Below are 119172 nucleotides of genomic sequence, written 5' to 3'. Positions count from 1 at the left end.
TTCTTGGTTTAATACTGCTTAATAGTTAAATTAAACACAGCGTTATGCAATGTTATTGGGTCCTACAAGAGATAGAAAGCTAGGAATAATAATGACAAGAAAAGGACTTAATGGACACAAAAACAGCTATTAAAAAAATGGCGGGGGGATGGGGTTAGAGAGAAAGACATTTTGTGGCCATGATTGCATCCAAAATAAAATGCAGATAGAGCTTCATTTTTTATGGTTTTACTTTACCACAAAAGGGCCTAGCCTACTCCTTTTTCTTTTAACCTTTATCCCTAAATCTTTTTTTTTTTTTTTTTATCATTTATTCATTTTATTTTTCTCTTTTCTTTAGTTTGTCTTTTTATATTTTCCTCAACTTGTGGTAGATTGTTTTTGCACTGTTTTAATTTTTGCACTGTTTTTGTTGTACACAGCTAAGGCAATACAAATGTACAATTATTGTCATATCAGTAGGCTATCAATGCACTTTTTTCAACTTGAAAAGCACAATTTATGATACCATTCTTTTCATATCTTTTTTTCTGATTTCATATGTTACTGATACATAAATTTCGACTGACTACATATTTAGTTCCCTTTTTTCCCAGTCATACAGACAGGAACTGTAGCATGACTAGAAATAGCTGTGGCATTATGAATATATAGGGACTCATGGGAAATTCCTGAAAGAACCCAACCCATGGTACAGACCCTCCCCTAGGAATTTAGATTAAAAAAATAAATGCAGCAGGATCCTAACAAAACGATGCTTCACAAGAAGGTCCCCTGAGCCAGGTCTTTTTGTGTGGAGTTTGTATGTTTTTCCTGTGTAGGCTTCCTTCATGTGCTCCATTTATCCCCTAATAAAAAGACATGCAGCACTGGTGAATTGGAGACAGTGTTTGTGTCTGTGTGTGAGTCCTGCGCCTGGCCATCTGCCCAGGGTTTTCCCAGTCTGTGACCCAAGATGCTGGGATAGGCTCCAGCATCCCATTGACCCTACAGAGGGATAAGTGAGGATGGAAGGTTGGATCTTGACAGAAGAGATTATATTTGAGTGGAATGCCTCAGTATGCTGAATAAACATCTTTTGTTTGTAAAAAAAAAAAAAAAAAAAAAAAAAAAAAAAAAAAAAAAAAAAATGATATATATATATATATATATAATAAACTGACTGCTGGTTCCCTAAATCTTGTTTTTCTTTCTTTCAAAATGTAACATAACATAAACATAAAAGACGTATACAAACAGACCTTATTTCACAACCATCTTAAAAGCAGTTAGTTTTAATAGCTTTATAACAAGGTTAATGGCTTGTTATTACTGTTCATGATATCTCACTCGAAGTTCTAGAGCGAACTGGGCAGGGAGATAGCGTGACAACAAATCATTAGAGACTGGGCAAAGAATTAGCATAAGCAATAGCAGAAAGCACTCTGGAGAAGTGCAGAGCGAGCACAGATAAAAGGGCCAGTAAAGAGAGGCGTGAGAACATGTGAGAAAACAACAAGCAGCTGCACTGATTACCAAAAACAATCAGCTGCGGGCAGCTGTCACATGGAGAAAGGAAAACATAAATAAAGCCAGAAAGAGAGAAAGCTCAAAAAAAGATTCCTAAATACAATTTCTTAACATTACATTAATGACATTGTGGGGAAAATTGTGTTTCTAAATTAACTTCCATGGCAGTTAAGCTTGCTTGTAAAAAACTGACAATTTCATTAAATTTATAATCACATATTATCAAAAATGAAAGACCACCAAGCCTATCAAAGACAAATTTGAATATAAAATTCCACATTGTACAATCTTACATAAATCTATATATTAACTGGTTAATTTTGAAGATTTTATTTTTAAGTCTAAAAAATCAAGTCCGCCATTTTTATAGCTTGTAATTAATAACTATACGGATTTATGAGTATAATGCAGTTTGAACACTCTAATATGAGATCTGCCTATGGCTCAAAAATGCTGATTCTCTTCCACATTTTGGGACTACTATCTAAACTGCTCTGATATGTGTGCTATTGCTATAGAGACAGAAACTACTTAAGCTTATTAAATTATTAATAACTTTATTTTTGAAAAGTGAATTAAAAAGTGTATGCATAACTTACTGTACTTTGCTAAATTTGTGCTTTAATAAAGTGGTTTTATTACTAAAAAAAAAAGCAATAAGTAGTTTTTGAACTTAAAATACTAAGAGAAAATAATACTTCTGCCTACACTCTAAATTACGTTTACTAATACATTCATTCTAATGTAAAAATGGTAGGTAAATTGTCAGTTCTCAAATAACCTGAATAATTAGTAGAAAATTAACAAAAGCAAAACTACGACAATGTAATGAGTTGTACTTTGAATAACCAATTGTTAAGAATAATAATGAATCTCTGAATAATTCAGCTCAAATACTGTTACAGTGAAAACTTATGTTGCTGTGATGTTGGATATAGATTTATATGTTACAGTACAGATCATTATTTCATGTAATCAGGTATATTTTTTACAAATCAAAAAATAAAACACTAAAAATGTAATAATACTGGACTGATTTTATTCTTTTGTGGCACATGCTTGGAATATGTTCATCTGTTTCTAAAGAAGACATAAAACAATGTCTTGTTTCTAAAGCATAAAATACACTTCTGTTATCTCTTTAGTTTATATTATATTTTATATTTTTAATATAAAATCTTTAAAACAATCAAACCGTATCAGTGCAGTTAAAATATTTTTTTTTTTTTACCCAACATTGTTTTGATGGCTAGGCAGGCATTATTTCACAGTATCTCAACTTAAGCAATTATCTCAAAATAAATGATAAATGAAACAACATTCATTATAATAATTGATAAAAAGTTTGATGTATGGTCCTTGAGTTCTCTGAGCTTATATACAGTAAGACATTTACAGATACTGTGTAAAACTAGGAAAGTAAGAACTAAAGCCTTAAGAGGAACTTGTGATTTGATTTAATTTTCTTAATTTCTGGAACTGAAATGCAATCCATCATTACACACAAACCAAATGTAATTACTAAGTCATGACAATTTACTTGAAGGCTAAACTGAAATTGTCCTTAGCTGCCACTTTAGAGCACTAAAATGCAATCATTTTATGTTGTGCACTATATGTCCAGTATTTTATTATTTTATTAGTATTCAACAGTGACACATTTAGTCTTCAGATACTCATTCAGAGCTTCTTGTCCTGTTGGGAAGAAATACACCTAGTTAAAACAATATACAAAAAGTATTTTTGTAAACAATAACAACTCAAAAAACCTGTTGGGTATGTGTTCATTTGAATTAAATTATCATGCTTTGAAATAATTAAGTTGTTCACACAATCATAATTACGTCTTACCCAAATCTTTGCCGAAGCCAGACTGTTTGAAGCCACCAAAAGGAGCAGCAACATCGGTCTTGTTGTAAGTATTGATGAACACAGTGCCGGCCTGAAGTTTTTCACTCACATACAGAGCCTTACTGATGTCACGTGTAAAAACACCTGATGCTAAACCATATTCTGTAGCATTAGCTCTCTGCAGCACTTTGTCAACATCTCTGAATGAGGGAAATTGAGGAAAAGGCAGTTTACAATGTTGCTTTTGGTCATATTGTTACAACTTTGTAAAATGTATACGGTTGAAAGAAGAGTTAAAAGTTGCTTATTTCTACCAACCCATTACTGAATTTGGAGATGATCATGACGGGCCCAAAGGACTCCTCAATAGCAATATACATGTGATCCTGCACGTCAGTGAAAACAGTTGGTTCAAAGAAGAAACCTATAGAGATAGAAGGTGTAAAGAACATTGTACTTTTTCCCTCACTGAGACTTACGCATATTCTCACACACTCCTCTAACCTGGACGGTTCACTTGTTTCCCTCCACACACTAATTTTGCTCCTTCTTTGACCCCTTTTTCACAGTATTCCACCAGCTTGTCCAGATGGGCTTTGTGGTTCTGGGGGCCATGGTCTGTTGAACGGTCTAGCGGATCACCAATCTTCATCTTCTTTATTTCACTCACCTACATAGATGCAGTTATGAGCTTTGAATTAAGATATTAGAGATATTGAATTATTAACTCATCTAGGTTATCACATTATCCCTGTTACACTTCAGTTAAAATCAAATGGTCTTATTTTAAGAGGTTTAAGAAGTTAGTATGACTACATTTTTAGTAGCTGCAAATTGCTTACCAAAGCTTGAGCTGATATACGGTCATAACTCACAAGAGTGTGGGATTCAGCCACAGGTAATAAAAATAAATATATGTAAAGATAGAGGTTAAGCTATTCAATCATATTGTTCTTTACCACTCTCTCCACAAAAGTGTCATGGATAGATTCCTCAATGAAAAGTCTCCCTGCTGCAATGCAGTTCTCTCCCTTATTGAAGAACACAGAGCTCATACCCTGTAGACAAGAAATGTGTGTGGAGGGTATAAAACATGTCTGAGATTACAACCATACTTTGCAAATTCAATTGTGTGATGGTACTGAGGAAAACAAACCATTCTGACAGCCTTGTCCAGATCACAGTCACTAAAGATGATGAGAGGAGACTTTCCTCCTAACTCAAGAGAAACCTTCTTCACATTGCTGACTGCACAGCTAAAACATACACAAGCATTTTGATGATCTCCAACTTGTATTTAAATTGCATTTGTAATTTACTACAAAAATTGGGATCTGAAAACTTCAAATTAAAGAAATACTCAAACCCCAGCATTGTTTAGATTTTTTAATAGATGCTCATTTACCTTTTCATTATCTGTTTGCCAATCTCAGTGGAGCCAGTGAAGCCAAGTTTTCGAACATCAGGGTGGTCAGACAACCGCTGACCGATCAGAGACCCTGAAATTTACATATTCAATGAATCTACAAGCAGGCAGTTTTAAAAATTAATCACATGTACTAAAAACTAAATTGTGCAAAGAAATTAGAATATTGATACTGAATTGTGTTCAGAAAAATAGTTACAGTATATCAGTTTTCATTGATTTCATTTGATTGGCTAAACTAAAATCTATTGTGTATGTTATGTGTTATACATACCAGCTCCTGGTAGTATGTTCACCACGCCTTTTGGAAACTTTGCCAATGCAGTTAATTCAGCAAACTTGAGAGCAGTCAAAGGTGTGACCTAGAACAGAATGCAGAAACAGTTCTTAAATTCTGTGTGTATATTGTTCAAGTTAAATATGCCATGCCCATGTGCATTTTTGTTTTAATATTAGCTGCAATTCTTTACCTGTGCAGGTTTGAGCACCACAGTGTTTCCAGCTGCAAGGCAGGCTGCGGTCTTCCACGCCAGCATCATCAGTGGATAATTCCAAGGAATGACAATGGCACACACACTGAACATAAACAAACAACAGCTAAATATTCTCAACACTCTGTCCAGATGAACTAAATACATAGTAATTGAGGTGACTTTTTTCATGGCGAGGCTGGACGTAAACTGGAGGATTTTTTTGTCTGGGGAAAGTTGATTTTACCCAATTGGTTCTTTCTTGGTGAAGGTAAGGTTTCGATTAGGTCGAGCCTGGTTGATAGGAATAGTGCAGCCCTGTGAGGAATAATTTAATATATTTCAGACACAAACACGGATAGGTTCATCTTTTTAATATTACTAAAACTGTAGTTTCCAATACAATGCAGTCATATTAGCTTGAAAGGAGCCTTCTGGGTTCAATACAAATTAAGCTCAATCAACATCGTTCAGTGCATATTAATTATCACAAAATTAAAAAAGAACCTTATTTCAAAAATATTTAAATAAGGTGAATAAAGCTTGAAAAAACACAGAATGTATAATTTAATAGCAGAATATCCTAAATATGACATTCATCACAAATGATGGCTGATAAATAAATATTCTGATAAATGACAAACACACACAAACAAACCTGAATCTTGTCACACCAGCCAGCAAAGTATCTGAATGTCTGAACAGACATGCCAATGTGTGTTTTGAGGGCAAGAGTATAGACTGCTCCTGAGTCTATGCTCTCAATAGTGGCCAACTCTTCCTGATGCTGCTCCATCAGATCAGCCAGTCTGGAGAATACAAACATATACACAAACTTTACTAATATGTGTATGACTGCAGAGACTGTGCTATCACTATAGTTTTATATTTCCTTTCTCTAGTCATCTTTGTCGAATTTATTGATACTTCATAAGAGAACTCTTTGGTCAATCAAAAAGCTCATATTTTCATAACTTTTTTTGCCAGCATGGTCTGAGCAAAGATAATCAGAGCCAAATTTGGTAAGTATGTTATTCAAACAATTACCAGTTCAATGCAGAAACTTAAGAAAGAAAGAAACCTATGTGTAACTGCAGTGTTTAAATATAAAATGCATGTACTTATAGAGTAGTTTGCCTCGGTCTCTGGGGTTCATCTTGCCCCACTCTCCCTCCTCAAATGCTTCTTTAGCTGCAGCCACTGCCTTTTCCACATCTGGGATCTGAGCTAAGGACACATCACAGATTGCCTACACACAAACAAAAGCTGAAATTAAGTATGTGAAAAAGAATAAGACAGATAATGCAGATAGATTGAGAGTGGAAAAGAATTTGTGTCCCGTGTACCTGTCCATCAGTGGGGTTAATGGTCTTATAGGTCTTTCCCCCTTCAGCATCTACAAACTCCCCATTTATGAAAAGCTGGTGTGGGATTCGGATTGTCATATTGTTCAGTGTCTTTTCTACCTACAACAAAAATGCGGATACATATTTAGAAATACAAAATTAGAAATAAATGAAAAAACAGTATAAAAGACAATTTTACCTAATCAACTTCTAAACGTTCTAAAATTTGACATGTTTACCACTGTGTTTGAAGTCCGGATCTACAGTACCTCAAATTAAAAATCAGAAAATATGAATTTTTATAGCAATAATGGGACGATTTCCACTTTCAGATATACAAAATTTTGTTTCCTCAGTTCCAAAATTTTTTTTGAGTGTTAAAAAGAATGATGTATAAGCGGTACATCATTCTTCAGCTCCAATTTTTTTAGAATGTCTTGCAGGCATCAAACTTACTATGAGTGTATATTTGGACTTCTAGAGTTCCTGATGTCATTTGTAATCATCTGTAAAATGCTGATTCAGCATTGTATTTTTGTATATGAATGATATATGTACAGTGTATATATATATATATATATATATATATATATATATATATATATATATATATATATATATATATATATATCAAGCAGAGCAAAAATAAATAAAAGCTACTACCTATTTAACAGAGGCAATACTAACATAGTCTACAGTGAACTCTTCTTCATCATCCTCTCCTCTCAGCTTCCTCACACACATTTGAATGAACTCTTCAAAGCTTGTTGCCATGTAAACATCTTCATTCTGCAACTGCAACTGTGCCGCCCTCAACTTTACCTCTTCCACCAGCCTATAGTACAAAAAAAAATATATATATATATATTATGTAAAGGGAAAATTATCTAAATAAAGTGTGTAGAGATAAAAAAAAAAACTCTACACAAGAAAACTATACATTCACACCTTACCTGACCACATCCATCGAAGCAGCACCCGATTTAAAGAAATCAGTAGTGTCTTCAATCGTCTCTACATTAGTCAAAATACTCTTCCACACCACCTGGACAAAAATGCAATTAATACTCTAATAATCTATAACCTTCTGCCTTCAACACACATTATCTTTCAGAATGTAAAAAAGCAGTATTTAATACTAATAGGTTTTTAACATCCAGACAACACAAAGAATATCATGGTGACTTGTAATGAAATGAGTGATATATTTTCACCCTCATCTGCTCAGCAAATTGTTTTTCGTCCTCAGAGAGCTCGACGGTGGAACTGAGAGCAGCTTTAAAATACTGGGATGCAGCAATCATCTTCCCATCCTCAAACTGCAGGTTCTTCACAAGCAACTACATACAAGTATAAACACACTTTATGTGCAAATACACAGACACACACTCATCTACTTCTTACATTGCACATTTTATTGGGTAAATGTGTAAATGAATACTCAAAAATGAAAATTAAATTTAAACTCAACCTCATGTCATTCTAAACCTGTAAGATTTTTTTGTGTATGTGTGACATTTTTTTTAAGTTTCTAGACAAAGAATGTCAAATGTTTGGAACAACATGCTGAGTGAGGGGTGAATAATAATGACCTATCCAGTAAGGCCCAAGTACAAGTACGTTTTTGTCCATTACCATATGGGCTAGAATTCTGCTGAATCCTTGAATTGAGACAAAAGAAAATGTATAGCTTAGATTTCATTCCCATCCATACGTTTTTACACTTTTCACACAGAAAAAAAAGTGTTCACACAGAATTTGCTACTGATCATCTAGAGACCCTCGTGACAAAAACTTTTCAGTACATAATTTCTAAGATGTGATCTAACTGATTTTTCAGATGTGGCTCATAGTGACACACTGAAACAGTAAGACGTCTGTTTAGCATGTTTGCACTGAATATGCTTCTGTTGCTAGGGGCAATAACTTAAGAAAAACCTAATTGTGCTATCTGTGACTAAAGAAGTTGACATTTGACTCCAAAGCAATTGTATCCACAGCATCAACAGGATCTATTCTTTTGAATTTGTCTATTTTGGTCATGGTCCCTTCACATGTGCTTGGACCGTGATGATTGCAGCTTGAACTTAAAAGGACAGTTCACCCAAAAATGAAAACTCTCATCATTTACTCACCCTCGTATCATTCCAAAAGGGTATGACTTTCTTTGTTCTGTAATTTTTTTCTCTTTTTTTTTTTTGTCCATACAATGGAAGTCAATGGTCACCAAAGTTTTTCAGTTACCAACATTCTTTTTTTTTTGTAATCAGTAGAAGAAATAAATGCATACAGGTTTAAGACAACATAAGTGTGAGTAAATTATGACAGAATTTTCATTTCCATGTAAGGTCACAAATCCCCCCTACTACTAGGCCAGCACAAAAACATCCTGCTGAAACTATGTGGTGCTATATTAAGTATGTTTAAGTTTTTGCCTATAACAAGTTTAGCAATTTTAATAGCATAATTTAAAAACATTTCTGCATGTCCTTACCATCTTGCCATCATTCCCAAAAAGAACAAGGCCATTTTTGGTAACCAGACCGGGTCGACTTGCTCCAGGGATTTCCAGAGGTTGACCATTACTTGAAGAATGGTCGTTTTCCAACAGTGTTGATCCATAAAATGAAACATTCTAACAAAAGAATGAAAATAATACTGTTGCAACAAAAAACAAAAAGTTTTCGTGCACATAATTTAATGCATTTGACTAAGAGTCTCTGCATGTTTCATGTGCTGTTTTGTGCGTTAGTTAAAACACTCACTTTGCCATCAATCTCTGCCCAGGCTCCAGGTACTCTGTCATTTCCTCTGATCCAGTTATGAATGGCTTCTGCTGGCTGGTTCCAGTCAATCTATTCAACCATCCATAAATAGTTATTGTTTTAATGTTGTGTACAACATTGAGGTTGAAGCTATACATCTATATATATCGGCTGCTGTGCAGTGCTAGAGAACTCCACCTTTGAATTTTCTTTCTTCTGAATACACTCATATGTGGCTCCTTCCTCTGGTTGCTTGATTCTCGGAGCTTTGCCCGCTGCAATTAACCTGACTGCCTCCACCTAAAACAAAAGCACACACACAAGAATCCAAGGGTGCTCTCATATACAACTACATCAGACTACTTTCTGGACTTCAAATCCTACTGATCCTACATTAAAACTGCACTGCTGTTTAAAATTTAATATATAGTACACTATAGTTTGTAATATGAAGTAGCTGTAGAAGTTTCTGCATTGATCCGCACCATGCCTTTAACTCCCTCTGGGAACAGGAAGCGTTTGTAGATGCTGTTTACATTGTCATTTGGCTCAACATCGCATTCTCTTTGTAAAAGAATTGGTCCTGTGTCCAGTCCATCATCTGCCCAGAATATAGTAAACCCACCCTTCTTATCACCATGAATCAGAGTCCTAAGAGAAACATACACAACATAATTTTACATAATTTACACACTCAAGAATTGTGTCATCATTTAAAAGGACAAGCCGACTTAAATTATATGCATTTGGTTGAAACACTAAATATAAAGCATTTTCATGTTTATGACAACTCTGTTCAACCTCACACACTCTACCTTACAACTTCTTTTTTTGTTTTATGAAAGAAAATAATAAATGAAGTAATATGAAATAAATAAATACCAATTTTAACTATTCCTAAAGCTAATCAGGTATGCCGCTAATCCTTCTCTTACTATCATTTTTCTAATTACCACACATATACACACACACTCACTAATAAAACACACAAAAAAAGAACAAACATGCACACAGACATACCAGTTAATGGCAGAGGCACCTCTGTGTCTGGGCAGCAAAGAGGGATGATAAATGATGGACCCGTGTGCTGGGTGATCTATCACTTCCATAGGGATGAATTGAGAGCAGAAAGGAAGAACATTCAGTTCAGCACCAACGGCCTTATACTGATCCACCACCTCTGTGATGGCCTTTCCCTTCAGCCTCCAGCGGGGAAACTTGAACACTGGCACGCCATCCTTCTCTGCCTCAGTCGCTGTGGAACGTTTAAAGATTTATTTCAATTTGTGTAACCATTAACTTCCCTCTAACATTAGATTCATATGCACAAAAGAGCAGTGCCAAAGCACAACTGCCATCAAAGAACTTTCTGCAAATAACATGCAGTTTTATTATTTTAACCACAGACGTTAGCCAAAGTTCCATAGTGCAGCAAATTCATTACATATTTTAGGAGTCCCAAAACAAGACAATCAACAGCCTGAACTAACCTTGTCTTGTCATTTAACAACTTGAACTAATCTTGCCTTTACATATTTTATATTTTAAGATACTTATTGACCTTAACACATAGTCTTGAGTTTTCTTCTGCATATTTTTAAATGTTTGTTGCATCACATGACATATTTAAAGGATAGTTGTTTTTCAAATATTCAATATAATTTTAATTATTTACATTTTATATAAATATTTGAATTTTAATGAATTTAATAAAGCTTTTTAAATTATGAACAGTTCAGCAATTAACAGAACAGTTGTATCACCCTGATATTTTAATATAGAATATAAAAACCTATTCACCGTAGAAGAGATGTTTTCAAATCATTTTTTGTATGAATTCCATTTTTTATGTATTTTTGAAAAAAAGGACAGATTCACATCAAGATGAATGTTTGCTGCAAGAGCAGAACTGCTGCTGTTACTGTCAGAGAGTGAATTTGGATTTCATTCAGCCCACCTGCCGTATTTTGGCACTGGTCTGAACAAATCACAAGAGAAAATTGGACCAAATCCTTTCTTCAGATGAACACAAACAAATACTTTTTTAAAAAGAATCCATCTCTAAGTCCATATAATGTTAGTGTATCAGTCCCTCAAACATGATGCTTTAAAAACCACATAAAGTGAACATGATGGTGATTCATACAACAGTCAAAGACTGAAACAAAATGATAGGCATGTGACAAAATATTATATTTTACTCATGAAGTGAGTGAGAACTGATGCATAACTTTCACAAATCACTTTCATCACGCTTCATGTGTTGACATTCACAGCGTTCACAGTAATGGTTTATAAATAATATTAAAATATTAGCATTTTTCTTACACAACTATTTTTTCACTTCAGAAGACTCAATCAGGGTCATATGGAATACCATTGTATCTGTTTGTGTGTTCATTTCAACTTCCAAAGAAAGTCATATAAACCTGGGATAGTGTGGGTAAATTATGAGAGAATTATCCCTTTAGGAGTAACATCAATGATTCTTACAGAAACAAAGCTATGAGAGATTTACCAAGTAAGTCCACTTTTCCATCTTTATCAGGGATGGTGAATACACCAACAATCGTGTGGCCATCCTTCTTCAGTTCTTTGTACACTTCCTGTCCAAAGAGACTCTGGCCAATCACGGCAATCTTCATCTGAAATGACAGGAACACATACAGGTTAAAACCTATTACTGACAACACATACACCTACTATTACTATATGGTAGCATATCAGTTATGAAATCAAGTATGAAACGATGAACTCTTAATTGACCAGTTAATTTAACCGTTAACTTCCTATAACAATAATAAAAAAAAACTCTGAGGTTTTCTCTCTTTCTGCATTTCACTTCTCCAGCTTGTTTACTTCTCTGTCTTAAAATTAAAACTTGGAATTTTGTACTGCAGATATTGTAGGTTATGATAAATTGCTTGTCAAGTGGCTTTGGAATGAATTCACAAGCCTATGCTTGTTATGCAAGACTATGTTCAAGGGAAATACAGGTAGTCTGGCCTCCCACTCACTCTAACAGCTAAAAGAAGAACCCTCCAAAACTGTTGCTTAGTGAATCAGTGTTTGAGCTGGTAAGCATGAGTAAAGTGTGAATAGGGAATTCACTTAGCAACCTCTATTATGATTGTGCCCTTCAGCAGGACACTTAACCAGGGCTTTTACCAGGGCTCAATAAGATGGACTGGAGAAAGAGACAGGATAGATGTTTAGGGAGTTACTAGCGTTCACAAAACTGCATTAGCTCTAAAAGTTTTAATACAGGTATTAGAGGGAATTAAGTCTGTAACTCTAACCCAATATTATATCCTATTTTCATTAAATCTGTGTATGGAGTGAAACTGAGGAGGCATTTAAAATTGTGCAAAAAAAAAGAGTCTGTGTGGCTCTTAAAGGGGTGGTCACACTGCACTTTTCGTTCCATTGACTTCCATTCATACGCATGCGAATGCGTCAGACCGGAAACGCAAGCCCATGCGAAAAATTTCGCATTTCGCTGCGTTCCAAAGTTTGGTGAACTCTGACCTGCGAATTCGCATCACGTGAAGACGGGGGATCAGTAGAATATCAATACGTCACTGCGTGACCTCTCTGTACAGAAATTCAAAAATTAAGGAAGCGCTAATTTTAGCCGTAGCGCAGCATCCTATTTTATACAATACATCTTTAAAAGATTATTAAAAAAAAAAAAAGTTGCATGGTTCGCAGTGTCAATGGAAACAGGAACAGATGGTACACTTGAATGAGGACACATTTTATATTTTTTTATTGCTTAGTGTGTATGTATTTATATAGAGAGAGAGACAGACAGAGAGTAAAACATAATAAAACGCTTTCGACGCCGTCGCAAAAGGCACAGTACAAGCACGTTGTGATAACTGAGGGGAGACCGTTAACCTGCTCCCGCCCATATTCGCAGCGGTGTCCGAAAAAATTTTGCACGTTCAAAGTCTAGTGTGACCGCCCCTTAACAGTGTTTGGCATCAGTGTCTCTGTCTCTCTAACAGAAAAGCTGTAATTTTAACTACTTCAGAAGCAGCCATGGTACCCCCTCACTACAGAAAAATGACATGTAACCTTTAGGTAGCTGATCTATTTTACTATTAATGTTGTAGGGCAGTGCTGACAACATGCTTCTGTGAGTGTAAATGTCTGTATCATTGAGAGTGTGTTTTGCACAGATAAACAAAGATAATTTTGTGTGTGTATGGTGGGGGGTGGGGGGGTGGAAACTGTCATTTTTATCCTATTTGTCGTACTATTTGCTTGGACTTTGTGGTAAATAGAGTGACTTTTTAAAATAACTGAAATAATTTGACAAAATGATACGGACTTGTATAATGCACTCAAGACCTGCCTAGAACTGCTGTAGCTGGGCAGTTTTTATACTTTCATTTTGAGTAATAAGTTAATTCTTAATTGCTTAATTCACTATATTAATTGCTTCATTTACTATCTTGTATGCAATTTTGGAGCCCTTGTAACATATCATGCATTAGGTGTCCATACAAATCAAAGTGAACCAGATGTGTCAAGCTCCAAGAAAGATAAAATAACTATTACTGTATTCTATATGTCTCGCACTCTGTATTGAAAATCTCCTGAAGCCATCAAATAGCTTATGTATTTATATATGATACTGATATATCATATATGTATTTATATACCGTTCCAAATATGATATGCCTACAAACCATACATGGAAGAAAAGGGGAAGATGGATCTATGTTGAAACTACATTTACCCTGCATGAGATTTTTCATGAGAATTTTTCAGGCACTGCTCTGAACTTCACAGAACTTGATACACATTGAAGGAAATATTTTTTCCATTTGCATTGCCAGGGGGCGCTATAATTGAAGAATTATCTCAATGCTATGCAACTGCAGTGAATAAAGTTGAAAGATGCCACCAAATCAATTTACATTTATTTATTTAGCTGACACTTTTATACAAAGTGACTTGTACAAAATGAGTAAAATCACAAGCAAATTGTCATAGGAGCCATCGATATTTATAATACAGTTATATCATTTATAGTTTTGGATCTGTTCTCCACACTGGGTGGTTAGTGCTCGCAGCTATATTTTAAACCAGGACAAGGTCGCGACAAGACTTTTCCCCATTTGAATTTTCAAAGTCCTCCTGTTTGTGTTCAGCAGATCGATACCAAATTTTAAATAAATAAACTTTATGTCAAAATGTTATTAAAAGCTTTTCAGAAAAAGAAAAAAAAAAACATACAAAGACTTTAGACCTTAAACTAAAAAAGTGTGTGGGATTGATATGTTTTAATCATGAACATTGGTACCACCTGAATAAATTAACACAAACATAATTTGTTCGCATAATGTTAAAACGTTAAAAATATGCATCATTGTTCCTGTTATGTAATAACAAAAAACACCAAAAAAATCAATAAAACCCACAGAAATTGTTGCAGTCTGTAAAACTAGCCAGTATGTGCGTATTAACACAATACAATTTAACCCAAATTGTTTCTTTTTAACTTTGTTTAGCTTCTTTTTTACTTTTAGCCAAACTGAACAAAACAGAATTAAACTGGATACCATTAAACAAATTAGCTCTGCTTTGTTGCCATTGTTTGTGGTGCTTAAACCATATTTCTTCTAAAAAGATTTGTAGACATGCAATTTTTTTTTTACATCAGCAATACTTATCAGTTTGTTATGCAATTAGAATTTGTTTCCAAAGTCTCACACACCAAAGACAACACAGCCAGGAAAAGATCGTATTGATTCTATGCTGCTTTTTCCTGCCTTCAAATACTGATTATAGGGTAAACAAATAGCATTTGTTTGTGAATGACAACCTGCTGACTGAAACAGTAACTGGATGAAGGGGTCATTCAGTTCAGTTTATGAATCAATTTTTTTGCATCAAGAAGTGAAAGAGGGGCAGAAATATTAATGTGTAAAAACACTAATGGCCATACACTATTTAAATTATATAAGAATATTGATGAAACCCATAATCAATTTCTTTTACCATTACTATTATTACTGTTTTCTTTTTCTATAAAGACCAGTTGTCATCTGTTATAATTCTCATGATTTTGCATGTGACTTGTGACATGAACAACTGTTTTCAAATGAATATGTTGAGTTAATGATTCATTTAATGATTTGATGCTCCAAAAGACACTTACTGGTCACCACTTACTTGTGTAACGAAGTAACCTTGAAAAGGGGTCAATGAACATAAGGGTAAGAAGCAACGTTTATTATACAATCCATGTTGTTCATTATTTTATTGCTGAATTGAAATATGTTTTTAAAATTTGATTTTGGCAAGTCATTTTTGTGAATCAATTTGAGATTCAGTTGATCACTTGACTAAAGAAAATGGTTAAATTGATATTCAGGTTCATAATAGCCTATCATAAACTGACTTGTACACATAGTTTATTGTATTGTTATTATTTTCATTTAAGTAGGTTTTTACTAACAGTTCAAGGCTTACAAGGGCAATTGCATCCCCCTGCACAAATGGGTCCAGATGATTCCATTGACTGAGAGGGCTTTTAATGTGATTGGAAAATCTACACATTTGACATGATATCACCTTAACTATGACTTTAACTGCCTTTTTGATTTATGTTACTTATAATGGTAAATAAAGTGGTTATAATGGTTCATTACTTTCTCAGCGTGCTAGATTAGCCTACGCTAGCCTGCTAGCTGTATAGTTCATTAAATCTATTATGTTTGATCATCTTTGATCATTTGTTAAGAACATGCAAATAATACAACTGGAAACAAGAAACATGAATTTAATATGTTGTATTACATTCGATTTAAAATACAATATATTTAATAAGATCACCTGTTTTATGATACTGCAGGCAGCAAAAGAACACTGTAAAAGAACTAATACAAGCTACAAACGGGGTCCCATTTGTGCGGGGGTCCACATACATTTCACGCATCACTGCATGTTTGCAAATCCGAATTGCAAAAAAAAAAAAAAAAATTTGTTTGCAGAGGTAGACATGGCCTATAGTTCTAGGACAATAGCTACTCCCGGACTTCGGCTGATTTTGAATCGGACTTGTCCGACACGTTCTCTGATTGAGAGTTGTTAACAGTGTTTAAAACATACGCGAACTGTTCCAAACGATTCAGTTCGATTTGGTGAACCAGTTCAACTGGTTTACTTTAAAGTACCGGTTCAAAAGAACGATTCGAATCGTTCATGAACCAAAGTAGGCAGTAACGTTACAAGACGGACAACAAAAAAACTCTTAAAATGAGTCTGCAAAAGTAAATGGATATCAAGAAGTAGTGAAACTCACCAAAGAAAATGCTCATTATTGAAGGATAGTTGCTCAATCAAAGTGCCCTGCAGGTTTACACAAAATTCGATCAACGAGTTACGCCCACAACAATCTAAATATTTAACCTGACATTTACTGCAAATAACGTGAAACGATTTCATATAACGTTAGCCTATCCATACAACAACATCTAGCATGCCACAAAGTTTAGGCAACTATAATGAAAAGAATCCAGTTTAGTCAACACTTTAGTCAAATATTATGACATGAACTTTACATGAACTTTCTTTTTATGCTAACACAAGACTAATTTACGAGATTACGACACGAAACAAGCATGTGTCCTTTGTCAGAAGGAATCTGTCATTGCACACACCAATATGTGACCATTGCTATTACGCTTGCAATTTTGAACCAAAATACATGTAGGTTACTATCTAGATTTTACACTTATCATACCTTTGCACGTCCAGATTAGAGCTGTTCCACTGCAGGAAAGAAGGATTCAGCAGACACTGTTGCTATTTATTTCAGCACAACTGTATTGCAGGCCAGCGATCAGACTACCAATAGCGTTATAACAAGCGCAAGGGGGTGGAACCGAAAGTTTCCGTTTCCACAGTTATAGAAGCATATGTTGAAATCATAGTGTAAAAACATGACGAATGTGCAGGACTGTAGGCTTGTTGCGACCACTGAGTTTTTATAACAGTAAGTTATAATATTATAGTAGTAAGATTATAATTACAACAATATAATACTATGAATTGAAGGCCCGAAATAAAATAAAATTTGACTGTATTGTATAAAGTTTATTGACCTTTATTTATTTATTTTTTATTTTATTTGTGCCAAATGACTTACATGAAATTGTATCAACAAGTACAAAACAACAACAAAAAAAAGACATAAATAGACAACACCAAAAGCCCAAACATTTGCATTTGTGTATAAAAAATGGCCAAATAAATAAAAAGTACAGATGATGAGAATTTAAGCTATAATAAAAAAATATTTTGAAAGTGTTTATACTTATGTTTTGTTTTTCTGAGAGATAAGTAGGCCTTGCATATCTTGTTCCAAAGTTAAAAAACACAGACACTTTCACAAACACTTTTTTGTTTGTTCAATATCACAGAAAGTGCTTTTTCTCACTTTCTGAATCTCAATTCACTAATTTTAACTTTACGCAGAATTCCACAGATTACTGTTTTAGCTATATTTTTTAAAGTGTGTTAATAGACCTGAACTTTTTTTTAATAGTCTCTAAATCTTTAGGAACTTCTGATTGGTTTTTTTTTTTTTTATTTTTTTTTTTTATTCTTTGTCTTGAATACCAAAACCAAATCACGATAATCAGTAAAATCAAGAACTAACCTTACATCATTGGATATGAGGCAACCATTCATAAACCCTGAATGGCTCTCATGAATCAACCCATCAAGGCCAGATTAAGAAATTAGGCAGGACAATGATCCATGGTAAATCAAAATCAACACAAAAATGGTTCACTGACCACAGAGTCAAGGTTTTGCCTTGGCTATCCCAGTCCCCCAGTCTTTGAAAGAAAAACAGTCTCCTGACCTAAACTCCATAGAAAACCAGTGGGGTGAGCTGAAGAGGACCATAAGCTTGGACCACAGAATATGAAGCATCTGGAAAGTTCTGCATATGGAAATGGTCTCAGATCAATAAGAGCGCAATCAATTCTCAGGGCTTTGTCGGAAGAAAAGACTTAAGGCAAGAATGGCTAAATGTGAGATAAAACAAGCCACAGGTGGGACTAATCAATCAACCAATGTGTAACTGTGGAAAAGAAACCAGTGCTGTGTCCATACTTCATAATCACCCCTCATACACTCATTCACTAGTCCACTATAGCTACAGTAGTAATGAAAAGATTTTTCTTGAGCTCTGTTATGGAAACTATAGCAGGTATATACCTCCATTAAACTATTTAAAAATAAATCATACCTGTATGATATTATGTTGTGCTCACATTGGACCAAAAGTTTGGAAAATTGATGGATGGATGGGTATATAATTCAGCTGCATTATGGGATTGAATGATGCACCCGAGAAGGTCCACTATGGTTTCGGACACTACTACAAATGACTAGTGCCCTATTTGAGAGTATAGGGGGCAATTTCGGACACAGCCCAGGACTAAACACAGAGAATAAAACTGAACTTATAGAACCAAAACTATACAGACAAGACATGACAATACTGCACATATGCAATCCCGTTTAAATCAGTGAACAGATTGATGCAGTGACATAATGTGTCCAATTTAGATTATTTGAGTGCTCTTGCATAAGAAGTTATATAAGTTTATAAATGCATTATTATGGTAAGTATGTTTCTTTTTAATAGGCTACCATTCTAAACGTAATATATCTGCTGTTTTAGAGGAGTGTCTGCAAAAGCTGTGCAGTTATTTTAAGTATGATCTAGGATTTATTTCAATACAGGGTCAATAAAGCCATCATGATTACCATTTTAAAAATACAAACTTGCCCAGAATATACATACAATTTAATATTGCTGGCCACAGCTTAGCCATGATGTAAGCATGTAAATGACATTTGAAATGCAGTGTATTAATACAGTAATATGAAATATGTATATTAAATACAGTAATATGATTTAAGCACTGAATCCACTATAAAGTTTAGCACTATCAATAGATTTTGAAATGCTTATGAAAGATCCAGCAATCTTGATCTCACAGAGCCTATACTTTTACTTTACTCATTCCAGCATATTGCTTCACGTTCATATTTGCAGATACTTCACATTTTTGATCACACTTATTGTAAGACTCTATAGTGGTACCATGGTGCACTTTTAGTAACAGATGGTAATACCATAGTAATTAATATCAATATATTAAATAATTACTGTATTTGCATGCCATATATCCATATTGCTATCCATATTGCATATTTTCCACAATAAAATTTTGAATGTTTTAAGATTATACTGTGAAGACTGAATAAAGTGTTTTTTTTTTTTTTTTGGTGATCATGTTTTAATCCAGTTTTCACTGGACCTCAGTCAGCCTAGAATCATTATTATACTAGAGTTAATGATTGACATCTGATATGTCTATTGACCCTTATTCTGGAGAAGTGAATGATTCAGCAAAAACTCAAGTAAAATTCTCACGTTGCAGTTTCAATTTATTACCAAGTGAAGCAAAAATGAGATTAAAATTTCTGCTTCATTAATGGTTCTACATATGGATCACATAATAATTTAGCCTTAAGTGATATTTGGAATGGTTTTGATCTTATCCATCTGACAGAAGATTTTTTGGTCCACCTTGGGGATTTTGTGTCCTCCTCACCATCTCTCTTGGGTGGGGTACCTCAAGGTTTCATTCTTGGACCTAATCTGTTCTCCTTACATATGCTTCCCTTATTTGCAGGAAGTATGTCATCTCGATTCACTGTTATGCAGATGATACACAACTTTCTCTGCCTTTGAAACAGAAAGGTGCAAACTCCATAGCCCATATATGTTGGACTGTCTTGAGGATATTAAAACCCGGATGGTTTTAATCTAGATGTCCTTATCTATAGATCTAGGTGCTATAAAACCATAAGTGAAGCCCATTGTAAGAAAACCTGGGTGTTATTATGGACAGTGACTTTAAACTGGATAAACAGGTTAAATCAGTTATTAAACTAGTTTTTCCAGTTGAAGCAATTATCCAAAGTCTTTTCTGTCTTTTAATGATTTTGAACGGGTTATAAATATTTTTATCTTGACCTGCCTGGACTACTTAATGGCATTTACACAGAATGCCGCTGCTTGTATGTTAACAGGAACGCATAAGCAAGAATTATATTACACCAATATTTGCCTCCCTTCACTGGTTTACTGTTCACTTTTGAATGGATTTAAAATTAAATTTTTAGCATTCAAATCGTTGAATAGACTGGAACCAAGATATCCTCAAGAGCACTTAGGTCCTCTGAGCAATAACATTTGGTCGTCCCTCTAGTAAGGCTGAAGAGCATGGGTGACTGTGCTTTTGCAGTTGTGTAACAGATTTGGTCTTTCTTCTTTTCTCTGCGTTTTGATTTGGCCTTTTTTTCTTCACTTGACTTCATGCCCAAGATCCAAAGAACACATATGGCAGCATCACTCTACCCAAATAATGCAAGAACACAAATGCTGTTTGCCATCTGTTTACTGAAGAGTGAAATAAAACATAGAGGGGTTTGGCTGCAGACATTAGCAATCCACAGCGTGCACGGCTCACTGCAACTGCTATTACATCACAGCAGAGTACTACAAACATATGAACCAATAACTTCTCCTCTTTAAATAGGAGAGAACAGGGATGCTTGTAAAAATTTAAAAGATAAAAACAAACCACAACAACCACTTGTTTTTGGAAGAAATTAAAAAGCTTAAAATTAAATAGGATTGGGTTGAGGGAAAGAATTGTGAAATAGGAGAATAATTTACAAAAATAAATTCACACAAAATGAGTGTGTAATTGTGTCAAATCTTTTACATTCTTTTTCTGTTCATGGAGAAACAAGACGAAACGATACCACAACAAATAAAACCTAAAGATTTCAAGAAAGGATGTTTTTAATAAATGGTGGCACATCCCAATTCTGAATGACCGGTATGGTATATGTCTAAAATTTTATTTAGAGAAGAATATTAAAATTTGAGATGAATATATGAAATAAGAGATCTAAGAAATAAACATAATCAAGAGAAGACCAGTACGGTTTGTAATAATTTCCTGAATCAAAGCACCTGTATTGCAAAGAACGATCAATCTTGTGCAATACTGCCACCTACTTTTCGTGGAAAGAATTTTCAAATATAATGTTGTCAGGGCAACCAAAAACGCAACAAGGGGAAAGTATCTTCAAACCTGATCATCTGAGCTGCTTTACTCTCTCTGATCCATCTGCAGGTTTAGGGCTATAGATCATTAAATTCTAAAAATCAATACTTTACAAACGATCTTGGCAAGATAGCTATAGTACATAAACTGACAGAGGCTTTAAACTTTACAGGACAAACGTATTGCTACAGAAGCTTGTGATTTCAAGTAAGGCGACGCAGATTTTCGTTGATCTAAATACTTATTTGCCGTAGGAGCAACATGTCCTCACCTGAATCATCAGCACACAGTAAGACAGATTTAATTCATGGGTAATTCATTTGAGCAACGTTATATCAAATACTTGTCTTGAATCTGAAGAAATTAGCCTAAATTATATTAGCAATGATTAGGCTAACAATGATGCGTTGTAGCTGTTTCAGAAAATGTACACTTGAAAACACAGAAAATATAATTAGCTCTTTATAAAAACTGTCAATAAAATGTCCTTGTGGTGATAGAAGTATACGTGTGTGTGTGTGTGTGTGTGCGTGTGTGTGTGTGTGTGTGTGTTTGTGTGTTTGTCTGATTTAGGAAGCAGTGATGGCGTGAACCCTTTCAAAGCATCTGAACACAACGATCTTTTCCAGATGATAAACAAAGAAAAATCTCAGAGGAAACTGGTTTGTATCATTTAATATATTGATACAATACATACACTTTAAAGATGTGCGATCTGCCATCTGTAATGAGGGACGTATTAAACATTTAGAATAATGAACCCAAATGGGTAATTAAATTATAGCAAGTCACCACAATCTTAAATATTGGGTTACGTAATTGCATCTAATACACTTTAAGTTTGGAGAAGTTAAAAGCACAAACTAGAGTACAGTTGCTCCACACTGAAAACACAACTTGTCCAACAGGAATGAAATAATAATACTAATAATAAATCCAAACATGAAATTCTGCACTCTGTTATGGCAGGAGCACCAAAGTAAGTTGGCTTTACCTGTCCATGAGAAGATAACATTTGCATGCAGAACAAGGGCAGGACAAACCAGACTAAGGAAGGAACTGAAAGAGGAGGGTAGCATACCAGTCACACATACTCACAGGCAGCTCCAAATTACGCCCGCATGGAGGGTATCTATGAAAGGTGAGCCAAACCTAACCACATCTTATCTGCATCAAACATGGGTCATTCTGTGTCAAATCAACCAAATTTCAGAAACTTTCCTGGCTCAAATTCTTGGTTTTGTTAATATTTATTTTTTTCTGAAGAAAGACAAACATTGCGATGAGTACTGATAGAAATGGCAATTTTATTTATATAACACCATTAATTACAACCCAGGTTGTCCAATGTGCTTTACAACAAAAAAATTAAATATATAATGAAACACAAAACACACTTAGTAGACAGTAACAGACAATAAAAAAGCAATAAAATGTAAGGCAGAAAAGCTTTAACATGGATTGTAAACTATATCAAGCAAGCTAGACTTAAAAACAGATACAGAGGGAGCAAGTCTAATAGCCATGGGCAAGTCATGTCAGAGTCTGGGGGCAACTACAGAGAAAGCATGATCTTTTTCATTTTTAGGGCCCTGTGTGGTTCATTTCTAGAGATATTGAGATCTTAGTGAGATACCAAGAGTAAACTGTCAAATTTGTAAGCTTTTTCACTGGTCAAAAACCAAATACATGTCACTTTGCATACAGCTCATACTTTTTAAATTTAAAGAGGAATGTCAGAAGAACAAATGCTGAAACTAGATTTGTATGTAAACAATTACATTGAACATAACCTGCCTGAGTTGCAAAAATGGTCAAGTTGAGGTACAAATATGCAGTATTGTAATGTTTGCAAATAAGTGTTTAAGTGTGGTTGCTCTCCCCACACATTGTATTCCCATCAAGATTTTCTTCACCTGGGTTGTATAAGCATTAGATTTTCCTCTTGTTATAACATGTGAAGCATAATCATAGATCAGGTAGTATCCACTGCTATGGGGCAGAATCACTAATAATACCACAAACTTTGAAACATGTAAGGTCTCTCACACTTGAAAAAGTATATTTATGGCACTTAGTTATGTTCTATGAAATTGTTTTGATACAGGGAAATAAGATACAGTTTAAGTTTCAACATTTGTTGTATCAGAAAAAGCAGAATGAGCTGTATGCAAACATTTGGTTTTTGACAACAGATTACTCATGGAGCCACATTAAAATCCCTGTATCTGTGGAAATGAACCATATAGGGCTTTAAAAATTAAGATACTTAAAGAAAAGTTTGTTAACTAAAATCTAAAAGGATTGTTACATGCCTCCCCTGTCTAGGGTCAGGATATTGATATATGTTTAATACTTCCTGAGTTACAGGCATGTAAACTAAGGGGGGAAAAAACACAAGAAGTGCTTTTTCCCATTCTTGAACTGTCACCATTGACATATAATGCAATAAAGATTGCTAAAGTCAACAGATTTTACTAACAGACCTAACAATGTCTGTGTAAAACCTGTGGTTGAGTTGACACGGAATGACCCACATGTAAACTCACAGCAACTAACATAACAATTTAGCCTAAAAGTACTGTTGTTATTTTGATTTTCTTAGACCCTAATATTGACAAAGGAGGCATGAATGAATATATCACTAAGAAACGTGAGCTCTTCTTACTGGAGGTAAGATGCCATTTTGTTTTTCTAGCCGGGTAGACATTTGCTCAGTGTCTTCCTTGTATTCTTTTTCTTTACTCACTGTGTCCTCTATTCTTCTGTGTCTGATTGTTTTTGTACTCTCTCTCTCTCTCTCTCTCTCTCTCTCTCTCTTTAGTATTCTCTGGCAGTAAAGAAAGGAGAGATTCAGCTACTGGAGCAAATGGCTTCAGAAGAAGAGGCGAAATTGACAAGAGCTGAGAAGTTTTTGGAAAATGACGCCACCTTGTTTGAAGAATTCCTAAAAGAAAATGACAAGAATTCGGTGGAGGCTATCAAAATGTACTGGTCATATTATAAAACATTCACTTATAAAACATTAAAAAGAAACAGAAGTACTGTCATTACAACTGTGTTAATGTTTGAACACAGAACACTTGAATTAATGTTTAAAAAGATTTTTAAAATTGACATAAATAGCAAATGATTGTTTTTTTGTCATGGACACGCGTTAACACAGCAGAATGCGTGGCCTATGTTTATCTTATGTGTAATAAACCCATCAAATGCTTTCAGTGCTGAGCAGGAGACAAAGGTGAAGCTGGAGAAAGTTGCTGAGATCAAGAAGATAACTTCAAAAATGGTGGCAATCAAGAGGTATAAACTCACTGTATGATTAGAAGCTTTCCGTAATCCTTTCAACAGGTTTATTTACCTTTTTTCTCCCTTTAACTTTTCATTTTAGTGACATCTCTAAGTATGAGGACATCCTGAAGGAGTATAAAAAGTATAAAGAGTGTTTATGGTTTTGTTTTTGTGACATGTATGGGTGTGGGGACATAGTTCCAAGAGTAGGCACTCTACTGTCTCCCCAAATACTGAAAAAACAGGCAGAAAAAATCAAAAAGAACAAAGAAAGAAAGACAGCAGAAGGCAGCAAGTGTATGTTGGCAACTTTACAAGCTTTTCAAAAGTTTGTTTAAGAGCAAAGTATAACATTCATAGAAGACACTGGTAGACATGTTAGATTTTGTCATGTATTTGCTATGTTTTTTATTTTTATTTTTTACCAGATTGTCTTGTTATCTTTCATTTAAATGTATTTAAACACTTATAGGTGGAGAAAGACGAGGGGTTCGTGGTTTTCTATCCTCTCAGGAGGCCAGGGCTACATCTCGACAAAGTGTGAAGTCCAGCAATCAAAGCAGAAAAATGTATACAAACCATAACATTGAGTGCATCATTTTAAATATTTTCAATAATTTATTAATAATACTTTTCACTTTAGAGCTGCACCTGGGACTGACAGCTCGGATTATGAGGTTAATATCCACTAATATTCTGTTGAATTTATTAGCCAATTTATTATTCATTTACATTTTTACAATGATTACATTTATACAGCTTTCTCCATTAATATATGTGTTGCTATTTGCTAATATTTAATTGTAGTATAATATATGTTTTTTAAGCACTTATAAATGTGTGAAATGAACTTTCACTATAGGTCAGTGTAATTACACTTAGGTTTTTATTTATAAAATAAATGCAATTTACATTTATAATTAATTGAATACATCCCTTTTATAAAGAGAATGTTTTTGAATAGAAAAAAGTTTCTTGGAAACATATGCTCTCTAATAACACTCTAATACACCACTGACAGTTGACGAACTGCCACTGAGATGAACAGGAATGCTAACAGAGAGGTTTCCTTTTAGGCAGTATAGACCTCCTTGTTTGAAATGACCACTGTGATGTCTCTTTCAGGAGGACCCAGTGATGTTCTTCAAAGAACCTCAGGATCTTTTGAACCTAATGACTGAGCTGGAAGAGCAGAACCTTTCCCTCATCCAAAACACTAGAGAGACAGAAGAGGCTTTGGAGGAGTTCAGACAGAATGCTGAACTGACTCGCAAAAACATGTGTGTACTGGTGTGCAACAACATAGATTTTCTTTGTAAATGTATTCCAGTAAAAAATGCTGTTTGTTTGTTTGTATATATACAGGGAGTCTGAGTCAAAGCAGCTAAAAGCGCAGATTGATATCATTACTGACACCATTCAGAAGGAGAAAGAGAGAGCAGCAGAGCTGGAAATGAAAGCCAAACTGTTCAGCTTTGAACAGTACAAACCAGAGGACCAGGTAAGAAAAAAATTACTTTTGTTATCCTACTGTCATTTTCTTTGTAACTTGACTTTGACAAACAAAATGCCTGTTGATTAAAACAATTCATCATGTTTTCTGTGCTGACATGATTTAGAATTTTGAATTCTGAAAATGTCATATATACTGAATATTTTCCCTTTCCAGTTTCTGAATAATAAATAGAATATATTGTTGCCACTAGTCTGCAGCGGTCTGCTGTTGACTTTTTAATTAGCAGTGTGACATTTTATCCTGGTAGAACTTTTATTTATACATATATATATATAAAAATATGTATATACATATGTATATATATATGCCTTAAAGAAAACTTTATGAGAACCATTTAAATCCAGTTTTAATCTTATTCAATATTTAATCATTCTCACATTAACGTGGTAACTTTGGCAGCCTGTTAGATCTGATCTGATGAATAATGAGTTGTGGAAAGTTTCTAGATTGTATAATCTTTCAGAAACTCATATTAGGTGCTTTAGGAACTGACAACAACAGCAAACTACAGTGTTGGAAACAGCTTAGTCTAATAAGAGACTGTAACGTTTACTGAAGACAAAAGAGTTGAGGAGTAGATCTATGCAGGCAGTTTATTAAACTTCATCAAACAACTGAAAAACAAAACACAGAGATCCACTAAATTGTAGTGCTTCTCTACAAATGTCCAAGAGGACAGTCAGTGGAGAATAGTGATTTGAACTGTTCATTTAATCCATTTCAATTAAAGATCATCGCGACACTGTCAGGATAATGATCTTGATGAACCAGATCCAAAAATGTACAAGTTTACAAGTATGGTCCTCAAGGGAACGATCACCCTGAGGGAGGAGAATAATACAAACCACCGCAAATAACTTGTTACATAGACAAGTACAATCCGGGATTCAAGGTTGAGTCAGGCAGCAGCCAGCAAGACTGTTTATTTCAGATTATTTAAAGGGGTTAAAAACAGACAAACACTAGCTGTTATAAAAATTTGCTAACCAATTCAAGGTGTCATCGTAACAGTGTAAAGCACTGTGATTAAAATTTAAGAAAGTTCTACAAACCTCTAAAACAGTGGTCTCCAACCCTGCTCCTGGAGAGCTACCGTCCTACAGATTTCAGCTCCAACCCCAAACACACCTGAAGCAGCTAATCAGGGTGTTCAGGGCTACTTGATAATTACAGACAGGTGTGTTGGAGCAGGGTTGGAGATCCCTGCTCTAAAATATGCTGTACATCCATACAGCAATAGCTATAAAATAAAAAATTTCAGTTGTGCTATTTGTCCTTGCGCCCACAGCTGAGACTTGAATCAAAGACAAAGATTTGTCAAAAATGTGTTTTTCCTTCTATATTCTATTAAAACTTAAGTGCTATTTATTGCTTCTAGAAACAAGCTGCGTAGTTACAATCTTTGCATCGCTAAATCATTGGACAGTAACTAGTGACCTAAGTTTACAAGTACTAATACCTTTTCCTGAGGACAAGACGCTTGACTCACTGAGCCGTAAGGTGGAGGAGGTGTACCACTGCTGTGTGGGGGAAACTGAGGCGAACCTGACAACTTTGCAGATGCTAACAGCCATTGAGGAAAAATTAGGGGAGCTTCTGGAAAATGCAGATATGATTCCAAAAGACCAAATGAGTATAGCTGAACGTGCCAAAGAGAAAGAGAGGAGAATGAGGTGACTACATCCAGATCTACATCTACATTAAATCAGCAACAGAATCATATGCATCTAGTATGTTCCTAAACTTCTTTTTACTGTTTAGGCTGCGTGATGAGAAGATATTTCTGCAGATGAAACAACAGGAGGAAAGACAGAAAAAAGCCCTGGAAAGATCTCAGGCTGAGATTAAGAAAACGGTAAAAAAAAGTTTTATTATTCTAATTTACCTTTGGCACAAAATCATATTACAATTGTTTGTCACTATTAAAGGGGTCATATTTATTTTTTCACACACACACACACAAAAAAGTTTATAAGTTATGTCCAAATTTGTTACTCCCACATACTTGAGTACCTCTTTAGCTGTTTCCATCAGTTTTTGTTTAATTTTGGGATATTGCATACAAAATGCAGGATGGAAACACCAAGAGATACATTTTTTATCCAGTAACAAAACATGCACATAAAATATGATGGAAACACATTTACTGAATAAATGCCTCAATATGCAACAAGTTAGTCCCATGAATTTGTGAAATAGGATGGCATAACCTGACTAACTATTGGACCGATCTCGTTGAGCAGCTTCTGAAATGTTGTTTTGGTTATTCTGAAATTGTGACTAACTGTGACCATTAACCAGCTTCAGAGAACCATTAACATGCAAATGTGTTTCCTAATTAGTAACTTACTATCTTAAAATCTCAGAAGGTACTTCAAGCAAATAAATTGACAAAACGCTGAAACGTTGAGAAAAGTTCTTGTAAATCCAGTGGTCAAATGCTGTGTGGCCTCTCAATTTTCTGTGTAATATAGGAGTATATTAAAATATGTAAAATAATCTAATTACAAGTACATACATTTTTGAATCTGATTTCGTAATCCAGATTACATGTAATCAGTTACTACCCAGCAATGTGTGACTTTTGGTATTACATCAGAGAAAGTCAGAAAACACTCGGATTTCTTCACTGGGGATAAAGGTTAAACAAAGAATGTTTTCATTAATACATCAAGCTCTTTTATATCAAATGATCTCTTATAACATCTTTAAATGACTGATAATGCTTTTCAAACAAGCAGGAGTGAGAACCGGTCTTCTGCTTTCTTTTTCAGTCCGTCAAGAAGCTGATGCCACGCTCTCAGCCTCCTGTCCGCAAACGTGAGGCGAACAAAAACACTGAAGCTACAGACCGGGAGAATGAAGAGTTCCTGTATTTCTTAAGTTAACATGAGCATGTTGATACTTGCTTGACTATAAATACACATTTAATTCTATAGATAGGTAACAGAGTATATTTTCATTCCTTGTTTTAGCAAGATTTAAATTTTTAATGGATATGAATTCAAATGAATGTATGAATCATGAACATGCAAATTCTTGTGAAACTCAAAAGAAATAAGTCAAAAGCTTGATTTAAATGTAAAATTTTATTAACCTGTCCTGAAGTAAACCAAACCTAATAAATAAATTTCAACTGCGTAATTTTATAAAAAGTAGAACAAACTTTTTTTTTTTCACAAACATTTAACATAACTATATCTAGACTTTACAAAGCCATACAAAAATAGGCATCAAAACAACTTTGCTTCATAGTGGTGAATCAGGCAAGTAAGTTGAGGTCAAATCAGACTAGATATAAACAGCTCATGACAAACAGTTACTTTTTCAAAGACCAATAGTATTTATTTTGGTTAAGAGACAGATCAATGATGATGTCCACTGCCATTTATCTTTTGTGCGCTCACAAATCATTATATTGAAATGTGTACTTTTGAAAAATCAAGCAAGTCACATGATGAAAATGAAACAGAAAACTAAATGTGCTTTGATTTTGGGCAGATTAGCTTTCTGTATGGAACACAGTACTATTCTGACTTCATGTATTAAACAAGAATGCAGTGATTGGCTTAAACTAGATAATGATAAAACCAGTGGACGCACTGAGAAAAGGTACAAGATCATCTGAGAAAAAGATAATGAGAGAGACAGTCTGACAGATGGTCTTTTGGAAGCACTTTCTGTTTCCACCATCACTCCAAGTCTTGTAAGTTGATGGTGCTCCCAGTGAATTGGGAGTTATCAGATCCATTTTCATCTTCAGCCATGACTGTAGGTTCCTACAAGTATAGAACAGTAACAATTACCAAATTTTCAAAACAAAACAGGACAACTGTACGGCACACAATAAGGTACACATGTTAGTTTACAGCATGTTTGAAAGTATATTATTTTGATTATTGGGGCTTCCATAGGCTCTCTCTGTCTCACGCACGGGCGGTTTAAAACACCAAATAGTTATGTAATAGCCTATGACAAGTACAGAGAGTCTCTCTCTTGCCCCACCCAACCACGCACGATAATATCGTGTATTGGTGATCTCACAGGCTGGCGATATGAGGATATGAAAAAATGATCAAATCACCCAACACAAGTAGTTAAAATGCCAACCAGCATTGAATGCAGACCTCTACCTCGAGTGACCCGTATCTGAATACCATCTCATGGTCCTTTTTGATTCCGCCCCCCTCTCTGTCCCATTTCACATTCAATCAAACCACTTTCATATCTAAATGTTAAAGGGAAATTATGGCAAAAATACATCTAAAAAAAAAAAAACACTACACTCTACTACAAATAAAACAGAGGATAAAAAGACAGGCAATGATTATGAGGCTTAGTTTGTTGTATGAACCTGTAGGATGTTGACGGGCAGATCCACAGTGAGCTGAGAATGTGAGCACGACGTCTGTGAACTCAACTGGAAAGCCAAGTCTCCATCAGCAGCAGGGTCATCCTACAACAAAAACACTCAAAATCAATGTACTGAACTGAAGTCAGAACGCTTTCAAATTCTTCCCCATCATCTCACCTGCAGCAGCTGAATCTGTACAAACTGTGCACCTGCCACCGGATCCCGGATGGGTAGCTCACTATTTCCTGTAGCAGCTCCATCTCCAAAATGAGCACCTGAATTAGTCGGCGGAGCAGAGCTGGTGCCCTTTGATCCTTTAGTCTTTCTTTGGCCAGTCTCTGAGGGACATGTGGAAGAGCCTGGACCTTTCTGTTTTCTCCTCTTGGCAAGCTGAATGGCCCTGTAGTCTGTGCGTGCTGATCCACTGCTCTCCTAATGGAATAACAACAGAACACATTTAAACTTTTTGGTTACCTTGTTTTAAAATTACTGAAGAATGAACATTTAACCAATCTTAAAATGGATTTTTCAGCTATCAGTCAAAAAAGATAAACTCTTTACTACTAACCATAATGGGGCACGTGACCGCGGGCAACTCTGTTATTTTCTGTCCACTGTAGGATCCACTGTGGCTGGGGAACACAAACTGACACATCCCTTTATTGCCATCTGACTGAGCCTCCACCCTGTTTAACAAGGGCCCGACGGCTGTCTCACTGCCTGGCAGGTCAGCCTTTTCCTGCGGAGAGAGTAATTCCGGTACAGGGGTTGCTGCCAGAGCCATGGAGGAAAGCGGGGTGGAGAGAGAAGGAACAAGAGAGGAACCGAGTGCTGGCTGAAGAGCTGACGTCAGTGAGGAAAGAGACTGAGAGAGTGATGAAGAAAGAGATGGTGTGAGAGTAGATGGTGATTCTACAGTCAAGGGATTGCAGGAATTCAAAGTGTGGAGTTCTGAAGATGCAGTACTTTGAATAGCCAGAGCAGTTAGAGGTCCCAGATCTTCTGGGTTGCCTGTTTGCACATCATCCAAATGCAGTGTGGCATGGGGCAAAACCCCTCCACCTCCTCCAGCGCCCAATCCCGTGTCTAATACATGTACACCGATATCTTGCCCAGCCGCTAAAATGAGAGGATCCACAGTTTTTGCCCCATTAAGGGCTGAGCCGACTGATGCTTGATCTATTGTGAGGATTCCGGTGTTAACCAAAGGCATGTCCATGGAGAAGGATCCAGCCCCGGCACTGCCTTCACTGCCTACAGAGACAGCGGTGGTTCCAGGACATGCAGGGATGCTGGAGAACAGAGAAGACAAGTCCAGACTGCTGAGTTCTGCTCCTGCAGGTAATGATGGGGCACTGACAGCCTGTGCAGTGCTTGTCAGCTCACTGCTGGGGGTGAGAGTAGCTGTGTCGTCCAACTGACTTAACACATCTGCAGAAAGAGGAACAGAACATAATCAGCATGACAGGACCTATATCAAGTGTGCTGATAAATACATATATACGAAATTAAAGCCCAGCACTAGATTTATAGTTGGAGTTGTCAAGAGAAATGACCAGAATGACTTTTTCCAGTAAGCTAACTACTAATTATTCCTCCTCAAAACTGAAGACATACTAACCTGATTTTGTTCTACAAAACACAAAAAAGAGGTTCTGCAATACCCATTCTTCTTATTACTATACAATAAATGTATGCAGTAATTTTTACTTTATTCTATGTAAATAAGCAGCATGGATATTCTACCAAACTTTTATGTTCCAAAGAAAAAATGTGTTTAAGGACAAGAGGGTAAAGTAGTCATGATATTTTTCTGGATGTACTAAAGCTCAATGTCTTGCTACATAATAAACAGCTCGGAATTTGTGTGTGTGTGTGTACCTGGGGTGAGGTTGTGGTGTTTAAGCATGTGTGTCTTGAGACTGCTGCGTGATGAGAAGTGTTTGGTGCAACCGGCAACAGGACAGCGACTCCGCAGACTGACTCCATCCTGCTTGTGCTTCTTAGAATGGATGTAGAGACTACTCCGAGCTGAAAATTTTGCATTGCAACCTGCATATTTACATACAAAACAATTATAAAATTCAATCTGAAATAGAAAAATACATTGATGGTAGTCACCATGAAAATATTACATATAGAAAGTGATAGAAAATCATAAAAAATAGAGCATAAATGACTCAAACAGACTGTACAATACAAAATAAATCTTTTTAGCTGATTAACTAATGCTGGACTGTCAGAGGTCTAAAGCTCTTAAGGCCAGAATATTCTGCACAAACCAAATTAAAAAAGACTATAGGTTAATTTTTTTCCTTCAGCTGGCAATGAAAACATGTGACCCTAAGCCCAAATCTTAATGGCTGCCATGTACAGAGCTGCTCCAGTAACACAAATCAGACATTCATTCATAAGCACCAACTCTTTAAATGTGGTCTGTTCTTGTATTTAAATGCTGACCTTCTACAGGGCATTCAAATGGCTTGGTACCCAGGTGTGTGATACTGTGGCCCTTCAGGTGCTCAGCCCGTGTAAAGGATTTCCCGCAGCCTTCCTCTAGACATGCAAACCGTCGGTCATCATCGTGCTTCCTGTAGATGAAGATCAACATCTAATGAACCACTTTCAGCAGCATGTTGATGACTTTGAAACAAAATGTAATCTGAAATTAAAACTGTAAGTTATATTTTTGGTCTTTTTTGCCTTTATTTAGAGAGAACAATAGAAAGAGACAGGAAGCAATAGGGGTTAGGAGAAAGTGACAAGGAAAGGACCACAAGATGCAACTTGAAATCGGGTCGCCCCAAGCACTGCTGGCTATATGTCAGAGTGCTGTTCATGTGGCTATGCCTTATGACTTGAAATGACAAAATATGAAATATTCAGTGCACAATGTTACTGTACTTATATTATGGTGGGCACCGTGCATTGAAGGGTCTATAAGTTTTAGCATTTTAAAGTGTGATTATTTTTAAACCTATTTACTATTTATTGATAGATAATGATTAAACTTATAAAAGCGTTTTCATTAAACAATATTATTTATTCATAACTACAAAAAACTTGTAGGAATGGAGTAATAGGATATACAGTGAACGTACATGCATGTGTGGGTATAAGAGGGTCAAACCTCTGCTTCTTACCGTTTGTGCCGGAGTAATTTGGACATGCTTGTGAAGGTCCAACCGCAGGAATCAGAATCACAAACAAACGGTCTTTCACCTGGAAGGAAAAAACGAGAGGGCAATGTTAGAAAACGTAAGTAATATTGCTTGATTCTAAGTATCTGCTCATTTGTTCACCTGTGTGACTACGGAGGTGTATTTTGAGCCGACAGGCCTTGTCATATCGCTTGTCACAGCCAGGATAGGTGCAGGTGAACTGAGCCATTTCTCTAAAGTGGGTTCTGTTGTGGGAGAACAGGGCGCTGAAAGTGATGAAGGTCTTCTCACATCCTGAGGATGCACAGAAACACCACTATCAGGTTGGTACTACTATCTGCAGTATTGCTTATTGTTAACTTTGGCTTGGAAATTGGTTAAGATATCCATTGAACTCACCTGGGAACTCACACTTATGTGGTCTCTCTGGTTCAAAGTGTGTTCTTTGATGATTAGTGAGTCTCGTGGCGGTGCGAAACCTCTCACTGCATACTTCACAGATAAATGCATTTTCCTGGTCATGTGCTTTAACATGAGCTTTTAGATTGTAGACTGTGGTGAAATGGCGACCACAGTTTTCCCACTCACATTTATAAGGCCGCACTTTGTCATGAGACTGCAGGTGGCGTTTCAGTTTGTATGACGTAGTGAAGGACCAATCACAGCCCTCCACTGTGCACTTGAAGGGACGCTGGTCCTCTGTGTGTAGAACCAAGTGGATTTTGAGATTTTGCCGGGTATCAAAGGTGCTGGAACAGCCTGGTTGGGGACATCTATACTTTACTACTGAACCTTTCTTCGTCAAACCCGACGCAGTTAATAAGTTTATTGGCTGTTGTTCTTCGCAAGTAATTGTTTTGCTTTTCGAATTTTGGCAAATACTACTATCATCTTCTACAGCACAAACGGTTCCTTCTTCTTGCTTAATTGATGAGCAAGAATCCAGAGTAACACCCATTTCTGACAGCGAACAGTCATCAGCTAGAGTCAACTCTGAATCACTGCCAGCAAATCTGGCTTTTGGCTCATCTTGTAGACTCGAGGAAACATTGCTAATTTTCCCAATGGATTTACTTCCCCCATCATAATTGAGCAGTACAAAATCTTCATTGTCTTTCATTCCCAAATGTTCTTTTAAGCTTATCATACCATCCTCCTTGTAAGCATAGCCCTCTGGTGGGGTGGCTAGGGTCAAAATTCCATTTTCAATAGTCACAATGATACTCTGATTGTTAATCATGATGGTCCCAGAGAACGTTTCGTGTAAAGGTATTGGAGTCCCATCAGGACCACAGTCCCCATTACTGCTGGACTCTTGATTTGCATAATCCATGATATTCATTTCAGCCATTTCAGTTGCAACCCTGTTCTCTGGAACAAATGCAGGACTATTAATTTTCGTGACACATTGCATCAATTCATCTGTTGAATGTTCAACTAAATTATTGCTGAGCATTTCTACAGTAGAGACCTTTGGCATTTGACTGCTCCCAGAATAGTCGCCTGATAATATTGGATCTCTATTCTCTGCCACAAGACAGATCTCATGTCTAACATTTTGGCCTGATGTCTCAGATCTGGAATTTAAATTACTGTGGCTTGACAGATGTCCCGATTTGGATGTTCTGTTGAAGTTTTCGTCTGAATCTACAGGGGAACCGAGAGTCTTTGACTTGGGTGATGACGAGCCAGTCTCTTCAGCTCTGTATTGAAAGCTCGTTTGTCGTTCCTTCATGTCATCTTCTTTATGTACTATGTTAAAAACCACGTATAGTTCCTCTGGGCTCTTGTTCGAAGAGGTGGAGGTGTTGCTGAGAATCCTCTCTGTCGTGTGTCCTTGTTCACAGCGCTCGGTGTCCAGAAGGGGAAGCGCCATTTGCAGATCGTTGTCATCATGTTCATCTGCCCTCCCAAACTCGGAAGGCAACAAATCTAACTCATTAAACACCTTTTGTTTGGACGTATTCACGTCACCGAGTTCTGCATCTGCGGACTGAACGTCATATTTCTTACCATGGTTGTTTTGAAGAGGCAGAGCGCAGCCGCTGCCATTTTCCGCAACTCGAAGCGGTGAGGATCTGGCCCGGTTGTTGTGGGCGTCGCTTTCTAAGCCCAGCGATCCCGAAAGACCCGAGATCGCATTTTCAGTCACACGTGTTCTCGCATGAATCCCAGAAGCTGTTGTCTGTTGAGAGAATGTCGTGAAGAGCGGGACGCCATGTTGGTACTGGGTGTTTTTGGTGTCAGTAAGCCCCTGGATTTCCATCTTGGTGTCCCTGTAGCAGCAGCTCATGAAAGCTCCACCCTTCACATATGAGTGCCCGATCCTGATAGGCCGGTATAAAGATTACGTCATACCAAACAGAAAAATAAGAAAAAAAGGAAAACCAAATATAGATTTAACTCACTCTCCTTGAAGATTAACAGATTTCGGTTCCATTTATTTAAATAAAAGGAGCTAACAATTCTGTTATTTCGCTGAGTGCGATTAAAATAGGCTTTACTAAAATGATCTAATTTGCATTAACTGAAAAGAGTTTGTGTTTTGAGCAAGATGAAAAAATGGGACATGTTAGTGTTTGAGGGTCTATTGAGTTTTATAATTTAGAAGAATTTATGTTGTGGATTTAAATGGAGCGTGGCTTGGACTGGGGTAGGTGAAGAACCCTGCTGGGAAAAACTGGTTTGCTGACCAGGCTGGAAAACCAACTGAGACAAGCAAACCAGCTTAGACTCGTTTAAGTAGTTTTTAAAACCAGTGGTTGCAAATGACAGTGAAGTGATCATTGCACCATATGTTACATACTGTAGAGTAAGTAAAGTAAGCATACTTAACATGCTAATGTGCATAACTGCTAGCCAGTTTACTGCAAGACATTCATTTAAGATACTTTGAGATACAATCTTTCTGTTAGGTTACACTAACTCAAGTTAGGTGCATTAGGTTTTCTGCTACACAAATCTTTGTCATTCTTGCCACAGAAATCCTGCATGAATGCAGAACAGTGGAAAGGTAGACAAAGAGCTTATTCTCAGCAAAGAGAAAAAGCAAGGCTTGAATGTAATCATGGGTTTAAAACTGATTATGATATCAATTGAAACTGAATGTTTTACATGCGTTATGCACATTACATATTTCTCACAGCTACATTTGATTGAGACAGTGCAATCTTATAATGAAATATTTTTTAAAAAGAAAACACATCAAATATGCAGAACAATGCATAATTATTTAGTAAACAGGTGCTAAAACAACCCAGATAATTTGTGCAACATTGGGTCCTATTCATTCTTGGATTTAAATTCTTAAAAAAACTGACACCCACTAGATGTGGCATTTATGATGCTTCAAAAGTCATTTACCAAATTAAATAACATTCAAATGCATCCTTGTCCTGGCCAACCACACTTAGTTTGATAAAGGTACATTTCACTTGAACAATTAATCAAGTGCATTTGGATTTGTATAAGTGTTTCCCAGTTACAGCCTTTTGTCATTTGATGTTTTTCAAAGGATGGGAATAAATTGTCTTGATCTGAAAAAGCTTTCACATTACTATTAATAAAGTGTCTTTATGGTTTTATTGCTTAGACTTATTATTACTTAATTCACTTACCACTGACTATCTGTTTAAATCACACCACTGTGCACATTCCTACTAAAACCAATTATGCTAAGATAGAAATATATTATGTAAAACATCACTTTGCATTTAAATCAATAAAGACAAATATGGCAGATCCAATGCAGAGTGAACAAATGATTTGCAGTTGCACTTAGTGAAAGTCAAGTGAAAGTGACATACAGCCAAGTATGGGGACCCATACTCTGAATTCGTGCTCTGCTTTTAACCCATCCAAAGTGCACACACACAGCAGTGAACACACACACACCGTGAACACACACCCTGGAGCAGTGGGCAGCCATTTATGCTGCGGCGCCCGGGGAGCAGCATGACTTTTCACAAAGAAATAAATCGCACCTCAAACTGAATGTTAACATTTGAACATTTTATTTTCTTGGAATAAGGATCTAAAAAAAAAAGGATAAGACAAACTCTGGCATGTTAACTTCAGAAAAAAGGAGGAACACAAAGGCATTTGCTAATTTGTCTGTCAGGCTTCTCACTGACTAGCGTCCTTCATATTCTCTTTTTGTGATCCTGTTGCTGTATGAGGCTCCATTACATCTTCAGAAGTGGTGCCAAAAACTACTGCCGTTCTTTTGAGAACAAAAACGCCAGCATGCAGTCCCCCCACATTCACCCAAACAGTGTGCGATTTCCGCCACAGCCCCTCCATCTGCAATAATGCCTGCAAAAGATGGTTAAAGTATTAAGTAGGGCATTATGAGGAGAAATGGACTTTCTGCATTACACACAAAAAGGACTTACATGAGATTTAAAGTACAAAAAAAAATAAGATCCGGTCCCATGAAAACTACTTAATAATTGTATTTTCATTCCAAAATGCTTTTAATAAACCACATCATGAACAATGACGAAGGACTCATAGTAGCTATACCTTCAAGAAACATTTTTTATCTTGGGTCAGCAGTACAGCTTTTCCTGTACCAGGTTTACAAACTCGAGCCATTTCTCGAAGACATAAAGGGTATAATTCCCAGTTCTTCTTCTTGGATCCCATTCTTTAACACACACACAACAAAGAATTTAAAATACAATGAATAATTAATATAATGATAATTTAATAGGATTATTAATTGCAATAATAAACTGGGATAGTTCTAAAATTTTATTTCTCCAGATGTCTGTCAGTACCTTTTTCCAAAAGGCATGTCAGTAATGATGATATCCACTGAACTGCTTCTCATGGGTAGATTGCACAAGTCCCACTGAACTATGTCTAAGGGCAAGCCTGAAGGGCTACAAATACAACATGAAACACGGAGAACATTTGAACAGGGAGCAAAAAAATAAATAAATACAAAATGGTATATTGTGTATATATCTGTCCATTGTTAATATCTTGCAATGTTGTTTTTCCCCCTTGTAGGATGTTTTAATTAAAAAAAAAAATAAAGGAAATAAAAAATGTTGACAACTAACTGAAATATAAGTTACTCAATTCAAATGTTTATAGTGAAGTAATAAAATAAGTAAACAAAAATAAATAAATTAGAAAAAAATATATATACACACACACACACACACATTTATAAAAATGACAAAAGCACATAAAATGCACATGCAAAAAAAATAAAAGAAACCTGAATATCTACAAATAATTTAATTCAAAATATAAATATTACTAAAGTATATAAAAAGTGCTAAGTATTTGTAAAAGGTTGACAGGACACAATCAAAGCTTCCTTACCTTCCTTCATCATGTGTTCTCTTTACAATGTGCTTGATATTATTGACTGATCGGCTGACTGCTGTGCCATTGTTGTCTCCAGCTAAAAAGAATGAATTCTGCCATTCCATAACTCCCTATAAAAAAGAAAGAAAAAGGTTAACAATTCACCTCTTATGACAGAAATATACAGACTGAAAATTTAGCAGTTTAATTAATTTCACAAACCTCTAAAGGTATTGCTCCAGTTCCACACATGGGATCTACAATCACATCTGACACCTGTGGCTTGCAAAGTCTGAAATATGAAAACAATTACCAATACGGTCATAGACATAGTTGTTTGTTAGTTTTCTTTCTTGCATTTCCTTCAATCTATAAACATCACAGGTCATTTTATTTTATGAAAAATATATATATTTGAGAGTGGTTTGCGAATTCAGTTCAGTATGTGAATGACTCTCATTCATCTAGGAGAAGAATCTGTTTTGTCAACATTTGTGTTGATTAAAGCCATGGTGCTTCTCTTAATAGCTTTATATACTTGCAAACTGTGCCATGTCCTAAAAGTACTCCAGTCTTCAGTGTCACACGATCATTCAGAAATCATTCTTATGCTGATTTGCTGCTCAAGAAACATATCTTATTATCCAAGGTGAAAATAGTTAATGCTTCTTAATATTTTTGTGGAAACTGTGACACACTACCATTCAAAAGTTTGGGGATTTAGTCACTAAAAACGTTTTTGAACAATGATGCATTAATTTGATCAAAAGAGACAGTAAAGATATTTAAAATGTCATAAAAGATTCATATTTTAATTTTTTTTTTTTATACTTTTCAACATTCTATTCATCAAAGAAACCTAAAAAATGCATTAAGGCTGGAATACCCTACACGACTTTTAAAATCTGAACATATTTTTAAAAACTGGGCATCATACACTAAACGAGTGAGGATCACATACTACCAGACTTTAAAGTTGTTCCGATCACATTGATTACAACATAAAGATGCACCTTGTTGCCAGGAGATGTGTGACAATTGAAAACAATATGTGTTCTAAAATCAGCTGAAAATATCAAACATGTTTGATATCCTCCAACTGGATGGAATGAGTCTGTGACCATCATACACTACGAGATTTTCTATGAAATCTGTCAACTCAAATCTGCAGACTGGCTCAGACTTTCACACTGTCAACTCTTAACTTATTCAAACTGTAAATCAGGGGGAAATCGGGGCAAAAATCAGCTGCAGTATATTCCAGCCTTTAGAATGATTTCTAAAGGATCATATGACACTGAAGTCTGGTGTGATAGCTGCTGGGTTTTTTTTTTATCTTTTAAAATTTAGTATTTCACAATATTACTGTTTTACTCTATATATGATCAAATAAATGCAGCCATGGTGAGCATAAGAGACTGCTAGTGTACTTTCAGAATAATATTAGTTTTGTATTATATTTTAATATTTGCTATATTAATAATAATATTATTGTATAAACTTTAACTAATTAATACAACAGAGCAGCCCCTGCAATAATGACACTTCCAAACAATAGGAGTGGTATCATTGAACTTTATCTGGTATAGTACCATGAGGTAAAATTATGACATTGTGACAACCCTATTGTAATGATTGCAAGCAATGCTTTACATGAATGTTGCTTACCTAAGCATGCCATAAGCCAGTGTAGAACGTAGAGTGGTGGGGCCAAAGTGAGTGATGTTTCTCCTATGTAGACTCTCCACTGTGAGAGCAATACCAACAACAACTTCATTATTGTGGATATTCAACAGCACCTAGTAAATAAGAGAGAAACACATGTGATACAAACATTTGTTACAAACGCTCTCTATGTTTTGAGCTTTACACAACCACTTTCTTTGTTTTACTGAACCTTTATTATTACTTTACACAACACTACACTGGACTGCAGTGTAGCTAATCGAGTTAAGCTTGTTGACATTACCTATAGCAACAAAGTCAACCCCACCCTCTTAAGTTTTCTCCCCATTCCTTAGCGTGAAAAGGTTTCAAGATGAAACTTTTACCTATGAACATGTATTGCCTTTTAGTAGAACTCTTAGTGACAAGATAAAATGTTTTGTGAATACGGCCCCTAAACTTTACCTCAACATCAAATTTAGTCATATCTGCTTTCCACTGAAAGAATTCTTGCACAGCTCCTCCAAAGTCTCGTGCAGCATCATTTGAGGTGAAGCAGTGTTTTTCTCCGGCTCTGTTGCATGTTACTCGAAACTTAAGAGGAGTCACCCCTGACTCCTGATCCTGGATTTCAGAGTGTTTTTCTTCCTCAGAGTCATCTTCTGGCTGAGAAGAAACATCTCTTTGGTTCTCCTTCACTTCTAGAGCCTCAAGATCTACCAAGAGCTCTTCTGGATCTGATGGGACAGTATCAGTAGATTTTGTGCTAAAATTGCCACACTGATCTGACTTTGTGGGGTTAGTTCTTTTCCGACGGCCTTTCTTCTTTTTTATAGAATTGTTCAACTTCCAGACTTCTAAGGCATTGGTCCAAGGCAACTTGGTGGCCAGCTCTTGCCAATCCAATTGCACTTCCTCCTGTTAAATAAGCATTAAACAATACATGATTGCCAGTGCTAAAATTATGTATTAGGTAACAATTTTTTCCAAGTCTCCACTGGACAATTATTATAGTAAACCTGATATATATTGAATATAATATAATATTGAATCTGTTGGAGTTTGACTGGAAAACATGTCACTGAGAAATATATATAGTTTTTTACCCCGAATGAGTTATCTAGGGGTCTCTTGGGAACAAAGTTGATGGTTTCCATATGTTTTACAACATTTTACATGAGTTTGGCACCTTAAAGCATTTTCAGGCATTGTTTTATGAATGAAACCACCCATTTAAAAAAACAAAAGCACATGCAAAGAGGAATTATACAAATTGTGTTCTCATTCAGTACATCAGACAATAATTACTGAACTATTGCACATACCTTTGTGGTTTTGAATTGGTAGTCGTCATAATCTTTTACTACAACAAACAGATTGTCTAGAGACTTCAGCTGATGTACCTTTGGATATAAATGAATAAATAAGAAAATCACATGACAATTTGAAGGCAAACAGACAGTGCTGCTTCATTCACCCATGCTGTTTCAAACCAATAATGACTTCTTCACAAAACACAAGAGTGCACTGTCTAATAAAACCATACTGTAATTTTCACAACTCAAAACTCCCTGCCTACTGTAAAAAGAACTACTAAACTGAGCTGGGGAGAGAAGAAAAAAACTAAAATAAGATACTGATATACAGTGGACATTAAAATTAGAGAACAATCTATAAATACTTTTTTTTTCTGAAATAATGTTAATCTTCATCACTCAATATTTGAAGGAATATTAGATGTAGGTATATCACTGATCCACTAACATGTTTGACAAAATAACCAAGGCATTTCAATAAAAACCTTTATTTTGTAGAAAACACTGTGATCAAAATTACAGAACTGTAACCACTGTAGCATGAAAGATTACAACTAGAATTTTGGAGGGCTACAGCTGTCAGAAATTTGCAAGAAGTGTAGAGTCCCTTGCTTTGAGTGACTTTAGCAATCCGTGGCCGCAGGACATCACTAGTTTCTCACACTGCACTGGTGTGATCTTGGTCCACTCTTCTTCCACTCTCTTCCATAGTTTAGTGACTGTAGTGGGTTTCTTATCCATAGCTTTGTCTCCAAGGATTTTCCAGAGACTTTCAATCCGGTTTAGATCAGGACTCGCTGGCCATTTCATTATTTCAAAGTTTTTGGCTTCAATGAACTGCAATAATTGAGAAATCACAGATTTGGAACAACCAACTTCTCGTTCAGTGGCTGAAAAGGTCATCCCTTTGGCCTTCATCGGGACAACTTCCTGTCGCAGGGTTTCAGATATCTTAGAGCAGCCCGTCATCTCGCAATCTCAGTGAAAATTGGAGGAATGCTGCCAGTTAAATAGGGTTTGTCATATAATTAAGGAAATTAGCACCAGGTACCAGGTAACACCAATAACTTGGATGTATCTGTAAGTGTTCTTTAATTTTTATCATAGTTCATTTTCAAATATTTCATTTACGTTTTTTATACGGTGCTTCAGAATACAATTAATTTAGTTATTCCTATTAGGCTAACTTCAAATAGGACCAAGCAGGAACCTTGAAATTTAAGAAACTGTAGGTTGTTCTCTAATTTTGATCTCCACTGTATAGATAAGGTACAAAGTTGTCATTTTTTTCAGTGACAAGCTACTGTACTCCTAAAGGTACTATTTTTGCACATTTTTTCAAACAATATATGTAAATGTGAGCAAGACTGATGCCTTTCACTGTTGAGACATGGCTCATGTGTTTATAGGGTGCCTCACCATGAGCACCATAACTGTAAGTCTAGCTTAAAGATCAAACCATGTCTCATGCAGTTTGTTCCACTCCATTGGAGGAACATGTCAGCCTAAAAAACTTTAATCATTTGATACACTTTACAGACATTCTCAAACATCAATACAGCATTTTTTATTTGTGCTTTTTTTTTTTTTTTTTTTGCAAAGACTTGATGCTTATGACCTTAAGATGCTGAAGTGCAACAGCTGGGTTTCAGGGTCACAGAATGAGAGCTCCGCTTGTTTTTTTTTTTTTTTTTTTTTAAATATATATATTTAATTGTATTACTTTGCTTTTAAAGTTTAATGGGATTGTAGTTATTTCCTTCAGTAAAGACGTTAAGTACACTGTCTTGTATTTTTGTGAGCTTTTATTTATTTGCTTCAAATAAATGTTTGTAAGGTTGTGATTCACCTCGTAGCTGGTTGGTTTGTTAATGGCTCGTAACTCTTTAAATATTCATTTTAAATAAAAAAAAAAAAAATGAAAATGCATTATTAAAAACACACGAAATGGGCTTTATTGAAAGATTTATGTCCGTGCCTGCTGGAAAATGCAGCGTCGGGTGTTACTCACTACCAAAAAGGGCCACAGCACGCATAGTAGCACGTTACTGAAAACCATGTGCCATGCCACTAAGCCACTTGCTGATTTCAGAGCCTCACTGTCGTTACAAAATGCCAGATTTTGATAAACAAACGAGAGGACGACTGACCTTAAAAAGCTTATCTGTTGTAATATCAAAATAAATTCGTCCTCTGTTTTTGCTGACTCTAGCAGTGGCCTCGAGCTTCTCTTGGACCTCCTCCGCTGCAGTGTGCTCGAATCCCGTCGGAACAGTCGCTCCGATTGTGACAGTCTGATCAAGCTCCTGCATTATATGAACCCCAGATACACTGCAATAGAGGATATGAAAGCAAATACAACCGACACCCCTACTGGTAGAGCTTTTTTTCTTCTGATAATATGATTTAAGCCTAAGGTACTTTACACATCGACTTGGAATGAGCTTGTTCTCTGTTCGCCTGCTAGTAAGCTATGCGACCATTCGAAGGCCGAAGCATTAATAACTCAGTCATTAGTTCAGGTGAATGGACTTAACATAGATCTCTGCAGTAAAAGTACACAATCAACATAGCTAAACCCCGGAATAAGATTAACAAGAGAAGTTACCTCTTCCTTCTTCTTCTTGATTCGTTAAACAGCGGATCGCAAACTAATAGCGCATTACTGCCACCTACTGTTAACATGGACCAAAGATCACTTACCTTTTCCCCGAGATCTACTAGGTAGGGCTCAGACGTTTGACGTTTTTTCTGATACAATTCACATGATAAATCATATTTAATCAATGTGGTTGCATAAACTGTACACGAAAAAAAATCGATATGAATTCAGTACAATACAGTCAAAATTACAAATACACAGATAGTTACAACCACTTTAAAGCCTAATCAAACACTTTTAACCCTACATCTCAAATGAATAATGCAAATGATCAAGTGCAAATTACATGCTACATCAGGCGAGTCAATACTTATAGGAGGATCTTATCAGCTAACGTTAGTTGAAGGGATTTTGGATGCATTTTACAACATGATTTCCTAAGCCTTTTCTCTCATGGAATACCTGCTACCATAATAATAATAAAAAAGTGTTCCTCTTCATACAGATGGTCAATGGTACATAATACTAATTCAAAAGGGAAGAAAAAAGATAATAAATCAGCTCCATGGTAGGTTCCAAGGGTATGGGTACACGATCCTGTTCCTGGAGCTCTGCCTTCTTGCAGAGTTCAATTCAAAACCTCTGCTCAACACACCTGTCTGTTAAAATCTTTCTCTTCTGTGGTTTTTATTGGCAGTTTGCAAACGAGGTGCATTACTGCCATCTTCTGGACTGAGGTTTGAACTCAGTGGGATGTCAGTTTATATGCTACTGTAAAAATAACAACAACAACAACAAAAGGAACACCAAGAAAAAAGAAAAAACAAACAAAAAACAAATCCTGTTTGCAAGCTGAGTTTCTTTCAGAAAGATCCTAACAGGCTTAATTCTAGATGGTCAATTCTTCGTTGCCCTCTCTAGGTCTTTCCTTTTTTTCCAGAGTGCTTTCTACATGTCCAGGAACAGGAGTGAAAATCCAATGGCATTCCTTTTAAAATCTTTGCATGGGTTCCGCCAGTAGTAGGCACTCATGCGAAGTAAGCGATGACTAGTGGTCCAGCGGTTGGAACAGTCTTGTATATCTTTATGGTTATGTCTCCACAGTATTTTTTCAATTACTCTTGCCATACCAGCAATGATATAAGTATAATTATCATTTATTTTTGGAATTTGTAGTATTGTGATACTAATAAAAATTTAATGAATGTAAATGAGAATCATACGACAACCGTATGCGGTCTCCCGGTGGTTTACATCATGGGCAATTTAGCATTGTTGATCAATTTATAGCAAAACAAAAGAAAAGAAGAAGCTGAGAAGGGAAGGGCATAAAATTTGGAAGTGGAACTGGATTGTCATCAGTCATTGTTACATATAATTCCTCTATGACTTGCAAATGATTCTTGTTCATGAACGAGATGCCCAGTTCATTTAGTTTGAATGTGCTTACCATGGATTTAAAAGATTTCTTAATGTTAATAGTTGCTCTCCCTTTCTCTTTTCATTATACTTCTTGCAATTATTTATTTAAAAAATCCACTGACATCACAAAGCCCCACTGGAAGTTTAATAAAGTTATTTTTTTTATTGTGTTTTTATCATTACGTTTTTAAAACGTTTATCCTATATGGATTTTCAAGTGTAAGGTAAATTAATTAGGCACTGGTAGTAAAATGTTAAGCGCTGCAGATTTTACTGTTGCAAAGATTAGAGTATTTTTCAAAAAGTTTACAACTGCTTTTTTTTAAATCACTTAATTAGAAGCATTACTAAATTTTGTTTTCTGTTACATAAGGACTACCGATGAGGCATTTGGAAGTTTTAAAGTGTGAAGTATATTTAAAATGTGTAAATCTTTAATTAAACTTTTACAACACTATGTTGTAAGTGTGTCTCATAATAAAGTCTACACATACTTGTGGTCTTCACACCCGCTTATACAGTTGAGCCACAGGAAATATGACAAGTGTCACAGGCATTCATTGTGTTTGTGTTCCGTTGTGAGTGTATTAAGTTGAAATCATTCATGGACATGCTGTGATAGTTGTGTGACTTGTTAATCTCTGTGATTCCTTCATCTACCTCAAATAAATGTTGATCTTGAACTATTGTGTCACTCCTGCATGGAGAACAAGTCGCAAAGTACAAAGTCTTGGGACAGGCCCTGAGACTGCATGTGTGCAGGTTTGCCTTTTTTTTTTCTTTTTTTTTTTTTGCCCAATCCCTGATCAAACATGCCTGAAAAATCAAAATTACTTGACAGTTACAGGCAGATGTGTTTGATTAGGGATTGAGCTCAATTCTGAAGGATAGTGGCCCTTTTAGATCCTTCTCTTTTGTCTGACAAGTGATCTGTTTGCTGCTGTAATAAAGATGAGTGCTTTCCATAGGCAGGGAAATTCCTAATTCTAATTAATTAGGGGCAGTCGTGGCCTAATGTTTGAGAGTAGAACTTGTAACCCAAAGGTTGCAGGTTTGAGTTTTGGTACTGGCAGGGATTGTAGGTGGGGGAGTGAATGACCAATGCTCTCTTCCACCTTCAATACTACGTCTGAGGTGAGACCCTTGAGCAAGGCACTGCTCCCTGGACACCGCAGCACATGGCTGCTCACTGCTCCAGATGTGTGTTCACTACCCACTGCTGTGTGTTTGCACTTGGATGGGTTAAATGCAGAGCACAAATTCTGAGTATGGGACACCATACTTGGCTTCACGTCACTTTCACTTTACTTCACTCTCTAATTAACCATGCATGTGTAAGAAACTTGCTTTATACATCTGTATATAGGCAGAATTCTGAAGATGCAAGATATAAAGATGGGATTTGATCAGATTTTAATACAAAATGTGATGACCTAATGTGGAGTTAGGTAAAATACTGTAAATTATAAGCTTATAGTGTACTGGGTATCAATCATCAACAACACATTCTTTTAAAATTATTTTGTTACCCTTTTACAACTTTGTTGCTGAATATTTTTTTTGAAGAATTCCGTTCTATGTCACTGAATCTATTATTCCAAAAAATTTATAGAAGCAGGTAAAGAGATCTGAGTTCTATTCAGGAATGATCTTTTGTTGTTTTTTTAATTATTTGAAAAGCAACTAAACATGAATAGACAGTAAAAAAGAGTTGTCAAAACTGGGAGCACTAGGGCCAGACTTGACCAAAAAACAACACCAAAATTGCAAAAAGAATAAAATAAATAAAAATAAATAAATAAATCAGCATAATATTAGGGGCATTGGAGTTGAACTTTAAATGAAAAACAAATGGCATCCTCAACGTATTTGACCAATCAGAAACTACTTCCGGGTCGCCTTTCGTGGAGCCGACGCTTTTCGTTAGTTTCCCTTCTAATGATTCTTTTCTGTGTACGAAACCTTTTCACTTTGAAAAGCTGTTGCTGCGCGATATGCGGACTGTGAAAGGGCCGGTAAATTGCGAAGTACTTATTTTTAAATGGACATCAGTTTTAACTACAAAAAAACAAAGCGACTAACCTGTGTAAGCAAAAATAATCGGAATGTCATAATCATCGATGTTGTTTTATTTTGATTTTTTTTTTAATAATTATTTTTTTGTATCTTACATCGAATAAATCACACAGTGGACACTGTGGTCAGCGTGCGAATTTGCGTTGTTCATAAATCTTACGAGTTGGATAAACTTTTTCCAAACACAAAAGCAGAGTAACGTGGAGAGCAAGGTAAGTGAGTTACACATGTGTGCGCTGTAATAATGGTTATGTAAATGCTTTACAGTATAGAGTAGTTTAGAAATTCGTACATCGTGTCGTTATAGTCCTGTTGAAGTTAAGGTAATTTGTTTTAGAGTTCCGGTTGTGAATGGACTTTAAACAAAGTAGCTATGGTCTAAAGGGACCCAAAACCCACGAGACTCTTCAAGGATTTTAAGTCGTTGATGATTTACCTTTTGATTACACGAATCGTGGATTCAAAGTATTGTATGTTGTCATGTTCTCGAAATAGATTTAAGGCAGTCCATGAATTTACCATAGGTTAGAATGCAGAAAACAATCAAATTATTGTTTGGGATACAATGTAATCTTCTTGCTAAATAAAGTTGTTCTTGAAGATGCAATTTTGGTTAGAAGTGTAATACAAGTGTGTAATATTGTATGTAAATTAAGAAGTGATTTGAGATTATGAAAATATGCATTATCTAACGTTAATTTAAATGTTTTTTTTTTGTTTTGTTTTTTGCATTAGCATTTAGGATAAGGCATATCTACCACAAATTAAAACATAATGCAATAAAACATAACACAGGTTAAAATAAATAAATAAATAAAAAACACTTTTTATATCAAAACAATGCATTCCTATGCACCTATTCACACCAGGGAAGAAATTTTGTCTTATGACAGAACATGATCTTTTAAAATAATTAATTAATTTATCAGGACAATAAATAATTATTTTTGTATCTAGTGTCTGGACATATTTGCTGCTATACATAGTAGTCTATTCGGTGGTGCTAAAGCATCATATCTGTTTAACAATTGGCAAATAAATAAATAAATAAAATAAAAAATAATAATAGTAATAAAAAAGTTGAGTTTGTTGTCCTGCTAGGGAAAGCTTGATGATAACACTTCTTCTCTTCTTCTAACCACAGGGGACTTATGCATCCTCTTTAAATTTGGCATTAACATTCATCTCAGCTGATCTGTTCACAAGCAGATAGTGTTAAATACAGGTCTAAACAGACTCAAAACATTCTTTTATTTTTTTTGTTTATTCAATCACACTTTCAACAGGTGGTTGCCTGGGATAAGAAGTTCTATGAAAAAATCTGTGAATAGTGAATAATGCCTGAAATTTAATGTCACACAAAGCTATAAGAAGACTTGGATTATAGGACATGAGCCCCCTTTCACTTTAATTATAAGAACATCTAAAAGAACAATATTCTTAAAATATAACCATAGTTTGTTCTCCAGAAGAGAAACTCTTATGAGGGTGTGTCAATAAAAGAATTTCCGTTTTTGCATGAGTGCATTATTTGCGGTTTTGGGGTGGGGGGTCAATATAGACCAAAAAAGGGTGATAAACTTTATATCAAAGTATTAAAGACAATTTAAACTAAATTTGGCATGTAATTAAAATTCACTCTATCAAATTTGTAAAGTCTTGTTATTGATCGTATCGGGAATGATTCATCCATGTATGGATTTTGTACTTTTTATTTTGAGCACATAATATTTAACTAAAATGTCATAACCCAATCTTTCTGTAAAAGCATCTGACAATACTGATCCAATGTGTTTTTTTTTTATCAGAATATCTATACCTTATTAACTTGATAACTACACACTGCTACATTATAAATTAAGAGAAACCATAAAATATTACATAAATGATATTTAATGTAACAAAATAAATTATATTGTAAAATAGACCACTTTTTAATAACATTTTTATTACTACATAAATATATACACTGTATAATCAATGTGTTATTTACTAGGACAACAGAGATGATACATACAATAAAACAGTTCTATAGGCTAAGCATTAAAGCTACATTATGTAACTTTAGGCTCTCTAGTGGTTGAAGCAAGTTGCTTGTGGAGGAACTTTGTTTTGGGAATTACGTGAGTTTGTGCATTGCCTCTGCTATTCTGTGTGAATGAATCTAATGGTGAATTTCTTCAAAAAATAATAGGTGAACCCTCACACCACCATAGTGAAAAATTTAGAGCTCAAAGAGAAGAGATATTGTGTGTGCACAACACAGAGTATATTGCATATTCTCCAACAGTTTGCTGAGCCTTTTCATCAGGGTTTTAAATTCTAGCTACTGTGCTTGTGAATGATGAGTTTCATTCATTCCACTTCTACAGTGCTCTCTTCTAACAGACACCCGATATGGAGTACCATACCACTCAGAATCACCAGTAAACTCCAGCAAAATGCAGTAATTTTAATGAAAAGCACCGACCTTATGTTCAATAGTTGCATACTGTTTTTGAATTAATTGCAGTGACTCATTTGATAAAAACATTAAAGGGATACTCCACCCCAAAATGAACATTTTGTCATTAATCACGTCTTTGGAACACAATTTAAGATATTTTGGATGAAAAACGGGAGGCCTGTGACTGTCCCATAGACTGCCAAGTAAATAACAGTGTCAAGGTCCATAAATGGTATGAAAGTCATCGTCAGAATACTCCATCTGCCATCAGACGTGCAATCTGGGTTATATGAAGCGACGGGAACACTTTTTGTAAGCGAAGAAAACGAAAATAACAACTTTATTCAACAATTCCTTTGTCAACAGTCTCCTCTGTGTTTCTCCATATCACTGTATGCTGCGTATGCTCTTCTGTATCATCCGCGCCACAATGATGCGCTGTTTTCTTTCAAATACAAAGCTAAATACATGTAGAAACAGCGCATCCTGTATGACTTTCATACCTTTTATGGACCTTGACACTGTTATTTACTTGGCAGTCTATGGGACAGTCACAGGCCTCCCAGTTTTCATCCAAAATATCTTAAATTGTGTTCCGAAGACGATTGAAGCTTTTACGGGTTTGGAACGACATGGGGTTAAGTGATTAATGACAAAGTTTTCATTTTGGGGTGAGTATCCCTTTAAGGTTAAACTCGAACTTAACAAAGCCTAGTTTAAAGTTTATACAGGACTTTTAGGGGCCGTTAACACAACGTTTTCAGCCAAAAACAGAAACTTTTTTATGCGTTTTGCCTATTCGTTTACACAAAAATGGCGTTTTGGGGACTGAAGAGGCATATTTTTGAAAATGGGTTTCAAAGTGCAAGTTTTTGAAAATGCCACTGTTATCGTTTCCGTGTAAACACCCAAAACGGGAATCTTTGAAACTGGTGATGTCATGCACATGCATAGTACATGTTAGGTATGTAGATATGCGCAGCCTCACATGGGTCGTCACTGGTTCACTACTTTGTTTTTTGACATTCCCCATACACAATGTCATGGTTTACATTTGGGACCTTAGAACACTGTGGTGCACAGGATGGGGTCTTGAAGGGCTTTTCTGGATTGCATTTAAGTTTTTCTAAATTCTGTTTTAAAGGGGTCATATGTTGCAAATTAAATTTTTCTTTTTCTTTGGAGGGTTACAAGCTCTTGGTGCATAAAGAAGATCTGTAAAGTTGCAAAGACTAAAGTCTCAAATCCAAAGAGATATTTGTTATAAAAGTTAAGACTCGTCCACACCCCCCTAAAATGGCTTGTTCTTACACGCCCCCACATCTCTACGTCACTATGTGGGAAGATTTGCATAACGTCACCCAAATGTTCACGCAAAAAAAGAAGGTGTAACTTTTATTCTCTCTGTTGCTGCAGCTGCCATGTTGTGGAGTCGCTGTGTGTTTCGTTGAAGTGAAACTTTTTTTGGCCTTCCAAAAGAGGACATGACTAGAAATCAGTGGTTAAGTTGTATTTCAACAATGTTCAAGAACAGTCCAACCCAAATATTCCGATGTGTGCTGCACATTTTCTGGAGGATGAGGACTGTTTCCTGAACCAGTAGCCTGCAATGCGTCTGTGGCACAATGGCTGTTTCTATAAAGTTGGGTAGTTCAAACTTTGCAAGTACAGTCTGGTGCTTCTGACTCACAGCCTGTAGGTACATTTTTTATATTTAAATAATTTGCCAATGATGATTCAAATGCGAGTTTTGAGCAGTAGAGTAGGCTACTTGTTTCTCAGATCATAAATGCAGACATGGTTTTATGTCTACGCAGCCCGATACGCAACACAATGCGTAAAAAGACAGTATAAGTCATTATAATCAGTAATTATGTCCCTACTGAATGCAACAAATGCCTCGTTTGTAATGGGTTTTATTTGTTTTGTCTCGTCTAGTGATGTCCGGATCGCGAACAAATCTTTCGATTTAACTGGATCTTCTTATTGAACCGGTCGAACCAGTTCACCAAATCGAACTGAATCGTTTGAAATGGTTCACATCTTCAGTACGGACTAATCCACAAATAATTTAAGTTATTTGGTTTATAAACGTGCCTTACACTCCCTCTGACGTGAAATAAACCAATATCCCGAGTTATTCAGTTACTCCTAACAGTACTTTAACTGAATTGCTAAAAGTGAACTGATGATGGGATGTGCCAAGCAGAGCAGCTGGACTGAGTCTCATGCTGCTGGACTGGGAGACGGCATAGTATGTTAAGGGGCGTAACATTTCTGTCACACGCTTGAGGCATTTGGCCAAGCACAATGCACTGAATAGCTGGCCAATCAGAGCACACCTTGCTTTTCAGACAGATGAGCTTTGTAAAAATCGACGCGTTTCAGAAGGCGGGGCATAGATGAGAAACTATAATGTACGTTATATAGAAAATAATGTGTGTTTTTGAACCTTTAACCACATAAACACATTGCATTACACCAAATACACAAAATAATTTTATTTTTAGCAGCATCATATGACCCCTTTAATGGTTTAATTTAAATTTTAGTAATCAAACCGCATGTCTAATTAGTTGAAATTATGAAACATGTTCAATTTAACAACAGTTTATTTGAAATTGAACAAAAATCACGTTTTTAGGGCCCTACGATTTTTTTTCGTTTTCTTTTTCTCTAATACAGTGGTTTCTGTTTAAAATTTTCTGGATTCCCTTTTAATGGTTTAATTGAATTTTAATAATCAAGAAGCAGTTCTAATCAATTGACCTAAAACACATAATTTATTAGGATTCTGTGATCAATTAAATTGGAAGTTCGGAAGTGGTGTGTTGGCTGCTCGTCTCGCTTCGTTTTTTTTTTATTTTTTATTTTTTATACTCTTTACGGTGTGTTTAATTCCCAAATTTGGCCAGACTTTGTGGACTTACGATCGTTAAGCATTATTTAATATCCTTTCATATGTACCCGACTTCTCTGGCGCTGGACAATACTACTCTCATCCTTGGCTTGTAAGACCTCTACCCGCTGAGATCCTTAGACCGATGGGGAATGCTGATGGTAGGAAATAACACAGGAAGAGACGGGGTTGCAGAACGGGTGTGTAAGAGAAGGCAAAGAGAGCGCAGAGTGTCTTTTCCTCGAGGGCGCGGGATTTGCGACTCCCATGTCTTTGCGCTGTTTGTCCAGAGGTGTTGTTCTCCATGTCTAGACCTTCTGTACCAAGGTCGTATTATACCAAGAAAGGAATAAACTTTGGTAATTTGTGCTACTTGAGGAAGATAGGAGAGTGCAAATAGTAGCATGCCAACTGGGAACATTGGGAACACGACTGATTTTTATAAACAAAACGACTTGGACTTTTTATTTATTGCTGAAACTTGTCTGAATGCTGTCGATCTTAACCCCATTATGGAAGCTACACCGGCTACTTGTGACTTTTAGATCTCCTAGAAACTCTATTATTGCTATTATTTTTAACAAACGTTTTAAGTGTCGTTTATTGCCTTTTTTATGAACTATCAGAGTTTTAAAGCCCAACTGATGATGTTGGACTATACGAAACTAGTGCTTTGTGTAAATGTTTATCATGTACCTAAGTATCACAAAGACTTCATTGAAGAATTTTCTTATGTTTTTTGTCCCACATTGTACTATTGTCTGATTCAATCTTAATTGTGGGCGATTTAATGTACATGTTTGCTGCCCAGGAAAACAAATGGTAGGTGAGTTCTTAGAAATGTTGGACTCTTTTAATTTGATTCAATCTGTTACAAGTAGCACTCAAGAACTTGGCCATTCCCTTGATCTTGTTCTGTCTTTGGGAATTTCAATTTGTGATCTTAATATCTTGCCACATAGTCTTTCTGATCATTGTCCGGTGGTATATGTGAACCTTCTAAGTGTATGTCCTTCTGCTCCTGTCTATGGTATATTTCCGTATATTCACCTCATTTACAACTTCAGATTTTCTAAATGCCTTTATTGCCTCTCCACAAATTCCATGTATTGAGTCTGCATCTCCCTCTGTTGATCCAGATTAGTTGATTACAATGTTTAATTCTGTCTGTATGAACATCATGGACTCCATTGCTCCATATAAAATGAAGGAAAGAAAAGCCAACATTCAACCTTGGCTAAATGAACAGACTCGTGCACTTAGATGGGAATGTAGAAGAGCAGAAAGGAGGTGGAGGAAAGATAGGTTGCAAGTTTCCTTGCAAATGCTAAGGGAAAGTCTGACAAATTACCAAAAGGCTGTAAAATATTACAAAGCAAGCTACTTGTCTGATATGATTGCTAATAACCCACCACGTGAGCTTTTTGCTGTTATCAATAGACTGCTCTGTCCGAGTACAAAACCTAGCTTTTACCTTATCATCTGCAACGTGCAATATATTTTTGAAGTTTTTAGTTGAAAAAATAAATGGAATAAGAGCAAGCTTTCTGTCTATGGCTACTGACTATGGCTAATAGAAATAACTGGAGCGGATCCTTTTAGTCAGTTTGAACTGGTGTCACACTCTGATGTTAGAGATGCTATGCTCCTCTTAAACGCGATCTTCCTGTCCTACTGATGCAGTTGCGCTGTGCATTCTTAAAGTCGGCATGAAATGGAAGTTGCGATTGTCTTTTTTTCTCTACTGTGACGTCTATCTGAGTGAAACGGAATATGAAATGAGAGGACGGGACTTGATTTCATCCTTCGGGAATTGATTGTGTCGTTGGAAGTTGGGGTATTGCTAACAACATTGAAGCAGATCTGAATGCCAGTTTGCAGTTAGTTGTGAGGTGGTTTCTCCCCACTGGATTCACCAGCGACACCCTAGCATGAAGAAATGTTATGAAGAAGCGCTGTTTACCCCTCACGTCACTAGCTCTGTCCTTGCGCCAAAGCTCATGACCAGAAGAGAAGAGGAGTCATTTTGAGGGGAAGGGGAGGTTAATTTTTTTTATTGAAGATTACTAGGGCACATGAATTTTTAAAAAACAATGAACTGCACGAATAAATTACTTATAATAAACTCTACAGTATTCCATTAAAAAATAATTTTCAATTAAGATTTTTATGGTGACTTTAAGGAAGGTGTTGATATTGTCAGCCCAAGTATCTTATCCATTATTAATAGTAGTTTACAGAATGGTATTGTACCACTTTGCTTTAAGCAAGCTATTGTTGAGCCTTATCTTAAAAAAAACCCAAGACTGGATCCATGTGATTTAAAAAATTGTCGGCCAATTTCAAAATTGCCTGGCTTTTCTAATTTTATTAGATTTTGCCAGCAGCTTTTGACACCATTGATCACCGGATCCTTTGGACTCATTTAAATCAATTTGTTGGTATCCAGTGGACGGTCTTAAAATGGTTTGGCTCTTATTTGGAAAGTAGATCTTTTTCAGTGAAGATCGTTAACTATTTTTCTGCATTTATTACCTGTGGGGTCCCACAAGGGTCTATTTTGGGTGTAGTTCTGTTTTCACTGTACATGCTCCCTTTGGGAATCATCTTTAAGAAGTATGGTATTTCTTACCATCTGTATGCTGATAACACGCAAGTCTACTTGCCGTTGAGACCCAGTAGTAAGGATTCTAATGCCCTATTCCTTAAGTGTCTGGAGGAAGTAAAGTTGTGGATGGCTGAAAATCTTGTTCAATTGAAATAAAACAAAGTAAAAAAAGTTATTATTCTTGGTCGCACAGCTGGTAGTCAGATGGTAAACGATAACTTGGGGCCCATGGAAGGTGTACCTGCAGGATCAAGTAAAGAACTTGAGTCATTTTTTGACTCATCTCTCATATTTGATCGATGAATAAAAAACGGGTGGTTCATAATTGCTTCTTTTGTCTAAGGGCAATGGCCAAATTGAAACAAATTCTTCCAGCCAGGGACATGGAAAAAGTTGTCCATGCCTATATTTTTTCCCGTCTAGACTACTGTAGTGCTCTTTATGTTGGGACTTGTCATAAACATGTTGCTCGCTTGCAGTTAGTACAAAATGCTGCTGCAAGGTCATTAATGAATGCTAGGAAATCAGATCATGTTACTCCCTTATTGTCTTTTTTAAGACGGTTACCAGTACAATTTAGGATACAATATAATATTTTGATATACGTTTTTAAAGCTCTTCACGGAATGGCGCCAGAATACCTAGCTGAGCTTATTAAGCCCCACAGTACAAGCGTAATGCTAAGATCATCAAATAAGTTTCTCCTAACTCTCCCTCGTGCATGTCTCAAATTGAAGGGTGATCGTGCTTTCTCTTTCACTGGTCCAAGACTGTTTAATAATCTGCCATTGGATGTTAGATCTTCCTTAACTTTAAATGTTTTTAAGGATCGTTTGAGATCATATTTGTACTCCCTGGCATTTTAGTATTTTATGTTTTTGTCTTCTTGTTTTTTGTTTTGTTTTTTGCTTTCCATTGTAATGTACAGCACCTTGGAACTACTGTATAGCCTGCAAGGTGCTATATAAATAATTAAATGAAACGAACGAAACGATTTTTGTTTCTGTATAATGATAGCTAGTTTTTATCAAGTGAAATGGTGAAGTGTTTGTGAAATCAACTTTCTGCAGCTCTGGAGATTAATTTCTAGTGGATTGTCTTCATATAGTGAGACCGCATATATACCATGCATCATTTTTTGCTGAAATATGGATGAAGTGTTTTGCTATTTGGTTTTCAGGGTGTTATAGTTGGTTGCTAGGCTGTTTTTTGCTGGGCTGCTAAGCATCACTAGGGGGTTCTAGCTGGTTACCAGGATGTTCTGGACAATTACTAGGTTGGTAGGGTTGCTAAGTCTTTATGGAATAGAATATCATCCAATGTCCTTAAAACATAACATGGAAATAAATGTCAAGAGACATTACGCCATCTCTGTGGCAGCCCAAGGCTCTGTAAACCATAAAATAAAACGTGGTCACAGTCAACTTTTTTCTTTAGCCAATCAAACAGCTTTTGATGTGCCATTTGCCTGTCAGTCATTTTGATGGTGCCATTTAGCAACACAAATTAAGATATTTTTTATATTCTCTCATCATCTTTTTTTCCATCCATTGAAAGTCTGTGTAACATTTTAAAGCTTCAAAAAGTACATTAAGACTTTGTAAAAGTAATCTCTATGAATCGAGTGGTTTAATTCAAGTCTTCTGAAGATTAAGAATCACTTTATATGCTGAGCTAATTTAATTTAGGCATTTATTCACATAAATATTGATCATTACACATACATTAAAGCATTTCAAATATGATAAAACAAAAGCTCAGATGTACTTGTTTGACCTGAGAGAACCAATGGCGTTGTGTCACACAAGCACGTTCTTTTTCATCATGTCATGAGATCATGGCTATTCAGAAGACCTTGTTAAACTTCTCGATTCATATGGATTACTTTTCCAATAATTTTTTTTAATGCATCAAAGTTTTGGTTGCGTAGACTTAGTGGAGGGACAGAAATCTCTCATCTCATTAAAACTCTTCATTTGTGTTTTGAAGATAAACAAACGTCTTAAGGATTAGAAACAACAGAAAGATGGCTTTTTTCATTGAAGTCAATGCCAACCCGTTATTGTTACTTGAAGAGCTGATCACAATATTTCCAGTATTTCTCACCCATCTTCTTTGGCTATTTAGTCTTGAATTGCTTTCTCAGAAGTATTTTTTTATTTTTTAATATGAAAATGATTACAAAATTATCATTTTGTAATTTAATATAGACTTAGAGTTGGGCTAAGTGTTTTAATTAAGGATGTTGAAGTTTTCTTATTTTATTAAAAGTATTGTGCATTATATTTTTTATTTAATACATCTTATGCCAGTAAGGATCTTTCCTAAGGCTCTTAAATGCTGAGAAACGGACGCTTACTAATAACAGAGATAACAAATAGTGATGAAGAAAATGAGAGATATATACAGTGATATACTGGTGCAAATCAGTACATCTACTTTGGGCCTGAGTCTCTGTGGATGAAGGGCTGTAGTCTTGTGTATGTGTGTTTGTTCCCCTTCAGGCAGGGGGAAAGAGAGAAAGCAGTCCAGCTCCCTTTGTTTTCTTTTGTTGGAGTGGAGATTTAAAAAAGGTCAGTGAAAAGAGGGGGAATGGAGAAGGAGGAGAGTTGCAGATGGAGGCTAGGGGAGGGGTGAGTGAGTGACTGTTGAATATGTGAATGAGTACTTGGACATGCTGGAGTTTGTAACGTGTGCAAAAGTATTTTAATAAAAACCTTGTTATTGTATATAGATAAAATCAACATGTTCAATTTAACAACAGTTTATTGGAAATTGACAAAAATCACGTTTTTAGGGCCCTACGATTTTTTTCGTTTTCCTTTTTTCTCTATACAGTGGTTTTCTGTTTAAAATTTTCTGGATTCCCTTTTGAATGGTTTAATTGAATTTTAATAATCAAGAAGCAGTTTCTAATCAATTGACCTAAAACACATAATTTATTAGGATTCTGTGATCAATTAAATTGGGAAGTTCGGAAGTGGTGTTGTTTGGCTGCTCGTCTCGCTTCGTTTTTTTTTTATTTTTTTATTTTTATACTCTTTACGGTGTGGTTTAATTCCCAAATTTGGCCAGACTTTGTGGACTTACGATCGTTAGCATTATTTAATATCCTTTCATATGTACCCCGACTTCTCTGGCGCTGGACAATACTAACTCTCATCCTTGGCTTGTAAGACCTCTACCCGCTGAGATCCCTTAGACCGATGGGGAATGCTGATGGTAGGAAATAACACAGGAAGAGACGGGTTGCAGAACGGGTGTGTAAGAGAAGGCAAAGAGAGCGCAGAGTGTCTTTTCCTCGAGGGCGCGGGATTTGCGACTCCCATGTCTTTGCGCTGTTTGTCCAGAGGTGTTGTTCTCCAGTGTCTAGACCTTCTGTACCAAGGTCGTATTATACCAAGAAAGGAATAACTTTGGTAATTTGTGCTACTTGAGGAAGATAGGAGAGTGCAAATAGTAGCATGCCAACTGGGAACATTGGGAACACGACTGATTTTTATAAACAAAAACGACTTGGACCTTTTTTTATTTATTGCTGAAACTTGTCTGAATGCTGTCGATCTTAACCCCATTATGGAAGCTACACCGGCTACTTGTGACTTTTAGATCTCCTAGAAACTCTATTATTGCTATTATTTTTAACAAACGTTTTAAGTGTCGTTTATTGCCTTTATTGCCTTTTTATGAACTATCAGAGTTTTAAAGCCCCACTGATGATGTTGGACTATACGAAACTAGTGCTTTGTGTAAATGTTTATCATGTACCTAAGTATCACAAAGACTTCATTGAAGAATGTTTCTTATGTTTTTTTGTCCCACATTGTACTCTTTGTCTGATTCAATCTTAATTGTGGGCGATTTAATGTACATGTTTGCTGCCCAGGAAAACAAATGGTAGGTGAGTTCTTAGAAATGTTGGACTCTTTTATTTGATTCAATCTGTTACAAGTAGCACTCAAGAACTTGGCCATTCCCTTGATCTTGTTCTGTCTTTTTGGGAATTTCAATTTGTGATCTTAATAATCTTGCCACATAGTCTTTCTGATCATTGTCCGGTGGTATATGTGAACCTTCTAAGTGTATGTCCTTCTGCTCCTGTCTATGGTATATTTCCGTATATTCACCTCATTTACAACTTCAGATTTTCTAAATGCCTTTATTGCCTCTCCACAAATTCCATGTATTGAGTCTGCATCTCCCTCTGTTGATCCAGATTAGTTGATTACAATGTTTAATTCTGTCTGTATGAACATCATGGACTCCATTGCTCCATATAAAATGAAGGAAAGAAAAGCCAACATTCAACCTTGGCTAAATGAACAGACTCGTGCACTTAGATGGGAATGTAGAAGAGCAGAAAGGAGGTGGAGGAAGATAGGTTGCAAGTTTCCTTGCAAATGCTAAGGGAAAGTCTGACAAATTACCAAAAGGCTGTAAAATATTACAAAGCAAGCTACTTGTCTGATATGATTGCTAATACCCACCACGTGAGCTTTTTGCTGTTATCAATAGACTGCTCTGTCCGAGTACAAAACCTAGCTTTTACCTTATCATCTGCAACGTGCAATATATTTTTGAAGTTTTTAGTTGAAAAAATAAATGGAATAAGAGCAAGCTTTCTGTCTATGGCTACTGACTATGGCTAATAGAAATAACTGGAGCGGATCCTTTTAGTCAGTTTGAACTGGTGTCACACTCTGATGTTAGAGATGCTATGCTCCTCTTAAAGCGATCTTCCTGTCCTACTGATGCAGTTGCGCTGTGCATTCTTAAAGTCGGCATGAAATGGAAGTTGCGATTGTCTTTTTTTCTCTACTGTGACGTCTATCTGAGTGAAACGGAATATGAAATGAGAGGACGGGACTTGATTTCATCCTTCGGGAATTGATTGTGTCGTTGGAAGTTGGGGTATTGCTAACAACATTGAAGCAGATCTGAATGCCAGTTTTGCAGTTAGTTGTGAGGTGGTTTCTCCCCACTGGATTCACCAGCGACACCCTAGCATGAAGAAAGGTTATGAAGAAGCGCTGTTTACCCCTCACGTCACTAGCTCTGTCCTTGCGCCAAAGCTCATGACCAGAAGAGAAGAGGAGTCATTTTGAGGGGAAGGGGAGGTTAATTTTTTTTATTGAAGATTACTAGGCACATGAATTTTTAAAAAACAATGAACTGCACGAATAAATTACTTATAATAAACTCTACAGTATTCCATTAAAAAATAATTTTCAATTAAGATTTTTATGGTGACTTTAAGGAAGGTGTTGATATTGTCAGCCCAAGTATCTTATCCATTATTAATAGTAGTTTACAGAATGGTATTGTACCACTTTGCTTTAAGCAAGCTATTGTTGAGCCTTATCTTAAAAAAAACCCAAGACTGGATCCATGTGATTTAAAAAATTGTCGGCCAATTTCAAAATTGCCTGGCTTTTCTAATTTTATTAGATTTGCCAGCAGCTTTTGACACCATTGATCACCGGATCCTTTGGACTCATTTAAATCAATTTGTTGGTATCCAGTGGACGGTCTTAAAATGGTTTGGCTCTTATTTGGAAAGTAGATCTTTTTCAGTGAAGATCGGTTAACTATTTTTCTGCATTTATTACCTGTGGGGTCCCACAAGGGTCTATTTTGGGTGTAGTTCTGTTTTCACTGTACATGCTCCCTTTGGGAATCATCTTTAAGAAGTATGGTATTTCTTACCATCTGTATGCTGATAACACGCAAGTCTACTTGCCGTTGAGACCCAGTAGTAAGGATTCTAATGCCCTATTCCTTAAGTGTCTGGAGGAAGTAAAGTTGTGGATGGCTGAAAATCTTGTTCAATTGAAATAAAACAAAGTAAAAAAAGTTATTATTCTTGGTCGCACAGCTGGTAGTCAGATGGTAAACGATAACTTGGGGCCCATGGAAGGTGTACCTGCAGGATCAAGTAAAGAACTTGAGTCATTTTTGACTCATCTCTCATATTTGATCGATGAATAAAAAACGGTGGTTCATAATTGCTTCTTTTGTCTAAGGGCAATGGCCAAATTGAAACAAATTCTTCCAGCCAGGGACCTGGAAAAAGTTGTCCATGCCTATATTTTTTCCCGTCTAGACTACTGTAGTGCTCTTTATGTTGGGACTTGTCATAAACATGTTGCTCGCTTGCAGTTAGTACAAAATGCTGCTGCAAGGTCATTAATGAATGCTAGGAAATCAGATCATGTTACTCCCTTATTGTCTTTTTTAAGACGGTTACCCAGTACAATTTAGGATACAATATAATATTTTGATATACGTTTTTAAAGCTCTTCACGGAATGGCGCCAGAATACCTAGCTGAGCTTATTAAGCCCCACAGTACAAGCGTAATGCTAAGATCATCAAATAAGTTTCTCCTCCTAACTCTCCCTCGTGCATGTCTCAAATTGAAGGGTGATCGTGCTTTCTCTTTCACTGGTCCAAGACTGTTTAATAATCTGCCATTGGATGTTAGATCTTCCTTAACTTTAAATGTTTTTAAGGATCGTTTGAGATCATATTTGTACTCCCTGGCATTTTAGTATTTTTATGTTTTTGTCTTCTTGTTTTTTGTTTTGTTTTTTTGCTTTCCATTTGTAATGTACAGCACCTTGGAACTACTGTATAGCCTGCAAGGTGCTATATAAATAATTAAATGAAACGAACGAAACGATTTTTTGTTTCTGTATAATGATAGCTAGTTTTTATCAAGTGAAATGGTGAAGTGTTTGTGAAATCAACTTTCTGCAGCTCTGGAGATTAATTTCTAGTGGATTGTCTTCATATAGTGAGACCGCATATATACCATGCATCATTTTTTGCTGAAATATGGATGAAGTGTTTTGCTATTTGGTTTTCAGGGTGTTATAGTTGGTTGCTAGGCTGTTTTTGCTGGCTGCTAAGCATCACTAGGGGGTTCTAGCTGGTTACCAGGATGTTCTGGACAATTACTAGGTTGGTAGGGTTGCTAAGTCTTTATGGAATAGAATATCATCCAATGTCCTTAAAACATAACATGGAAATAAATGTCAAGAGACATTACGCCATCTCTGTGGCAGCCCAAGGCTCTGTAAACCATAAAATAAAACGTGGTCACAGTCAACTTTTTTCTTTAGCCAATCAAACAGCTTTTGATGTGCCATTTGCCTGTCAGTCATTTTGAATGGTGCCATTTAGCAACACAAATTAAGATATTTTTTTATATTCTCTCATCATTTTCATCTTCCATCCATTGAAAGTCTGTGTAACATTTTAAAGCTTCAAAAAGTACATTAAGACTTTGTAAAAGTAATCTCTATGAATCGAGTGGTTTAATTCAAGTCTTCTGAAGAGACACAATCACTTTATATGCTGAGCTAATTTAATTTAGGCATTTATTCACATAAATATTGATCATTACACATACATAAAGCATTTCAAATATGATAAAACAAAGCTCAGATGTACTTGTTTGACCTGAGAGAACCAATGGCGTTTGTGTCACACAAGCACGTTCTTTTCATCATGTAATGAGATCATGGCTATTCAGAAGACCTTGTTAAACTTCTCGATTCATATGGATTACTTTTCCAATAATTTTTTTTAATGCATCAAAGTTTTGGTTGCGTAGACTTAGTGGAGGGACAGAAATCTCTCATCTCATTAAAACTCTTCATTTGTGTTTTGAAGATAAACAAACGTCTTAAGGATTAGAAACAACAGAAAGATGGCCTTTTTTCATTGAAGTCAATGCCAACCCGTTATTGTTACTTGAAGAGCTGATCACAATATTTCCAGTATTTCTCACCCATCTTCTTTGGCTATTTAGTCTTGAATTGCTTTCTCAGAAGTATTTTTTTATTTTTTAATATGAAAATGATTACAAAATTATCATTTTGTAATTTAATATAGACTTAGAGTTGGGCTAAGTGTTTTAATTAAGGATGTTGAAGTTTTCTTATTTTATTAAAAGTATTGTGCATTTATTTTTTATTTAATACATCTTATGCCAGTAAGGATCTTTCCTAAGGCTCTTAAATGCTGAGAAACGGACGCTTACTAATAACAGAGATAACAAATAGTGATGAAGAAAATGAGAGATATATACAGTGATATACTGGTGCAAATCAGTACATCTACTTTGGGCCTGAGTCTCTGTGGAATGAAGGGCTGTAGTCTTGTGTATGTGTGTTTGTTCCCCTTCAGCAGGGGGGAAAGAGAGAAAGCAGTCCAGCTCCCTTTGTTTCTTTTGTTGGAGTGGAGATTTAAAAGGTCAGTGAAAAGAGGGGGAATTGGAGAAAGGAGGAGAGTTGCAGATGGAGGCTAGGGGAGGGGTGAGTGAGTGACTGTTGAATATGTGAATGAGTACTTGGACATGCTGGAGTTTGTAACGTGTGCAAAAGTATTTTAATAAAAACCTTGTTATTGTATATAGATATAAATCAACATGCATTTTATTTAATGTGTAATGCATTCCTTGTTACTTGACAGTTAGCTGATAAATGTAGAAAATGTAGTATGTATTGTTCGGAGACAATGGTTAAAAAAAACAAAAGTTGTTTTATTAATGTTTTTCTTTTACATTTTAAACTTCTATGCGTTGTCTGGATTAACTAACATGCGTACATCAGGACAAAAAAAATCCTCTGTAATTTCGTACATTTCTAATTTCAGATACTAACTCCACTTTTAATAGCAGTAATTCAGAAAGATGAAACTAACTCTAAACCAATAGGTAATTTCAGTCCCACTGATGCAGTCACACAGAACTCCTCAAAACTCTTCCTGGGACACTCATAAACATTCCTACCCTTGAGACTGTCTCTATCCTGGGAAAAGGAGTTGCCATGGTGAAGAGAACATGAATGTTGGACCAGACCTTCTTGCCTTTCAGGGCTTTAATAAAGATCTTTCTCCTTTTTTTATTCCCCGATGCAGTGCTGCTAGTAATAGCATACTTGATCTGTTAAAAGTGCAAGAGTTTTGTTGGCTCTTTGTCATAATAAAATGCCTTTTATATATGGAATATATGTGGATCCATACTACAATAGTCCCTTTGATGTTGTGGAGGCAAAAACTATAAAAGATGCATTCTATATTTAATGTTTATTCAGTGTAGAAAAGAATTAATGTACACTGATTGTGTAAGCAAGCATACATTCAGGGAAATGTGTGAAGAACTCCTTACAGTTAGTGGAGTCCCTTGGCGATCATTTGCCTCTTGTTGGAAAGCTCTGGTGGGTCTCTGGTTGTCCTGGGAACTACCCCACTTTTCTTTTCCCCCCATGCTGAATTAGTGGGAACAAACCCCCACCCACCTCCACACACACACATTCACTCTCTCTCTGTCTCTTTCGTAGCTGTTACATAAGGATACATTTGTTGCTTGTAACACAAACATGCAGATTATGCAGGCCTAAATGATGACCTATATAATTTTTTATGTTTCAAAAGTGGGCCCTGCTTTTGAAGGATTATGAAATGACCATTTCTTGTTGCTTTAGACATTCTTTTGTGGACTTGTTTCAGTGTTTGTACAAGATCCTCTTAGATGGCCTTATATTCTCAAATACTTTGGTACATTGTGGAATGCTTGGTTGAGTCTATAATTTCCTCAGGGCCTGTCTGACCTCAAACCATTCCTGCAGTACTATTTGGATCTCCAAAGGCTATTTTTAGTTTTATAAATAAAAAGTCAACTTTTGTCTCATTTGTTCAGAGCACATTATCTGTAGTATTTGATTATGTCATCAAACATGTCCTGCCACAATACTGGTTAAGGAATGACATAAACAAAGAAAAGCAAAGCACTTCTCTGCTGCTGCCGAATGCTGTGAAATAGTTTACTTAAAAGGATAGTTTACCTTCAGTTGTTGGTCCCCATTGACAGCAACTGAAGGTGAACTATCCCTTTAAAGTTGAATTTTAGTAATGGAAGAATATGCACAATGATTGATGACTAAGCTTTACCAGTTGTCCCACTTTACCTATAATCGCCCTTTCCTTTGGATTATGATATCATTAAATTCTTATGAAGAGATTAGAAAAGATAAGCATATAGGAATCCTAAAAGAATAGTTCACTTAAAAATGTGAATTCTTTCATCATTCGCTCACCCCTTATTCTTTCTGAACTTTTATGGGTTTTCCTTTGTGAACACAAAAGTTTAACATTTTAAAAAGTTCACACTGCTCTTTTTAAACTATTAAAAGCATACAGTAATTAGGGATTGCTAAGCTTTAAAAAAAAACATCATAAAAGCAGGAGTATAGCAAGGGACAAGGCTTTGGGTGTGCCATGGGTAAACAGGGAGTGTAACAATTGAGCACAATAAAGTGAAATACAGCTGCATGCAGCAATAATCAGAGCCCAAGCCTGTGTGGACATGGACAACATAACCAACACAAACAATTTAAAAGAATCCTGCGTACATACCGTTTTGGCAGCAAATTTCTGGAATCGGAAAGCCTTGATTTTTTTTGTTATGGAGCCCCATGCATCGGTAATTGAGGAAGTTATGTGTGTTATGTTATGTAAAGTTTTAACTGTGTTTAACACATACTGGTAAATTAGGAAATAAAGAAATGGAATCATTCAAAAAGAAATGAAATCAACAAAGAAAGTGGAATCAACTATAAAAATTCAAGTAAAGCTTTCCTAGCTATATGTTTAAGCTTTCTCTGGATATAGTCTAGTTCTTCAGTGCTTCGTGTTTTGTTCAGAGCCCATAATGCTGTTATAAGTAATGAAAATAATGTGAAAGAGGGGGGCTTTAAAAAATTCTTCCTCCTAATTACAGCTTAGTAAGTACTGAAAAGTTAAAATATACTTTATTAATAATTGGTTGTGTTTATAATAGTTGTTGGCTATATGGTTCTTAAGGGAGCCATTTGGGATTTAATCTTTAAAGATTAGATAGTGATGAGCTATTTTGGCACCAAAGACATATATTCATAAATCTCTCTGAATATGTCCCTGTTCTGTTTTTAAGGTTGTTCTGAGTGCTGTAAGTGACTCTGACCCAAATTATCCAATCCAATTTACAAACGGTTGTATTGTCCTGTCACATGCTTATGCATTTGTCCTATGACAGGTGGTTCATTTGTTTTTGTCTCAGCTACTTTTTTGTTTTTAATTCATCATTTTATTGTGTGTGCTTTTGTTGTGTTGTGGGTTGTGCTTGATCCCCTTCTTCTTCCCATCCTCTCCCCTCTTCCTCTTCCCTCCCACCTTTCCACAGCTTTCTTTTAACATTTCTTGAGCCTTGAGCCAAATCTGAGGTGTGAACAACTTGACTCAACTTGTCAACACTTGACCCTTTGATAAAAGTTTAGTCACTGTCTCAGCCTACACATTCTGCTTTCTGCCATTTATGATTGCTGGATATCCTAAAATTAAGTGAAGCAATCTGCAGTCCTTTACATGGTTATGTACAACAACATGACAAAATAATAGTTGTCTGTTGTGGTTTGTGTTGTTCAGAATGTACACATAGCACTGCTTCACCAAAATGCAGTTGTGAAAACTGATTTTTTTAAGATGTTAGTTTGGTTCTAGGCAACAGTGAACACTACAGACTCAATGTGGTCATAACCACGAACACAACAAAGTTGAGAAAAGACTTCAGAGAGACCAAAATCAGTGTAGAGTGTGTGATTTTTTTTTTTTACAAGGCTGCTGTAATCAAACAGAGTCTTCTCTAGCCCAAAGTATGTTGGAATTAGAGTTCACTCAACTGTGGTTCCTGTACCGGCTGCGGCTGGTGGAACTCGCTGTTCTGGCTACGAGCCTGAATGGTCTTGTTGACCCATATAGCCCTGGGTCTGCAGTTTTTCTGCATATAGATTGCCTCAGTGGCAATGAACATGCAGTGTTTCCCATTTAGTTTTTAGTGTAGTCATGTGACTGTGTCAAATTTTCTTATCACAGTAATTTTTGAACCTTTTGTCTTGGCATACAGTATTATCACAGTTATTGAATTGCGTTACAAAAACACAATGATGTTCTGTTTATCATAGGTACACTGCATTTTTGTGTCTGCCGCTTTAAATGCTTAAGCTCTTTAAAACAGACTTGATTCTGATTGAATGTCAGTGTTTTTATCGTTCATCAGTTGTGATTCCAAATATTTTGTTCCTCTGTGGCATTTTAGTTGTGGTGTAGTCTCGCGTAGCCAGACCTTCAGACTGACGGCTGAAGGCCTGGAATTCATGGCAGCTTTCATTGGCCAAGGCCAGCTCATGAGGCCATTTGACCAACATGTCAAACAACCAGTCACAGTTAATTTCATTTCAGCATCACGTTTCGGGGCGTGGAAATGTCGCCACACTTCGAAACTTCTGAAGTGTTTCCACTTTTGTGTACTGTATGCATCAGACGTTCAGCCAACATGACGTAGGCATGACGTCTGAGGCTGAGACTGGTTGTGGTGTGGACTGTGCTATTCATTTAGAATGATCTTTAAAACTATATCTTTATAGTTATAGATATCATCCTTGGTGTGAATGGGTTTTAACTTTCAGTCAGTGTTTTAAAATTCAAATAGCCTAAGTGTTAACATTTCACTTATAAACGGGGCTCGCAAAATTTAAAAATCCCTGGTAGCCCTTCGGCAGGTACTCTTGAGATTTTTTTTTTTTTTTTTTTTATAAATAGAAAATAAGATAGGAGTTCGAATGTCAATCAAAAATATTTTTATTACACAAATATCAACAAATATGAAGGAAGGAATTTCATTTCACTATTTACAGGGTATCTGCAGAATTTTCAAAAAATAAATTTAAGGCAATTTGTGACCCATTTTAAGAGCTGCACAAGTAAAATGAACACCGTATGAGTGGTGTTGGACAATGTCTATGGTAACATACATTATTGAGCCATAAAATTACACGATTTACAGTTCAGATGCAGGTTTTCACAAAAACAAAAATCTTATACAATAGCATTTCAGCCTTCAGACCATTTTTATGAAAAGGGATAAATCAAGCATATAAATTATTATGTCAATTTAACACGTATAAATATTATTGTCTTAATTGTTTAGATTTTTAGAAGGCACATTAACTTCTTTCTCATTTACAACTCTTTTGCTATGTAAAAACATGAGCTGATATCAAGTGTGCCGCACTAGTCATCAAAGTGAAGCCATCGCGTTTCGATCACCCCCGGTGGCTGGTCCCAGTATAGGTCATAAACCCTGCCCTCTCCATGTAATCTAATGGGACGTGAGTCAAACTAAATAATTAAATTTCACTTTAAATATTTTGTTTTCAAACATGGTTTATGTCATTTGATGTAGATTTTATTATGTTATGGTGTTCGTTTTTAAAATAAGTTTAGTTTTAGTTAGTTATGTAATGCTATAAAAACGGGAGTGTGACGTCATGATTGACAGCTGAGACTGACAGGTTCTCTGAGCGAACTGAGGCGCCAACTGACTTTTCAAGAAGAGATTGGAGTTGTATTTACCTTATTTTAAGCCTCTTATACGAAAAATCCGCATACAAAAATTGGACCAGTCAGGCTAATTTAAAAAAGGGTCAGGGGCGTGTGTTTTCGGTTGACTCTGCAGGAGTGTGGGCGGGCACGGCTCCACTACGCTCTCTACTGCGCAGACTCTGGTCCCAAATCAGCGCGATATGGCCGCGCCCTATTGGGACAATGGTGGCTTCACTTTTCTTCAATGGAAGTGAATGAAGGTGCGTCGTCCATCTTTTTACAGTCTGTGGTTGATATTTGCATTGATCTGACCATAAACAGCAAGAAAGGCCTGTTGGAAATACAAATACATTCTCTGCCATGCTGAAATATTTTGGTTTCCCCGGTAACGGCTGTACACAAAGAAGCTCTGTGCTCAAAAACGCTGCTTTATCAGGAATTAGGTAAAATCAGGTAAAATGAAATAAAAATGCCAATGACACGTTTCTAATGACAGTCTGTTTCATTCAGATACATTCAAATAAAGACATCTGAGCCACGATTTGACTTGAAACGTGCAGTGCTCATATTTATTCAATGACATCATTGCCTTTTGAAATTTAATCAAAGTCCGTCTTTGGTTTAATCCAGCCTTATCACGACTCTTGTCTTTCCATCCCCAACTGTAAAACCTCTTGGAATAATAATTAAGGCATTTCTTATACCATTTAATGTATTTAAAACTTTTTATGGCCTTAAGTTTGATATTACTCACTTTAGGAGTTTTTAAGGACCCGTTGGAGATCAGTATTTAAGGTAGCCCGTTGGGCAGAGTGGTGATACATTTTGGGTGGCCCGACTAGAAAACACAATGGCTCCGGGACCTCGGGCTACTGATTTTGCAAGCCCCGCAAACTATTTGATTATTTGTAAAACTTACAAATAAAAACCTGGCACAGACCTTTACAAACAGATTATAGTTTAAAAGAACACAACTAAAGAACAATGATAAAGAATCAGAACATATTTTCTGATATTTCTGTATATTTTAGTTGAATGCGAAAATGTAAGCATGTTTACTTTTTCTGGTTTGAGCTTTGAACAGTGAGGTGAAAAGATGTGTCCCTGGCACTAAATACTCTCACTGAAGGAATACTTGTTGCAGAGAATATTTTGAGCCACAGCAGCAAGATTGAGGTAGTTCTTAAGCATGCAACCACTGCAATGAATCTGTTTCTGATTTTATTGTTGGCACAAAAAGGTACACATTTACCTTTGCTGCCTTCACCCTCATCTTCCCCCTTGCCTTGTGGAGGTGATTTTCTTGAGGATGGTGGCCAAGCCTTTTCGTTGTTTTCTCAGAGGTAGGATGGACTAGACGTCTACACGGAGGACCCGAGACCCGACCCGGGATCAGTACGAGTTCGGGGCTATATTTTAAATGGTCAGCCGTGTGTCTGAGTCGGGTCCCAGTCTATTACTTCGGGTCCTGGGTCTGATTAACATTGTGTGTAATACCCGAGTCGATCGGACTCGGAGAACACCTGGCCATTATCAGAGTCAGTCAGCGCTGTGCGTGTGTTGTTTTGTAACTTTCAACTTGTAAAACTAGGATGAGAAAAAAGTGTGAGTCGGTAATTTGAAAAAAAAAACGATGCAATGACTTTACCTTTGACAATTGCCTTTTTTATTTAGAAGGCGGGACTTATTCCACCATACCGCACTTTGAATTTTCTCCAATTTTTATAATAATATTATGAATGAACTGTCTTGTTGTTAATTTTTATATCTAAAATATTTGCTCTTTTGACTTTTGGACTTTTGAAGCTGGAATAATGAGTGGGTTAAGCATTTTAGTTGGCAAGAAAGGAATAACATGGATGGAACTTTCTTGGCGAGGAGTGTATGGAGTGTACAAGGGAGAAGGCTTCTTACATTAGGTAAGACAAAAAGTTTAATTTTCACAACTTGTTTATTGACTTGTTAATAGCAATTTGCTGTGGAATATGTGCCGATCAGATCCAGTCGGTCTGTGTCTTCCAGGCCGGGTTCCGGTCCAGCTTTCAAATAATTGACGGTCCACGTCGGTTCTGGGAAGTAGCCTACATTTTTGACATTTCTCTGTTCTGTACGGGCTCTGGTCCAACTTTCAAAATAATAGATGGGTCTGGGTCGGTTCAGTGTAGGACATTTACAGGTCTCTTCGGGTGTGAGTACAAATTTTTGGACCCGTGTAGACCTCTAGGATGGACATTTGTTCAGTATGGGCAACTCCCTCATTCAGTGGTGGCGTCTCTGTCAGTTTTGACACTCTTGACTCTGGCCTCGAGGTCAAAAACACATTTATCCAAACATAGGAAAAAAAAGTTTTTTTTACCTGTAAATATTACATACTAATTTATGTATTAGTATGTAATACATAAATTAGGTAATAGGTAGTAGTATATATACATATGAATAAACAATGAGAAAAGGCTGGACTGTTGAATGCCTTTTTCATTGTGGTAGGGTTTTAGTCTCATTTGTCTAAAAGTACACAAGTAAATTTTGTAGGCTATTCTTTAAACATTTTAGGTTATTTCTGTCTTTTGAGAGAAAAAAAAACTGTGATGGAACTAAGTATAACTGTAGTCTTTATCAGTTTCTGGTATTATGTTTTTGCTGGTGTCTGAATGGGTATCATGTCTTTATTAATATAATATGCTACACCTGATTGAATTCTTTGTCTCGATAAGTTGAGGGTCCATATGCAGCCTAATGGTGTAATGTCTCTTTGACTGCTGGTTGAATTTTGGGTTTAGCTAGAAGATGAACCAGCACTGCTAGATGCAAGATTTAGTCATAAAATGATCATTCAGTACTAGTTTAGGATGAATTTAATGCTGATTTTTTTGTAATGGAAGACACGTAATGATGATGATTAAGCTTAAGTTTGCCACTTTATCTGTACTCACTCACAGGGTGAAGTGGTGGGTTTTTGAGCAGTGCAGTTACTCGGGCCTGTTTTAATGTGGTGGGAAAGTTGTTAGTAGCATTTGTGACCTCATCATAAAACTCATAAGTCTCAGTGGAGAGACTACATCATTTTCTTTCAAACCTGTATGATATTATAGTCTCTGTGAAATATAGAAGGGAAGTCTTGAGTAATGTTCCTGCTCTCTTTTCTGTACAGTGACAGGACATAGTGACGATGTCTTGAAAAGCTCCAAGAAGCATCGTAAAATCAGTCCATAAAAACTGTGCACTACATTCCAAGTCTTCTAAAACCTTACATTTGTTTTGTTTATTTCTTCATATAACAACATCATTAGCCAGGAGTTCGGTGTTTCAGGTTCAAAGGTGCACACCCATTGGTCTGGCCTTTGTCTGTGTTAATATTTAGCTATTCAAGGATCACTCTGTGTGGGTGTACCTACTTAAATATATTTTGGGGACAAATTTGTACCAAGAAGTGAGCTAAAGCTGACAAAACCTACCTTATAATAATAATGTGTGATAAAATAACAATCTAATAATAATAATAAAATAATTATTTATTGGTTGATTGTAAAAATGGCAAACGTTTTCTGTTACGGTTAGGGTGTGGGTTAGGTTACAGTATTTATAACTAGCTGTAAATAAAAAACAATAGAAATATATGGAATGACCCCATTTGGATAGTTAAATAAATCTGTGTGTGTGTGTGTGAAGTCTCTTCCACGTTTTTCAGATTTTCCCATCTGTGAGATGTAAACGAAAAGTACATACACAATCCTCACACAGCTTGGATTAATGTATTCCTGATATCGACCGTAGTTCATTTTTTTGTCAGCCTTATTCAGATTAAAATTTTAAGCTTTTATTTAAGCTACAGGATCTCTGTCATAACAGGTTATATGTAAACTCTCTGCTCATGACCTCTGTTAAATGATCATATATCATAGCCTTTTAGTTTTTTCATTGACAAATGTAGGCTTAATAAACATTAGCATGCTTACACAAGATTTTATTTATTTTAAGATACATTTGTATTTATTAGACCAGTTTATTAATCTAAATATTGTTAACATTTAATAAATTGAACAGTCTGAAACTGCTGTCGCCAACACACAGTCACAACACACCACACAGTCTTTTAATGAAGTCTTGAAGTAGATAGTTTTAGGAAATAGGACAGCGGGACATCAATGTTAAATTGAGGTTTTGGTTTAAGTACTTGAGCATGTATGTCACCCTAGAGGTGTGTCGGGCAAGTGTGTGCATGTTTTCGGCCAGAGGATCAAATCATTTGAGTTTAAGTTGCTCTTAGTATTAGTTGACTGGGCTGTTCTCTTTCCCATGTCTTGTTTTCTTTTTCTCCTTAGAGTGAACATAAAATCAATATGGATTTTGTTTTACTTTTCTGATACATTTTAATACATCTTATACAAGAGTTAGTTTCAGTCTTCAAAAAAAAAAAAAAAAATAATATATATATATATATATAGAGAGAGAGAGTGAGAGAGAGAGAGAGAGAGAGAACGGCACTCTTGGCTATTTCGAGGCTTGGTCAGTCAAATTTAGGTTTGTAGTATGTTTTTTTTTTTATCTCTTATTGAATTTCTTGTTTCAGTGTGGAAAATATCACATCAGGAAGTAAAATGTGGGCGAACCCCATTTCATGTTAACCTTTAAGGAATGTTTATCTGACAGGATGAGATACAACTGTTATACTTGTCCCCCTATCTCTTTTCAGAGTCTAGCAGAGATTTCCTAAAGATTTAAGATAGAATACTCATGTTTAGACATTTTGTGTTTACACAACTCCTAGCTTAGAGCATTACTGTGCTGAAAGTAGCCTCGTAGACTGTTCATTCACTGCAATTCAATTGCACACTGAATTGAATCTTCAAAGACTTTAATTATACAGCCTTTTATAAAGGCTGCTGTGTCACTATTTGAATAGGCTGCTGTAGGTCTAAGGCTATGTTCATACTGCAAGCACTAGTGCTCAATTCCAATTTATTGATCAGATCAGATTTTTTTGTATGGCTGTTCACATTATTTTGAAATGTGGCCAATATCAGATTCCATTGTAAACTAATGATGGTCCTGAACGGAACCGCATACACAAAAGAACGTTAACAAGATGGCATGAAACATACTGTCATACAGAAGTAAACATGGAGGCCACTGAAGTAAACGTTTACGAGTTCATTTATAAGGTGATTTACCTTGGAAACCAGTGAATTTGTGAGCAGGCGATAAGGAGGATGAAGGTGAGAAAAGAAAGAAAAAGCAAAAAAGTTTTTAAATATTTATGGTACAAAGTTTAACCCTTAAGTTTAGCTTGTGTCTACACCTGTGAACTATCTGTCATATTCACAGAGTGATGAAAGAACTACTGGAGTATAAATTGGAGTGACAGCACAGAATTATGATGAATTTCAATCTAGATTGAAAGTGGAAGTGGCCCAAATCAGAATGCAGAATCCAAAAGATCAGATTCCATGTGGTTTGTGCTGTTCATACTGTCATGGAAAAAAAATTATGAGTCACATATGAACAAAAATTAGGCCACGTTTTTCTGCAGTATGAATTGCCTTTTTATTGTGGCATCGTTTTTTTTTTTCTGCCACTATATGTCAAATGATTGTTTAATAGGTCAGATGAGTTTCCCATTTCCTGTTCTCGTTTTCAAAGTTCCCTTTTGTGTAAATATGCAAAGTATTTAGTTAAATGCTGATTTTATCATCTTTATGTTATGTCAGACTTGGTTATATAAATTATGGTGTTTACTTAAGCCCCTTTTATACAGACATTCCAGAAAGATTCTATTCGTACCGTAAGCTTTTTCTAAACAAATCAGGTAAAATAGAATATTAATGATTAATGTTTTACAATGCTGTTTCTTATAAGTGAATGTACAAGTAAATGTACACAAGTAAACCAATGATTACAGGATAGAACAATATACACTTTGTTGTAAACAGCCAACTGTATCTCATAAAATATAAACTTTAAAGTAAAGAATACCTTTCTATCATTTTTTGCATGATCTCTTTGATAAATGACTATATATATATATATATATATATCTATATATCTATATATATATATATATAATTAATAAAAATATATATTAATAATTCATTAATTTTAATGTACTGTTTCTTTTTTATTTCTAATGGTGGGGGTTCACATATTTACAGTTCACCATGTAGTCAATGTTACAAAAATGAGTGAGTCAGAAAAAAATTAGTCAGATTAATTATCTGAATAATTTTGAATGGTCAGCCTAACTGATGAAATATCTAATTACAAATTAAAGTTGAATAAACTATACAAATATGTATTACATTTTTAATATTTGTACTTTTTTCAGCATTGATTCAGTAATATACATAATTGGTCAGTCTTCTGGTCTTTTTATTTGGAAGAAAGCTTTTAAAACTTTTTATGTCCTATATTCTCTGGTTTCCTATAGTTATTTGATTTATTTTCTTTAGTGACCTCTTTGCACTCACAAAAATTGTGCGAGTAAAGTGTATGAATAAAAAGGACGTGTTCTGAGTACAATTTTATACAGTTTATTTGAGGTTAAATGGGTTCCTAGTTTAGTGGGCCCATGATGAACTATAGAACTATAGAAGTCAAGGGAGCCGTTATTTATCTGACAGGACGAGATATAACTGTTATACTTGTCCTCCTATCTCTTTGCAGAGTCTAGCAGATATTTCCTAAAGATAGAATACTCATGTTTAGACATTTTGTGTTTACAAAACTCCTAGCTTAGAGCATTACTGTGCTGAAAGTTGCCTCATAGACTGTTCATTCACCGTCAATTCAATTGCACATTGAATTGAATCTTCAAAGACTTTTATTTATACATCCTTTTATAAAGGCTGCTGTGCCACTATTTGAATAGGCTGCTGTAGGTCTAAGGCTGTGTTCATTGCAAGCATTAGTGCTCAATTCCAATTTATTGATCAGATCAGATTTTTTTTTTAAACAAACAAACAAACAAAAAAAAAAAATCCTGATCCTTTTTTTTTTTAAACAATTATGCAGATTATCAGTTAACAATGACTTATTTTCATGTGGTTTCTTGCAGTACTATGCTATGACCTCAAAATACTTTTTCCATAATGCGTGATTTGTAAACTAATACATTTTGACATTTGCAAACCATAACCAGCCGCATATGTATTAGGGCTGGGCGATATATCTAACGATATGATCATGCGCATCTAGTCAGTAAAGCCGGTTCCCTGATTAGCGCTAAATCGCCATCACCTGCTTTCAAATGGAGCGGCATTTAATAGACAGAGCCGTAGTTCACTGACAAGGTACGCAATATCGCGTTCATTATCGCAGATGTATCGCCTTCGATAATGAACGCGATATAGCGTAGCTTGTCAGTGATCTACGGCTCTGTCTATTAAATGCCGGTCCATTTGAAAGCAGGTGATGGCGATTTAGCGCTAATCAGGGAACCGGCTTTACTGACTAGATGCGCATGATCATATCGTTAGATATATCGCCCAGCCCTAATATGTATGGCTTTCCTGACATGGTAAACTTGCTCAGTAGCTCACCTGGTACAGTGTTGCACTTGCTATGCAGATCAAAGAGCTCAAAGTCTTGTAGAAGGATTAACCAAAATAAAATTAAAAAAAATGTTGCCACAGTAACGTTTAACAGTTCTGGAGAAAATTGAACGCAGTGCAATATAATTTTTCAAAAATGTACAAAAGGCATGTTTTATTCTTGACACTGGGCTGTTTAATAAACCCACATCTATAAAAAATTATTTTGCTTACAGTGACTCTGTGACCTGAAAAGTGCAGTGAAATGTACCAGGAGCAATGTAATTACGTTTTGCAGAACATAATTCCAATGAGCCTGGGTTGTGACATTTTGTAAATATCTTCCTCAAGATTAAGTTTTTTTTTTTTTTTTTTTTTTAATTTTTAAACAGTTCTCTCTCTTTCTGTTTGTGTTATAGGTTTAGCCGATGGGGACGTGTATTTGACTGTGTTTTGTGTGTATGCATGTCGCCCCTGCAGATCAAACCCTGGTAAGAAACTTTTGTCAACAATCTCTCCGGTTAGCTTTTTCTCTGATTACAGTAAATGAAAAGTTTATTTGTCATTTTTATATTGTGACATGCTGTGACATGACATATGTGGCATCATTTCTTGATTTGTGTTGTTTTAATAACATTAACAATATTTACACTGATGATTAAATAATTGGGGTTGTTATTATAATGTAATTTTCACTGGTTTTGTTGATTTTTTTTTTTCTTTTTCTTTTTTTCTTTCTCTTTTATCCTCTTTCTCTCTTTGCTCTCAGAATAGTTGACATGCCACCTGGGATGGTGTGTGTGTTCTCTTCTCTTTTCTCCATATTGTGTTGTTGCGTGGTCACCCAGAGCTCTGCTTCTTCCAGCCATCACCCCACTTTCTTGCGCAATGACACCTTCTTCGAGCACCTGGCTTTGCATCCTGATCCTAAATTGGGTCGGGTCTATTTAGGTGCCCGTGATCGGCTTTACCAGCTTTCTTTCGATCTTCAGCTTGAGGCAGAGGAAGAGACGGGGCCTGTGATAGATAGCCGTGACTGCCTGCCCCCAATTAGTGACACAAACTGTCCACAGGCAAAATGGACCAATAACCACAACAAGCTACTACTCGTGGATCCTTATAGTCAGGAGCTCATCAGTTGTGGAAGTGTTTATCAAGGAATATGTCAGAAACGAAGTTTGGATTCAGTGGGGAAAGTGCTTTTCTCTGCAGAGAGGCCTGTGGATACACAGTATGTGGCGGCTAATGACCCCAATGTCTCAACAGTAGGACTTGTGGCGCTCACAAGAGGCCGTGGGAAACAACAGCCAGTGCTGTTTGTGGGGCGTGGTTACACCAACAGCCAACCCCCAATATCTACTCGTAACTTAGTTATGGAGCCTGTTTTCTCATATGAAGAAACTTCAAAGTTAGCAGTGGCTGGGAGGCTTTCTGAGTATGACCATCATTTTGTAACATCATTTACCCATCGCTCGTATGTCTACTTCATGTTCTATCGGAGGGACTTACAGTCACCATCGAGAGAATATCGCACATATGTATCCCGTATGTGTTTGGATGATACTGCATATTATTCATATGTAGAAGTTCCGTTAAGCTGTCGTTCAGCTGGAGGAAAGAATTATAACCTTCTACAAGCTCTACATGTAGGCCTACCAAAGTCAGATAAGGTTTTGGGAAAAGAAAGTACAGTTGCTTCGGAAGAGGTCCTTTTGGGGGTGTTTTCGAGCCATTTCGCTTCTTCCAGTCGGCCAAACGAAGAGTCCGCAGTATGTGTGTTTTCACTTGAGCAAGTGGATAAACGTATCAGTGCTACAAGAGATCTGTGCTACACTGAAATGGGTCGTGCAGATGGACAGGAGGTTGCATACATTGAGTATGAAGTCAAATCAAACTGTGCCAATCTTCCAGCGGTGAGTTTACTGCTTCAGACAACTTTTGTGAAGCTTCCAAGTCCCACTGTTACAAACTTAAAAACATTTTCTTTAGAGAAACACAGTCTCAAAATGATAGACCATACCCTTCCCAATGTCAACTGGTCAAAGGAGACCCATTTTACTACCAGGTGTAAACAGCAATGTGTCTCTTTTGACCACTTGTGAGTCATGAACAAAGCCTACATTATCCAGTAACTGGAACTGATAAACTGGTTGGTTACTGAGGTTGTAGTTTCAGATCCTGCACCACTGTGCCCCTGAACATACCAGTTAATCTCTTCAGGGGAAGGAAAACTACAATTGAACAAGGCTTTATTCTATGATGACATCAAAATTCCACCACCCCAGTTGTGTAGCCATCAATGAATATTTTAAACTGGTCTGGAAAGGGTAGCTAACACAGTTATTTAAAAAAAAAAATCAGAGTAACAATTGTGATAAAAGTAACAAGAAATCATTCTAATATGCTGATTTATTAATGTTGTGCTGCTTAAAGGGATACTCCACCCCAAAATGAAATTTTTGTCATTGATCACTTACCCCCATGTCGTTCCAAACCTGTAAAAGCTTTGTTCGTCTTCGGAACACAATTTAAGATATTTTGGATGAAAACCAGGAGGCCTGTGACTGTCCAATAGACTGCCAAGTAAATAACAGTGTCAAGGTCCATAAAAGTTATGAAAGTGGTCGTCAGAAAACTCCATCTGCCATCAGACGTGCAATCTGGGTTATATGAAGCGACGGGAACACTTTTTGTAAGCAAAGAAAACAATTCCTTTGTCAACAGTCTCCTCGGTGTCTCTCCATGTCACCGTATGCTGCGTATGCTCTTCTGTATTATCCGCACCACAAGGAGGCGTTGTTTCTACGTGTATTTAGCTTTAATTTGAAAGAACACAGCGCAGCCTTGTGGCGCGGATGACACAAAAATATCTTAAATTCTGAAGACGAACAGAGCTTTTACAGGTTTGGAATGACATGGGTGTAAGTGATTAATGACAAAAAATTTTCATTTTGGGGTGGAGTATCCCTTTAATGAAATGTGGAAATATTTTTTAGGATTCTTTGATGAACAAAGTTCAAAGAACAGCATTTGTTTGCAATAATAGAAATGTCTTCTTTACTGACATTTTTGATACATTTTATACATTGTTGCTGAATAAAAGTTTTTTCTTTCAACAACAACAGCAAAATTCAGAATGATTTTTTGACATTTTATGGGTAGTTTTATTTAGGTTTGAGATATAAACAACTAATCTTTACTCCTTTACTACTGTGTAGCAGTGTGCAAAACATTGTATTGATGTTGACTTTATACCTTAAAAGGTGTTTGACATGACAGTCAAATGTATCAGTTGTAGTACAATATTGACTTAGGCTTTGTTTTAATCTTTGACTCGTCTCTTTCTGTAGAACACTTTGGATGCTTACCCATGTGGCTCTGATCACACCCCTAGTCCAATGGCAAGCCGGGTGCTTGTGGAAGCTGAGCCAATATTTGACAGTCCATCTGTCCGTCTCACTGCTGTCGCTGTGAGTGTAAGGGAGGAACATACTATTGCCTTTCTAGGAGACTCCCAAGGAAACTTACACAAGGTATAGAAACTTCAGTTGGATTTGCATTAGGTTGTAAATAAGGCTGGTTATTTTGGAGAAGAAACTCATGAAAATTTGAGATTATCTTTAATTATTAATTAATGGTACAGTTTTGAGGAGAAACCCAACATCTGATGTTAAGTGCATCATTATGAATGGTCTTCACAGGTGCATTTCATTCCCATTTCATTAACATAGAACCTGAGGCTTACATAGTCATCATCAGTATTTTATGCATTTTCTCGCTTTCTCTTTTTCAATATACGTATACTATATGTCAATATACAGACCTGAATTATGTGACACAGTTAACTTAGAGCAGTCTTTCACTAATGTTACTGAGGTAGTTTATATTTATGTAGACTTAAGGTACTAAAACTAAAGAAATAGAAAGCCTCAATTTTGCCATAGACATAGTTTTAATAAGCAAAGTCTTTGTGGGATAATTGCATAAAAGTAATGCATGGTACAGTATATCCATTGTTATGTTTTTTTCCATCATATAATTAACATAAAACATTAACATATCATTAGCCCATCTTTTTGTGCATATGTTTAGTGCAGCTTGGGTAGTGGTGAAGAATGATGAATTCGCAAAGATAAAAAAGAAAACAACTCTTCTAAAGCAGTTTCTCAATATGGGATGAGTGATCCTCATTCTGTTACAGCCCATATTTGGGCCCTTGTTATACCATGTTGTCTACAAAAGAAAACTTCAAAAGAAAAATAAATAAATAAACATATACATAAATAAATAAGGGTGATATGATGATATATGACTATTTCAATGCTTAGTCTCTCAGAAAAACATTAAAAAACAGTACTTAAAAAAACGACCACTTTGCAATAGTCCTACTTCAAAATGTGATACGAGATAAAAGAGGTTTGAGTAGTGATATCAGGAGTAACTGATCAGCTCTCTTTCAGCTCTGTTCCATATGCTCTCTCAGGGTGTGTTGTATGTTTCCCTTGTTTGTGTTTTATCCAGGTGTTTCTTGGGCCAAAAGGTGAGGTGGAAGAATATGCAGTAATCTCCATCCATCCCAGTGCACCAATAAGCAGAGAGCTCAGGCTTGACCATCAAGAGAACCATCTATACATCTTGACAAGTAACATGGTAACTATCACATTACTGAAGTTGAACTGTTGTTACTTGTTGACAAAGTAGGCTCAACTTTTTTAGGGGAAGTCGTGGCCTAATGGTTAGAGAGTTTGGCTCCTAACCCTAAGGTTGTGGGTTTAAGTCTCGGGCCGGCAATACCACGACTGAGGTGCCCTTGAGCAAGACACCGAACCCCCAACTGCTTCCTGGGCGCCACAGCATAAATGGCTGCCCACTGCTTTGGGTGTGTGTTTACGGTGTGTGTGTGTTCACTGCTGTGTGTGTGCACTTTGGATGGGTTAAATGCAGAGCACGAATTCTGAGTATGGGTCACCATACTTGGCTGTATGTATGTCACGTCACGTCATGTCACGTCATGTCACGTCACGTCATGTCAAAGTAGTTCTTGTAGATCATGCATAATTAATAGAATGAAACCAGAAGTAATATTAAAAGGGTAGTTCACCCAAAAATGAAATTTGTCATCATTTACTCATCCCTCTCATGTTGTTCCAAACGTGTATGGCTTTCTTTCTTCTGTGGATCACAAAAGAAGATATTTTGAAGAATGATGGCGACCAAACAGTTTTTGGTTCCCATTAACTTCATTTTGACCAAGCCATTTTTTTCATTTTGATTTATCTCTGAAGTTTAGTGCAGTTTTGCAGTCTAGTGCAGTGTGAAGTTTGCAGTCTTTTAATGCAAACAGTTGCTGTAGAAATTCTCAGGACTATTTTAAGAATTAGCAGGCCATGTTTGCTGAAAATCTCAACTATAAGGCTTTTGAACGATCAAGTTCATAAATCACACAAATATATTAAAAGAATACACAGGAAGGCGGAAGAATAGCTTTCTGTCATGCTGGTTTGGTGCCTATAAAGAAAATAGAGTGTAGTATATAATCTCGTCATTATTTGTATTTCCCCGCTGTTTTTATTCATTAACTAAGGTTTTTATTACTGTGCTCACACAGCTAGAGAAGAGGCCTGTAGCAGAGTGTGAAAAGCATTTGGATTGCCAGTCCTGCCTGTTGGCTCATGATCCATATTGTGGCTGGTGTGTTCTGGAGGGGAAGTAAGTTCATATTTAAAAAGAACCTCATATACAGAATGTTTTATTTTGAATAGTTGGTTACTTGAACTTGAACATTGTGTCTTTGTGCATCAGGTGTGGGCTTCGGAGCGAGTGTGTGCGTGGGGATCAGAAAGATCAGTGGCTTTGGAGCTTTGATATAGAGCAACAATGCCTGAGCGTGACGTTTCTCAATCCATCCAACATCAGCAGAGAGGAGAGGAGAATTGTGTGTTTCACATATTAACACATTTTTTAAAAAAAGATCCAGTTTAAATTGTTAATTCAGTAGTACATGTTACAACACGATAAAATACAAGATGCTTATATTTATATAAGCTTAGTTTACAGTGACCATTATTGAGCACACAAACAACAATAACCAACTCTCTGCCTTCAATTCTTAAAAATCCAAATTGACTCTTATTCCATCTCTCTATATTTCTTTTGGTCCTTTTAGATCTCTTTATCCATCCCTGGTCTTCCCAGTCTGGAGCAAGGAGAGCATTACTCTTGTGTCTTCCAGGATAGGTCAAGTTTAGCTGTTGTCACAGAGAGTGGTGTCACTTGCTCTTCTCCACATGTACATACATTGCCATATGTGTCACCTGGTCAAGGTGAGAATATTGCTAGCTAAATTGTCACATTTGTTATGTATGATTAACAGTAGGCTTGTAGGACATCAAAAACCTAATAGAAATAAACATGGTTTAGTGTTTCATGAACTGTACAATCCAGCATATGGTGATACTTAAACAATTTTAATGACATTGCTTGAAGACACCAGAAAAGCAACATTATATATGAAGATGCTTGAATTTGCACACCTCAAGGGACATTGACTCGAATGCTTGAATGCTTCAAGACAAATGGGAGAAAGTTTTAAATTACATTGCTTGAGGTTCCATAATATATTTAGTAATAAAGGGATAGTTTACCTACAAATGAAAGTTATTCACCCTCATTTTGTTTCAAACCTGTTTGCACTTCTTGCTTCAAAAAAGATAGTTTGAAAAAAGTGTTTTTGTTTTGTGTTCCACAGTAGAACAAAAAGTCATAAAAGCATGGAACAATGTGAGGGTGACACTTCCCATCCCATTTCAAAAACCACCACAAATATTTTCAACTGAAATCATTTAAAACCTCCCACATCTGCTAGATAAAATCTCAGCAAGTTCAAACCTGCCTGGTAGTATATGTGTCATCAAAGATGAGCCAGTGAGACACACATAATAAGATGAAAGTGAGAAGCCCAAATAGTCATGGCTGTATAAGAATCATGACTCTACAGGAATCTCTTCTTGCTAATCTCTTCTTCTTCCTTCTGAATCAGATTTTTTTACAGTCACTCTGTCTCTTCGGTTCCGTGATGTTGTTGTGACTTCTAGGGAATTCACCTTTTATGATTGCACAGCAGTCAAACAGCTTGCAGGAAGCATGCCGTGAGTTACAAACACAGCACATATTGTGGGCACATAAAAAAAAAAAAAATCCACTGATGCATGGTCATTAAGTTTTAAAATGAGGTTTATTTAACTTGGTTTTAAAATTTTAAATTAAGATGTATATCTTTATCTATATACACTACATGTAGGTAATGTGTTTGGATGCACTTTCTTTCTTTTGCAGCTGCCATGGTTGTGTGCAGAGTCGCTGGGGATGCAACTGGTGTGTAAACCAACATATGTGTACCCACAAGGCTGTGTGCGATAAGGGACTGATGATCTATAATGAACATGTAAGTCATTACATCATCAGCAGTGCCTTCTCTCTATGCTTTTGTTTTGATGCGAGGTGAAAATTACGTGTCTCAAACATGAGAACAGTATTTCCTGCAGAATTCTGTGAATAATTGGTAAACAAAACACATCTTACCAGTTTATTCAAAGAACCAGGAGGCAGATTCCCAAAACATTCTTAAGGTTCAAATTATTCTTAATTGCTATGCATGTACCTATCTTATCTTTTTCTTCTCACACATTTTACGTCACAAAGTGCTTGCTAATTTAAAAATACCTTCATAGACAGACAAATATATTGCTATACAATCAGACAAAAGTCTGACATTTGAGAATTGTTTTTAGATATTTGAGAATTTTCTTGATAATATTTTATATTTATTTAGAGTTTTAAGAACTGAAGCTAACAAAGAAAATGCAATAGAAAAACAAGCTGCCTATATTTTGTCATGTCTTTATAATTTATTCATAGTAATTTGTCATGTTTCGGGAAATTGAAAATGTAATTGACTAAAATGCTCCATTATCAAAATTGTGATTAATTCCTGTAATTTGTTCATTATACTTTTAAAAGAATAAAACACAAATTTCAGCTTGGTAAGGCTAACATGCACTGCAACCATAATTGTAAGTGGTCCACGTTTGCAGCAGCATTCTGTTAGGAATATCACAGCTTGAGAATTCAAAGCCATGTTTCATAAATCAAAATAAATCATAACTAAACAGTTTTTGCAGTGTAAAAATATATTTTTTTAAACTGAGTATCAATTTGTAGTGGTTCCTTTTATAACCATCTATCTTTATTTATTTTACTATTGTGCCTCTCTTGGTTTTCCCTGCACTTCTTACTTTCAGTGGAAATCTCTGCCCACTCTACCTCCTGCAACCAAAGCCTCTGGAGCTGCATTCACAACCTCACCAGTCACAACACACAAAGTCCCTGAAACCACGGCTCATACTAAACCTTCGACTACTGCCACTGCAATAACTGAAACTATAACTACTGTACTGGAATCATTAACCTCTTCTGCACCTGTGAAACCAACATCATCAACTAAGATTTCTTCCACTTCTGCTGCGCCTACAAGTGCCTTTCTCCCCTCTTCCACAGCTGAGACCACAGTACAGCCAGCCTCCACACTCTCTCTGCTAGATGAGATCCTCTCAGAAAAAGAGCTTCTTGTTACAGATATTGAATCGGTGGCTCTGAGGGAGACAGACACTGATGTGGTTACTCTTGCAAGTTTGGCAGTGGTTGTAAAAACTGAGTTGCCATCAGACATCGAAGCTGCTGAGGAGCAAAGAATATCACTGTCATCATCATCGGCTGAAACCGAATTGCCTCCACTTATGGAGCCAGCCACACATGATAGCTTGCTTACCAGCACCCCTCACAATTTAGCAGAAACGCTGAATTTGATGAATGAAACCCAAACTACAGTTTTACCTTCAAATCCAGAACCAAACGTGTCTGATTCTGAAACCAGTGACTTTTTGCCTATGTCTGAGAGAGTGTCACCTGCCGTGCCTTCAGAGAACAAGATAATCACTGACCGTCAAGAGGCTCAGTTGGCTCCAGAGGAAACTGAGGAGGTGGATCAGGTAGAGAACGACAACGCAACATTTTCTGCTGCTACAGTCTTATCAGGGGATGGAGAATCAGACAGTGATCCCCCAGTATACCTCCATTTGGGAAGTACAGGCATAGATGCTGATTACCAGTATGACTCGACAGATTTACAGGTGAGTCCAAACATCTAGAACCGATACCAAGCCATAATTAAAAAACAAAACAAAACGAAACAAAGAAGAGTATGTTTTTTCTGTCTTGCTTACAATGTAGTTTCTTAGTTTGGAATAAAAAATAAAAATAAAATAAAATCCTGTAAATTGAGTCACACTTGTATAATACAAAGTATACAGTATAGTTATTACATAACACAGTATAATAATATGATGATGAATATTCTACAACAACAGAAAAGTTGGTAAAATTCTTGAAGATTTACTATCTCCATCTTCATGATATTTCTCATTTTGTTTTGTTTTTAACATGTAGTTGAACATTCCGAGTAAATATGCAAATTAAATTATGAAATTAATTCAGATAATACAAATTTCGTCATTTGGTCACATGCATTAATCTAATGGCATCTCAAATTATATCCCAGAAAGAAATGCAGAATTTAGTGGTAGAATGTATTAGAATTTATTTTTCTTCATGTACATCCTTTATCCCTTAAATCCCTTTCTCCTTCTCTTTTTCACTGGATGATGCGACACAATACTATAACATTCACTCTCATACATGCTTGTGTGTGTTAACATATATTTGAACTGTTTTTTTTAAATCAGGCTGATGAAGGCACTTTTGTCAATTGGGGGGCATCTGCCTGCCCATGTGTGGAGAAGATTCAAGGATCCTCTCTTCTTCCTGTCTTAACTCAGAGAAAAATCTCTCTGCTGGCCCGCAACTTGCATCTCTATCAGGTAAAAATAAACAAACAAACACCCACTTCTTTCTGAATTAAAAAAATTAAACAAAAAATAAAAAAAAAACTTTAAACACACTTGTGCCTAGGATAAAGAGCTGGCATACGAGTGTGTAATGGTGATCGAGGGGCAAACTGTGGTGGTTGATGCAGATGTGACGCTGAATGAGGCAAACCCTTTGCTGTTTGACATCACCTGTCATGCTCACCAGGTACCACAACAACACATAATTCAGAGCATGATTTATGAGTATTCCGTGAGCATGTAATGAGGCCCTCATATTATAATACACAAAATACATACTCTAGTCTAGTACAAAAAGGTGCACATGTTGAGTATCTCCCTCATCTAACACACCTAATTCAGCTCATCGTCTCATTAGTAGAGAATGCAAAACTCATTCCACGCCGAATAAGTGTGACCTGGATGCAGAAAGCGGTGAGATGTTTTGGTAATGCTCTACTTAAACCCTTATTGTATAATGCATTATAACAGTATTCATAATGTTCGTTGTAAAGCATTCTAACTTAAAATGCATTTGTAACCACACTTAAAATACATTGTAGTATTTGTTTTTCATTTGTTTTACTTTAATATACTTTCTAAAGGTGTAACAATGAATACCTACTGTAAGTATTATAACGTATTATAACTGGGGTTACAATTTTTCATGAGATCGTACAATGCATTATAAGGTGCATTACAAGGCATAATTAATGCATTAAAACTACTTTTATAATGCATTATAAAGGTTTTAAGTAAAGTGTTACCAATGTTTTGGTGGAAGAAAAGCGTGAGAACTTTATTATGTCTGGTCTCCCAGTAATCATCTCAGTGAGATATTATTAAATTTGATGATTTTAGTGTTTTCTGATGTTTCAGTGTGAATGAGAAATTTTGGAAATACTCAGAAATGCTGGTGTGTACGAAGAGCATTTTGAAATGACTTTTTGTAGATGTCGCTTTGAATTGTGTGTGACTGATGAGGAAGACATCCAAAATGTGCAGTGGTGGGGTCCCTAGGACAGGTTTGAGAAGCACTGCACAAATATATACTGTATAGAGGTGTAGCCTGGCAGTTAATGCACATGCTCCAAAATGTGTCTCGTCTCCTTGTTATTCACTTTAGTTTCCGGTTACTTCTCTATAGTGCTGTCTAAGTAAAGGCAAAAGCCCACAACAATAATTAAAGAAGAAAACAGAGAAAACTATGTAGTAGTTTTAAATGCATGTGTGTTCTGTGAGGAAAGACTGCAGTTTGCAAATATCATTGATACTCACTCAAAATTTCTTTTCTGTAGTATTTCTATGCAGACTCAGTTAGAGAGTATAATGCCATGGTGTATGTGAAGAGAAAAGACACTTTTCATATTGACAGCACTGACCTTTATGGTGAGTATAATTTTTTGATGCTCATGATGGGCTGTGTTTGTGCAAAATACACACACTTAATATACATGACATATATAACACACACATAAATATTTTTTTATTGTCTTATGAGCCCATTAAATACATAGCTATAGGGTCTTGGCACTTTCCATAAGAAAGTATAGTTTTTAAACCTTTATACTGTATGATTGTATATGGTTTAGTAGCAATAGTCATTAATTTAGTATACAATGTTAACTTAATCTAATGGGTTTAAATGAAGCTATCACTCAGTTGAGGCAAGCTGGTGTTAGAGAAAATATATGAAATTAAAGAAAAATACTTGTTTGATCATTTTTTCCTTTCAGTGACTTGCGTATAATAACTTAAATGGTTTAAAGATGAAAAAAGAAAATGGAACATAAAAAAATGCCTTTATTTTCTCGATTTAATGTCTTCTGCTGCTGTCTCCCCTTTGTCCAGTTTAACACTCATTTGTGGAAAGTGCAGTATTTGTGCCTTTGGCCTGATAATCTGTTTGTGTTTTTAGATTGCTAAGTAAAACAGTTCTTTGAAAATGTTGTTACTGAATCTCATGTATGAATTCGAAGTCTATTTTGTCTGTATGTTCTAACTGATATTCTTTGTGTTCTCTACATTTTAGTGACGTTATATAACTGTTCAGTTGGGCACTTGGACTGTAGCCGCTGTCATACTGCAGATAAGAAGTACAACTGTGTGTGGTGTGGAGCCAGTTGTGTTTACAGAGAGTCCTGTTCCCAACACATCGAAATGACCTGTCCTGCTCCTCTCATTCATTTGGTTTGTTAAACAGTCTCAAACTTGACTAAATGCAGAATCTTTAGTGCATATGCAGTTTTTAACTTTTTAAAACTCTTTAATGCACAAATCTAAAATTAATTTTGCTTTAGCATAGTATAACATTGACTGTTGATGATCGGATTGACTGAAATGCATCCAAACCCTGGGTGTAAATGGGACCTCTATTCTTTTCTTTTCCCTCCTGACTCACTCGCTCTAAGAAACATTCTGACCCTACAATTAGCACACATACACCATCTAAGGTGGATTGGAGCCTGTTTGCATATGTCTTTGTGTATGACTTACAATACATAATGCTGTACCATTCAGTACCTTCCAATGACATTATATTCATAAATATAAGAAATAATTAAATGCATAATTACATATGAAAATTAATCAATCATGATGCAGTAGAGTGTTATCAATGCCAGGGTTGTGGTTTCGATTCCCAGGGAACGCATGAACATATTAAATGTATAACTTGAAAGTTATAAATTTTTTTATGTAAGTCAACTTGGATAAAATCCTCTTCCAAATATGTAAGTGTAAATGTGGATATGTACCACCATATGAAAAAAGATATGCCTTAAGACTGGTTTTCTGTCCACAGGTGGAGCCTTTGTCAGGGTTGGTGGAAGGAGGCATTACTTTAACTGTTTCTGGGTCTAACTTGGGACAGAAAGCTCAGGATATCCTTCAGTCTGTGACTGTTGCGGGTGTGCCCTGCACTGTTATACCACATCTGTATGAAATATCCTCCAGGTAAACACCCAACTGTGCAAACTAGGTTTTTTTTTTACTTCTGCTTAAATAACATTACACTTCCATCAAATGCACGTCAGACATTATATATCGGAATACATTCATATGTAAGCACATACACATCTACACTCACATTTACATGTATGTACTAGGGCTGGGCGATATATCGCATGCGATTGTCACGCGCATTTCGTCAGTAAAGCCGGTTCCCTGATTACCGCTAAATCGCCATCACCTGCTTTCAAATGGAGCGGCATTTAATAGACAGAGCCGTAGATCACTGACAAGCTATGCAATATACTGACGAAATGCGTGTGACAATCGCATGAGATATATCGCCCAGCCCTAGTATGTGCATACCTATATGTGCCCATACATATAGTGTGCAAACTAGTTTAAATACTGTCATTGACTGCAGATGACTGCAGGTTTTGATGTGAATGCCTCAACTTGTACCTAAAGCACACTTAAGGAGTATAGTATAGAACCACTGTGTCTTGCACCTAAAGAGCATTGTTCTTTACAATATACAGTATTTGCAATTCAGTAATTTCACAGATTAAATAATTTTAAGAAGTATTTGCCCATTTGCTTTGTTTCTGTGTGTCTTACACATTTGTTTATGCTTACTCACTCTCTTTTAGAATTCTATGTACAACTACTGCAAGTGGAGAGGAGAAATCTGGTCACATCTCTGTGAAAGTGTCTGGTGGAGGCTTCGGCCTGTCAAGTCAGAGATTCAACTTCCAGGTTAACTTGTATTTACTAATAATTAACAATATTATTATAAAAAGTTACTTACCAAAAAAAGATATTGTCTCATCCTCCATGGGACACAGAAGGGGAATAATCTGGCCACTGCACCCAAATATATCATAAAGTGTTCCCTATAACTTGTTTGAAGTCATAGGATAGCTTTGTGTGAGCAGTCGACAATAATCACCATCGTTATGGCTTCAGAAGACTTTGAATGTAGTGCATGTGTTGTATGGACTACTTGAATCCAATTTTTGTATTGTGCTTTTGTCTCTTTTTTGAAGCTTGAACACTCCTTTGCCCATATGTATAATATGAATAGTAATTTTGTACAGTTAAATCACTTGCCCCTGTGCATAAAATATGATATTTTTGAAGCTAAAGTAGTTATGTGGGATAAAGATGAAGACAATATAGTAAATATTCAATTTCAGTGTGTAATGATACACTCTATACAAAACATGACTATATTGTGCTTTGACGCGACATAAAAACATGGCTCTAAGGTTGCACCACATTCTTATACCCCCCCACCCCAACACACACACACACACATACACACTCACATCCCCTATCCCTGCATTTCCTGTTTTTCATCTGATTATTATGTGCGTTGGCATGTTGTTGTTATTTGAACATTTTTGTTGTGAAATTCCTTCTTGCTTGAAGATTGCAGAAGAAAAAAAATGTAATTTTTAGTTCATGATTGCAGATTTTCTTCTGATTGTATCTCTGAACCTTGTGTCCTTTAAGGACCCGAAGCTGATAGAAGTTTCTCCTCAGAGAGGACCAAAGGCAGGAGGAACAACTCTGACAATCACAGGCAGAAAACTTTTGACCGGTCGTGTTACTGATATTAGTGTCCTTCTAGGGAATGTGCCTTGTTCATTGTAAGTACTATGTATCACTGTGGAAAACTGTAGATTGGTGTAATATGAGGATTGTCTTTGAATAGGAAGTTCTTTTATGCCCTTTTTTTCCTCTGCAGAATAGCAAGTGTTCAGGAGGAAACTATCAAGTGTCTGACTGGTGCTAGTAACAGAACAGGAGAACACAGAGTGACTGTGCGATATGGAAACACTGAGCGACATCTCCATGGCGATGGCTATTACTATACCCCTGACCCCAACATTACACATGCCATACCCTCTAAGAGCTTTGTCGGGTGTGTGTTTGAGTTTACCTGCCTTTATTTCATTTACATTTGTTTCTTTGTCAGACGCTTTTATCCAAAGTAACTTAAAGTGACAAATAATACAACAAAGATCTTAAGGTGAACATGAAGTATTGAAACTAAGAGTTTTAACCATTGTCTTTAAGAGTACAGGTTAGAACCGGGTGGGAAATAAGAAATAGCAGAAGCATAGAGAAGCAAACGTATATTTTTTTTTTGAGTAAACATCATTAGGATTCAGTCAAATGCTGACAGAAGTATTTTAGACGTTTTATGATTATTGTATGAGACTAGACTGTTTTTGAAATTGTAATTATGGAAATGTATATTTGTTTATAGACCTGTACCTAGAAATTATTTAATGGAATTATTAAATGGGTTTTTTGTTGGATCTATGATTGTAGTGTACTGTAATCATGCTTCAAGTCAGCATGAATGTCAGAGTGCAACTTATTGAACAAGAAAAAAAAGTATGATAGGGACTTTTAGGGAGTTCATTTTATTCATCAGTTGCTGATTCGTACCTGCATTAGAGCAAGGCTGTATTTATGAACTTTTCTTTTAGAAATTTCACTTTAAAAAACAAAACAAAAAAACCTAACCTTCTGGAAGTGTTTTTTTTTTCTTCTCTTGAAAATCTTTAACATTCCTTCGTTTACACATTTATGCAGTGGAGGGCGTGTAATTAGCGTTTTCGGCCAGAACTTGGATGTGGTCCAGAAGCCTCAGATGCGAGTGAAAGTGGTCCTCCCTGACTCCATTTTCCCCCTGAGGAGACGCAGACGAAGGAGAAAAAGGAGTGTAACAGATGTGGAAATGCAGGCAACAGACTGTACAGACTGTTTTATCATACAGGTATTTATTTATTTTTTTCATTTTAACCTTACCTAACAAACATATACACTGAATTTATTGTGTAACCAGTTTTGTACTCTATTTCTAAAGTATATTCACAGATTAATAAACCATTTCAACACCTGCACCCAAAAATTTGAAGCCCATCTTCTCAATTTAGAAATGTTTGCCCACTGCTTCATTCATAAACTCACATAAACAATTGGTTAAGATTAGATTATTCATTGGATTATACAGTATGAATGAACTATTAATTTTTATTTAAACACCATGTATATCTAATTTTATATCTGATATAACTATGGCAAGTGCATTGATTGCCGATTGTTACTTTTATATGGTTCTGATGTTGCTTTTATTAACTATGAAACTTTTATTCTTTATAGCAGACACTTTTATTCAGAGTGAACTTCAAGCGAGATTCAGAAAGGAAATCTGTCTTGATTCACAATGGTTTTAAGATTGATGAAAACAATTTTAAGCCAGTTTTATTAAGATGTTAGATTATAGTCTTTGGTGAACAGTCTCCATAGTTATGCATCATTTTGTGTAAAATACTTAGGTGACTTTGTCCACTTACACAGTGTTTCTCTTTCTCTTGTTTTTATTTTCTCTGTTGTTAAAGGAGGATTGCGAGGTGAAAACCTCTTCTCTGTTGTTGTGTCGGACTCCTGGTGTAGATGCTAAGGTAGTTGGTGGCCATATGCTGGTTGAGTTTCTGTTGGATAACTTGCGCTTTGACTTTAACTCTGTCAGCCAATCACCTTTCATCTATGAACCAAACCCAATCCTGCACCCACTGAACCACCGTGATCCCACAAAACCATATCGTTACAAACCTGGATCAGTTATATCAGTGGAGGTTAGTGGGACTTTTGCTGATGTGTTTTTTTATCTATCTAATTATTTTACTTGTCAAGTTTAAGAACTTAATTTTATGCTGCTTTTTTTTTTTACTTTTTCTTGGACCTCTTTTCATTTCTTTCTACAGGGTGAGAATTTAGACTTGGCCATCTTTAAAGAGGAAGTAGTAGCACTGATTGGTGAAGGAGTTTGTACTGTTAAAACTTTGACACATAATCACCTTTATTGCGAGCCACCATCCCAGCAGCCCCCACTTTCTCTTAGGCACGGGCGCAAGCGAGAGGGAACTGAGGCCTTTCCTGAATTTATAGTAAGGATGAAGCCAACACCCTCACAAACTGAGCTTTAAATTTCACATCTTCTATTATGAAGTGGCTGTAATTTGCATTTTTTGTTGCAGATATTGTATTGCATGAACAGGGGTATGTAATATTGTGTCTGTCTATTTCCAGGTGCATATGGGAAACTTGAACTTTTCACTGGGACAAGTGCAGTATGATTCTCCTAGTCACTCTATCTTTCCACTGGTGGCACAGATTGGTGTTGGAACGGTTGCTTCTCTTGTTGCTCTTATTGTACTTATCATCGTGTTTATATACAGGTGTGTATGTAATATGTAATGTGAGAGAATGTGCTAAATACAGTACAGTGAAAAAGTTAGTAGCCTTTGAATAATATAGCTTTTTTTGAACATATTTGGATTAGATTGACATTACTTGGATCTATTACCAGTGTTAATAGATTAATACCAATAGAATTTGATAATATTATTGCCCAGCGTAAATCGGAAAACACAGAATGCCCATTTCTTGTTTGGAATGCTTACCTGCTACCAATGAATAATGCAATAAATAAGTATTGAAACATTTATAGATTGGTATATGAACTTAATTGATATTGTGTGCCCTCATATCACTTCCACTTAGGAGAAAGAGTAAACAGGCTCTGAGAGATTATAAGAAGGTTCAGATCCAGTTGGAGAATCTAGAGACCAGTGTGAGAGACCGTTGCAAAAAAGAGTTCACAGGTAATTTATGGCTACATTTAGGATGAGATCAAAGGATAGATTTTAATGTTTTTAAATTGATGGTTTTTTTCCAGAAATGAAAATTCATCATTAATTTACCCTCATGCCATCCCAAACATTTTAAAACTTTGCTCATATTCGGAAACACAAATGAAGATAATTGACATTCCCTTGATTGACATCATTTTTGTCAATCCATTGAATTCGACATTTGTGCTGCTGTTTACTTTATTTCAAATTACAATTAGGGTGAGTAAATGATGACCGAATTTTCATTTTTTTTGTGGAACTAACCCTTTAAATCTAAGAAAAGCTGTAAGTGAGGCCAAAATGTATTTCATCATTCATTCATTCATAGTGGTAAATAAAAAGTAAATAAAATGATACCATTTGGAACTGTTGGTCAAAATAAGGTCCACTTGTTCCACAAATTCTGAAGAGATTAATTAATTTGAAACGTTCAGAAAAGTTTCTTAAAATGTTTAAACAAATCACAAATTCTCCAGTGCAGTATTTCAGCCATCAGCTACGTTTCTCAAACTGTTCCTCAAGAAAATCTGACCTTTAATTATCATACTCTTAAACCTCCACAGATCTGATGACTGAAATGATGGATATGACAAGTGATCTGGTTGGATCAGGGATCCCTTTCTTGGAGTACCGCAGGTATGCTGAACGCATCTTTTTCCCTGGGCACCGTGAGTCGCCACTTCGCAGAGACCTGGATGTGCAGGAGTGTAGACGGGCCACAGTGGAGCAAGGACTCAATCAGTTATCTAATCTCCTAAACAGCAAACTCTTCCTCACAAAGGTAGCTAAAATCCCTGTGTATACCAGTTTGTTTTTGCTAAACTATTTTAAAATGTTAGTTTTTTTTGTTTGTCATTTTTAGACCGAGACAAAATTAAGAACATGTGTTTACACTTATGTAGCAAGACAAAATAAATATAATTTGACTTGAAGAAAAAAAAAATCCATCCTGGTGTCCATGTGAAACACTTCTGTTATTCTTAATACTCTGTACTGCTTTGTACTTATTTTTTTTCTTTTGGGAAAGAATGTAAATAAGGTTTATAGCTTCTGAGTACAAAATTAAACAAGACTTTTGAGCATCAGGGAATGTTTGCACATTTTATGAAAGTTGTGTCTGTAAATAATAATTACACTAAATGATAACTCTCACCATCTTCTGATATTCATTCTCTCATGTTTCTTTCCTACAGTTTATCCACACTCTTGAGAGTCAGAGGACATTTTCGCCTAGAGACAGAGGTTATGTGGCCTCTTTGCTCACTGTGGCTCTTCACAGTAAACTAGAGTACTTTACTGACATACTCAAAACACTGTTGAACGATCTGGTGGAACAGTATATTGCCAAGAACCCAAAACTCATGCTCCGGAGGTAAGGATGTTGCAGTAACTGTACCAATTTAATATTCATTGTTCTCAAGTATCTGTATGACTGAGGCTTTAATTGTCTTCTCAGAACAGAGACGGTAGTTGAAAAGCTCCTGACAAACTGGATATCCATCTGCCTCTATGCTTTCTTAAGGGTGTGTATGAAAATTGGTAGGACTGTTTGTTTTGAATGTATAAATTTACTGTGGATAAAAAGAGATGATTTGTAGGTGAGACATCTGAAAAACATGATTAGATGTTTAACAGTGTAAAACAATTGTCCAGGAATGTAATTAGCCTCTTAAAACATGAGGATGTCTTAATTAAGACTGCAGGATAACACCGAGGCCCTTGAGGATCTGATGACAGTTGATAGAATTTTAAAAGAATTTATCTATGTGTGTTTTTAAGTAGATCATCCATTTTGTATCATGTAAATGATTATATTTCTGTTTCCTGTGTTTAGCATTCAGCTGGTGAGCCTCTGTACATGCTCTTCAGAGCAATTAAACACCAAGTGGATAAAGGGCCTGTGGATGCAGTGACTGGCAAAGCCAAATACACCTTAAATGATAACCGTTTGCTGAGAGAGGATTTGGAATACCACACTCTGGTTAGAATCTTTGAATCTCTTTATTATGACCTGAATCTCTTTATTATACAGTTTTAGTGCTTTAATCTAATTGGTTTCTGCCAAAAAGCTTTTGTAAAAACAAAATAAATAAAAATGTTTTAATGACTGAAACACTCCATCTTAGCTCACAGATTGTGTCCACTCTTACAAAATGTAAGTATCACAGTGTTTGGTTGCACTTTATTTTAAGGTGTGATTGTAAGTGTAAATACACCAGTATGTAATGAGAAATATTAATTAAAAACATGTACTATAGAAACATGTACAGTACAGGTCAAAAGTTTGGAAACATTACTATTTTTAATGTTTTTGAAAGAAGTCTCTTCTCCTCATCAAGCCTGCATTTATTTGATCAAAAATACAGAAAAAACAGTAATATTGTGAAATATTATTACAACTTAAAATAATAGTTTTCTATTTGAATATACTTTAAAAAAAATAATTTATTCCTGTGATGCAAAGCTGAATTTTCAGCATCATTACTCCAGCCTTCAGTGTCACATGTAACATCCAGTCTATCACATGATCATTTAGAAATCATTCTAATATTCTGATTTATTATGAGTGTTGGAAACAGTTCTGCTGTCTAATATATTTAAATAATAAAAGGTTAAAAAGAACTGCATTTATTCAAAATAAAATAAAAAATTTTAATAATATATATTCTAATAATATATTTTCTTTACTATCACTTTTTTATCAATTTAACACATCCTTGCTGAATAAAAGTATTGATTTTATTTAAAAAAAAAAGAAAGAAAAAAAAATTACTGACCCCAAATTACTGACCAGTAGTGTATATTGTTATTACAAAATATTTATATTTTTAAAACATAGTTTTTTTTTTTTTTTTTTTTACTTTTTATTCATCAAAATATCCTAAAAAAGTATCACAAGTTCTGAAAAAATATTAAGCAGCAGAACTGTTTCCAACTTTGATAATGAATCATCATATTAGAATGATTTCTAAAGGATCATGTGATAATGATCCTAAAAATTCAGCTTTGCATCACAGAAATAAATGATAATTTAAAGTATAATAAATTTAAAAACAATTATTTTAAATTGTAATAATATATCACAATATTACATTTTTTTTCTGTATTTTTGATCAAATAAATGCAGGCTTGATGAGCAGAAGAAACTTCTTTCAAAAACATTAAAAATAGTAATGTTTCCAAACTTTTGACCTGTACTGTACATAGTCAAGGTAGTGGCATATTTTGGACAGGAATGAAAACATGGCTGTGAGGGATAGAAGCAAGGTAAACCTTCTTCCCATTGCTAACTTTCTGGCAGAGGGCAGCAGATTATCCTCAAGAATTTGACAGTATTTTGCCCCATCCATTTTTCCTTCTATCCTGACAAGTGCTTCATAACAGGATATTACCACCTCCATGCTTTACTGTAGAAGGAATGTTGTTATTTGGATGGTGAGGTGTATTGGATTTCCGGCAGACATATCGTTTGGTGTTGAGGCCGAATAATTCAATCTCTTGTGGCCTCAGAATCTTCAAGGTGTTTTTTTTGGCAAAGCTCAGTCGTGATTGCATGTGGCCTTTCTTGAGGAGTGGCTTTTTTCTTGCAACTCTCCCATACAAGCCACATTTGTGGAAAATTTGTGATATTGTTGTCACATGACCACTCAATGACCACCTTTTGTCATAAAGTCCTATAACTGCTTCAGAGTTGCTGTAGGCCTCAGTTTCCTCCTGGCTCCTTCATCCAGTTTGGAGTGACGTCCTGAATCAGGGAGGGTCTGTGTTGTACCAAATAACTTTTATGTCTTATTAATATACTTTATTGTGCTTCTAGATGCTGATAAAGCCTTTGAAATGTTTTTGTATCCATCTCCTGAGTTGTGCCTGTCCACAACTTTATGCCGCAGATCTTTTGACAGTGCCTTGCCATCCATAGTTGATTCTTACCAACTGCTCAGCAAAAAAATGCTGGTTTTATGGTGGAGGTGAAAGATGTGCAATTGAAACAGATCATGGTTCAGATCAGAAGCCATGGTCTTGAAGAGAAAATAGGAAATTCAACTGGGATATTACAGATCAGTTTATAAGACAGATCAATTTATTTAGATAAGATTTATTAGAGAATCATATGTGGATTTTTTTGTGCTAGTATAAAATGTAGATGATTAAAATGTGATTTTAAAATACTTAATTCTTTCTCTTTTCTTTTTTCACTTTAGACATTGAATGTGTTGATGCAGGGAATAGGTGTAAATGAGACTCAGCCAGTTGCTGCCAAAGTTTTAGACTGTGATACTATAACCCAGGTGAAGGAGAAGATACTAGACCAGGTGTACAAGGGCACCTCATACTCTAATAGACCACATGCTGACTCTGTGGACCTGGGTGAGAAAATTCATACATGTCTGCTCTCTCTTACTCACATCGGCCGTGTCCTCTTTACTTCATATTCCTTCATTCTTTGTTTGTTTCTTTTCAAACTTTATCCATTGGTTTCACAGACAAGGCTTAAGCCTAGTCCCAGAATAAAATGCAAGTCTGAGCTGTTTCAACTGAAAGAAACTTGCACTGATTAATCTTAAAATATATCAATGATAATGTTTTTTTCTAAGGCGCGATTATAAAAATTACTAAAATGTCCTAATTGAACTATGGCCTAATCCTGGCTTAATCTAAGCCCTGACTGTGAAACCAGGCCTATATGTCTTTGACTTTACATGTTGTTTTCATTGTTCCTTGGACATTTCCAGAATGGCGATCTGGTGTAGCAGGTCACCTAATCCTCTCAGATGAAGATCTAACATCTGTGGTTCAGGGCAACTGGAAACGCCTGAACACGCTCCAGCATTATAAGGTACAATGCAATCTTTAAAATACAGTGCTGTAATCCACTCAAGTCAAGTGCTTCACAAATAACAATACCTTACAAATCCTCTTAGTGAGCAAGCCAGTGGAAAAACTAAAGGTATGGGTAAAATCCAGTAATTTCAATAGAAATCAGTCCATTTAGGAATTTTACGTGAGGATTAAAATTTCCCAACACGTGTTTTTGCATTGGATTCAAGGAAATCTGGACCAAATAGGGACTATCCTCATTTGACTGGTCCATATTTAAACTAATGTACACATGCCAAATATTCCTTAGTTACATGATCTAAAATACAGTTAATAGTTTTAACTTCTATTCTTCATATATTTTTCATATATTTTGTGATTTCAGGTTCCAGATGGAGCAACTGTAGCTTTGGTGCTGCGCCATAGCAAACATATTCACCATGATACCCATGATTACATTGCAGGGGAGAGTGAGTACAGTATATGGCACATGACTATGCAAAGTGTTCATGTTCACAGACATGCACAGACACGCAACACACAGGGCTGATTTTCATGATTGTTTAGACAGTATTGTATAAACAAAAAATAAAAAATTAAAAGGGTACTGTGGTACTGATTATAGACTATAAAAAAATATAGACAATGCATCTCCTCTTCCTTCCACTGTAGAAAAATGAAGCCAAAATGTGTCAAGATAGCTGCTGCCATCTTTCACTGATGGTGTCATTTGAAGCCTGAATCTGCATAGTATCAAGGTTCTGCCTTTACTATCGCAGATTCAATCACAGGCACACCTTCTTGAACTTTATGCAACCGTGCCTTGTGATTACTTCACCCAGAGAAGCTGTCAATCATATTCACACCCTATTTTTAAAGCATCAAATAACTAATTAAATCAAACTAACAACTGATCTTACATCAGCATGATACAAACTATATTAAAATGACAGAAACCATCTTTGCGCCTTTAAAAAAAAAAAAAAAAATTAAGCTTGGCTCACCTCTCATTTGTTAACATGGAGAGGGCATGATTTATGACCTATACTGCAGCCAGCCATCAGGAGGTAATCTAAATGTTTTGGCTTCACTTTTCTTGACATGTATAGTGTACAGCATAGTGTGTCATGCCGCAGATCAAAAATATAAACACAGTTGTTTGTCTTTAGTAACTGTAACAGGCAGCACAAAAAAATCTGGGTGTAAAATGTATAAAATGTTTCATTAAACATTGTAGTCAAAATTTTGGTAACTACCATTTTTATTCTGTGTTCTCTATTCAACACTTGAATATATTGCTTTAATTTATTGTCTTTCATTCTCCCTCCGCAGAGACGCCCATGCTAGAGGATGCAGATGAGGAAGGAGTGAGACTATGGCATCTAGTGAAGGCCAGTGAGGAACCAGAGTTACCCAAACACAGACGAGGCAGTTTAAAAGAACGAGAAAGAGCCAAGACAATACCAGAGATCTATCTCACACGGCTACTGTCAATGAAGGTATCTTAAACATGCGTTTACACAGACTAAAGATATAGACAAAAGCATTGAAGGAGAAGCCAAACTCGTACCAGTAATGTACAACTCTTTCTAGTATACATGGCTGAATAAAACAATGAACATACGCACACCTGTTTACTTCCTGTGTCTTTGTCTTTCTGTAGGGTACACTGCAGAAGTTTGTGGATGATCTGTTCACAGTTATTCTAAGCACTAGTCAACCGGTTCCTCTGGCAATCAAATATTTCTTTGACTTGCTTGATGACCAGGCGGTGCGCCATGGCATTTCAGACTCTGAAACTATTCACATCTGGAAAACTAACAGGTACTTATTAACTTAGTGACCAATTTAGCCATAAAAAATGCTAAAACGTAGTCTGGGAATGGTGATTTTTTCCACTCAAAAATGTATGTCAGCAAAAATAACTGTCATTCATTTTCATTTTTCTTTGGTTACCCTTTTTATATTAACCTGTGATCTGTGATAAAGGGTCAGTACACCCCAAAAAAAAAGAAAAGAAAAGAAAATTCTGTCATTTACGTATACTCATGTTATTCCAAACTAAGAATGTTGTTCATTTTCTGCATAAAATATGTTTTAGTTGTATGGACAGTTTAATGTTAAAAGAATATTATCTTTATTTGTGTCCCGAAGATGAACAAAAATGTTTCCTTTTTGGGTGAACTATACCTTTATCCTAAGTATTTAATGGAGCTACTCAGTGATAGTCTCATAAATTAATGGATTAGAATTAGATATTGAAAGCCTTAAAGGTGTTGTATGTAAGATTTTGACTCTACTAAAGCATAAAAATAGCATAATATGTTTGCAGATATTTAAGAAACATTCTAAGTTAACAAACTTGTTTATCTGAAAAACAATGCTGCAGTCACTTATTCTCCTTTAAAATGTGCATTCCGGCCGGAATGTCAACTTTTGTTTTGGTTTGTGTAACACGCCCACTGTCAGTTTACCCAATTGTATTTCACACCCCGGGTTGCCATTTGGTGGAAAACACAGCGTATTTCATTTCATTCATCATCAAGTGCGCTCGTTCCTGTTTGTGTCGTCAATCTGGCAACCTGCATCTGCCTCAAGTCTGAGGAGGAGGGGCCGGGTGAAAAAAACCCTCTCCAATATTTTGAATTTGGACTGCAATACCTAGTTCAACCACTCGGTGTCAATCCTACATACAGCACCTTTAACCGGATTAAAACATTCAAGTATCCACCTACGAGTGAAGTAATAGTTTAAAGTTTTCTTGATGATCTGATTTGGTTGTTTTTTTTTTCTAGTTTGCCTCTGCGGTTCTGGATCAACATTGTAAAGAACCCTCAGTTCATCTTTGATGTGCAGGTGTCAGATAATGTTGACGCGGTTCTGTCAGTTATTGCTCAAACATTCATGGACTCCTGCACTACCACAGAGCATAAACTTGGAAGGGTAAGAGACAAACAGAGAAAGGAACAGAAACAAGAATATTGACATTGCTGAAGATTGAAAAACTGATATTTTTCTTTTTATTCCTGTTATTTATCTAGGATTCACCTATTAATAAGTTGCTGTATGCCAGAGATATCCCTCGCTATAAACAGATGGTTGAACGGTAAAAATACCTTGGACTACTTTACTACTGTATAGGCTATATAAGAAAAAGTCATCTTGTTCTGAATATCACTGTTTTTCTTAAATAGATATTATGCAGACATCAAGCAGACCATCTCTGCCAGCGATCAGGATATGAACTCCGCTCTTGCTGAGCTCTCCAGGGTATGTCTGTCATTAGTTTACTTCCTTTCAGTTGTGAAATTTGAAAAAGTCATATTGACTGAAGTGAATTTGTAATGGGTTAGAGATGGGGGGTTAGTTACAGTGTTTTGTAGCACTTTAGTAGTTTTGTTGTTCATAAGATTTACACTCTCCACATTTGTTTTGACTGTCAGAATTACTCTGGAGAATTAAATTACCTGGTGGCCCTGCATGAGCTCTATAAGTACATCAACAAATACTACGACCAGGTGAGTCATGACAGGCTAAGATATATTTTATAAGCTCTTAGGCTAAGACTTTACAAAAAGGTTAAATTTGTTAGCATCAGTTAAAGGGATACTCCACCCCAAAATGAAAATTTTGTCATTAATCACTTACCCCCATGTCATTCCAAACCTGTAAAAGCTCCGTTCATCTTCAGAAAACAATTTAAGATATTTTGGATGAAAACCGGGAGGCCTGTGACTGTCCCTTAGACTGCCAAGTAAATAACAGTGTCAAGGTCCATAAAAGGTATGAAAGTCATCAGACGTGCAATCTGGGTTGCATGAAGCAACGGGAACACTTTTTGTAAGTGAAGAAAACAAAAAGAACGACTTTAGTCAACAATTTCTGTCAACAGTCTCCTCTGTGTCTCTTCATATCACCATATGCTGCGTATGCTCTTCTGTATCATCTGCGCCACAAGGATGCCAAAGGAATTGTTGAATAAAGTTGTTATTTTTGTTTTCTTCGCTTACAAAAAGTGATGGCAGATGGAGTATTCTGACAACGACTTTTCATACCTTTTATGGACCTTGACACTGTTATTTACTTGGCAGTCTATGGGACATTCACAGGCTTCCCGGTTTTCATCCAAAATATCTTAAATTGTGTTCCGAAGACGAACAGAGCTTTTACGGTTTTGGAACAACATTGGGGGTAAGTGATTAATGACAAAATTTTCATTTTGGGGTGGAGTATCCCTTTAACTACTATAAGTTAACATGAACTAACAATGTACTTCTACAGCATTAATCTTAATGGTAATTTTAATGTTTACTAATATATTGGGTCACTTTAGATTGTGTATTCTCACTATTAACAGCTTTTGACTTTTGCCCCAATAAACTCCTAATTTGCTGCTTATAATTGTTAGTAAGGTAGTTGTTAATTGTAGCTAGGATTAGGGGATCTAAAATATGGTCATGTAGAATAAAGCATTAATATGTGCTTTATAAGTACTAATAAACAGCCAATATGCTGTGTGCATGCAAATAAGTAACTAGTTAATAGTGAGAATCGGTCCCTAAACTAAAGTGTTACCGAAGGCTGAAAAAAATATACACTACTGTTCACAGGTTTGGGGTCAGTAAAATGTTCTTTAAAGAAATGAATACTTTTATTCTACAACGAATAGATTAAAAGTGATAGTAAAAGAATACTGGAAAAAGCATACCATAGTTTCCACAAAAAATATTAAGCAGCAATGTTTCCAACATTGATAATAATTATAAATACAATAATATAATATAAAAAATTAAATAATAAATTTGAAACCTAAATATTAACATTTTAAATATATATTAAAATAGAGTAAAACTGTACATTTTAAATAATATTCCACAATGTTACTGTTTTAATGTATTTTTGATCAAATAATTATTTTAAAAGTTGGTGTATATTGCTAATTTGTTCATGTTAGCTACTGCATTAAAAATGATACATTGTAAAGTGTTACTACTTTTAGTAGAACAATACATTTTTAGAGACTATTTTCTGCTGCCTCTAAAATTTTGCGTACATATGCTCTAATTTTATTCCTATATGTGTGTGTTTATGTTAGATTATCACTGCCTTAGAGGAAGACACCACCGCTCAGAAGATGCAGCTTGGCTACCGGCTTCAACAGATTGCTGCAGCTGTAGAAAATAAGGTGACAGACTTGTGACCATGGACAAAGTAAAGTGAAAGTAATAAGTGTGAAGACACTGATTGGTGGCTATATGAACACATGGTACAGGTATTTAGGTACAGTATCAATTGTAATGCTACCATGTGTAGCAAGTAAACACAAAGATCCTGTTCTTTTTAGCTGTATTAAATTGGATTCTACTAACGGAGATAAATCAAGACCCACAGTGTATTATGATGTGTTGGGTTAGAAGGGTGTAGCCTTTAACTTGAATTAAAAAAAAAAAAAAGTATGGAATATGGTTATTCCCATTTCAGTCTTTTTAATTTTTAAAAGCCTGGATGCCTTTAGATGTTCTGTACTCTGTCTACCTCCTCGCTTTGTATCTACCAGTGTGTTTTTATCAAAATTTCTTGTGGCTGTAGTAATTTTGTTCACTGGTGGTAACATTTGAATGTGATTCAGCATTTGCAAAGTTGTTAAAACTGTCAAAGCAAAAACATGCCACGACTAACACACTGAAGTAAAATGTTATAGAACATTTTCAGCTTGTTAGAATATTGTATATTGTCCTAATATTCAGTAAGTGTCACTGGAAAGTACAATTTGAAAGAGTCTGTTTTGTTAACTTTTTTTTTAGAAATGTATAAATCTTGACTGGTAAGATCAAGTCTAGCAGACTTGTTACATATAGTGTCTTTGTTTCAACTAGTCAGGTCAAATAATGTTTAGCCAATGTTTTTTTTTTTTTTTTTTTTTTTTAGTCTGCTATTGTCTTTTTAAGTCTTTTTTTTATTTGAGATGCAAACATAGGATTGAATGAATTAATCATCTCTGACCACATCCTCTAACATTTCACCAATATGGAATTTTAAAGACTGACACTTTTATGTAGGTACATTTAAAGGATAGAAATCTTTAGCCTTCATGTGAGAAAATATGATCTGTATTGTATGTAAAGTTGTGCTTAAATATATTAGTGCTGGTCCACTGTATAGGTAAATAGACCAGTTAATTTCTTTTGATCAAAGACTGTTCTCAAACACTGAGTCATAAATGTGACATAAATAGAAATTGTCAGAGAAAAGATGTGACTGTGTCAGATTTACTAATATTTTTAGTGTAGAATATTGTAAATGACCGAAATGTTACGTAACTTCTTAGAAAGTTCAAAAAGAGTAAATTATTATAAAACGTATAAACTGGTCTTTAAAAGAGAGGTTTAACAATCAGCTTACAAGCTTAATGTTAAGCTGTTCTGTAGGTTTTTGGTTCTGAATGTATGCGAATTATGGGAATATAAATTAAAGATTACTTGATACAATGTCCATAACATCACAAGAAAACTAACGTGATTGTGTTGGGCGTTCAATGTGAACTTGATGGCATCAGTTTAATAATTAGGATAAATAAAGTTTACATTTGGAGAGCTCTGCCAGTCGCTATTCTTCTTGGTTCTTAAAACTCATTTGGTATTAATAATGTTTATTAGGACTAGTTATGCTGGAACTCATAGTCTGACATAATTCCCTGTATTGTCTTTTGGTTAAGACACTGTATGACTGCCTACTAAATGCTTAAAAAATACAATGCATCCTTCCTTAGTTAGACTTGATGACAAGCATGACATGGCACTTCCTCAAAGAATCCTGCTGAAGATATTTCAGAGTATCTTGGTATTATCTATGGGTTTCCAACAGTATGCAGGTGTCACTTTTGTTTAGCGTAGCTTATTTTAAAAAGATGTCTAAACTTCATTTTATGGATGTACATGTGATATTAAAAGAACAATTGTACGTTAAAATGTGTTAAAATACTGTCGCCTCACAGCAAGTAGGGCAAGTCACCTTTATTTATATAGTGCATTTAACAACAATTGTCAACGCACTTTAAAGTAAACAATTAGTGTCAATAATGCGAAATGAGAATAGTAAACACTCAATTTTCAGTTAAAGGCAGTTCATCATTGAATTCAGTGAATTCAGTAATATCTGTGCAATCAAGTGGAGGATATCCCTGGATATTAAGTGTCCCCAACTAAGCAAGTCAGAGGCGACAGCGGCAAGGAACCAAAAATTCCATCGGTGACAGAATGGAGAAAAAACCTTGGGAGAAACCAGGCTCAGTCGGGGGGCCAGTTCTCCTCTGGCCAGACAAAAACAGCAGAACAATTCCAGGATGCAGCAAAGTCGCATTGTGCAGAGGACTTATCTGGTTCCTGTGGTTTTGTCCCGGTGGCCGTCCAGGAGACGAGGTCTTCACTGGGGATCTGTCTCTGGGGCGCATCTAGTTGTCCTGGTCTCCGCTGACATTCAGGGCTGTTGAGGTCATCTCTAGGTGCTGATCCACCATCTGGGTTGGATACGTACTGGATCAGGGTGACTGCAGTGACCATCTGATCTGGATACAGACTGGATCTGGTGGCTACGGTGTCCTCGGAATAAGAAATAAACAGACTAATATTAGCATAGATATATAGCGTAATAGGTTCCCAATTTAGGCCCCAGGTTGAGCCGGTGTTCTGTCGATTTGTGCTACGCTGTCAGATTTTCCTACCTCCCATTAAAACAGTGGGTAGTACAATTCGACAACAAAAAATGCTGTCGATAAAATTATGGTTTATTAACATCTACACATACCATAACCCTAAACCTACCCTTAGAGTAATGCAAATACAGTAATTATGTGTTATTTTCGCGGATGAATCTAGAAGCGATACATTTACATGAAACCAACAATAAATATATTTTTTCTACCTATTAGATTGTGTTTTATTAAAGTCTATACCTACCCCAACCCCATACCTACCCTTACAGTGATGCAGATACATTAAATATTGTTGTTTAGCATGAGAAAAAGGATGCATTATTGCTGTGCGCATGCGCAGTAAACACTGGTAGGAAAATCTGACGGGTAGGATAAAATGTCAGGACACTGGAAGGCCTTTTTTTATGAAGTTTGTATGCTCTCTCAGTGTTGGTGTAGATTTTGTCCTTTGACTTCAGGTTCCATAGTCCAAAGTCAAGCAGGTTAGGTGAATTGGAGAATATGGATTGCCCTTCTTTGTGAATGTGTGTCTTTGTATGTTAGCTCTGTGATGGACTGGTTACCTGTCAAGGGTTTATCCCTGCCTTCAGCCTGATACACTGGAATGTGCTCCCATGACCCTACATAGGGGAAACGTAATAAAGTTGAACCATACCTTGCTCCTACAGAGCTACAATCCTGAGCTCCAACCACAATCAAACACACACAATCCAGCTTATCATGGAGTTGAGGGTAACTTGAAAATTCTATCAATAAGAAGCTCTTCTTAGTAAAATATTTAAATAAAATCGGGGTCCAGTGTTGTGTGGATCCTAACGTTCTTCAAAATATATTGTGTTCTGCAGAAGAGAGTTTTGCTTGGAATGAAATTGGACAGATGGTAAGTAAATGTTATTTGTGTAATGAGATAATATCACAGTTTTATAGTTCTTTAAGTAAATCCTGCTAGTAGCCCCTCACTGCAGAACAGATCCAGGGGGCGTGGTTGGATCCACATCTAGGGGTGTGGAGATTGGTAGGTTTAGGGGTGGAGATGGATGGTAGATCCCAGAGCTCCACCCCTAAACCTACCAATCTCCACACCCCTAGATGTGGATCCAACCACGCCCCCTGGATCTTGTCCGCCATGTTTGTAGGTTTTATTTTATTTTATTTTATTTATTTACTTATTTATTTATTTATTTTTTTGCGCAGTCCACTATGTAGGAATAATGAATGTCTAAACCGAGCAGCAACCTCCCGCTCTCTATCGTGAAGCCAACAAGGAAGTGACTAAAACTGCAATTCATCGACTGGCTGCTTGAGGCTGGCTGCAAAAGGGAGTCAGTCCCATAGACTCCCCATGTTAAACTGCCCAACTTTACAGCAGAAAAAAATATGTTTACAGCCTGCTTCAAAAAATGACTTTGGTCTATATAGCCAATTTTGCCCTTCATGACAACTGTGAAGGGGGTGATTTTTTTTATAACTCATCCGTTTAAATTATATTAAAACCTTAAAGTTCTGCATAATTAAGGGCGCGGCCACTTGAGTGACAGGTGGATTGCCGATGCTGACACTGCCGTCGAGCTAGGTGGGCGTGGTTTCAGCAACCAGCTCCCGCCTTTTTGCCCATTTTCGATTATCCGGGAGAGTCGTGCGGTGACGCGCTGCCAAGATGGCGAAAGCCCGTTTCTTTTAAACAGAACCAACTGCAAAAAGTACTGATAATTTTTGGAATAAACCAGCTGCCGTAGTCAGCTGCGCTGTGCATTATGGGATGCGGAAGTGTTTGTTGACAGTTTGCACTTTAGCATGGCAGCTCATGGATTAATGCACGCCTCCGCTTGAAGTTACGAGCGATGCCCGCTCGCCGTTTGCAGTGCATTAGAACGTTGTTTTCAAGCCGCATCCGCGCTTCATTATAGAAATGTATTGTTTGCATATTGTGGTGTATACGAACAATGTAATAGATTATGGCCAGGGACAAAACCAGCCCGCGCAGTCGTCTCTCCATAGCTGTGTTGTCTCCGTGTTGTTTGCTGGCTTTTCCTCTTATGTTGGAATTTTCCCGCACGTAAATTCTGACCAATCGAAAAGCAGTTTAGGAAATACGTCATGGCCAATCAGTGATGTGGATGTTGTCATGTGACTGCATTTTGGTTCGTTTCAACTGGTTCGGACCAAAGCAATCAGTGTGGTGTGAAAAGGAACCAAAAAAAGCTGTGTATAATTGTTTGCCCTTGGTTCGGACCAAATGAACCGAACTAGAGATGTGAAAGCACCCTTAGTGTTTGAGGATGAGGATCATGATGCTATTGCTTATCTCAGGGGTTAAGGAGCCCAGTGTGGAAGCTGCAGGAGCTGAAGCTTCCATGGGCTCTGATCCTCTGGGGTGGGTGGGGCATTATAAAGATTTTTTTTCTTATAGCAATACAGATTCATAACGCATGTGCGCAAGATATACAGTAGGTGGCGGTAATACTCACAAGGAGTGAACGGCCATTGAACAAAAAAGAATAAGAAGAAGTAGATGACCCGGCAATGTAATCGACATGACACATGAACTTTGTGTATACGGTAATGTTTAGTTGACGTTTTGCTCCGAAAGCTATTGTTGCAAAAAAATAATTCAAACTATAAGCAGCATTTATAAAATAAAAGGTTAAAAATAATCCCATATCACAAATGACTTTATGCCAATTTGAGAGTGAGAAGACAAAACAATCGCTCGTGAAGAAGCTCACGGTCTCATTGGGTGATAATCGCTCGATCAGTAGTGCAGTGAAGCAGGTAAGAGCCACTATCCACAACACCCTAAACTACAGAGTACGATTGTCTTGAGCTGCTTTCAGTTAGATCGTTAAAAATTTCCAGAATGCGTAGCAATACTGGCATTAGCACCACAAGCAGCTACAAACTTTGGGTAGCATGAAAATATTAATACATTTAACCCATATTCTGTTGATTTTATACGGATTTGGAGGTGTCGCAGTAAAAATACATTGCCTTCATTTGCATCCAGACTTCGTTGTGATCCAACCTACAGCTTTTATATATCAAGGAGCGTCAGTGAGCCCCCTATAATCAGAAAAGACTGCTTTCTTCAATTAAAACGTGACAGTATATCACTTACAGTCTATTAGAATACAGTATGTTAATAAGGCATTTATAATGTGCATGTCTATATTTTAGAAATGGAGTCCCAGCAGGAAGTGAACCCTGTATTCCTGCAGCAGCTCAGAGAATTGGACATACCCGAGGAGGCAGCCAAGCAGGTACACATCACTTCACAAAATACCATAAACCTGCTTACAATTAATGAAGTGGCTTGTCTTTGCAGGATTGGTTGACTCTACAGTGTTTAGTAGATATCAAAATATATTGCACCCATTTTGAGAACCAGAACTGTTTGTTTACTCCTTATTGTTTGACTTGTGAGTTCGTTAATTTTGTTTACGTTAACAGAATCTGACATACATAAAAGCTGTTCATGTTATGTCGTGGTTTTTGGAGTGAGATGCTTTTATTGATCTTTTACAGGCACTCTTGCACACACAGAATGTGTCTGCGGAGGAGGCTGCAATGTATTACTTCAACAAACTAGAGAACGAGGTACATTTCAAGTAGTTCAATGTTACGTTGAATACAGCTTTGTCTGTAGGGCTTCTAGGATATGACAAACCACTGATTTAGGAGAGTTAATTCTTCAATTAAGTGTTGTTGCCATGCCCGAAACTGTGCAGTGTGTACATGGCAACTGGTTCTCTTAACAGCATGAAAAACAAAACTTTTATTCAAACAGTGAATAGATTATATACAGAAAGTGAGCAGAGAATCCCTGAAGCTAGTTCACTTGTTCTGTGCTCTCATGAAAACTCCTGTCCGCCATTTTCTCAATGCGGGTGTTTTCGAGAGTCGTCATTTTCTCCTGACATCAGAGCCACCGAGGACGCAGTGGATTAGGTTTGTTTTTTTCAGACCCAGAGGATATTACCAAAGGCTAGTAAAAAAAAGGGACTTTGATATGACTTGTTTAACATGATCAGATCAAACCTGTTATTTTTGAATAATCGACTCTGGGCTTGGAAAAGGCCTATTTCTTTATTTGAATGACTTAAAGGGGTTATATGATGTGATTACAAGTTTTCCTTATTCTTTGGAGTGTTACAAGCTGTTCGTGAATAGATAAAACCCCTTAAGTTGCAAAGACTAAAATCTCAAACCCAAAGAGATATTCTTTATAATAGTTAAGACTGGTCCACGCCCTCCTAAAACACCTCGTTTAAACACGCCCCCACATGTCAACGTCACTGTGTGGGAAGATTTGCATAACACCGCCCAAATGTTCACGCAAAGAAAGAAGGCATAACTTTGATTCCCGCTGTAGTATTATTGTTGCCGCTGCCGCCAATGTCGTGGAGACGCTGTGTGTTTCATTGTGAAAGCAAAACTACTTTATTTTGTTTTCCAAAAGAGGACACAACTAGAAATCAGTGGTTAAGTTGTATTTACAACACTGTTCAAGAATAGTTCAACCCAAATATTCAGATGTGTGCAGCGCATTTTACAGAAGACGAGGACTGTTTCCTGGGAGAGTAGCCTACAATGCCAGTGTTCTGACAAATAATGTTGACTCACAGCCTGTATGTGTTTTCATATTGAAAGAATTTGCCACTGATGATTCAAACGGGAGTTTTGAGCAGTGTAGAGTAGCGCTTGTTGTTTGTCGTTTCTCCAATCACAAATGCAGACATGGTTTTATGTTTACGCTGTGCAATTCAACGCAGTGCGTAAAAAGACAGTATAAGTCATTATAATCAGTAATTATGTCCCCACTGGATGCTACAAATGCCTCGTTTGTAATGGGTTTTATTGGTTTTGTCTCGTTGCGCCGGAACACAGCATCACAGTATGGTAAGGGGTGAAACATTTCCGTCACACGCTTGAGGTATTCCGCCAATCACAATGCACTGGAAAGCTGGCCAATCAGCGTACACCTCGCTTTTCAGAACAATGAGCTTTGTAAAAATTGACACGTTTCAGAAAGGCGGGGCATAGAGGAGAAACAATAATATACAGTATGTGGAAAATAACGTGTTTTTTAAAACTGCATAAACACATTTCATTATATATTACATTTCACACCAAATACACAAAATCATTTTCTTTTTTAGCAATGTCATCTGACCCCTTTAAGTTTGATTTAAAACTAAGCAATATGAACATTTCTGTTCTTTTTTTTTGTTTTTGACTCATTTTCTGTATTGTGGTAAACCCACGCGCATCGCAGCCTGTTCCTACAGTATAAAGCCTGGAATTTACCCCAGAAGAAGAGCATGATGCTTGATTCAGCTGGCGACACCAGCAGAGTCGACAGTCGCTTAGCTCACTCACATGTAATGATGTAAATATCTTATATAACGTGAAAAACATAGTTTTTATGACGTGTCATTATTACAAGAATTTTTTTTAATTTTGACGAGAAAAAGATGTTGTTTAAACAACATAACATTGTATGTTGTTAAAACTATATAATCTCATTATTACAACATAATTGAGTGGAAAAAAATATGTGTGGCAGCAATGCGTCACCCTTTGTGTTCCTGCACTCAGTGGTTACAGTGCTCAACATTGCAAAAAGATGTTGTATTAAGAAACTTTGGACACAACAGAGATGGATCTAAATAGAACGCTGTGTAATTGAGGCAGCCATGATAAGTTAATAAATGAAAAGAAAAAAAAAGTATTAATTGTGTGGTCCTTTTTTTTTTTTTTTTTTTTTTTTTTGCAGGAAGAGGGTGATGAGGACCTGATGTTCAAAATGGTATTTGTTGTAAATATGGAGCTGTCCATGGGTGTGGGGAAGGTAGATATTCTTTATTGCAATTTTCAGATTTACAGTGTACTTAATATAGAAGTGAATGATACAGAAGGAGGAACAAAAGACAATGTTTGTTTTTCCTCCCGCTGTTTTGCGATCTCATTCATCACTGATCATAAGTCGAAAGGTGTTCCCTCTTATGAATAATGTGAAACCAATCACAATTCAGGGTTTATTCTATGTCACATTCTGTTCTTGGAATTGACAGAATGAAATTGCTTAACAGATAAGAATATAATAATAGTACATTTCGTCAGTCTTACTATTTAAAATAATATGATACATAATCATTTTAAAAGGGTGTTATGACCCATTAAATTTTTCCTCCATGATTAATAAAACCAATTCATCCATAAACAACACATTTTCATTTCCTCAGTGATTGCAGTATGTTTTAAACAAGTTATTGTAATTCAAAGCAGATATTTTAGTTTATATTTTGTTTGTTTATTATTGATGCATGTTTTTGCCACAGTTATAAACCGTCATCCTTTAAGTCATAATGAGAAATTTTCTCATAAATATGAATTAAAATGTCAATATTGAGGGAAAAAACCCTCATAATTATGATTTGGTATCTCTTAATGAGACGCTTTCTTATAATAATGATTTAAGATGTCCTAATGAGAAATGCATGTGCGCTGTGCCTAAGCAAGCAAACATGAATATATGTGCAATGAAATATGTGCTATATAAATATATGTGCTATATAAAGTTTTCCATATCTTTCAGTTTAATTGAGCTCTCATGTGTACAGGTGCTTTTACATACACATGTAAAGTGTTTGCTAGCCCAAGAGGTTGCCATGGTGACAAACGAAATTGCCAGCTTATGCTAATAAAATGAATAAATCTAACAAAATGACCAATTAAGTAGCATGCATTTATTAAGTTTAGGTTTAATGCCATTTGTTTTTCCATGCAATGTGTGTGTTCATGTTTCAACCATATAAAAAATGAAAATTTTGTCATTAATCACTTAGCCCCATGTCGTTCCAAACCCATAAAAGCTCTGTTCGTCTTCGGAACACAATTTAAGATACTTTGGATGAAAACCTTGAGGCTTGAGAATGTCCCATAGACTGGCAAATAAATAACAGTGTCAAAGTCCTTTGTCAAGTCCAGTGTCAAAGGCACCAAAGGGGTGCCTCAGGGCTCAGTTCCTGGACCACTTCTCTTCTCTGTCTACATGGCATCATTAGGTTCTGTCATTCAGAAACATGGCTTTTCATACCATTGCTATGCTGATGACACTCAGCTCTACCTCTCATTCCAGCCTGATGATCCATCGGTAGCTGCTCGCATCTCAGCTTGTCTAACAGACATTTCTTGCTGGATGAAGGACCATCACCTTCAACTCAACCTTGCAAAGACAGAACTGCTTGTGGTTTCAGCAAACCCATCGTTTCATCACAATTTCACCATCAAGTTAGGCACATCAACCATAACTCCTTCAAAAACAGCCAGAAACCTTGGAGTTATGATTGATGATCAGCTAACTTTCTCAGACCACATTGCTAAAACTGTCCTTTCCTGCAGATTTGCTTTATTCAACATTAAGAAGATCAGGCCCTTTCTTTACGAACATGCTGCACAACTCCTTGTTCAAGCTCTTGTTCTGTCCAGACTGGACTATTGCAGTGCTCTCTTGGCAGGTCTTCCAGCCAGTTCTATCAAACCTTTACAATTAATCCAGAACGCGACAGCAAGATTAATTTTTAATGAGCCGAAAAGAATACACGTATCAGTTTGCACTGGCTACCAATAGCTGCTCGCATAAAATTCAAGGCATTGATGTTTGCATACAAAACCACCACTGGCTCTGCACCCCTTTACCTAAATTCATTACTTCAGACTTATGTGCCCTCTAGAAGCTTGCATTCTGCAAGTGAACATCGCTTGATTGTGCCATCCCAAAGAAGCACAAAGCCACTTTTACCGACTTTTAAATTAAATGTTCCACCCTGGTGGAATGACCTGCCCAACTCAATCCGGGCAGCTGAGTCCTTAGCCATCATTAAGAATCGGCTTAAAACACATCTCTTCCATCTTTATTTGACCCTCTAACTTTTGCACTTTTAATTCTATTTAAAAACAAAAATAATCTAACTACCTTTCTAATCTTTTTGTATTCTATCTATTTAAATTTCATTTATTATAAAATTATAAAAAAAGACCTCTAACACTAGCTTGCTCAATTCTTTTTCTATTCTATCTGTTTTCTTTTTATTTATTATTTAAAAGCCCTTGCTACGTGTACTGCGTTTAAGCTAACTGAGACTTGTTATAGCACTTATATATCATTGCTCTTTTGTTGTTTTTGATTGCTTCCATTGTTCTCATTTGTAAGTCGCTTTGGATAAAAGCGTCTGCTAAATGACTAAATGTAAATGTAAAGTCCATAAAAGGTAGGAAATTGTCGTCAGAATACTCCTTGTGACGCGGATGATACAGAAGAGCATACACAGCATAGGGTGATATGGAGAGACACAGGGGAGACATTGACAAAGGAATTATTGAATAAAGTCGTTATTTTTGTTTTCTTTGCTTACAAAAAGTGTTCCCATTGCTTCATATAACCCAGATTGCACATCTGATGGCAGATGGAGTATTTTGACGTCGACTTTCATACCTTTCTTGGACCTTGACACTGTTATTTATTTGGCAGTCTAGGGGACAGTCTCAAGCCTCCAGGTCTTCATCCAAAATATCTTAAATTTTTGGATGAAAACTGAACGGAGCTTTTATTTTGATTAATGACAAAATTTTCATTTTGGGGTGGAGTATCCCTTGAATAGGAAGTGCCTTACTGTGTTCTTGTTGCGTTTACATGGCTCTGACCAGCGGATGTCGCCAGAGTGAGGATTTTTCATTTTCTGAAGCAATTGGTTCAGTTGATTAGAGTTTTCTCCTATCTCTACTTCCTAATCTGTTGCATTGTGAATGCACACAAAAGGCCATAATTACAGGGGGAAAAAACATAAAAATAACACGAAACTAAGTAATTATTATTAGAAAGTTTCTCATTATTATGACTTACATAATCACATTGTTTACTCAACTGTGGTGGAAATGGGCTTCCATCTCTAGCACAACTTTTGCATGTCAACTAATATTATTTGTTAGAGAACAATGTCTTGTGTGTGGTCCCTGGATTTCAAAAGAATTTCAGATGAGCATTGTGTCCCTGCAGGTGGCGGCGCAGGTGGGTCATGCTGCAGTGGGTTTGTATCAGGCCTTGCAGGAGAAAAACAGTTGGAGGGAAATGGCCTGCAGGTGGGACCATGCTGGGTAAGGGATATCACTGTGGCCTCATCCTTCTATTGTTTTTTTAAATAAATGTTAAACCAAGCCATTCATGTATGTAAAAAAAGAATCACCACTGAATCAAAATATGTACAGTATGTTAACATAAGACATGTATTAGCTAAGACATGTATTGATTTTTTTTTTTTTTTATTGTTCCTGTTCAGAGCTAAGAAGATTGTGTTACAAGGCACTAACATGGCACACCTTTTGGAGTTGCAGGCTCTTGCTATGAGCCTCAGTCTTCCTACAAAGTTGGTACAGGATGCTGGGCACACACAGGTTAGCAGCACATCTATGTAATGATGCTTTAGCATTAATGTTATTGTTATAGCAAATGGTAGGAAGGTTGTACTATTCTATGTTTTAAATCTATACAATATACCTAAAATAACATTAAAAAGAGACATTATATATATGCTAATTTCTTATACATATTTGATAAGAAAATCTAAGGAGAGTAAGACTTTTTAAAGATGCGTGATTCATTTTGTGTGATTCAATTTTGTGTAAATAATGATAAAGCCTGGAAATTGATTTTGGACTGTGTTTGTGTGTGCAGGTGGAGCCAGGTTCATGCACTGTGCTTGCCATCATAGGAGAAGAGGAGATGGTGAATAATGTCACAGGCAGTCTGAAACTGCTTTGAGGAAACTACTGTAATGCTGAGGAAAACTCTTCAAGTGTAGGTTTGTTGTGTACCACAGAAAGAACAGGGGTCAGCGTTTCCCCACAGTAGCATGGTTTCCCTCAAGATAATGGTGCACTCAGTAATTTTTTGTTTATGTTGTGATGACTTACACTGACACCTAACAATGAGGATGCATATTTACGCAAAAGCAAACCGTTCCTATTACTGATACCTAGCGGTGGGTTATATACTGTTATAATTTTGTCAACCAGTATAACTATTTGTGTATTGTTGGTTATGCCAATGTTTCCTGCAGTTCTGAAACTCCAGCACCACAACAAAAGAACCCATATTTTACTCCAGTTGTGAATGTGAGTTTGCAATTTGAATCGAATGTGATGTGAAAAGGTAGTGTACCACTAAATAACGACAAGAGAAAAGGTCTTTCTATTAAGCTGTCATTGTGAGCGGCACACAAAACAAACAACGCAGAATATTCTTATTTACAAACAACATACATTACAACTTTCACTTAATGCTTATGAAAAGTGATCAAACTTTTTACTTCAGAAATTGAGAACTTGGATTAAATTAAACTAAATTATAATGGGTCATTTTATGTCGTTGCTAAAAGGTTGTCAGTATTGTCATGGAAGCTTATCTGACTTGTAAAATGGAGAAGAGGCTTCAAAAAAAAAAGGCATCATACTTAACTTGTATTGTTTTTTTTTTTTCATTGCTTGCAGTAAAAACATAATACAAAGATGGTGTAATCAATAAAACACTATATTTAAAGTTCCATTAATGAGCTATTAATGATAAAATTCTCAATTTTATAGATCGACCATTACTTGGAAATTGGATTCACAAAGATTCTCATTTTTTAAGTAGTAGTTGTCATAAAAACTATATATTGTGATGTATATTTGTCTCTATAATATTGTTACATTTTTGCTTGTATCACACATTCCTATCAATACTATTGTAGAAATGCAGAGTAAGCCATGATTTATTTATTAATAAAAATTAGTTTAAACTGACTGCTAATGCAACCCACTTGAGGTGACTTCTATTAAGCCACTGGAATTACTTATCTCATATGTTATTTTAAAAAAAATTTTATTACAATTAATTTATTTTGTATGTTTTAATTAAGGAAAAAATTACTGAGTGAAAACTGTGGGAAAACACCTACATACAGTAGTTTAACAACAGATATGTTTAAATAATTGCATTTTAAAGCTCTTAAGTTATGTAAGAAAACAAATATTAGATATTATCAACAAGTCCCAGAATTTCTATAGAGCTAAAAAAAAAATCTCCCTCAAAGAGGAGACGTGTCAATTAAATAGCAATGTAAAAAAAATGTATAATCACATGTACTTGTTATACTTAATGTGCCTGTAGAACCCAGTGTTTTAATGATTGTGAAATGAAATAGCCATTGTCAAAGTATAATGTATAACATGTTTCTTTTTATTATTATTATGGGAATATTTTTTATTGTTTACAATTAAATGTACCCAATCCCTTTGTGATGATAAAATCAGCCTGTGTGTAGATTCACTTCTGGAGAAAGTCATTTGTGTCACTTCTTCGTCATTTACAATTTCTGTCCTTTATTAATTTATTTGCTAGAATTTTGTCTGTGTGTGTGGACGATGAATGCAGACTCAAAATTAATTCACTTTATTTATTATTTAGACAAAAAATTACATTGCAGCAACAGTAAGAACTAGTGGCAACTAAAACTATACTTACAGCCTTATGCTCCTGGCAATTCAAATGTTACAACTATGTGCGTTGCTTAAACTTTTTTAATGGCTCAAAATATTATGTGATTTAACAGTTTTTAATAATATGCAACATCTAAAAAAAATGTTTTAGAGTTTTGAAACCCTTGTGCATAGATAGGCTTGACATGTACTTAAATATACAATACAAGCGTCACCAAAATTGACAAAGAAACATTTATTAAACAAGCGTTTACATACAGAGGCTCTCTGTCCCAGACAAACATGGCGGTTAAACTGCTAAATACACATTTTAGTTAATTACAGTAAAAGTA

At 36.0% G+C, this 119172-nt stretch overlaps 6 protein-coding genes across 11 annotated transcripts; 3 read left to right on the top strand and 3 right to left on the bottom strand.

Moving 5' to 3' along the window:
• Window positions 1–2526: 2526 nt before the first annotated feature.
• Window positions 2527–27429, bottom strand: aldh1l1 (aldehyde dehydrogenase 1 family, member L1). Of its 2 annotated transcripts, none has more exons than XM_042758087.1 (23): window positions 27406–27429; window positions 11886–12012; window positions 10388–10622; window positions 9853–10018; window positions 9566–9667; window positions 9368–9457; window positions 9097–9237; window positions 7817–7942; window positions 7556–7647; window positions 7290–7437; window positions 6603–6722; window positions 6378–6505; window positions 5915–6065; window positions 5504–5574; window positions 5257–5362; window positions 5061–5148; window positions 4766–4859; window positions 4517–4616; window positions 4320–4418; window positions 3865–4030; window positions 3679–3784; window positions 3361–3560; window positions 2527–3204 (listed from the first exon to the last, which is right to left on the bottom strand). In XM_042758087.1, the coding sequence occupies exons 2-23, from the start codon at window positions 12010–12012 to the stop codon at window positions 3149–3151; spliced, it is 2712 nt and encodes a 903-aa protein (XP_042614021.1). In that variant the 5' UTR covers window positions 27406–27429; the 3' UTR covers window positions 2527–3148. The 2 variants fall into 2 exon arrangements, with proteins under 2 accessions (XP_042614021.1, XP_042614020.1); XM_042758086.1 differs by lacking the exon at window positions 27406–27429 and adding an exon at window positions 17127–17277.
• Window positions 21540–29289, top strand: cfap100 (cilia and flagella associated protein 100). The gene is given in 16 exon segments (XM_042758088.1): window positions 21540–21835; window positions 22120–22208; window positions 22516–22687; window positions 24152–24219; window positions 24371–24534; window positions 24769–24849; window positions 24938–24989; window positions 24992–25074; window positions 25076–25134; window positions 25310–25406; window positions 25481–25514; window positions 25963–26117; window positions 26203–26338; window positions 27824–28026; window positions 28115–28208; window positions 29128–29289. Coding segments are annotated over 16 exon segments (1629 nt in total). The 5' UTR covers window positions 21540–21807; the 3' UTR covers window positions 29242–29289.
• A 383-nt stretch (window positions 29290–29672) lies between these two features.
• LOC109105758 (zinc finger protein ZXDC-like) lies at window positions 29673–36184 on the bottom strand. The gene is made up of 9 exons (XM_042758085.1): window positions 34268–36184; window positions 34010–34162; window positions 33851–33929; window positions 33168–33298; window positions 32589–32759; window positions 31276–32138; window positions 30885–31139; window positions 30708–30809; window positions 29673–30132 (listed from the first exon to the last, which is right to left on the bottom strand). The coding sequence occupies exons 1-9, from the start codon at window positions 36159–36161 to the stop codon at window positions 30046–30048; spliced, it is 3735 nt and encodes a 1244-aa protein (XP_042614019.1). The 5' UTR covers window positions 36162–36184; the 3' UTR covers window positions 29673–30045.
• A 1680-nt stretch (window positions 36185–37864) lies between these two features.
• thumpd3 (THUMP domain containing 3) lies at window positions 37865–44898 on the bottom strand. 2 transcript variants are annotated; one of them, XM_019119025.2, is made up of 10 exons: window positions 44780–44898; window positions 44322–44502; window positions 42181–42258; window positions 41321–41773; window positions 40859–40989; window positions 39413–39482; window positions 39206–39321; window positions 38650–38754; window positions 38393–38516; window positions 37865–38182 (listed from the first exon to the last, which is right to left on the bottom strand). In XM_019119025.2, the coding sequence occupies exons 1-10, from the start codon at window positions 44854–44856 to the stop codon at window positions 37994–37996; spliced, it is 1524 nt and encodes a 507-aa protein (XP_018974570.2). In that variant the 5' UTR covers window positions 44857–44898; the 3' UTR covers window positions 37865–37993. The 2 variants fall into 2 exon arrangements, with proteins under 2 accessions (XP_018974570.2, XP_018974571.1); XM_019119026.2 differs by lacking the exon at window positions 44780–44898 and adding an exon at window positions 44598–44771.
• Window positions 44899–48100: 3202 nt separating this feature from the next.
• Window positions 48101–106187, top strand: plxnb1b (plexin b1b). 3 transcript variants are annotated; one of them, XM_042758083.1, is made up of 39 exons: window positions 48101–48281; window positions 48385–48483; window positions 77594–77665; window positions 77944–79087; window positions 80525–80707; window positions 81696–81824; window positions 82783–82883; window positions 82977–83109; window positions 83341–83497; window positions 84214–84322; window positions 84510–84618; window positions 85475–86362; window positions 86975–87109; window positions 87201–87323; window positions 88414–88504; window positions 89148–89305; window positions 89919–90070; window positions 90715–90820; window positions 91580–91716; window positions 91815–91991; window positions 92672–92855; window positions 93481–93717; window positions 93847–94029; window positions 94172–94320; window positions 94646–94746; window positions 95340–95557; window positions 95970–96148; window positions 96233–96299; window positions 96611–96757; window positions 98979–99144; window positions 99510–99613; window positions 99980–100064; window positions 100927–101093; window positions 101258–101418; window positions 102390–102537; window positions 102636–102700; window positions 102789–102864; window positions 103038–103112; window positions 104690–106187. In XM_042758083.1, exons 4-39 carry the CDS (start codon window positions 77954–77956, stop codon window positions 104792–104794), a joined length of 6639 nt encoding a protein of 2212 aa, XP_042614017.1. In that variant the 5' UTR covers window positions 48101–48281; window positions 48385–48483; window positions 77594–77665; window positions 77944–77953; the 3' UTR covers window positions 104795–106187. The 3 variants fall into 3 exon arrangements, with proteins under 3 accessions (XP_042614017.1, XP_042614018.1, XP_018974569.2); XM_042758084.1 differs by having other exon boundaries at window positions 48101–48483; window positions 77949–79087; XM_019119024.2 differs by having other exon boundaries at window positions 48101–48483.
• A 3528-nt stretch (window positions 106188–109715) lies between these two features.
• On the top strand, window positions 109716–118670 carry LOC109073549 (probable peptidyl-tRNA hydrolase 2). Of its 2 annotated transcripts, XM_042758081.1 has the most exons (8): window positions 109716–110077; window positions 110310–110401; window positions 110480–110562; window positions 110828–110899; window positions 113079–113153; window positions 116361–116458; window positions 116641–116755; window positions 117036–118670. In XM_042758081.1, the coding sequence occupies exons 3-8, from the start codon at window positions 110482–110484 to the stop codon at window positions 117120–117122; spliced, it is 528 nt and encodes a 175-aa protein (XP_042614015.1). In that variant the 5' UTR covers window positions 109716–110077; window positions 110310–110401; window positions 110480–110481; the 3' UTR covers window positions 117123–118670. The 2 variants fall into 2 exon arrangements, with proteins under 2 accessions (XP_042614015.1, XP_042614014.1); XM_042758080.1 differs by lacking the exon at window positions 110310–110401 and having other exon boundaries at window positions 109729–110077.
• Window positions 118671–119172: the final 502 nt, after the last annotated feature.

Source organism: Cyprinus carpio, chromosome A6, assembly GCF_018340385.1.
Source record: "Cyprinus carpio isolate SPL01 chromosome A6, ASM1834038v1, whole genome shotgun sequence".
Taxonomy (NCBI): domain Eukaryota; kingdom Metazoa; phylum Chordata; class Actinopteri; order Cypriniformes; family Cyprinidae; genus Cyprinus; species Cyprinus carpio.
Note: the sequence above shows the minus strand (reverse complement) of the source record. Positions and strands in the feature narration are given on the sequence as shown.

What these genes read in the sequence shown, in the direction of transcription:
- LOC109073549 (XM_042758081.1), top strand. Translation starts at nt 110,482, where the DNA reads ATGGAGTCCCAGCAGGAAGTGAACCCTGTATTCCTGCAGCAGCTCAGA. An exon ending in CCGAGGAGGCAGCCAAGCAG is followed by an intron (nt 110,563 to 110,827) that starts GTACACATCACT and finishes GATCTTTTACAG; the next exon opens with GCACTCTTGCACACACAGAA. An exon ending in TGTCCATGGGTGTGGGGAAG is followed by an intron (nt 113,154 to 116,360) that starts GTAGATATTCTT and finishes GTGTCCCTGCAG; the next exon opens with GTGGCGGCGCAGGTGGGTCA.
- LOC109105758 (XM_042758085.1), bottom strand. Translation starts at nt 36,161, where the DNA reads ATGAGCTGCTGCTACAGGGACACCAAGATGGAAATCCAGGGGCTTACT. An exon ending in ACACCTCCGTAGTCACACAG is followed by an intron (nt 33,930 to 34,009) that starts GTGAACAAATGA and finishes TTTTCCTTCCAG; the next exon opens with GTGAAAGACCGTTTGTTTGT. An exon ending in CGGTCACGTGCCCCATTATG is followed by an intron (nt 31,140 to 31,275) that starts GTTAGTAGTAAA and finishes TTATTCCATTAG; the next exon opens with GAGAGCAGTGGATCAGCACG.
- aldh1l1 (XM_042758087.1), bottom strand. Translation starts at nt 12,012, where the DNA reads ATGAAGATTGCCGTGATTGGCCAGAGTCTCTTTGGACAGGAAGTGTAC. An exon ending in GCTGGTGTGACAAGATTCAG is followed by an intron (nt 5,575 to 5,914) that starts GTTTGTTTGTGT and finishes TATTCCTCACAG; the next exon opens with GGCTGCACTATTCCTATCAA. An exon ending in ACCAAGAAAGAACCAATTGG is followed by an intron (nt 5,363 to 5,503) that starts GTAAAATCAACT and finishes GTTTATGTTCAG; the next exon opens with TGTGTGTGCCATTGTCATTC.
- plxnb1b (XM_042758083.1), top strand. Translation starts at nt 77,954, where the DNA reads ATGCCACCTGGGATGGTGTGTGTGTTCTCTTCTCTTTTCTCCATATTG. An exon ending in CCAAAACTCATGCTCCGGAG is followed by an intron (nt 96,149 to 96,232) that starts GTAAGGATGTTG and finishes TTGTCTTCTCAG; the next exon opens with AACAGAGACGGTAGTTGAAA. An exon ending in ATTTGGAATACCACACTCTG is followed by an intron (nt 96,758 to 98,978) that starts GTTAGAATCTTT and finishes TTTTCACTTTAG; the next exon opens with ACATTGAATGTGTTGATGCA.
- thumpd3 (XM_019119025.2), bottom strand. Translation starts at nt 44,856, where the DNA reads ATGTTAACAGTAGGTGGCAGTAATGCGCTATTAGTTTGCGATCCGCTG. An exon ending in TCAAGAAGAAGAAGGAAGAG is followed by an intron (nt 44,503 to 44,779) that starts GTAACTTCTCTT and finishes CCTCTATTGCAG; the next exon opens with TGTATCTGGGGTTCATATAA. An exon ending in CTGGAGCAATACCTTTAGAG is followed by an intron (nt 39,322 to 39,412) that starts GTTTGTGAAATT and finishes TCTTTTTTATAG; the next exon opens with GGAGTTATGGAATGGCAGAA.